The following is a 144179-nucleotide window of genomic DNA, read 5'->3' as shown; positions in this document are numbered from 1 at the left end:
CACAAATCAATCAGAAGTGAACTCTGTCGCAACAGTTCTTTGCAGACTATATCGTCACGTTCTTGTGTCAAGTTTTGTTATAACCCCAATACACTACGTAATTTTCAGCGCAAACCGCGCCTGCAGTCTTCAAGAAGCTTCAGGACTGTAGTAGATCATTTTTATAAGATCACACCCACTCCACGAACTATACAGAATATGCTGGAGCCTACGTCACCGCTAGTGATAACGCTAGAACACTCGACGGCAAGTGTATAAATGCCGACGCGCTTCGCCGCTTCTCGGTTGATCGACGGCTGACGATCCGTTCGCCGCTTTCAGTGTAGGTCTGCTACTGTGATCCGACTTTCCGTTTACCGGGCACAAGTTCACCAAATAAACAGTTTAACCTTCATCCTACTGTCTGTTTCTTTGAAGACGTCACGACCCTGTGACAATATGGTTTATAATAAAACGTAGAATCGCTGCACAATCAGAAAGAAGGAAAAAAAAGGTGACAGGATAAAGCATAGACTACCAGCTGCTTTATGTTTCCTTTTTTTAGCCTGTGTTCTCTCTTCTTTCTTTGTGCCAACGTAGCAAGTGTACAGATCTAAAATCGAAGATATTTACAAAGCGAACAGATTTAAGAAAAATGCTCCTGTCAAGAAGGAATTGAACGTCGTTTACCAATCAGCAATCATTCCATTAAGCAGCACTTCAGTAGTTGGTATATGTAACTACTTCGTGTTCACACTGCGCTGATCGTCAATAGGTAGGACTACTTGAGCGTACAGTTAGCGCCTTTGGGCCGGCCTTTTCAAAGTACCGTTAAGGAATTTGCTCTGTCGTATTTATTTACAGGTACTGCTAATCCCATTTGGGATTTTAGCAGGAAGGGCATTTCATAGAATGTGAACAATAAATAGAAAGAAAAAAAAAACAAATCATTTGGGCTTTCAAGTTATAACACATATATACACGAGGGGAATACATGTTGAGGGCTAGGCACTTTTTAGCACAGGGTAATTGTTTGAAAAAGGAATGAACAGTAAAGGCGTAACATAATTTGCATCGTACCTAGTGTGACGAGCATGGCAAACAAGTCCCGCAGTATATAGAAAAAAAAACAATCAATGTTCATACTCGTACCTATGGCAACCTGACAACAACTAACTTCTTTTATTGATTTAACAAAAACACGAAATTCGTACAGAACACGAGTAATTCAGAGAGTCTGCAATGTAGACGGGTTATTCGTTGTCGCCTTGTAAATGCTCTTTTACTGCCACGGTAAAATTATCCAGTGAAGTACAGTGAAGTATAGAAGGTCTCAGCCGGTTCCATTCCCTTATTGCCAATGGGAAGAATGAATATTTAAATGAACCTGTGTGAAATGAGCACTCGTCAAGCATTTCAGAATGTGTGTAGCGTGTCAGTCTTGTTTGTGCAATAGAAATGTATTTGGATGTATTAATCTTTATCTCTCTATGTATCAGTTGGTACATGAACCGTAGTCGTGCTAATTTGGCTCGGTTTTGAAGAGTTAGGATTCGAGCTTTTTTAACAAGTTCAGTGGGTGAGTAAGAAAATCGATACTTATTGTATATAAACCTAATTGCTTTCCTCTGAATTCCTTCTAACTTGTTAATTTTGGTGACGGAAAATGGGAACCAAACAATATTGGCATATTCTAACACAGGTCTGACGAACGTTTTGTACGCAATTAGTTTTGTTTCTGCCGGAGCTAATCGAAGGCGTCGTCTAAGGAACATCAAGCGCCTTAACGCAGCTGAGGTTACTATGGATATGTGGGAGTCCCACCTGAGATCCTGGGTTATTGTTAGGCCGAGGTATTTATGTTCGTAAACTCGTAGCAGGGGATAGTTATTAATGATGTAGGGGAAAGTAGACCTGTTTTTTTCTAGTTATTGTCAGAAGAGTGGATTTTTTGGCGTTAATTGTCATTTGCCAATCATCGCACCATTTTTACACGGTTTCTAGGGCATTGTTTAGCGCTATATGATCTTCGTGGGAGTTAATTTCATTGTACAGTATGCAATCGTCGGCGAAAAGCTTTACGGTAACAGGAATATTCAGCGGTAAGTCATTAATAAATATAAGAAACAGCAAAGGTGCTAGGACGCTGCCTTGAGGTACTCCGGAAGTTACTGCTGCTATAGAGGAAGTTTAATTATTTATCTCGACGTACTTTGTCCTATCAGATAGGTAATTTTTAATCCAGTGAACAACCGAGCAATTTCCTATAGCTGACTGAAGTTTCTTAATTAATTTTTTGTGTGAGACACGATCGAAAGCTTTTGAAAAGTCTAGTAGGATGAGGTCTACTTGTTTTTGGTTATCAATGCTCGAAGACAAGTCGTGTATTAGTTCAGCTAGCTGAGTTACTGTCGATAGCCCTCCACGAAACCCATGTTGGGAAGGTGACAAAAAGCGTTTTTGCTCGAGGTAAGTGGTCAAATGTTTAAGAATTATGTGTTCCAAAATTTTGCATACTGTGCATGTTAAAGATATTGGTCTGTAGTTTGATTCATCATTTGTGTTATCGCATTTAGGTATCGGGATTATTTTTGCCTTCTTCCATTCTTTTGGGACAGTACCTGTCAGGAGGGATTTGTTGAAGATGACATATAAATACTTTGCTATCCATTCGGCATACCTTCTTAGGAATTGGTTTGGAATCTTGTCAGGGCCAGGGCTTTTTTTTATGTCAAGACTTAGCAAGAGGTTGAGTACACCTGCTTCAGTTACAGAGACTGGTTCGAGGTGATTTTCGTCACATGGGTCAATATGGGGTAGTTTACCATCATCGATAGTGAAAACAGATGTAAAGTACGTGTTTAAGGACTCTGCTGTTGTGCGGTTTGTTCCCGGGATCAGTTTGTCAGTACGTTTTTTAGGGTTAAGATAATCCCAGAATTTTTTTGGCGCGTTTTGAATAAAGCTCGGTAGAACGTTTTTAAAATAGTGGCATTTCGCCACCTTAATTTTAGATTTCATTTCAACTATGGCAGTGCAAAGTGAATTCCTAGAAGGATCAGGTTTATGCTTTAGCGATTTCCTAAGTCTTTTAACCCTGCGTTTGGCATGAATAACGTCTCGCGTTACCCATGGGTTATGCTTATTAGTTATTTTGTTTTTACTGGTACGCAATTGTGAAGGCAATGTAGTACAATGTTTTTAAATAATTGCCACACTGTATCTATATCGGCGGAGGGATGACCCGAATCATTTACGAATGACTCTAATTGAAAGGAAAGGAAAGATAATCAATTATAGTTGTATCGTCAGCGTTTGCGAAGTCCGCTAATGTGGTCCGTGATACTGAATCAGTTTTACTTCTTTGAATGTGGGAGGTACATAGAACTAGTTTGTGGTCTGATATACCGGTCATTATTTCAATTTTAGAGGCATGTGTTGGGAAATGGTCGCTTGTAAAAATCAGGTCAAGTATGTTTGATTTCGTTCCTTGAACACGTGTTGGCTCTTTCACGATCTGGCTGAGGTTAAAAGACAACATTAAATCAAAAAGTACTTCCGAGCGTGCGCATTGGAATCGTAATGTTTCCCAGTTAATAGTCGGGAAATTGAAATCCCCCAACAAGATAACCCTTGCACCAGCAACATGTCGTTGCATGTAGCCATGCAGGGCTTGCAAGCTATCTGTTCCGGAATTGGGGCTTAGATAAACACATCCTACAATAACGTTACGGGAACCAAACATCAGTTTACAGAATATTGCCTCTACATCGAAAGCTTCAGGCATAACAGTGTAAGGTATTTTTTTTTTGTTAATAAGGATGGCCACGCTTCCTCCACGTGTTGCTCTATCTTTCCGTACGATAACATAGCCGGGCGGTGTAATTTCAAAATTCATAACGTCATGTGTGAGCCATGTTTCGGTTATTGCTAAATGATTGATTGATATGTGGGGTTTAACGTTCCAAAACCACTATATGATTATAAGAGACGCCGTAGTGGAGGGCTCCGGAAATTTAGACCACCTGGGGTTCTTTAACGTGCACCCAAATCTGAGCACACGGGCCTACAACATTTCCGCCTCCATCGGAAATGCAGCCGCCGCAGCCGGGATTCGAACCCGCGCCCTGCGGGTCAGCAGCCGAGTACCTTAGCCACTAGACCACCGCGGCGGGGTTCGGTTATTGCTAAGAAGTCGAGTTTCATGCAAAGCAGTAACGATTCAACAGCCTCGGATTTATTTAGAATGCTTCGTGCGTTCACATTGGCAAAGACTATGAGGGCGTAGTGACGGCGCTTCGACTCGCTGCTTTTTTTTTCAATTGAAGAAGCACTCGAGTTGTTACGTACAGCAACTTTGTCTTTTTTTGCATCATCCCATTGGTACCAGACATTGTTTATTCGTAGTTTATCATAGACTAGTGAAACTTTGTCCCCCGATTCTTTGTTAGCCTTTGCACAGTTCCACAAGTTTCTTCTTGTGTCCCGTACCCGCTCCGAGAAATCTTCGCTAACCGATAAGTCTGTTCCTTTTAACTTGTGGCAGTTTCGAGACAAACACTCGTGTTTTGTCTCGAAAGTCGAGCAGCTTAAGAATTATGGGCCTAGTTTTATTTGTGGCTGGCTTCCCTAGTCTGTGTATTCGTTCAATACCAACACCATCAATTTCGAGCTTCTCTTTAAACACTGTTTCAGTAACAGTCTCTTCTAGGGTGGAATTATCCTCATTTTGGTTTTCAGGTATTCTGCATATTATTAGGTTGCACCTGCGTGAACGGTTTTCTAAATCGTCTACCTTCAGTTCGAGGGCAGACACAACTTCCTGTAAATGTGCAACTTGTTCAACACAGCTCGAAATTTTCGTGGCCAAATTATCAAGATTTTCTAGTTTTTTGTCAATTGAAGTCAATCTATCTTCTTTAATTTCCTTGATGTCGCCAGCAATCAATTCTAACTTTTGTAGCAGCTCGTCCGTTTTGGGTCCGGGGTTGGTTTCGACATCGCCAGCTAGCAATAGTAGTTCGGTAAGGCACGACGCTAGTTCATAAACACATGAGCACAGAAACCTTGGGCACGGCAGCACAATAATGCAGGGGTTATCGGAACGGCAGCATTTACAGTAATGTTTTCTCACCTGCATGAAAAATACGAAGGGATTATCCACCCGCATGCCAAGAGTGCTGCCGTGCCCTTTGCTGCGCAGAGGATCGTGAATGGCCTTTATACTTTGCAGAGCGGGCACCGCCAGGGCGCCACATGTTTTCGCGCCGCCGCGGAATGTCTCCGACGACGAGTGGTAGTGACGATTCCAGTTGCTATCAAGGATCGGGGGCGTGGGACACAATATGGGGCCTGCGCCGTTGACCATGATCGTCGCCTCTGCTTGATGCTGTTCTGCGTTGCTCCTTGCCGGTATCAGCAGCAAGGCAACGATTAGCTGCATGAAAAATACGAAGGGATTATCCACCCGCATGCCAAGAGTGCTGCCGTGCCCTTTGCTGCGCAGAGGATCGTGAATGGCCTTTATACTTTGCAGAGCGGGCACCGCCAGGGCGCCACATGTTTTCGCGCCGCCGTAGAATGTCTCCGACGACGAGCGGTAGTGACGATTCCAGTTTCCATCCAGGATCGGGTGCGTGGAACACAATATGGGGCCTGCGCCGTTGACCATGATCGTCGCCTCTGCTTGATGCTGTTCTGCGTTGCTCCTTGCCGGTATGAGCAGCAAGGCAACGATTAGCTGCATGAAAAATACGAAGGGATTATCCACCCGCATGCCAAGAGTGCTGCCATGCCCTTAGCTGATGAAGTGGATAATCTTGATTGCAGAAGAGAAAACCGCAAAATACCCTTAACAAATCCGAATATGCTAATCAAATGCTCGTGGTTATTTCCCATTACACGAAGATAACGTAAATATCAGGCATCAATGCAATGTAGAACGGACTTCTCTATTACGCTACGTGATTTCCCTACTGTGCAAAAGGCTGGCGTGGCGCACAACAGTCAGTGATATTTATTTCTGGCAGACTCGGATCAACTTAAAGCAGCCTAAGGCGACTAATTTAAGACGTGCTATACGTCCTAGGTAAACTAAAGAAGGTCGCGAACGTTATAACATGTGCCGGGGAAGTCCTTGACGAAATGCATGTCCAAGTAAGCAGATAGAGAAAAGGAAGCTAGGTAAAGAGTGGATGCTTCCACGGTGCCATGCCCCCAAATTAGCGAAAAGTACAGTGGAAAGAGGGCTTCACCCTCTCTCGAAAAGCATAAAGGCACCAAGAGGTCGCTTACGATACCTCGCAAGTTTTCGTTTTTTTTCATTGTGCACGCAGTGTATCCTTAACCTATCTTTTTTTTTCATTTTACAGTGAAAGCTTTTATGAGATCACAACTCGGCTCACGTGTAGTTGTCCCCCCCCCCCCACCGCCACCATTGTCCGAAAGCACATCACGCGAAATTAGAGAAAAAACCTAGCATTAAAGACAGTGTGCTCAAAACCCGGGTCTGCTCGGTGCGAGCGCAGTATTCTACCACTGAGCTACGCTGGTGCTTGTGACCTCTTGGCAAATCTAGCACCAACCACACAGTGGGGCTTGAACCCGGGTCTGGTGGGTACCAGCCCAGTATATTACTACTGAGCTACGCTGGTGCTTGTGGCTTTTTGCTATACTTGCCTTAGGCAGGCTGTGTGTCGGGGAAGCAATCGAGTTAATACGACTTACAAGGCGTTTTAAAACAGCGAAAGAACAACCAGTCGTCGCACAATGCGAATAGCATAGCAAGTAGGCCGTCGAATGCTCCAACCTAATACCAAAGCTTGTTTTTGTTCCCCTAATAACTGTGGCGCATACCCATTTCAGCCATAATTTCTCATCGTCGCCAGCCACTTCATGAACAATTTGCACGAAACTCTTTGCAAGTGTTTAGCGGATATCACGATTCTCGGAAGAATGACGAATAATAGCATAGCGAATGTCAGCCTACTGCCCAAAAGTTTATTATTATTGTCCTAGTGGGTATTATGCAAGATTGCTTGCACTAGTTACCCAATGAGAGTTTTGAAAAGGCTCTGAAAGGCCGCTCTTCTAGCTTTCATTGTGACTGTGCTGCGCCTTCCACGCAGGCTTGGTGGTTTTTTGTCGCTACTACAACCAGTCTAGTAGTTACATTTTTGAATGGTCAAGTGGACATTTTTTTATGATGACAATACATACGATTGCGAAAATTATCTACGAGCCATCATTGCAGATGCCCTCTAGGGAACGCGCAGTTTTAGAAAATAGACAGAAGAATATTGACAAAAGAAAAAAGATCGTCAATACTATTTGAATGCAGTTAGTCTACTTGCGTTGTAGCAACACGAAAGCACGAAGTGGTTTTTGCCATGCGAAGCTCCACTGGTCTGCGTAAGCCAAAAATATATCTAAAGTACATCATCTTAGCATTTGGGTCGAAGGGGAACAGACCTAGTCATTCAACGCGCTGAATTATAAAAAAAAATTATGAACTTTCTTTTATTAACATCGCATTCTGAGAATCTCTGTATGCTCTCATGATATAAAGCATTGAAAAACATTACTTTATTCAATGCGACTTCTAAACCATGAACACGCATATCTAAGATACGGCATCCATGATAAAATGCCACGTACACTGCAGTCACAACCGGAACTTTGACACAGCTGAAATTGTTTTAAAACAAGTGGATATAAATAAATGCGCGGGGTGCACGCTTTTCTATCGTACTAAAGCGAGTATTTCGATGCACGCATATACTTAGCTCTTCGTTCCTGCGAGTTATCTCGCTCCAGGCTAAACGCGGGTGATGCACGTTCTCGCTTCACCACTTTAACCACCAGTTGCGGTTTGGACACGCTTGTCCATGGTTTACATCGAAATATTGTCACCTGATAACGCGAGCGCCAAAAGGAATGTGCATCTGAGGAACATAAAAACCGTCCCGAACCACTCTAAGCTTAAGTGGAAGCACCCGATTCTCAGGTATGGCGCAGTTATAGCCATCTGACGAACGCTAGCCTTAACTACGCTTGTACGGTGCATACTTTCAGCGACAAAACACTTTACTGTCATTACTCCAACAGATGGCACCATATTGCCGTTCTGCAAAGCGCCTTTTACACACAAAATATCGCTCAATACTGCAATTTCCCAAAAGGAATAAGTAAAGACAGATGAATTCAAAACACGTGTGAGAGCTGCCAGATTTTATTAGGTGCCATAGCTGGTTTGTATATGACGTTTTATCGCCGGTGTGGCATAGTGAGGGAATTTTCTTTCACTAATTTTCAAACTATCGTGCGACAAAACGCGTTTGCAACTACAGGAAAGAAAAGTAAAAATCCGAACTAGTTTTACATTCATGTCACAAAATTAGTTTTTTTTTTTCGTCCGTTACGCGCGCATATACTTGACCTTCGCTTATTTGCGGGGTCTCCGGGATCAAGGTCCCTGTGATTTGACGCGATAAACTTGAAGGCTATTGCGCGAGATTTTAGCGGGGAGAGCTCGAACCTCTCAGCGTTGAGCGTCTATTCTTGGCCAATTTTCTTTTCTGTATAGTAATTATTATTGGCACGATAAGTGCGTGAAACGAGTTGATGAGTCTTCGCGGCCACTAGGTAGTGGTGGTCTGACAGCACTGCAGGATGAGTACCCTCTCTTCTATTGGCTCGAATGCACATATTTTTTTTGTCATCTTCGCTTCTCAGAAATTTAGGCTTGCTGCGCTGGCAGAAAAAAACGAAAGGAGCAGACAGGATAAAATTATTAGCGGTGTCCTAACCCGGCTATGTTAAGATATACGTAACAGGTGGTCAAATGAGTTCAGGTAATCCCTAGGCCAGTTCTTGAGGGAGTGTATTGAAGCTTGTTTGTCAATCTCCTTGTTGGGGCGCACAGTTTCTTGTCGTTGATAGTTTTGCTGATACTTTCAAGGTCATGCTTCCAATCCGTCAAGGCATTTTTCATTCGTATTATTGCTTTAGGTTTTCGCTTACATTTCGCTATTTTACTTGAGGTTGTGGAGCGCGGGATTTTCGCCATCATGCTGGGAAGTGAACGTAGGCTCTAGTGTGAGGTCGAGTGAAACGGAGCTCAAGTGAACATGCTGGAAGCAGAACACTACGGGTAGTCGATCAATCGCATGGCTGAAAAAAATATAAATATGTGTTTCAAACTTTCATTTTAATTGCATTAAAAAATAAGCACATGCCCGCGTGAGCAAACACGAAGGCATAGACATGGGTTACAGGCTATCATCGACAAACACAGTCATTCTTAATTGAGTATTCTTTTATATATTTATCTAATGATTTATGTAATTATTTAAATACTTATTTATTCCACATACTGACATAATGAAGTGTTGTCGAAAGAGTAGAGGTAGAATAAAAAAAATTGCATCACAACACAAACTGTACTGTCCCTGAAGACCAATGGTTAGTAACGTACAAAACTAACTCAGTACGTGGTAAACATATAACATGGCCGGGTACATACTTCTATATTTCAATATATGACTCCAGCTGTAACACTAAATGCTTGCTGTTGCGTGTCGTAGTACCATTTCTTTGTCGGAAGACTTGGTGGTCTTTCGAATTCAAGCATCAGAGGCCGAATACACAAAGTATATCTTTCCTAAGTGTGTTTTCCCGTCAATCAGGTTGCTCCACTGAGCACATTTGAAATTTGACCACGCTACAACCATTAACTGAACTACCTGTTTACCAACTGTGAAATTCTACTCCATCGTCCTTTCGTTTACGTGACAGTAACACTTGTCTTTAACGTCGAGAGCGACAGCGACTTAGTGACATGGACTTAGCAACATTTATTTTGAAAGAAGAGAAACCGGCTGTAGGTGCGGATGTTACAGCGTTCTCTGCAAGAATTGAACACATGATTTCGGCACTTTCTTTTAATTGTGATAAATACTTCTCAATGCCGATTTACTGTGTCGACGGCATGGACAAGTATTTCATCCGGTGACACTGTGTCCCACAAGCTTCATCCTCTCTGAGAAAAAATTGAGCCGAGCATCAATCAAGTATCTGCCGTAACAGCTCCCTTCAGTTTTAAATTGTTTCGAACATGGTTGAAGGCTTACAAAACCTACGAATAAACTGCTACAGGTACCTCATGTTTGTACCTCATTACAGGTACCTCATTGTAGCTCAGGTTCACTGTTGCTGCAAAATTTCGCATCTTACACTATCTGGCTTGGAAAATTTTAAAATTTTTGACCGAATAAAATGAGGAGATCTGGAAATATACTCTCGCCAGCTAAGTCTCACAAAAGGAGACGCGGAATAATCCTAGTGCAGGACAAACTGCCAGCAAAGCGAACAAATCTAGCTTTTCCACAATTAACTGCACTGTCTGTCACTTGAAAGTTTCAATGCACTTAGTCGCATTTCTCACTTTGTAGACCAGTTGAAAGTGGTGCATTTTAAACTGTTCAGTGCTTCCTCAAACCTGTTGTGATGCGTAACAGGTGTAAGCCTTCGTATGCTTCAGCATGGGGTATCATACTTTCTGGAGTATCAAGCATTCTTTTAAGCGTGAGCATTTATGGTCAGATGATATGCAGGGTACAACTTTGCTTCAGTGTGTATGGCACGTTTGAGAGTCAATGTTAGTAACTTGTACCGAACCACAGGCGCGTCTTATTTTTTGATAGTATTTACATTAACTCAGAAAGGTTCATTGCAGCCCCGCTATCAGTACTTGACCACATTTTGCTACGTTTATGCGAAGCCCCATGATGGGTGGCAGTCACGTAATATCACCGTGCTGGTAAATATCTTGGTCACTCAGTCCGCAAGTACTCGCATTGACCGGTCATTGATGGCGGTCATTTGTGAGTGCTGCCGATTTGGGTCGGCACCATTAAAGTCCAGCCATACTAAATCGCGAGAACAACCATCTTTTTCACACGATGGCGTGCAACATTACGGCGCTTACTCGATGTTCATATCGTTGCCATTTGAAATCGCAGCCTTAGCCGTAATGGTATATAAAAGCCATAACTCAGGAGGCGCAAATTCGGGTCGCGAGCTTAAGTCCCCCGTCCCAGGGTTGCATATTTTCGCACGAGCTCAGAGGAGACGGCTTCGGGCTAAGCAGAAACGCAGACCGGACCACATGCTGGTAACAACTTCTCTTTACGCAGCGTTTGGAGGCCATCGCATCTTTAATGTTGCAGCAACTTTCTTTCCCTGCATTATTTCTTCGTTTTATTGTGTATTCGCCACACTCGGCTGCTATGGCAGAAGCATCGTTTGCATATTTATGAGAGTTTCCAGGCTCTTCTAAGCAACGCGTGCATTAGGCGGCGCGTTCAACTGTTGTGCCCATCTGCCATAAGATGGAGCAGCTTGAAGCAACAACACAGTCCGCTACAGCTACTCACCGCACCGTCAGTCCCGTGAATACATGCAATAAAGACAGGCATTTAGTTTTTTTTTTTTGGAGCACGTAGAAAAGGTGCTGCTCGAATGAAGGAACACTCACACATACACACACCATGCCTCAAAGTTCAAAGAAAAAAAAAGGAACCTGCAGCCCAAATTTACTTTCAAGTAAACGATGTTTAAAATCTTCTTCGAAAAACGGGACGTTTCTAAGTCAATGAGGCTTTGAAATATGTTGTGTACTAGAAGATATTTTGATTGGAGTTCCGCGATTTTCTTTAGATGTTGTTTTGACCAACCACATCATATGTCTGCCAATTGTTTACTTCAACCATTCATCTAGTGTCATAGGTAATTTAAAGAAATGCCTTACCGAGCATCTCATCTAAGCATCTTGCTAAAAGAATTACATTTGCTGACGATTTATTGAAAGATTGTGACTTTTATTGAAGTGCCCATATTTCAGCTGTCTCGGTAAAGAAGAATCTAGCGCTGAAAATTCTCTATGTAATCGAACAAGTTTTTATTTCCTCGTTTTTTTTGTTTTGTGTGCCCGCATTCTCACTCTTTTTGTTGCCTCTTTTCAAAAGTACACCTCAAGTTCCCCGAATACCTTAACTTCCATCTACCGTTCCGTATTTACCAAACCACAATAACTCAATGCATTATTATAAACACACCTTCAGCGCAGCGAGTTTGTTTTTCTAAAGGTTCCAGTTTTTGTACGATCAATGTTAGAACCATGCATGAGGCTCCTGCTTCTACTGAAACTATATCGTAAATGCTGCGAGGAATACCACTGTAAAAAAGAGCAATGGGTGGATATCGGTTGATATGTGAGGTGTAACGTCCCAAAACCATCATATGATTATGAGAGACGCTGTAGTGGAGGGCTCCGCAAATTTAGGCCACCTGGGGTTCTTTAACGTGCACCCATATCTGTGCACACGGGCCTAGAACATTTCCACCTCCATCGGAAATGCAGCCGCCGCAGACGGGATTCGATCCCGCAAACTGCAATGGGTGGATATTCATGACACTCAAATATTACTCAAAGCCAAAATTTGTCTTCTGAATTGTCCTAGTATATCCATTGGTGAAGCGTGTGAATGAGCCGGGCCCCTTATGGAAAACGAAAAAAGAAGCGCGAGTCATTGAAGGTACATTGCTGACGTACTGTTTTGAGAATCTCATGGATTCGGAAATCAAATATTATATTATTCCAATCTAGAGTGTTCATTTTTATCAATAAGAGAAAGTACCAAAAAGCCCGAAGGTAGGCTACTAAGCAGAACAGCATCTTGACGACTGCATTGCACTAGGCGATATGGAAATAGAAATACAAAGGGAAGAGAGACAGAGCATCAGAGCGGAGAGGGCAGAAAAACAGGAAATGAGATCCGAATTCGCTGATGCGTTTGGGACTGTGTCACTAATCACAGGCATACGCACAAGCTCGCCTTCATTAAGAATCTTGGTGGTGGACGAGCAATGCGGGCGGTGTTCAAGCAGTACTTCCACGCAAACTGGCCATTCTTTCAGTAGCTGAAGCACTTTAGAGCGTTCTTTTCAATCTCACGCATTGAAAGCGAGAAAGTTAAATATCGAGTAGTCGGTCATCTTCGGTGCAGCACTGCTCGCACGTCGAACTCTGATAATTTCAAGTAGTGTAGTGCATGTTGTCGCAAAAAATACTTCTAATGAAAGCCGAGGATTTCAAAGGTAATAAAGCTAAAGCTTTTTTATCATTACATATCATCTGAGTCACCAGTTTCGCAGAGCAAAATCAGCCATGGAGAACGACGAGACTAAAGTCAGCTTCCCACGCTCATAGTTGACGGCAGCAGTCAGGAGGCCACAAGAAAGCGTTTACACTCGCTAGTTTACATGCTTATTCCTTCTCTCATGCGTGTGCTAGAAAACTGAACGTGTTTAATCTCCCTGCCTTGTCCGAATTCCTTCCATTTCTTTTTCTCTCTCTCTTTCCACACGAGCGTTAACAATAGTTATTCAAGAAGTCTCTAGAGCACTCGTATGGTAGAAAAGGTCACCATTACAGCGATTTTTCGCGGCCTAGCAACATGCTTCAAACTGTGTCATCCAGCGTCCAACTGGTATGAATGGAAACCACCATATGTTTATAACCCTGAGTAACAGCTCATTCAAGGACATTATTGACGCCAAGTGGGAGCACTGTCAAAACGCTTTGGAAATAAGTCGATCAACCAGTGAGCCGGGTCCGAAAAACGTCTTGCCCTTGCTCCCTCACTTTCTGGGTGTCGACTTAAGTATAGAGGGAAAGAAAAACAACATTGTGGACAGCACATAGACTTTGATTTTAGCCTGCCGTTCGTTTGAAGGTTCTTGGAAGCAGCTCGCCACAACCTTTTCGGTCCAGCTAAGCACTTTTTTCCTCAGAATAGAAGCCGCATTGCTCAGAGAATAAGCCGCATTGCACTGTGTTGCTTTTGTACAATGTTTTCATTTAGGTCATTGCCAGCGGCGCTGAGTGTTTCAGCAGAGTAGGCAGATCCTGCAATGACTAACGCGTCCCCTGTACGCTCACAGATTGCTAACACTAATCAATTAGTCATTTAAAAATTGACCACATCGAGTACAGTAGTAGCCAACCAGGCTCTATAGGCTTCAGCTAATTTGTTATTCGTGATCACACACACAATGGTAATTGGGAACTTAGGTCATTTTTTCTCTTGGTCCTGATCATTGGCATTGTGCGGAGTTTCAATAAGAGGTAAACAACTCGCTGACTACTTACTACAGTGACTAGTCCCCTTTTCGGATTGTATATCTAAAAAAAGTACGTGCGTCGTACGTTAATGCTTGCAAGTTAGTGAAGGAAAGTATATTGTCGCGGTGTCGTGAAGCGGACGAAGGGAGCAGATTGGACTTTTAGCTTAAAGTGTTTATTGGGCCGAACTTGTACCCACGTAAAAAGAAAATCAGATTGTAGCAAGACACTGGCACTGATAGCGGCCAACAGAGCGTCGGCCGTCTATCACCTGACAAGCTGTGAAGCACGTCGCTACTTATATATATGCTGTCAAATATTCCAGTCTTATTAGTGGTCGTCACGAAAGTTTTGAAATTACTTCGAGTGTCCGCGTCTTTCGCGCAATCTCAAGAGAATCATCTCTAATAATCACGAACCTTCTGGAACAATGAGCCACCGTTACCGCTGAGAATTTCTGACAGCCTTTGTGGAAAGAAAACTGAAAGAAACAAAAGTGAAAATAAGAAACATGCGAGGCGATATTGGGGAAATACGATTTTCAAGATCTCCAGAGATAGTGCGTGCGTACAGATATGCTTAGCGAAAACTTCACTGTATCACTGGCTGATACGGCGGCAATTTCCGACAACAGCTGCTACAGGTGCAGCCGCTGGTCCAGTGCTACCGAGGCTACGAACAGATAAGGATTAATTATACCGGTTGCTTAATGGTTATTGCAGGCCCCGTGTAACGATTGTACCGGCTGAAGCTTTGTGTGGCTATTTTAATGCAGATATTTCACTCTTATGAATGGTGGACAGCTGCTTGGTATAAAAGGGGTTCAAAAACATAATTGTCTTTGCCAAGAATGCTCCCAACCACAAAAACATCCACTTATAAGATGCGCTAGTAGTTTTTACGTGTCTTTTATTGTTATAATTTATTGCTCTCAACATGCTGTCATAATTGGTAAGAGAAAGAAAAAGTGATTGCACGATGTTCTCTACAGAGTGTTTATCTTTGAATACTCGGGAATAGTGCTTGAGTTCTTTCTGCACATTTCTTCTTAATATTCTAACTGCCTCATTATCCTCCCGTCATCTTAGTTCAGATTATTTGGTCTGGCCCACTTTCGGCGCTATACTGAATCATATTGATTGGCCTGATATAAAATGTCGTGCTCTGGCCCATGCAATATAACACAGGCAAACATTTGAAAATGAGCACAAAAGTGCAATTTGTCAACATATACTAATTCTTGTATCAATCTTTCTATTTTGAGATATTTATCAGGGCTGTTTTTTGTGTGGGTTTCGAAGGAGTTTTGTGAAGTGTAGTGGTGTTTAAATAATTCGAATAGTACAAGTGCCAGGTGAATGAAATCAAAGACCACGCTACCTAAATTCCATATTGGAGGTGCCGAATATTCGCCAGCTCTTAGCCTAAACGTCACTCATGAATAAGCCCACTCGTTGAACACAACTTTTACAGTGAAAATCTACTCCATCAACCGTAAGCACCACACAAGCCAGGGCGGCGAAGCGCTAGAGAAAATGCCCTCGGTCGCACCACTCGGTGCGCAGCTATTTCCCTTTCAACCAAGCTCCAACGCGCTGGAGCACGATCAATTCTATCTCACTTCTCCGCAGGAGGAGTTATCTGGGCATTGCAAGTTCCGGAATCCGAGGGGAATAATGGAAAGTGAAACGTACCTCCCTCTGCCTCTCACAGCTTCGTAGTTCTCCCACACGCAAGAAAGCTTTGTTGTGCGGTGGCGGTCAAGCCACGGAAAGTAAAAGAGGGTCGGCCCAGGGAAAAGGTTCCGGCCGACGCCGAACCAGTCGAGGCGCTGGCAGGAAGTCTAGACGCGAAGTGAGCGCGCTGCTCGGAGATCTCGCGGAACCTCGAAGGAGTCCGACTTCTGCTCGCTTCCGCAGAACGCGGGGTGCCGGAGTCGTCTACGCCTGAGAGCGTGAACTTACAGAGCTGGTGTAATTCATATTGTAATCGCAGATCTTTTCAGGGAGCTTATACCTCTTGCCGGGCAGCTTATACCATGACCTTTGCACGAGTACTGTTCAAATTCAGCGCTAGTTAACTCGAGAGGATCGACCGTTTCACGTACCTGCCAGCTTCTTTCAACACTCTGTCGTTTACAGAATACAAATCATCTGTAATGTAAACTTTCTTTGACCTGATATTTGTTATTCTCCACAGGCATTATGTTTATCTTAGCTTTGCACTGTCTTGCCATAGTTTTGCAGAATATGTATAAGTTCTTCCAGTTTCCGTCTTTCCGGAAGCCTTCTGCAATGTTGTGTATATTCGGCATTATTGTTTCCTCCCAATCTATGATTTTCATTTGTCTTTTTATTCTTCCCTTTTCAAGATGATTTCTTTTTGTCTTGGCGTTCTGGTTCTTTTAAATTCATTTCACTTTCTGAAGGCTGTATTGTAGTGGTTATTTATTTGGTTATTTTATTGCTGTATTTTATTTACCAGTAGTATCTGGGGTTTGTCCCAAAACTACCCTATGGTAATGAGACATGCCGTAGTGAAGGGCTGTGGGAATTCCAACCACCAGGGTTCTTTGACATGTCCCTAATATGAGCAGACGGGCCAACAGCATTTCCACCTTCATCGAAAATGCAGTCGCCGCAGCCGAGATTCAATCCCGCAACCTGCGGGTCGGCAGCCCAATGTCTTAGACACTAAACCAGCACGGTGGGGCAATGCTTAGTATTTGCGTGTGGCTGATCAAAGTCCAAACGGTTTTTCCTGGGCATGGTAAATAAGTGGTTGATTGATTGATTGATGATTACTACGTTTGAATGCATCACTTTATTTTATATGATTGAAGATAGAGCATATATGTGAAAACAAAATGTACGTATTTGCGAGATATGTGTCTACCCTTAGGATCTTTATGGATTTAGGCCACCAAAAAATTGAGTCATATTTCACAATGAGCATGTAGACCATATACTCGTCATAGCAAAAAGTGCTGGCCATGGGTGCCCCTGATACGGTAGAGGAGCTGATTTTGCCTCACTTGTCGATACAAAGCATATGGCTAAGCCAAATGCAGCACGGCCGGGTCGTTCTACGGAAAATAAGATGGCAGATAAAACCACCGCCAACCATGGTCGCCCTTCCCGAACACTGGAAAGAGCCCATTCAAAACAAGCCACTCGCCAAGAACATGCATCCGGAGACAGGCGAAGGGAGACGAACCGTGCGAATCCTGGCCAGGGAGCCGGAGGAGAACCCCATGGAGAACCCTGTGTGCATGCCTCGTTCAGAAAACACTCTGACTGAGCAACGGTGGTAGCCACGTTCATCGAAAAGCTAATCATCAGCTCGTGCCGGAGAATGACACACCCTACCACTGCGGAAAATTTCTGGAACACCTGCAACTGACCGTGGACACCGTGGTCACAGATTCGAAGTAAGCGTATGAAATCTCCCGCATGAAGGATCTGTAGCCCGCACCATTCTCTCCAAGCGCAAGTCTCTGGCGTGTGTCATCGAGCTCGTGTGGGTCTCGGCTCACTCGAAGTCGGAAGGCTTCGCATTCGCCGACCACCACACCCGACAACTGCCTATCCGGCCTGAGGACGAGCCGGCTACCACATTGCGTGACGAGCTTTTAAGACATTACTGAGGTATACAGAAACACGAGGCGCAAACTTCCCAAACACACCCGCAACTCCATAAATCCTACTTTTCCTTATTGGCGAAGTACTCAATACTTGTTCGTGGGGTGCCACGTTCATGTGTCTAGCTCCACACGTTGGAATAGGTGGGCAGCATTTCATCTGCGCAATTTTAGCAAAATACCTTATTTTCACGCATGGTGTGATTCTACGAATCCACAACGCAATGTAACATGTGTTAAGGAGACTCCTTCTACTACATGAACGAAATAAGTGTAAATTTGTGGGCTCGTTTCCTTTGTCACAATGTTATTGAAAAGTATCAGTCAATATTGCAAGGCGAAGTATAGCGTATGTTATTAAAACTAATTGTAATGTGCAAGGGGAGAAAGAAAAATGGAAAAAAAGCAAACTGTCACTGACAGGATCCGAACCGGCGACCTTCGCATAACGCGTGCGATGCCCTTCTATTGACCTACGGCTAGGTCATCCCCTAGTCGACAAAATACGGTATACATGTGCATTAAACACGGGAGAATCAGTCAATGCCACCTGTTGCCATTGCGTCGAGGGTGGACCACTATTCTTGGTTCTTGTCGTCAGGTAACACGTGATCACATGACGAGCTGGCTGCTCACCAATTATCTCTCGCATACTACCTGTATGCATCAAATCTGCCAGACGAAACCCTCGCTACGAATGAGGGCAATAAGTGTAAATTTAAGGGCACTTTTTCTTTGAGAGTTGGACACTTTATTTGAAGGTCGCACGATCGGACCGTGCCGGTAGTAAGTTATCTTTTTGTAGACAATTCTTTGTTTACATTTCCATTGCGATTACTTTTGTTTGCCTTCTAATTACTGTGTCTGGCAAAGAAAACGATCAATTAAAATTACACCTCTTTCTTTCATTTATAGCGAGGGTATAGTTCCTGTACCAAGACCTCTACCAAGAACTGTACCAAGACCTTGATAACTTTGCGCGTAATCTCCGCCTCCGTGAATACTTTCATGATCGCAAGGACTGTACGGACGAGAATAGATTGATTGGTGGTGACAAATCATGGTGCCCAGGTGAGCAGAGAGACAAACATCTCGATATGTATATATCAGCAGTTCAAAAAGATATCATCAGAGCGTATGAAAAAAATCGGCCATTTCGAAACAACATATCAAAGTCACAACGAAGGGCACTCGATGAACTACGAAAAAACACTGGAATTACTATCAAACCGGCTGATAAAGGGGGCTGCATAGTAATTCTAAACACGTCGGACTACTTAAAGGAAGGAGAACGTTAACTATCAGACACAAAATTCTACAAAGAACTTCCAACGGACCCGACTCCCGAATTTGAAAGGGAGATAAAAGTAACCCTAAACAATCTCCGCCGGGACGAGAAAATTACCAGCAAAATGTTAAAAGCAATGTTACCGGCCCATTCTGTTCCCAGTCGATTCTATTTGCTCCCGAAAATACACAAGGCAGGCAATCCGGGACGTCCGATAGTATCCAGTACCAGCACATCAACAGAAAATATATCAGAATTCATCAATTCCTTAATAAAAAACATCCTCCCAAATTTTCTCTATTACCTAAAGGACACAAATCACTTCATCTGCGAAACTTCAAGTCTCGACATCCCTGGCGGCAGTTTTCTGGTGACCATGGACGTGTGTTCAGTGTACACCAACATACCCCCCCATGATGGAATAGCGGCTATGGTTTTTGAATATGTAAAATCTGACTCATCAACTAATGTAAGTGGCGAGGTACTGTTTACACTTCTTCAACTTGTACTAAATTATAAACATTTTGAGTTCAATGGCAAGCATATCCTTCAGGTCAGTGGCACTGCAATGGGCACAAAAATGACCCCAAATTTCGCGAGCACCTTTATGGTTTCACTTGAAATCCCATTCATTGAGGGACGCACCTTGAAACCTTTCTACTACAAAAGAGACTTAGACAGTATTTTTATGATATGGAACCATGATGAGGGAAGTCTTTTCCGCTTTATAGAGGATTTTAACAAGTGCCACCCATCAATAATATTCACGCACGAAATTTCCAAATCTAGCATTAACTTTTTGGACGTCAGTGTCACGGTCAAAAACGACCACTTGTCAACAAACCTTTACAAAAAGCCTAGAGACTGTCAAATGTACCTACATTTCAACAGCAGCCACCCAAAACATTGCAAAACGGGTATTCCATATTCTCAGGCCTACTGGTACCGAAGAATATGCACCGATGTGCGGGAATTCGACAGACACGCGGAACACCTAAAGCATTCCTTATTGAAACAAAATTATCCGGAAGACATTATTGATGATGCCATACTACGTGCTCGCAACGTGAACAGGAATGATATAATTAAGGAACCAAACAGAGTGTCTAAAATTACTTCCCAAACGAACCTTGTACTAACTTACTCCTCATCAGCGCCACGAATCAACAACATACTTTTCCGCCATTTCAACATAATCAGGCAAAGCAAACGACTAACTTCTGTTTTCGCGAAGCCACCTCACGTGGTGTACCGTAGGGATAAAAATCTGAAGGACATTCTTGTCAGAGCAAAAACAAACACCCCCAAATTTCAATCAGGGTGCCATCCCTGCGGAAAAGCTCGATGTAAGGTATGCCCACATATGGTCCCAACACGTGAATCCAAAGCGAACTTCTCGGATTTCAAATTCTGCATAACTGAAAGCCTTATTTGTTACTCCAGTAACGTAATATACATGCTCCATTGCAACACCTGCGGACAAGAATATATCGGCCAAACAGACACGCCATTTCGGCTGCGGTTCAATAATCACCGATACCACGCCACTTCACTGCCGAAGCTACCTTTATCTAGACATCTGCGCCTGCCAAACCACAGTTTTGAAAATATCAGTGTAACTCTTTTGCAGTCCGGTTTCTCAAACAGGCGCGAGCGCGAACAGCGTGAGGCATATTTTATTTTCAAATTTCGAACATTAGTAGTCGGCATCAACGAGGACCCCGAAAAACTCAACTGCCTCCGAAAAGTATGCCAGGAGGAAATAGGTGACAAAGATTGATAGCTGGAGACCATGCTTTTTTCTGACTGACTCGTACGAGTACACTGTCCTTTCTTGTTTTTGTTTTTCTTCTTTTTTTCCTTTTTTTTTCTTCCTTTTTTTTCTTTTTTCCACATGCACATACAAAGTGTTTACGTTCGCCCACCACTTGATGACCATTGAAGGCAAATGGACGAAGATTAAAGGTAAAGAGCCGACCGACCCATTAAGGGGAAACCCTTTCTTTACGCACGCTGTCACGGACCCTTCCGCCACCGCGGGGACAATCTCGGGTGGCCCGACACACGTCGAGAACTGAACAGCACGTGATAAGATCCGTATGTGGACGTACACGTACAGTTGGTTTCGTTCTCAGTGTTGACAGTGGTTCTTCCTCTTTTTTACTTTCTGTCTTTTCTTTCTTTTTCTTTTTTTCGTCTTTTTTGTTCCCCTTTTTTGTTTTTTTTTCTTTCTTGCCTTTTTTTATTTCCCTCTCACTCTCGCAAACATCTTCCAAGGCGAGAAGGACGCGGCAGCAACGAAGTTTGGAAGTTCATGTCAGTATAACTTATCCCCTTATGAAGGGAGGACGCCTCCCGAAACTGTTGGGAAATAAATATATTTATCCTTGTTGACAACGCTCCTGTTGTGCCATATCCTATACCTTCAAGAAGACTAACTGGCCCATTGAAATATTACTCTCAATATATATATATATATATATATATATATATATATATATACATATATATATACATATATAAAGGTGTGTGTGTGTGTGTGTGTGTGTGTTGCACGTTGCTCGAGATATTGCGAAATAATAAAAAATTGCATAGTAGGTACTTCGCAACTGCACTTGCTGTTGGAGCCACAAAATATTTTATAAGTTTAACAAACTTTAGGAAGGCCCTATTTCCCAGCTTGCGTTCTAGGTAAGTTGCGTATTCCACGCAGGGCTGTAGTTGCCTATGGTACGCGGTGCAACTGCTATACTGTATCTGAAATAGAAAAGAAAATCTTTAACCCAGTGGTCCACGATCACATTTGAAGCTGGTGGCCTTGGTTCTAAAGCCAGCACCACCAAGAAGGTTCACTTTGTTGTGCACTTTGCTTTCTTTGTGGCGGCTGCTAATGCGATAGTTTTTTTTTGTTGTTGTTGCTGTTGTTGTTGAACAGGCATAAAAATGCCGTAGCGTTTCCTGAAAACATAGAATGAAAGCTAATAAAAGAATAGAGAGATCATTATGAAAAAAGATTACCCCTAAATTACCAAGTGTGACCGGTTTTTTGATGAGAACAGTCTGCAAACAAATTGTTCTTACATACAAATATTGTAAACAGAAAGATCAACTGAGGTTAAAATGCGCGTACTTCAATCCATAAGCGATATATATATATATATATATTTAAGGTAGAAAAAGAAGTTGACAAACTTTCGAAAACAAGTTTTGCTTTAGTAAAACTTGTGTTTTCGTACAATTGTCGACCTCTTTTTCTACCGCATTTTCCACCGGATCAATTGAATTTCACCCTACTATATATATATATATATATATATATATATATATATATTTCGGCATATGTGGAGCTAGCAAAACGGCCGCGAGTGTATAATAAACAGTCCAATATACTACAATGTAGCGTTGACGTGCGCACACGCTGGGCACAGCTACGCTACGTCAGAAAACCGCGAGCACTCTATAGTCTGAGGCCAGGCGCATCTGACGCGCGTCGGTCGGCGTGCCCTGACGGCAACTGGAGTAAAATGCGACATGCTGCATCTGCCTCTTTTCGTGACGGAGGGACGCCGGACGCGCTGAAAGGTGCATGCGTCAAAGCAACGCAGCGCGGCGCGCGCTTGCAAGTATATGGCGTGACCGGTGCCTGGCGTGGCCACGCAGGCGTGAACCGACGAAATAAATGCCGGTGCACACGGGCACCACCTCACGTCGAATTGTTTTTGCGTCTTCACTGTGGCATGTAGTCATGTTCTCATACGACACGCACTGAATGTTTATCATGTTTGCACCAGCAGCATACCTTCGTTATCCATTCACGTTCTGTAATACCAAATTTGGTATAGGTGGAGCTAGCGAAACGGCCACCAGCGCATCATGAGTGTAGCGTGTAGTTATATTGTTACATGACACACATCTCATGATTATCATGTTTGCACCAGTCACATACCTTCGTCGTTCATTCACGTACCGTAATACCAAATGTGGTATATGTGACGCTAGCGAAAAGTCCACGAGCGCATCATGAGCTTGGCATGTAGTCATGTTGTTACATGACACGCATGTAATGATTTTCATGTTAGGGTCTGTCGCTTGTGTTCGCCATTCATTAATGTCATGCCATCCCAGTTTTGCAACATGTCATGTGAACAAAACCACCGCCAAAGCAGCAGGACCATGAAATGTATATCATAACATTCATGACATACATGTCAAGGTTTTCATGTTATGAGTAGTAAGATATGTTCTTCATACAGTCATGTTACGCCATACCAAGTTTGGTACCGATATCATCATCGAAACGGCCAGGAGAGCTAAAAGTCATAGGCGGCTATATTGATATGTGGGGTTTAACGTCCCAAAACCACCATATGACTATGAGAGACGCGAGATAGATAGATAGATAGATAGATAGATAGATAGATAGATAGATAGATAGATAGATAGATAGATAGATAGATAGATAGATAGATAGATAGATAGATAGATAGATAGATAGATAGATAGATAGATAGATACGCGCAAAGTCGCCGAAGTTCGCTCAGAAATGCCTCGCATTTAAAATAAGATGGTGAAGTGCAACCGCTGAACGTTTGTTGATATTTGTTTAGTGAGAAAACAGCTCCTAGCCATGCGAACACACACGGAGCCAGAAGCAGGCCAGAAGTACGAAGATTAGACAAATCTGTGTACTACCCATTTTTCTCAAGCTCACTGAAGCGCCGTGCTTTGCAGCTCCCATAAACACTAGCGCCAGAGTTCTCTCTAGTGTGTATTAGGAAACTCTGCGGTTTCAACTGTTTGCCCCCCCCCCCCTTTTTTTCGCCTCTCAGGGCCAACGCAGGTAGCGTCTGCTAGTGAAATCCGACTGCAGCTCGAGCTGTACAACTGTTCTCTGGCCCTAGGCACCGTTAAGCCGAGTTTGCCAGTCTGCCTGCAGCGCTATAATACATAGCCTAGCAGATAAAAAATCAACCTCGAGACGGCCTCAATAAAAATGGAACGCGACGTGCATCTGTCGGCGGTATGTAGCCGGGTTAGATGTGGGAAGCGAGCACGCGTCTGTTTTCTGCGTGTGAATGACGGCGAATGTTAAACAATTTGAGACGGGACAGTGTGCGCAACGCAGCTCCAACTGGTCAGTGTGCGGTGCCTATAGGCACCGTGCTGTCGAATGTTACAGTGTGGCTGAACCACGAGAGCGCAACCATTAGCGGAGAAAAAAGAATTCACAGATCCCAGGTATAGTGGGAATCGATGATATGCGAAGCACGAATGAGGAAGGTTTATATGTCAGTTTAAAATCACAACAACGTTACGAGGCGGAGGTAAATTATGCCGTACCTAACTTCGATGTCATAATTATTATGCTTGGACGTGTCATTTACCTTCATGATCTATTCAAGCCACCTGATACCAAATTTGGTATATATAGAGCTAGCAAAACGGCCGCGAGCGTGCTATGAGCGTAGTATGTGGTCATGTTGTTACATGACACCATGTCAGGATTGTCATGTTTGGACATCTCCTTTACATATGTCATCCGTTCGTGTCACGTAGTACTGATGGTACATGTAAAGCTTGAAAAACGACCGCGAGCACATCATGAGCGTGGCATGTGGTCGGGTGTTACATGACACGCAACTCAAGATTATCATGTCTGCACCAGTTACATACCTTCGTCGTCCATTCACCTCCCATAATACCAAACTTGGAATATGTGAAGCTAGTGAAACGGCAGGGAAAGCATCATGAAGGGCCTAATAATGCAACGTAACGTTGACGAGCGCACGCTGGGTGCAGCGACGCCACGCTATAAAGCGAAACGCGAACACTTTATAGTCTGACGCCAGACGTGACCAGTGTCTGTCGGCGCAGTCCGGCGGCAACCGGTACGAAATCGACATACCAATTGCGTTGCCCAGAATGCGCCGCGTCTGCCTAGCTTTGTGACGAAGGGAAGCCGGGCATGCTAAAACGCGCATTCGTCAAAGCAACGCAGTGCGGCGCGTGCCTGCAAATATATGCCAGGCAGATTGGCGCCTAGCGTGGCATCGCCGGCATGACTCGACGAAACGAACACTAGAGCACACGCTCACCAGGTCACGTGTAAGTGTATTAACGTCTTGAGTGTAGCATGTAGTCTCTCTCTTAGATGGCACGCATCTCACAAGTAATATGTTTGCACCAGTCACATACTCTTGTCATCCATTCGCGTTACGTAATACCAAGTTTGGCATATATGAATCTGGCGAAATGGTCCCGAGCGCATCATTATTGTGGCATGTAGTCATGTTGTTACATGACACGCATGTCATGATTATCATGTTTGGACATGTCATTTACATATGTTGTCCGTTCGCGTCACGTAATACTGAATTTGGTACATGTGAAGCCAGCCAGATGGCCACGAGCGCATCATGAGCATAGCATGTAGTCATGTTGGTACATGACACGCATCACATGATTTTCATGCTTGCACCAGTTACATCTCTTTGTCGCCCATTCATGTACGTATTACCGAATTTGGCGTTTTCAAAGATAGCGAAACGGCTGCGAGGGAATCCTGAGAGTGGCTTGTAGTTATAATGTCGCATGACACGCCTCTCATGATTATCATGCTTGCACCAGTCACATACCTTCGTCATCCATTCGCATCGTGTAACACCGCATTTAGTATACGTGAAGCTAGCGAGACGGCTGTGAGCGCATCATGAGCGTGGCGTGTAGTCATGACCCACGGCTTACATGACATGCATGTCATGATTTTCACGTTAGGGTCTGTCGTTTGTGTTCGCCTTGCAATCATGTCATACCATACCAGTTTTGCAACGTGTCATGTGAACGAGACCACCGCAAGAGCAGCATGACCATGAAATGTAAATCATGACATTCATGACAAACGCGTCATGATTATAGTATTATGACTAGTCAATTATGCTCGTCATACATTCTGTTATGTCATACCAAGTTTCGTATTGATAGCATTATCCAAACGGCCAGGAGAGCTAAAAGTCGTAGGCGGCAAGATAGATAGATAGATAGATAGATAGATAGATAGATAGATAGATAGATAGATAGATAGACAGATAGATAGATAGATAGATAGATAGATAGATAGATAGATAGATACGCTCAAAGTTGTCGCAGTTCGCTAAGAAATGCTTCGCATTCAAAACGAAAAAATAGGATGGCCTCTGTTAAAATTAAACACAATTCCCGCGCCTCCCTGCCTGCATGAGTGGGTGGATTGCAGCAGGTATACACGTGGACGCGTGCGCGCGTTCGTTTTCTGCGTGTTCCTAACGACTAGCGTCAGCGAACATCGGATGCGCTAGTGCCAGCAATTGCGATTTTTAGGGGCGAAGCTCATTATAGCTGCACTTGTTCGTCCATTTTAGTCGTTGTCGCATTGTGTAACCAGTCTTACGCTTTGACCTCCAAGGTGGTGCCAGGGGGAGATTTCTCCAGTGCGTTGTTGAACAATAAAAAAAAAATTCGCAGCGTGCACCTTAACTAAAAGCCAAATTCTTCTGTCTCTCATTCCCCATTAGCAGCCATTGGCATGTCCCTGTAGGAAACGCTCGTAGAAGTAGAAGTGTTAAAAGCCAATTTCTGCAGTCTCTCATTCCCAGTAGCAGCCATTGTTTACCTCCAAGGTAGAGCCTGGTGAGATTTCTCCTCTGCGTGAATAAACAATAAAAAAATTTTGTACAAAACGCCGTTGATTGGTGAAATAAACCAACTAAAGACGCCAGATGTTTTTAAAAGCAAAACGAAAAGACGCCAGATGTTTCTTAAGAAAAAAAGAAGACGCCAGCTGCTTAACGAAAAAAATGGCAGCATATCCGCGGAGTGAGTGATGGAGAGTGGGGCGAAGAATTCGTCCGTCCATTCGTTCTTGCTTCCGTCCGTCCATGCGTCCATCAGTGTGACCGTCCATGCGTCCATCAGCCCGTCCGTGCGTGCGTCTGTTCGAGCGTCCGTCCCTGCGTTCGTTCATACAGCCGCCCCTGCGTCCGTTCATGCGTCCATCCATGCATCTGTCTATGTGTCCGTTCGTCCATCTATTCAACACTCCAAGTACCACTATCTCGCATCTTTTCATCATATATTCCCCATATAGAAGCACCACCATCCAGCGGACATTCCAAGGACTAAACGAGAGGTGGCACATGCACACTTTCTTACGGCTTGCGTTTTGGGTCCACTTCCCACCTTTAACCACCTCGACTTTATGGTATATACTAGTTCACTGTATTCATAGCACTGCGGCCGAACACTCGCTAAACCTTCCGATAACCATGGAGGTTACGCCCAGCGAGTATGACGTAGGAAACTTTTTCAGTAAGATAGTGCTTAATGTACATGCCAATGGCTGCTAATGGGAAATGAGAGGCGGAGAATTCGACTTTTACTTTCTTACGGCTTGCGCTTCGTATCTACTTCCCATTTTTAACCACCTCGAGTTCATTCATGGTATATACAAGTTCATTGTATTCATGGCACTGCGGCTCAACGCTCGCTAAACCTTTCTAAAGCTAAGGAGGTTACACCCTGCGAGCACACCGTAGCAACCCTTTCTTGTCAGATAGTGCTAAATGAACATGCCAATGGCTGCTAATGGTGATCGCAGCCCGCGCGTTAACTGAAAGCCGAATGCTCCTGTCTCTCATTCGCCATTAGCAGCCATTGACGTGTACATTGAGCACTATTTTTTTATTATTCAACAACGCACAGAAGAAGTCTGTCACCGGCACTACCTTGGAGGTCAAAATGTTATACTTGTTACAGACTACGAGGGACGAACGGGTGCCGCTATAAGGAGCTTCGCCCCTTAAACCCCAGGCGTTTTCTAAAGCAATGGTTTATAATCCAAACCATATCGATACAGGTTTGTAGTGTCTGATGCTCGTGTCCATCGGTGTGTGCTCGTATGAATAAGGAGGCCGAAAGGTGGGCGCGCAGGGCAGCGGCGGCGCGCGCTCGCACACAGGACCCTGAAGTGAGAGCACACGAGGCAGAAGCGCGCCGGGGAGCTGCGTGACGTCGCCGCCAAGATCCTGTTGTACGGGAACAAGAAGCCACATCAGCAACGCAGCGTCGGCAAGATCCTGCCGAACGCGAACAAGAAGCTGCAGCGGCACGTCAGCGGCGGCAAGATTCTTCCGTACGGGAACGAGAGGCCGAGGCAGCACGTCAACGTCGAAAAGCAGATCTTGAAAACGTTCGACGATGGGAAGCGGCGAGGAAGTGTGCATATCGCCAGGCGAATTAACGGAAGAGAATTGTACGGTATTACTTTCAAGAGCTTTGCCCAATCTCATCATCATTCAGCTTGTCGATATGCCGTCAATTTTTTCTGCTCAGCGGGTGGTGCCCATATTTAGGCAGTGAAACGCACATCAGCATCCTCCACTCGATGAAGGCAACGTTTCTCCTTCAGTTAATAAATAAGAATAATGAAGGCGAAATATCAATTAGTCCTTCCCAAACCATACCGAATTATGCAACATTCACGCGGTACACTACCCCCCTCTGCGACGCATTTATTCGAGTCCTCCTCCCCCCCCCCTTGGGAATTGATTGATTGATTGATTGATATCTGGGATTTAACGTCCCAAAACCACCATATGTATATGAGAAATGCCGTAGTGGAGGGCTCCGGAAATTTCGACCACCTGGGGTTTTTAACGTGCACCCAAATCTGAGCACACGGGCATACAGCATTTCCGCCTCCATCGGAAATGCAGACGCCGCAGCCGGAATTCGTACCCGCGACAGGTGGGTCAGCAGCCGAGTACCTTAACCACTAGACCACCGTGGCACCCCCTCCCCCTCTTGGGAAGATGCGGGTGGAATTTTTTCAACGTATACCTAAACACAGCGTATTGTTAATCGTACACAAACATGGCATCAATAAGAACACACCAAAGAGTGCTACTAGATATGCAGGTCATGAAGGATCGTAAATTCTGTACAGAAACAGCACAGTGTGTGCCCCTGAAGCTTACGCCATGCAGCGCTCACGCATACTGGGTTTCATAAACGCTGGACGCTAAGTTCGTAGCTTGAGCCACGAACGCGTGCCGGCGTTCCACGCCCTTCTGTCCTCACTTTCGCTCTGCCAAGGCACGTTATTCGCTAGTCGAGCCCATTGCCTTGCTGCAGGGCGTACTGAAGCAGAGTTGAGTTGAATAATCTTTATTGGTCCAACGGTTGTACCCGGGGCTAAGATGGCAATGATCCAGCGATCGAGCAGTTTTAATCAACAAACTGGTGTTTGTTATTCAGTCAGCCATAAACTAGTCAGCAGTGAAATATCGTAGGTGCACGTCGAAGCTGCACGACTTCAACGACGAGTTGACACGCGCTAACAAGTAGCGAAAAGCAAAGAACATAACTGCGTCAGCGACTGCGATGCTTGTTCGGTCAAGGTTTTATGTACGAATGGACTTCTTAGTCGGGCTATGCCAGGTGAGCGTCGGAATGCGTCCACCCCCTGTCTCATAGGTACCATTCAGCGAAGTTTTGCAGTCTGACTCCAGTGCTGGAATACATACCCTAGCGGATAAAAAAAGCAATCTTGAGACAGCGTCGGGGAAAATGGAACGCGACGCGTGCGTATGCGCCCTGCATCTGTGGGCGGATAGTGGCTGAGATATATCGAGGACGCGCGCACGCGTCTATTTTCTCCGTGCTTCTAGCGGCGAATTTCGAAGTCTTTCAGACCGGGCAGTGTGAGCAACGCAGCTCCTTCTGGCCAGTGTGCGGTGCCTATAGCAACATCTGCGGGTGCGTAGGTTCCTAGCGACCAGAACCCCCCCCCCCCATATCACGCTTCGGCGTTGGCAGCTGTCAGCAACAGCTGCGCGTGCATGCGCTTACCCTCGCTCCTAGCAGCCTCGTGGGAGCTACGCTTGCCCGACCAAGCGTTGAACCTAACGCTGACTGAGTCGTCGCTTCTCCGCGGTCGCAGCCAAACATGGCGACTACCACTCTCCGTAGATATCATCCCTCGACGTTGGCGCGGAAAGACGTTTCTGTCTCGATACCCGAAATTTCCGTTTTACCAACAGATGTCGTGGATGAGGCACTGTTCACCATGGTGGCCTTCCGCAAGCGTCGTCACCAGTCCAAAGACTTGCAAGTGCGCAGCTACCAATAAGGCCACGTCCGCGAACATTCCGCTCGAGAAGAAGACAACCCGTGTATCGTGGCAGCCTACCACTATGCCCGCATTGCGGTGGAAGACATCAGTATTGTGCTGAAGCCTCGGGTAATGGTGGATCTCAAAGCTATCTTTAAACCAGGTGAACTAGGCGCCAAGCTCACCTCATATGTGAACGCAACCACGAGTGATTCTATCAATGTGCGGCACATGCGGAAACAAATTATCATCGTTGTCTCAACCAAAGACATCAACTCTGTGAACCTTCTCTCACGAGAATTCTCACACGAAACATCACAGGGTTCCCTACCGATGATCGGCCACGCCAAGGTCAGCGGGGAATTGTGCCATGGCGTCATTACGGTGCCCAAGCAGGAGACCTCCGCCTCCTTGAAAGCAAAGATCTACTGGTGTGGTGGAAGCATCGCTTTCATCAGAAAGCTTGGGAAGACTTCTGTGGCTCCCATACCTTTCGAGGGCCGTCGCGTGCCATGTTTCGTGCACTACAACAGCGCCGTGACACCAATACGCGAAAACAAACGCACCATTCCTGCCTGCTAACACTGCAGGACGGTGGGCCACGGGATGGAGCTGCGTCTTTACCCGAATGACCAACGCTGCAGCCATTTTGGTAAGGCTGTGGGTGCCTCTGAAGAGGAGATAGCACACCAAAAATACAAGCCATTGTGCCTAGTGTGCGGCGAGGGACACCTCAACGGATCCCAGGCCTCCAAACCAAGTTTTTGACTTAGCTCACCAGCGAGGATCTGGGAGTGCAACTAGCGCTCCTGGACCAGGCGCAGCGGGCCGCTAAAGCCAGTGAAGCCCTGGAATAGGGGCCCCACTCACATGCTCCCCATATTTTTTCGTTCTTTTTTTTCAAATAAAGGTTTTGATATATATTTTGCCGCCTGCAGAAGCCAGGAGGCATCATGGCAGCTGCGGCTTGTCGAAGCAGTGGTCAAGGTCCTAGACAACTGACGTCATTGCAGACGAACGTGAGTTGGGAGCTACCAACCAAGCCACAAAAAAGCCTGCTGCCAGAGGGGCCAGCCGGCAACCACCACCTACACCTAATATATTAACGTCACAGCAAACGTCATCCAAGACACCTGACCAGGGTGGCCCATGCTCCAAGCTGGGGACTTTCCACATCGGACGGATGCCGGTGCTCACAAGCGGCCAACCAAGAGAAAGAGAGAGAGAGAGAATAAGGATAAAAGAAAGGCAGGTATGTTAACCATGGCTGAGCCTGGTAGGCTACTTTGCACTCGAAAGGGGGTAAGGGTAACAAAAGTTAAAAAGAGAGGAAAGGGGAGAAATGCCATTGATGGCGTCGACAAAACGGCAGTTATGTGCTTGACATCACAGATGGTGAATGACATCCGTGTCTTAATCACTTGAGCAAACTCTTTGCTATAACTTGCATGCGCAGTCCCATGCACCTAAAATTGTGCTGCTTGCGTTCTCAAGCAGCAGACTTCTGAAGGCTTGTGAGAACTGGAGCGATGGTGTCAAGCAGTTGCAACACGCTTCGAGCTGTCGGTGCTTGCATCTTGCTCAGCAGCACGCGCATAGCACCGACCACGGTGCTAACCATGCCGATAACTTGTCCTTCGTCCGTCAAGCTCTGAGGTACCAATGAAGTGTCTCTCACTGTCGAAGTCTGATGCCTGACGTCAGGCGCATGTATCTTTGGGACATCAGGCAAAGCGTTACCTGCCCTGCTGGTAGAGGCATCATTTTTCCTTGAAACCGCTGCGTTCTGACTGGTTAATAAGGATGAAGCGTAAGCTCCCCCACTAACAGAAGCGTGTTTGTCTTGAGAAGCGACAGCGCGTGGCCTGAGTGGGAGAGGTGGAGGTGGTTTTGGACGTTCTTCGCAAGGCGACGAGGTTCTGGTGGCTTTAGTGCAGCGCCAGCGACAGGACCGTCGTCATGTATTAGGTGCAGCTGCTTCGCGGTGTGAGATGTCATCTCTAGCCCTTCAGTATTGTTAGCTCCTTTCGAATAAAAGGGCGGTCCTTCGAACAGGCATCATGTGAACCATTGCAGTTTGAGAAATTCTGAGTCATGGCTTGGCACGAGTCTTTGTTGTGGTGCCCAGTGCATCGGGAACCGACAGCAAAGTTCATGCACACACCGCTTACATGACCTAACTTCATGCACTTCAAGCAATGAAGTGGTTTCGGTATAAAAGGGTGAACTGCGAGTCGGAAGTGGCCCACTTTTACGTGTGATTGAAGTTATTCGCCCTTAAATGTAGTTCTTACGCATCGTGATGTCTCGAAACGACATATACTTGTAATATTGGCATCTTCTGAAGCCGACCTAATCAAGACTGGTAGGTCAGAGGTGGCAATGGCTTTGGCAACATCATATATCACCCCAGTACTCACTTCTTTGCCCAGAAGTATTAATAAATAAATAAATAAAGTATATGAGAGCGGGCTTTCATACCATTAAGTTCCGTTACTTCACGCAATCTGTCAAGCGCGTCACTTGATTGACGTCAATCGCTAGGATGTTCTTGCGGCTATTCACTCTTACTTCCTTTACTTAGTTAGGCACCAGTACCTCTAGCTGCCCAGACACGGCTTACTGGTTAAGGCGTCTGATGTTGTCACTAGTGAGAACTGGAATGAAAAGAATGGTTAGTACCTCAGTATTCCGCGAAGATCGCATGGTGGGCTCACTCGAATTGAGTTAAGTTCTCAGAATTTGTCTCTTTTCCTTGTGGTTTTTCGCAAGTTCGAAGTTATCGTCCCCTGATTCATCTGATTCATCACTCATGACGTAGTATGGTTTGGTGCCATCACTTTCAGTGCCACTCACGGAGGCGTAGCGCTTTCTGGAAGCAACAACACCCGTGGTCATTCCAGTGCCCGGTAGTCTTCCGTAGGGCTCTACCTCCATCGCACACTAGCAGGAGACCGTGCTTGACAGGCAAAATTAAAGTTATTCACAAAACACCATGGAACTCAAACATTTGGCATTCTGTCACACCGGAACAAGAAAACAGCTTCTCGGTAAGCAACGGGGCAAGGGCCGCCTCCTCCTCTTGCTCTTCCTTCTCCTCCTACTACACCGAATTCCTCGAGTTCAAACAAGAGCTTGCTTCATTGCGGGCACAAAACGCGCAGCTTCAAGCCGAATATTTGCTTTGGAGACAGGTAGTGCACCAGTCCATTCAACCTCATCCCTCACGAACATTACTGTTACCACCCCAGAACCGACGCTCATGTGCACCATTCCATCCGTCTCGGAGCCATCTAACACTGAAGAGCGATTTCAGACTATCAAAATTGCCTTGACTACTTTAATGACAAAACTAACCACCATAAACAAAAGCATCAACAATTTTTCCAACATTGTCACCCCACAGGTGACGAGTAACATTAAAACTTGGCTCCATGGCATAAACCCTCTAAGCTGAAGGGCTAGTCCCCTGAAGGACGTTAACCATACCTTAGAGCTTTCACATCTTGTCGACCTCAGTATAACCTCCGAGGAATCCACGCTCCAACTTCCACAGGGTACCGACGTAGGAGTACAGTCCCTCCCAGCCACGCGATTTTTTTCATATGGCGACACATCTTAATTCCTGCTCTCCATCTTCACATTGAAAACCTCAGCTACCGCCTGTACCTTGGAACCATTGGTCACCTGTGTGCTGTCGTTGCCCATCAGGAGCTCGACAACGCCGTGCGCCGCTCAAGTTATAACACTTTACAAGGGGACCCATTCACCTGTATTCTTGTACATAAATCTTGACTACGCAAAAGGTCGACCTCGAAATTTCAACACTCTACTCGTACACTATGGTCATAGTCCTTCCCCTGTGCATAAACGACCCCCGGCGCACATCCTCAATAATTATTGCCAACCTTTATGCCGATAACATCAATCTGTAGGTGACAGAGGGATGTCCAGGCAGCATGGAGGACAGCCTGTACACCACACACCATATAGTGGACGATTATCCGGCATGCGGCAGCCTCCACATTATGTCTTCCCCACAGAAGACATAATTCGTGCACAGTCCACCGTCGGAGCAGTGCACTTCGTCCATTAACCTTTCCCTGAACAGTGGACCTATAAATGATGCAGAGGATATCGTGTCCTTGGGCTGCACATTCACAAACACCGCAGGGTCAACACAACACATTACAAGCTGCGTAAGGTTAAAGAACAGGTGGGCCACATAGCTCACCGAGTCTGCAACAAGTGGGGAGCTCTCAAAAGCAACGATGCCCTTCGTCTCACACATGGTTGTGTCACTAGTCGATTTTCTATGCGACTCCGTACCTCCACTTGGGGAAGCATGATGAAGTTTCTTTGGACGTCACCCTCCGCAAAATCATCAAGAGAGCTCTAGATCTCCTGATCACAATTTCCAATGCAAAACTTCTTGCCTTGCGGGTAGTAAACACCGACCGGGAGCTCCGGGAGGCTTACTTAACAAATCAATACACGTGCCTGGCGCAGACCCTGTCAGGAAGGCGACTCTTAGATCACCTACACATTGGGCATGAATGCCACACAAAGGAGTGGGTACAAGTACCTGAACATTAGAAATCCGCGATGCATGTTCGATCCCTTCCCACCAATATGTCTCGTGAGTTTCTTCTCAGCTGGACAAGTACCCTCTGCATCCTCAAGTAGTGTTCAACTTCTTCAGTAAAATATATATATATATATATATATATATATATATATATATATGCAGTGAAGAAGACGCACATACGAAGTGATTTTATTCACATTTCGGCCGCGGGTTCAGTCTTCATCAGAATACGTGTAAGGCATGAGTGCTGTATATATACAAGTGCATACCAATAAGATAAAATATGAAAACTGACATAAAAGGCAATATATGGGCATGTATAAATGCAAGTGACACGATTTGAAGGGCACCTGATACACTTGTATAAAGATACCGTTTCAATGCGAGAGCACGCTGTTTAAAAATAAAAAAATCCACCGCATAACGTGAAGAGTAGACCGACCGGTAATAGCAAGGTAAAAAAAAGAAAAAAATAATAAATTATTAACAAAGAAAAACAAGGAGCTTTAAAAAAGACGTCACAAAGCTGCTACGTAACTAACCGCTACAGACAATGTAGCGTGACTTGCTGAGCAAGGTAGAGAACAGATGGACAGGGTGATACAATAGAAAAAAGGCAATGAGTTTTCTTACGTTTTCATTCAGACCAGACGTAACGGCGCCAAACTTATAGACGAGAAATAATTCACGGGCTTCGCTATCATAACTTGTGCGGAAACCAGATTCGGCTGTTGTGACCTGTGGATTTTCCATAGAGCGGTCAGAGAGGTGCACGTGTTTTGAAATTGGCAAGTGGGGCAATGTGTTAGCATGATATTTATGGTTGTTAAAGCAGTCCAAAAGGCCCTTCTGTTTCACCAATGTACTGTATTTTGCATAGCGCACATTCTATGATGTATATCACGTTTTTAGAGTGGCAGTGAAGATTGCCTTTGATTTTTAAGGAAAAGTTTAACCAGTCCTGGTGACTTTTTGGCATGTGCGCATTAACGGCCATACTTTGCATCGTGGTTTTCAGCAAAGATGGCACCCAATTGTGTCAGGACTGTTTGTTTTCGACGATGATACTGATGAGAGTATGTCTCGAATATTTTTAGCTTTGCGATACACAATGCACCTCAAAGAACCAAACGTTATTACCCTTTCAGATAAAGAACTTAGCAACGATGAACTGAGTGCACTATAACGCGGACTTACATTCTGCCCTGGTAATAGAAAGTACGATAAATTCACACTTCTCAATGACCTAGATGACTTCGCAAAAAATTTACGATTGGAGGAATATATATATATATATATATATATATATATATATATATATATATATATATATATATATATATATATATATATATATATATATATGCAGTGAAGAAGACGCACATACGAAGTGATTTTATTCACATTTCGGCCGCGGGTTCAGCCTTCATCAGAATACGTGTAAGGCATGAGCGCTGTATATATACAAGTGCATACCAATAAGATAAAATATGAAAACTGACATAAAAGGCAATATATGGGCATGTATAAATGCAAGTGACACGATTTGAAGGGCACCTGATACACTTGTATAAAGATACCGTTTCAATGCGAGAGCACGCTGTTTAAAAATAAAAAAATCCACCGCATAACGTGAAGAGTAGACCGACCGGTAATAGCAAGGTAAAAAAATAAAAAATAAAAAATTATTAACAAAGAAAAACAAGGAGCTTTAAAAAAGACGTCACAAAGCTGCTACGTAATTAACCGCTACAGACAATGTAGCGTGACTTGCTGAGCAAGGTAGAGAACAGATGGACAGGGTGATACAGGTTATAGAATAAAGGCAATGAGTTTTCTTACGTTTTCATTCAGACCAGACGTAACGGCGCCGAACTTATAGACGAGAAATAATTCACGGGCTTCGCTATCATAACTTGTGCGGAAACCAGATTCGGCTGTTGTGACCTGTGGATTTTCCATAGAGCGGTCAGAGAGGTGCACGTGTCTTGAAATTGGCAAGTGGGGCAAGGTGTTAGCATGATATTTATGGTTGTTAAAGCAGTGCAAAAGGCCCTTCTGTTTTACCAATGTACTGTATTTTGCATAGCGCACATTCTATGATGTATATCACGTTTTTAGAGTGGCAGTGAAGATTGCCTTTGATTTTTAAGGAAAAGTTTAACCAGTCCTGGTGACTTTTTGTCATGTGCGCATTAACGGCCATACTTTGCATCGTGGTTTTCAGCAAAGATGGCATCCGATCGTTTCAGGACTGTCTGGTTTCGACGATGATACTGATGAGAGTATGTCTCGAATATTTTTAGCTTTGCGATACACAATGCACCCCAAAGAACCAAACGTTATTACCCTTTCAGATAAAGAACTTAGCAACGATGAACTGAGTGTACTATAACGCGGACTTACATTCTGCCCTGGCAATAGAAAGTACGATGAATTCACACTTCTCAATGACCTAGATGACTTCGCAAAAAATTTACGATTGGAGGAATATTTCTTCGATAAACGAGATCGACATCTGAATCTATATATAGATGCAGTTCAGAAATATGTAACACGTGCGTACAAGATGCACAAACCAAGTACGAATCACATATCAAGGAAAAAAAGGGAGGCACTACTCGCGTTGAGCAACCATGAAGATCTCGTCATTGAACAAGCAGACAAAGGAGGCACGATTGTTATTCTGAATAGATCGCACTACATTGAGGAAGGCAAGCGACAACTAAATGACAAACAATTCTACAAATACCTCGATTCGTACCCTACCACCAAGCACAAAAAGATCATTGTAACAACCCTAGAGGATCTCACACGTGAAGGCTACATTGAATCAAAGCTTCCAAAAGCACTTACTACGGTACATTCGGCGCCAGGTCGTTTCTGGATGCTGCCGAAGATTCATAAGGAGAAAAACCTTGGCAAACCCATTATATCAGCACGGGAACATTAACGGAACCCATTTTTAATTATATTGACTTTTTAATCAAAGACATACCACCCACGCATGAGTCCGTCTTGCGTGACACAAACCATTTCCTTCAGAAAATATCGGACGTGAAAATCCTAGATGGTGCATTCCTCGTAACTTTGGATGTTAGTTCACTGTACGCAAATATCCCACTTGACGATGGTGTAAGGGCACTTGTTGAATCGTATGGTACCCACAACCCATCGCATATCCAAGCAAAAAGGTAATTGAAATCTTAAAGGGGTACTGGCACAAAAAACCTTGGCCTCAAGTTTTTCTGCTGCAACGCGTTGCTGGGGGCATGTTAGTCATGACAAGACACATCGTTTTCTGCAGCACGCGACAGAAAATAATTCCAGGTCCCTCATTATTATTCACTTTCAGTTTCGGTTTGAGAGAGTTCCGAAAACTGGGTGCGACTGTCGTCCGCTAGCGTGTGCAGCTCTTGACAACGTCAGCACACACAACTGTGACGCACTGTTGCACGATCAGAATAAAGAATTACTTTCGAATAGGAAACGGAACTGGAATGTCGACAAACACATAACTTTCTAAGCGTGCGCTATGGCCATACATTCGCGACCAGCCGCCGAGAAATATAGACTGCGGGAACTAACGTGGCAAAAGAAAAATAGTGGTTATGACGTCATCATAACTTGTTTTGTTAACCGTAGCGTGGTGACGTGAGGGAAGTAGAGGGTCATCTCAGGGGTCCCCTTCAATGATGTCCAAAGCGCTATGGAGTTGCTCGCTTATGCAAACTTCAAAATGAATTTGAAATACCTTCAAAGATATATTCGCTGTTGATATCTTGCAGATCATATACGAATGTTCACGAGAATCGACCCCATAGACTATCTCATCCCCAAAATTTTGTGTCAGTACCCTTTTAACGAGACTTGTACTTAAATTGAACTGCTTCGAATTTAACAATGGGTACTACCTCGATATCACCGGCACTGCAAAGGGTGCAAGAATGGCCCGAAACTACGCTGAATTCATGCACTCTATAGCGTACAATTTTCTTTCATCTTGTGATATCAAAACGTTAACCTATAAACAGTACCAAGATAATATATTCGTGCTTTGGACACATTCGGACAACGAGCTGCTCAAATCCATACTGGCCTTTAACCAAGTGCACCCCAGCATTTATTTCCCACACTCCTACTCTAACACCGAAATAAGCTTCCTTGATATACTTATTGAAATGAATGATGGTGCGTTGGTAACTTGCGCATACACAAAACCCGCGGACAGGCAACAATACCTGCAATTCAAAAGCTGCCACCCGTGACACTGCGAATCCAGCATTTCCTGTTCCCAAGCACACAGATTCCGACGAATCTGCTCCCGCCCCAAGGACTTTCACGAAAACAGCACACATATGCGCGAAGTACTCCTTTATTAGGATCACGCGCCAGCTATTATTGATGACGTCATCAAAAAGCGACAAATATGGACCTCAAGACACATCCACACCACCAAAAAGATGCCGGCCAACACCGTAAAAAATTTGCAATTAACTTTCTTGAGCAACCCACCTAACATAAACAAGGTCCTAAGAAACACTTTTAACATATTGCAACAGAGCGTGCGACTATTTAAAATTTTCGCTTTTCCTCCTTGTGTGGCGTACAGGCGGCCGAAAAGTATAAGGGGTCATTTCGTAAATTCAAAAATAAGCGAGAAACCTCAAACAGGGTGAGGCCCTTGCGGAAAAAGCAGATGCAAAGTATCAAAACACATGCAGACAACGACAGTGGCGGAAAGCAACCATTCGGATTTTAAGCACAGGATTAGAGGTGAACTTGACTGTAACTCCAATAACGTCATATACCTTCTGGAATCTGAGGTGTGTGACATGCAATATGTGTGCCAGACAGACACACAGTTTAGAATTACATTCAACAACCATCAGGAACATGTATGTTTCCTGCCAGGCCTTCCACTTTCAAAACACGGTACATTAAAAGACCACAGCTTTGATGACATCAGAGTTGCACTATTGGAAAGAAATTTTCGAACAATCAGAGAGCGGGAACAACAAGAATCTTACTTTGTCTACAAATTCAACACGATAAAAAACGGAATAAATGACCACCCAGGCACTCTGTCAGCGTTATGATCACTAAAAGACGCAAACGCCCCTTTTAATTCAGTACTCTGCCTTAGCCTCTCATTACAACTATAATAATACCCCCTAACAAATCTTTAACGTATACATCTGAAAATAGGGAAATGGTTTGCCACTTCAAGCATAGCCGGAACGCACACAGATAAGTTGTCCCCGATGTCGTACAAGTTCCACCTTTTTTTCTTCATTTTCCTTTTTTTCTTTTCTTTTCTCTTGCCGTTTTTCTTTTCCTTCAATGACAGGAGCCAGTGCATATACTGAATATTGGTGGTGGCACCACAATTATCGGTTCTTTCATATATCCCCACCTACATGCACTTGAAGCGCTTAAGCTCTCCCCACGGATTTGTCGTAAACTTCAAAGGAACGCAAGCCGCCAGTGGATTGCACCGGAAGGTAGAATACAAAAACGGTGGTCACAATGTCCACTTGGAAGAAGGATGGGTGCATGGGAGGTATTGTTGACAAAGATAGCATTGCTCGTTTACGTTCGCCTTACTATGTGGAGTTCCTCTCCCTTCCTTTTCTCGCCGTGTCTCCGTGTCGTCGTTTTGTTCTCGCCTGACGATAGTTATAGCGCGAGAACAAAACGACGACACAGAGACAAGAAGGACACGAAGTGTCCGTTGTTTTGTTCTCGCGCTATAACTATCGTCATGCCATATCAACTAGCCCAAGCTGACACACTTCTAAGTGTGCCTCTTGCTTCTTTCTAACGTTTCTTCCTTTCTTTTTTATTTTTGTTAGTGTTTTTCTTCTGTTCTCTTCTCTCCTGCCTCGAGAAGCTATAAAAAGACAAAAAGCGCGTAAATATTATTATGCCATGAAAAGACAGAGCTCCCGTCGAAACGTCAGCTGAATGAACAGTTGCTATTAAAAGCGTATTTAATTTTACAACTATATATATATATATATATATATATATATATATATATACATATATATATATATATATATATATATATATATATATATATATATATATATATATATATATATATATATATATATAACAGCTGCATCTTGCCGGTACTCAGCTACGGAGCAGAAACCTGGAGACTTACAAAGAGGGTTCAGCTTAACTTGAAGACGACGCAGCGAGCAATGTAAAGCAAAATGGCAGGTGTAACCTTAACAGACAAAAAGAGAAGAGAGAAGAGTGGTTTAGGCAACAAACCGGGGTTAAGGGTATCATAGTTGGAATTAAGAAGAGGGAGTGTACACGGGCAGGGCATGTAGCACGTAGGAAGGATAACCGCTGGTCATTAAGGGTAAATACATAGATTCCTAGAAAAGACAAGCGGGTTAGGGCGAGACAAAAGGTTAGGTGGGCAGATGAGATTTATTAAGGAGTTCGCGGGTGTAAATTGGCAGCAGCAAGCAAAGGACCGTGTTGACTGGTGGAACATGGGAGAGGCCTTTGTGTGTGTATATATATATATATATATATATATATATATATATATATATATATATATATATATATATATATATATATATATATATATATATATATATATATATAATGAAACGAGCAAGGTTGCGTAAAAACACAGGTTATTATTCCAGAAACGTTAGCCGCAACAAGCTGGTACAGGCAGGAACCCGGCAAGCACGAGCCACACACGGACGTCAACTTCTTCTTTCACGCTGGCACAGAGCTGGCGCCACTATGCTTCGGTACAATTACTCCCCGCGCAGAAAGGAGCCAACCTGGCAACCTAGGAAAAGGACACGACAAGGGGGTCATAGCACGGTTTGAGGCGTGATACGTGTACTGTTTCACGCCCACGGCAGCGTTGGTCCGAAGGTGGATCAATGGGCTCAACTTCATAGTTGACAGGAGATGGTTGCCGCACCACACGGTAGGGGCCATGGTATTTCGACGAAAGCTTCGGGGAAAGACTGGGAGGGGTAGACGGGACCCAGAGCCAAACCAGCATTCCTGGGTTATAGTGTACAGTAAACGCAGAGGAATCATGGTCAGTTTTCTGGTGCCATTGGTCTTGTGCAGCAAATGAGCGAGCGAGTTGACGACACTTTTCGGCATAAGCAGCTGCTTCGGAAACAGGCGTCGCTTCGGAAACATCAGGCCTGTAAGGGAGAATGGTGTCCATGGAGCATGATGGCTCACGTCTGTACAGAAAGAAGAAAGGAGAAAAGCCAGTGGTTGTTTGTGGCGCAGAGTTGTACGCGTACGTGACAAAAGGGAGCACTTCGTCCCAATTAGTGTGGTCGTCAGAGGCGTACATGACAAGCATATCTCCAAGGGTAGGGTTAAAGCGTTCCGTCATGCCATTGGTTTGAGGATGGTATGCCGAGGATTCCCGATGGACAGTGCGACATGCCTTGAGTAGCTCGTCGACGGCGTTCGAGAGAAACACGCGTCCACGGTCACTCAGTAATTCACGAGGTGCACCGTGTCGCAAAATGAGATGGTGAAGAAGAAAGGACGCAACGTCTTTCGCAGTGGTAGCAGGCAGCGCAGATATTTCAACGTAGCGTGTCAAATGATCCACGGCGACGATAATCCACCGGTTGCCTCGAAGAGAGTTGGGTAGAGGACCATAAATATCAATTCCGACGCGGTCGAATGGTCTCGCTGGGCAGGTTAAGGGTTGCAAAGGGCCGGCAGTGCTGTGAGAAGGCGTCTTGCGTCGTTGACACGTGGTGCATGACCGAACGTACTGGCGAACGTGCCGATACATGCCGCGCCAGTAGTGTCTTAGACGAAGGCGAGAGTAAGTCTTAAATACTCCAGCGTGGCCACACTGGGGGTCATCGTGAAAGGCAGCGCAGATGTCCGAACGCAAATGACGAGGGATGAGAGGGAGCCATCTACGGCCGTCCGTCACGTAATTGCGGCAATACAACAAGCCTTCACGGACAGCAAAGTGTCTTGCTTGACGAGAGAGGGAGCGTGAAGTCCTTTCTGACGAACTGTGAGAGAGGACGTCGAGCAAAGAATTGATCCAGGGATCCTTGCACTGTTCGGATGGTATGTCAGTGATGCTCAAAGATGACGAATCGCAAATGGCAGTTGATAAGCAGGCAAGGTCAGGAGGCAGTGGAGAACGGGATAGTGCATCGGCGTCTGAATGTCTGCGTCCTGAGCGATAAACAACAGGGATATCGTATTCCTGAAGGCGTAAAGCCCAACGAGCGAGGCGGCCAGTAGGATCTTTCATGGACGCTAACCAGCATAAGGCATGGTGATCAGTGACAACATCAAACTGGCGTCCGTAAAGGTAGGTGCAAAATTTTCCTATAGCCCAAATGATAGCCAAGCACTCCATTTCCGTGATGGAATAGTTGGACTCTGCCTTCGTTAGTGTACGGCTGGCATAGGCGACAACGTACTTGTCGCAGCCGTCCTTGCGTTGAGCGAGAATGGCACCGAGACCAACACCGCTTGCATCCGTGTGAATTTCAGTTGGTGCATTGGGATCGAAGTGGCGGAGAAATGGCGGAGGCGTGAGTAGCCGGCGTAGCGCCGTGAATGCCTCATCGCAGTGGGAATTCCAGCCAGAGAGGTCCGCGCTACGGGAGAGAAGCTGAGTCAGAGGGGCAATCATAGAGGCAAAATTGCGAATGAAACGCCGAAAATAGGAACACAAGCCTACGAAACTACGAAGCCCCTTTAGGGTAGTAGGCTTGGGGTACTCGGCAATGGCACGCAGTTTGGCAGGTTCTGGCGATATTCCTTCTTTTGAAACGACGTGGCCGAGAATTGTGTTTGCGGGCGCCAAAACGACATTTCTTGAAGTTTAGTTGCAACCCGGCTGCCGTGAGGCACTGGAGAACTTGTTCCAGACGGGAAAGATGAGTTTCGAAATTCGCCGAGAATACAACTATGTCGTCTAAATAGCAAAGACAGATGTGCCATTTAAGTCCCCTTAGGACACTGTCCATCATTCTTTCAAAACTCGCAGACGCATTGCAAAGACCGAAAGGCATTACATTAAATTCATATAAGCCGTCAGGGGTCACAAACGCCGTTTTTGGATGGTCTGGTTCAGCCATTGGCACTTGCCAATATCCAGAGTGCAGATCCAGTGAAGAGAAAAACTCGGCACCTTGAAGGCAATCCATGGCGTCATCAATGCGTGGTAGGGGATAAACAACCTTGCGTGTGATGTTGTTTAGTTGACGATAATCCACGCAAAACCTGATGGAGCCATCGTATTTTCGCACGAGGACCACTGGCGAAGCCCAAGGACTGTGTGAGTGCTGAATAACACCACGTTGCAGCATCTCGTCGACGTGTTGAGTGATGACGTCACGCTCAGCCTGCGAGACGCGGTAGGGGCACTGACGAAGTGGAGTATGATGACCGGTGTCGATATGGTGAGCGACAACTGACGTGCGTCCCAAGGGAGGTTGTCCGTGGTCGAAGGAGGCGCGGAAACGGTCAAGTAGTTGAATGAGCTGATTGCGCTGGTCTTGCGGAAAGCCGGTGTCTACGCTGCGCAACAGAACGTCTTCGTCAGGTAGTGATCGCGCGGTGCCAGCTGTGACAGCATCCACGGACATCGGTGTCGTATCAGAACGGGAATCGAAAGGAAAGATGTCATCTTAAGTGTCAAGACTCCCAATGCATTCGCCATGCAATAAGGTAGCGGGACAAGGGAACGGATTGCACACGTACACGGCACTGGAGCCATCGGCAAGTGTTATGACGGCAAACGGGACGACAAGGTTCCGGCGACGAGCGCATTCTTGTGACGGCATAAATAGGGCAGTTGAATCGGAAACGGAGTTGCACAAAAGAGATACCGCGGCGACCGAAAAAGCAGAAATGACGACGTCAGCGGCGACGATCACCTTTTTGGGTGAGCGAGGGAGATCTATGAATGTCGTGCTGAATGGAAACAAAACGAGTTGAGCACGAGCGCAGCCAACAACGGCATGATTAGTGGAAAGAAAGTTCCATCCCAGAATGATTTCATGAGACGCATGCGGAAGGTCGACAAATTCAACGATGTAAAGCACTCCTTGAATCACAACACGAGCAGTGCATGTGGCAGAAGGTTGGACGTGTTGCGAACTCGCTGTGCGTAAAGAAATTTCAACCAGTGGAGTCGTCACTTTGTTCAGTTTGCGGCATGACACTTCACTGATTATACAAATAGCGGCACCTGTGTCGACAAGAGCAGTTGTGGCGAAACCGTCCACAAACACGGCAATCTCGTTAGGGGGCGAAAGATGAGGCCTTGAAAATTTCGTCCGTGGCGCAGCTCTTGCCTCAGGAACTGCGACTGTTAGTTTTCCTCCTGGGCGTGGTTGGAACGGCGAAGCATGGGGGAAGGAGACCGAAGACGGGGTGAAGGAGATCGACGTCGGCTGAAGTCTGGTCGACGTGAGCGGGGGTCATGTGAATCAGGTTTCACATGCGATTCTGAATGCCGAGGTATGTTGCCGGAATGCTGCACATCATTAAAATAGAATCCACGGCGACGACAGTAGCGCGCGATATGTCCTGGAATACCACAGTTGTAGCAGACGGGCCGGTTATCGGGAGTACGCCAAGAGTTTACAGGTGCTCGAGGTGGTGGAAAGGGCCGATTTACCGGATAAACTGAAACTGGTGACCTGTAGTAGTTGGTGGCTGGACTGTATGAAGGGAGCGGCGGTTGGGCAGGAGGTCGGCGGACGGCTTCTGCATAAGTCAGTGGTGCAGCCACTGATATTGGGGATGCGGGCGAAGGGAGAGCCTCGGCAACTTGCGTCTGAATAGCACGGCGAAGTGAGTGGTCCAGTGTTGTGGGGGTCTCGTTGATGGTGGCAACAAGAGAGAGCTGTCGAGCAACTTCTTCCTGGATGTACTGTTGAATTTGGGGCATTAACACGCTGTAGTCGGGGCCACTGCTCTTGCACTCCAAGGCCGAAATATCAGCTGTTTGCGTATTAGCGCTACGTGTAGAAACTCGTTGCTTGCGCAGCTCATCGAAACTTTGACATAACTGAATCACGGCCGTGATGGTCTCTGGGTCTTTGGCCACAAGCATATGAAAAGCGTCGTCATCAATGCCTTTCATTATATTCTTAATTCTGTCAGCCTCCGTCATCCTGGCATGAACTCGCCTACAGAGGCTGATAACATCCTCAATGTAGCTCGTGAAGCTCTCACCATTTCGCTGAAATCGTCCCCGCAGTCCCAGTTCAGCACGAAGCTTACGCATGGCTGGACGACCGAAAAACGAGGTGACGGCCTCTTTGAAAACCGACCAGGTGGGGATGTCGGCTTGGTGGTTGGTGAACCATGGGTTGGCCAAATCCGTCAAGTAGAAGATGACGTGAGTCAGCTTCGCAGGGTCATCCCACTTGTTAATCGCGCTGGCATGCTCGTACTCTGCCAGCCAGTCCTCGACATCTTGATCTTCAGTGCCGTTGTATACTGGTGGGTCACGCAGGCGAAGTACACCAGAACACATGACAGGTGGCAGCGTGGAAGAGCCTTGTGGGGGATCGGTCATCATGGACTGAGACGGTAGCTTACGGCTGCGGAGCTCCAGGACGTTACCCAGCACGTTTCCACCAAATGCAACGAGCAAGGTTGCGTAAAAACACAGGTTATTATTCCAGAAACGTTAGCCGCAACAAGCTGGGACAGGCAGGAACCCGGCATGCACGAGCCACACACGGACGTCAACGTCTTCTTTCACGCTGGCACAGAGCTGGCGCCACTATGCTTCGGTACAATATATATATATATATATATATATATATATATATATATATATATATATATATATATATATATATATATATATATATATATATATATATTGTAACGACGAGAAATAAGACACAACGCCTTTGCTGCAGGCCGGCTGTTCTTATTCTGCTTCGTCTTCCTCCTCCTCCTTCCTAGCATGCGAGTCTGTGCCAGAGAGAGTTCCAGTTTCGGTTTTCGTCATTACACTCGGCCATGACTGCTAGCATTGTCGTTGGGCCAAACGACAATGTTCTGGTAGGTAAGGCTAGCTGCAGCAGTTGACAGTGCTTCAGGTGGGCGAGGTTGGCTACATCGTCGTGGTCGGTCTCGACCACGCTGGAAGTTTGTCGAAATTGGCTCCGGCGGCCGACACTGGCTATGTCGTCTGGGTCGTTCACCGTGTCGTGATGGAGACTGGGTCCTGTGCGCGCGCGGAGCTGGCGGTAAAGTTTTTGGTGGGTGGGCTTGACTTTGTCGCCGTGGTCGAACTCGTCCATGATGCAACGTTTCCTGACAACTCGTAGAATGCAGTTCAGGTGGACGGCCCTGACTGTTCCGGCAAGGTCGCAGAGTAACCTGGAAACGCTGGTGTTTGTCCCACCGTCGCTGGTGGACTGAACTGCAGCGGGATGCCCTGCGAGGCAGCCATGATGACGTTTGGGCCATTTCTTGAAATGAGATGGGACGCAGCTCATGGTTGGGCATAAATACCACAGCAGAACTCCCAGACGTAGTCGAGCCGGTGGCTTCTGGCGAACTGTCATGTGCAAACATCGTATGCTGGGAGGAAACAGCAGGAGGGCTGGTCCTCGGCAAGTTCTCGATGGCAGTGGCCTCAGCGTAGCTAGGTATCTGGGCTTTCTCGAAGGAAACGTTCCTTGGTAGCCGAGTGTCTGCGTGGCTGAGCATGATCGTGGTCTGGTAGGGTTCAGTTGTGTCTAATACAATAGGATTGAGTGCCTCGATGTCCTCAGACGACGAGCGCGAGGGCCGTATCTCCGGACGAAGGTCTGGTGGCGGTATTTTCAGGTCGAATACCGATGCAGAGTCCGGGACCTGTAGTGTAGGATTCCAGCCACTTCGGTCAGGGTCAGCAGCAGGGAACTCCTGGCAGCATTCCGCTGACGAGCTGCAACGAACGATTGCAGCCTCGAGGCGGGGCGCTGCCTGGGCTCCATCCTCGGCCTCGGGAAAGATCGAGCTGGACTTGCTGGAGTCACAGGAAATCCGTCCGAAAGCGGCAATCAGGGCTGCACTCCATTCTGCCCAGGACTGCTGCCTGACGCCTTCGTACCTGTGCCATGCTGCGGCAGCATCCCGCAGGCGATCTATGGCCATGTCCCACTTCTGCTCTTCAGTCGTTCCGAGAGCGTTGACGGTTGCCACCCATTCCTCGGCGTCGTCCTGGAAGCCGCGAAATTCCGGTAGCGCGAAGGAAATCGGCGATGGCGGGACGGCGGGCAGAACTCCGAAATGTGCCCCCGCCAAGCAGTTCACTTGCTCCGATACCTCCGCGAGAGAACGCCGGAGATTGCGACGGTTCTCGGGCGAGCTTACCTCGAAGTTTTGTGCGGCGGCCGCAGCCAACATGGCATTGAGTGCGCACAATGTTGGCAAGATGGCAGGACATAGCTTGGAACTCGACGCTATGAGGGCGTTGGTCGTGACACGGAGTTGCGCGATGGTATGCTGCAGCTCCGCTGCGCTGTCGTGTGATCCGCACGAAGAGCCAAGGCCCGCCTCTGCGGAGGATACAGTGACTGCGGTATTCGAGGTGGTACAATTCTTGACCAAGGACGCGTGGACGGCGTCCCTTGGAAATCCAGCTGTGGTCGGATTCGTGGACATGGGTTCCAGGGCGCTGGAAGCGTCAACGACGTTCCCAGGCAAGCGGAACCCGTGTGATGAGTTGTGACCTGGTACTGTGGCGTAGATGAAGCGGTCTTGCGCCGCCGGGTAGGCCTCGACGCCGTACACGGTGGGTGCTTGAAGCGCCGACAGGTTGCCAGGTATGGAGGAGGCATGTACGCCATCCCTAGGTGAGAGAGGCCCGTGCGCATGGTTGCCGCGACGTGTCGCGTCCCAGGACAAGTTTCCCGGAGCCACAACGGAGGCCTGGACGCCATCCGTCGGTGCTGGGATCGATGCTGGCCGCGACGGACGCCTTGCGGGTCCCATCAGCGAAGAAGCGTGACGGCGAGGAGGCCTTGACGCCGTCCCCGAACGGTGGTGTCAGTAAACAGCTGCCGAGGAGGGCTTGACGCCGTCCTCAAGCGACGCTTACCGCGGCTGCACGTCGGCGGGCGTTCTGGATGACGAAACCGAGACGTAAGCCGTTTTCTTCGCCGACTGCGCCATTGTAAGGACGAGAAATAAGACACAACGCCTTTGCTGCAGGCCGGCTGTTCTTATTCTGCTTCGTCTTCCTCCTCCTCCTTCCTAGCATGCGAGTCTGTGCCAGAGAGAGTTCCAGTTTCGGTTTTCGTCATTACAATATATATATATATATATATATATATATATATATATATATATATATATAGAGAGAGAGAGAGAGAGAGAGAGAGAGAGAGATAGTAAACAACAGCTTGACAAACGGCCTCTGCAAACTGCTCATAACCTTCCTGTGCAAACAAATGATATATATAGTTTCGTGATATTTTTAGACACATATTCCTTTAGCTAAGACATTGTTTGTTAGTTGCCTATTGTTATATGTTTGTGTCTGGAGTTATCCATTGTGTCCTTCCGGTAACAACTGTTATGATCGGCCTCTCTGACATGGCACCACTTGGACATGAGATGGTTGCGGGACAGTGCTCAAAGAGGTAAACCACAAGCGACAACGACACGCAAGCCGTACTTGGAATTTCGCGGCACAGCCTTCTATCCTCCTAGAACCTTTTGAACTTACCCGACAAATTGGCGACCTATGAAAGGCTGCTTACATTCAAAACAGCTTAAAAAAGGTGGCTATTTTTGTGCGTATCTGTTCGTGGGAGTGCCGCGGACAACAAGCCAAGTGACTGAGAACCATCTACGAATGCATTTCCCACGTTGTCCGTGGTGCCTAATACCGCTGTTTCCACAAGTCGTGGTCTGCCTGGCGCCGCATACTCATCCCTGAAACGGCCTAGAGAGTTGATTTCCACGTGGGACTCAATATCTTCGGGGGGGGGGGGGGGGAGGGAGGGCGGTTGTGGTTATAATATAGAAAAGTAGAGAAAAGTGAGCCCCGTAACTGTCTGCATCAGCGTGCGACACTTCAACAGTAGCTCACAAAGGATATGGGGGTGAGGAGAGATTAAACGGATAGGAATAAAGGTGTAGAGAGAGAGGGATGCGCTAGGATGACGAGCAACGACATATGTGGGATAGGAGAGATAGGAAAGATGGAAACATGGTTACAGGAGTCCGAGGACGGGGTACCACTTGCGAGAGTGGTGACAGGAGATGGCGTAGGGCTAGTCCAGTCGGCCAAAGCTGCGCTGACATCGTCGTAGAGGAGCGGTGGCAGGAGGTGGCGTAGGACGAGCCCAGTCGTCCAGAGCTGCGCTGTCGTCGGAGATCGCGAGAGCACAACCGGTCGGCACGGAATCCAGCGAGTGAGTTTTTCTAATATCTTCGTGCTGTGCTGTGTCGTGCGTGGTGTGCAGTGTTTTCTCCCTCACTATGGGCTGAACTGGGCTTGCCTCTTCCTTGTTTCGTGGATTGTGTAGGAGGCGGCTTTTCACCTTCCCCTTTCGGGGGCGGAGGTGAAGATGAAAAATTTATTGGACTGTCCTGGCCTCCATTGTTTTTTCCTGCAGGGAATCCTGGGAAGGCCAGGGCATAAAATGCGAGTGCTGAAGTGCTTCTGACAAGCTCTCTCAAGCTCACAGAAGTTCGAGGGCTTCCATGATGCTAACCCCATCATGTAGCAACACGCGGCCGGTAAATAATATAAAGGAGAGTAGCAGCTCCCGGCTACTCTCTTCGACATCTCCCCTAGACTCTGGCTGGCTCCGGCCCTCAGGGCAGACCCCCGAACACATCACAACTCTTAGGAGAGGATTCATAGAATGATGAAATAATAAAAAAAAACTAGATAATGTTCACGAACTCACGTGTCTATACCATTTTTATCTCGCGCTGAGCAGCCTCGTGCAAGAACCTTGTTTAGTGTAACCTTCTTAGCCTTTTTAACAAGTGCGCTCCCTCTTGCTACGTATCTCAGCTTGGGCCATCTTGACTAAATTGATTTCCTTCACCGCTTGCACAATAATATATACATAAAAACAATCAATAAAATGTGCTCCTATGTGGGTGCTTGATTCCACATTTTTCTTGTTTTGTGTTTGTTGCCCGAATAAGGAAACAATGATGGATAAGTGGGCGACGAAACTGCGCTCTCTCAAGCGTAGCTGTCCGTTCAAATATAACATGCACGTGTTTCTGTAGGTATGAAAGCCTTCTCGAAATCAAGTTATTTGAAAATTTTAGTGGTCCACTCTTCATATATAAATAAAAATATATAACTTTGTGTATCGGTAACTTCGTAACTTTGCAGAACAAGTTTGTCCAGAGAAAGCACATTGAGTGGGCCGCACCGGTGCGCAAAGAATCTTGTCCCACAGCATATTTAAATCGTTTTCCATGCAAGGGAATGAAGGTGCTGCGAAAGGGGTCATCCATCACTAGAATGTAAAGATGAAGTTCACGTTTACGACCATAAAATAATGCAAAGAAAACAAATGAAGCGACAAGTGCAAAAAAGGGGGTTTCAGGCTAACATACCAAACCTCTATGCAGGCGGCCTATGGTGAGCGGGCTTTTTCATAACAGCGCGTCGTGCGGGTGCCGCCCCACGTCCTGCTTGCCGGGAACTACAAAGTGCGAAACATGGCTTTAGTGTCGAAAGCGCCAGGGAATAGGCGAACGCTAAAGATAATGCTTCGCGGCAGCGGTCAGTCACACATTATTACTGCGTAACTATGGCTCACCGGGACTATGAGGATAATAATGCTGTTTTACTGGTGTCCTACATGTTTGATTCGTAAAAAGAGCACCTTTTTAAACACTAGTCATGTTTGTATAAGAGTGTTGTCATTGGGTGTGGCTGACCAATGACAAGCAGAATTATGAATTAAAATAGTTCTAAACTTAGACCCATCTTTTCATAGAGGTTTCGTACATGCGCTGATCGATGTATATATAATTTCCTTCTATGACTTACTTGACAATACGCGTGCTTAGATAACACATCAAAGTTAATGTTATTGTTAGGCTTAAACAAGAACATTTTTATATATTTAGTATATGCACGCACACTTCATAGAACCAATTCACAATTAGGCGAAGGAAAGCATACAGTACAATGTGGCAGCATACAGTACAATGCGATCACAAGGGTGATTGCGGCGTAGTTGTCCGTCGCCGTTAGCACTTGTGTCCGTAACCACTATCGCACGGAATAGCCAAAAGGCCAAAATCCAAGTAAATAAAAAGCACCAACAGACTAAGATTCGAACCAGGGATCCCTGTGTACCAGCTCAGTATTCTGTTGCACGAGTATGCCAGGTTTTTTGTTTGTTTATTTATTGTGGTGCTTTAATTTCTGCAGTAGATATCTTCTACAATTCTTTCATATAGAATAGTGGCCCAATGTGTGGTACCCAGTCGTGCATGTCCTTTTGCATTTCCGAAAATAAGTTAAAGGCTTTTGGAAGTATTTTATAGCTCATTGAGAATCCATATTGGCATGATGTATAGTCATGCTCCACCTCCAAATACTATGCAAAGCCCTTAACATGACGATGTCATACAAAATTTCATGGTCGTTATCAATGGCTAGATACCTCACTCTCTATGCGTCTAGTTAAACATCTTTATTTATGTCTTTAGCAGAACATTCCAGAAAAACACCCCGTCCAAACAATCAAAAAAAAAAAAACTCAGAGCATATCCACTAAGTGAATGATGATGTGTGGGGTAAAGCCAGCAAAGCCTCGGAGGTTTTTATCGCTAAACCGTGAACCGTCCATCCATTCGTCCGTCCGTGAGTTTGTCTGTGTGCCTGTCTGTGTCTGTCTGTCTGCCTGCCTGCCTGTCTGTGCGTCCGTCTGTCTGTATGTCTCTCCGTCCGTCCTTCAGTCCCTTCATCTAGTGAACACTCCAAGTACCGCCATCTCGCATCCTTTCAACATATATTCGTCTTGTACAAGTGCCGCCATCCAGCGGACATTTCAAGGGCTAAACGTGATATGGCTACTCATTACTAGTACTACATGCTTCGAGGACGCACGACTCATGGCTTAAAAAGCTTTCCCCCACAAACACGCTTGATTGTTTCCAGCTTCCGACACAAAAAGCAGCGATAAACCTTCGGAACAAATAAACCTTTCTGAGACATCCACGTCTTAACTGACAAAACACCAGCATGACGCTTGAAGAATGATATGACCACTGGACTCACTGGCGAGCATTTAAAGCGTTTTAACAATTTGCCTGTTGTTCCACCTCAGTATTGAAAGTAGTACAGTGAACAACGTCGCATAAATCCTTAAGCAATTATTTTACGAGAAACTGTGCCTAAATATTAAAAACAAATGCCAGGCCTGCGTGGTAGGCGAAGCACAGTTACAGAAAAAGCTAGAAGAGCGGCCGTTTAGAGCCTTTTCAAAAGACTTATTGGGTAACTACTGCAGACACACTTGCTTGGTACCAAATAGGGGATTAATAAGAAACTTTTGGATAGTAGGCCAGCATTAGCTATGCTATTTTTTGTCATTCTTCTGGGAAGCGTGGTATCTACTTAACGATAGCAAGGGATTTTGAGCCAATTGTCCATGTGGTTGCTGACGACGATGAGGAATTATGGCTGAAGTGGGTATGCACCACAGTTAATAGGCGAACAAGAACAAGTTTTTGTGATGGTTTGGAGAACTGGACGGCCCTCTCGTTACGATATCCGATTGTGCGATGACTGGTTGTTCTTTCGCTGTTGTAAAATGCGTTACGTATTAACCGGATTGCTGTTCGGACATCAAGCCTGCCTAAGGCAAGTTTGACAATCGGTCACAAGCACCGGGGTAGCTCAGTGGTAGAATAATGCGCTGGTACCCTGCGGACCATGGTTCCAGCCCCACTGTGCCATTGGTGCTAGGTCATGCCTGCCTAAAGCAAGTTTGACAACGAGTTACATACTAAGCTGGTACCCATTGAACCCGCGTTGAAGCCCCACTGCGTTATTCACTCTCAAAGCTGGGGAGGGTATCGCAGGAGTAAAAATGTCAAGTCTTGTTCTGCTCTCCCAAAACATCCCTCTCTATGAAACGAGCGAGTAAAAAAGTGTACTACTCTTCCACTTTTTGAGAGAGTGAAATGCCCATTTACTCTTCAGACATGAGAGAGTAAAACGCGGTTACACTCTTGCTCCTAATTACTTTTAGACGGGTAGGAACACCGCGAGCGATGGCACTACCTAATAACCACAGATATATAAAGGAAAACGTGCTGCATTATTCATTGGGACGATAGAGACGATTAACAAAAGGAACAGCGTTTCCAGCGTGCGCCAATGGATTTTAGTGAACCGGATGGAACTTAAAGCTCTTGATATCCACGTTTTTAGTCTTGGATCAGTGTAGTGAAATAAGCGAATACTATCTCATTCAATCGGTTACGATCGAAACTCAACGCGAACGGCTATGACATTATTCTTATGTTATTATTCATGTTGTTCGCTACGACCATCGCACACGGGCGATAGTGCAGCAAGCCTAACGTATACGGTATGGCTACAGTGAAGTACGGTGGCATTAGTCATAGAACGTGAACAAGAAAAAGTGAAAATATGTCCAGGGGGGTAAAATAGAGACTAAATTGTTTGTGCACACTTCAGATGCGCGATGTTTCGTAGGCGGAAATGGCTAACCACTTAGCGAGTCAGTGCAAATGACATTCATATAATACGTTGAGCTAATCTTCCTTTTTATACTACAAAAAAGTGTTGGATAGACGTTTCGATCGCGTGAAGAACAAAACAAACACAGTGAAGACGTTAGGTACAGTCTGGCTGGTTTTGAGAAGCGAGGAGACATTCAAATGTACGCGTCTAAAATAAAAAAAGGACATAATTTCAACACTATACTTATGACATAAAAAAAGGCCCTTTCCTCGTCTTTTAGCGTGGTATAGTGGTTAGCGTGTTGAACTCGTAATGTGTAACGTGCGAGAGGCCAAAATTTCGAGTCCCACTCTATTATGTTTATTTTCTCCCTTGATTTTCGGTTTTTTTGTCATCGTGCTTGTATTTAGCCATACTTACGATCTGTGCATGAAGAAATCCATCAAAAACAATGAAAAGTTCCACTTTTGGCCCACGTTCTGCTATTTTTTTTCGTGAGGTGTACTGTTACTCTCTTCAGTGGGGTCATGCTACTCTGCTTCGGGCAGCGTTATGCTACTCAGTTAAGAGGGAGTGCTTTGACCAGTTATGGGGGAATTACTGGACTCTGTCTCAACAAGAGGTGAATCTCTGGAAGAAAAAAGTGAAATAAGGCACAATAAAGTACTCTCCCAAAGAGAGTGCCCAGTAATCTCTTATTTGTTATAGTGTTGGTGCAAGTTTATTTTTTCTATTTTGGTGCGATGTGGTTACGGTCACCGGTGGTGGTGGACAAGAACTGCGCTTAACCCGAAAAGGGATTTCATAACAGCTTTCGCTGTAAAACTTGCCCTCAGAAAGCGAAATTATTTGATTACTTCATTATTCGACCTTCCACTCGAATAGAACAGATAACAAACTCGGTGAAAGCACTCAGTTAACCGACAGAAAGTGGGCAAAAAAGAACCCTGAAGATCGAGAAGGTCCTTAAAACAGCCTTACGTTATGTCGCGCAAACCGGTGCGACAAACTCGAGCCACCATCACGCACACGTTGAAACAGGTTCGTCCGGCTTGTTCTCTCTCACGCAAAAACTCCTAATGAAGACGGCAAAAATGCGATAAATATTCTGCACATTGGATCGAAAGCAGTGCGTCGAGCCTCCGTTGCAAGCTGGCCTTCGGCATGTTTTCTGTTGGGAAAGGAACCGCGTTATTGTATGCATTGAAGCGTTTTGAAACAGCAAAGAATTAGCAAGGCCTCACACAGTGAGATTCGCGTTAACGAGTGTGTCATCGATCGCCCCAACCCGTTACAATAGCATTCAGCATAATATTTCATCGACGCCAGCTACAGCCTAAAATGTTGGCATAGAATTCCTTGCATATGTGCAGCGTTTACCACGTTTCTCCAAAAAGTGACAAAGAATAGCATATTCGGTGGCTTCCTACTGCACAAAATCATATTTTGTGTCGTAGTAGGTACCCTGCAAATGTGCTTGTAGCAGTTACCCAAAGAATATATAAAAATTCTCTATAAAGGCCACTCTTCCACCTTTCCCTGTGACAGTGCTGCCCCATCGGCTCAGGCCTGGCAGTTACTTTTTTTTTTGCACATGTTACGGCAGTAAAACTGTTTTCTTTGAAGATTTTGTTTTGCCGTCCTTATGTTTAGACAGATATGGTTGTAATCATGTATTAGGTATACATATTTGTGTTGCTTTAGTAAACGATATGTGGGTAAACGTGCATCGCGGCACAAAAGAAAGGCAAATAATAAAATACATCTCGATGCCAGTGCTTGTCCTCACTGTTTCATTGTCTACTGTGTCCTTTTTGCACTGAAGCTCTAACACCATGATCGCAAAATATTCACGGCTGCATCTTGGAATGAATGCAATAGGGAATTCAGCGGGTGTCACCATTGGTTTGGCGAAAACTGGACAGGTTCCTTGAGCAACCGGCCTATATATAGTCTCTTGTTTCCGGTATTAGTGTTGCGGCGCTTTACTGCCCTGACGAGCAGCCATGCAGTGCCTCCTATTCTTTGTATGAATTGTGCAAGGGGATGTTTGTTTTGCCACCCTCACGTTTAGAAGTTTTTCGCTTCATAAAAACCTCGCAATAAACACTGGAAAATAATACTTCCTTTTAAATACGAAGCATTTATTAGCGAATCGCATTTCGAGTACACCTATCTATCTATCTATCTATCTATCTATCTATCTATCTATCTATCTATCTATCTATCTATCTATCTATCTATCTATCTATCTATCTATCTATCTATCTATCTATCCATCTATCTATCTATCTATCTATCTATCTATCTATATGTCTACGTCTGAGTCACCTGCTAAATTCGCGGCGGACCGAGAATAGTATTGGAAGGTCGGAGGATCTCACAAGTACGGAAGCACTCACGCATTTAATTCATCGGCACATCCTCGGGCTAATTCATAGTGAAATGCACTTCCGGATTCTATTGTATCTGAAAAAAAATGCTAATAAGTCTCGTCTATCTATCATTTCGCAATATTTTCATAAACTTGTCAAACTGTACAATTTTTTACGTTTCTCCCTGGTTATGTATATTTGATTAGTTCATATAAGGAGCTTTTTATTTCTTTTCGCTCATTCCTTGTACTCTTATATTGTTTCTTTGAATTGCCTGCGCGTTTAACAAAATGTATCAAATCATGTATTTTCTTGTCTGTTTTAGTTGTAAATGCGTTGATCTATTTTGGCCCGTTTTTTTATTATTAGCCACTATTTTAGTGAGTAAAGAAGCTATGTGCGTACGTCAATTCATTTTATCCTGTATAACAATATGTGTTAACTATGTGTGATAGTATTTTTGATGCTTTCCATACCTATTGCCTCTTACGAGGCCTGTAAAGACTTTTTAAATAAATAAACAAATAAATAATGAATAAATAAATAAATAAATAAAAATTGTAGGTGTAACCTTAAGAGACAAGAAGAGAGCAGAGTGGATTAGGGAACAAACGGGGGTCAAGGATATCATAGCTGAAATCAAGAAGAAGAAATGGACATGGGCCGGGCATGTAGCGCGTAGACAGGATAACCGCTGGTCGTTAAGGGTAACTGACTGGATTCCCAGAGAAGGCAAGCGGGTTAGGGAGAGACAGAAGGTTAGGTGGGCAGATGAGATTAAGAAGTTTGCGGGTATAAATTGGCAGCAGCAGGCACAGGACCGGGTTAACTGGCGGAACATGGGAGAGGCCTTTGTCCTGCAGTGGACGTAGTCAGGCTGATGATGATGATGCTGATGATGAAATAAAATTATGTCTGTCCGGTAAGGAAATAAAGAATGAGAAAATGCTGTCGCAGCCGTCGTTAAACCCTTTCCTCCAGTCTGGTGTACACAATACTCGTATACAACAGACCATGGTAACGGGTATGTGTCACGTGTGATTGACTGTTTTAGGGGTGAAGCTTCTCAAAGCGGCACCCGTTCGTCTCTCGTAGTCGTAGTCGTAGTGTGTAACAAGTGTCACATTTTGACACTTGTTACACACTACGACTACGACTATTTCTTCTGTGCGTTGTTGAACAATGAAAAAATCGCAGCGTGCGCGTTAACTAAAAGTCGAATGCTCCTGTCTTTCATTCCCCATTAGCAGCCATTGGCTGCTAATGGGGAATGAGATTGACTGTTTTAGGGGTGAAGCTTCTCAAAGCGGCACCCATTCGTGTCTCGTAGTCGTAGTCATAGTGTGTAACAAGTGCCACATTTTGACACTTGTTACACACTACGACTACGACTATTTCTTCTGTGCGTTGTTGAACAATGAAAAAACCGCAGCGTGCGCGTTAATTAAAAGTCGAATGCTCCTGTCTCTCATTCCCATTAGCAGCCATTGGCATGTACATTGAGCACTATCTTACAGGAAAAGGTGGCTACGTTATACTCGCTGGGTGTAACCTTCTTAGTTTTAGAAATGTTTAGCAAGCGTTAGGCTGCAGTGCCAAGAATACAGTGAACTAATATATACCGTGTACTCGAGGTGGCTAAATGTGGGAAGCAGACCCGAAGCGCAAGCCAAAAGAAAGTGTGCGTGTGTTACCTCTGGTTTAGTCCTTGGAATGTCCGCTGGATGGCGGTGCTTCTATATGGGGAATATATGATGAAAAGATGCGAGATGGTGGTACTTCGAGTGTTGAATAGATGGACGAAGGGACACACACACAGATGCATAGATGTACGCATGAACGGACACAGGGGCGCATGTTTGCACGAACGCTGGGACGGATGCACGGACAGACGCATGCACGGACGGGCGAATGGACGCATGGATGGTCACACAGACGGACGTATGAACGGACGGAAGCAAGAACGAATGGTTGGACGAATGCTTCGCCCCACTCTTCATCATTAACTTCGTGGATATGCTGCCAATTTTTTTTGTCTACCCAGGAAGGTCGGGAGCAGGGGACATTGGTAATTTTCACACGAGAGCGTTTCACATGAAGACAGAGACTGATATCTGGGTCCCAGCAGTAATAAAATCTATGGTTTCTGCGTGGCAATAAGGTGTTCTACCACATATATACACCAGGTCTCGAAATCGCTTTGAAGAAAGACTCTGCCTGCGTAGTGCTAATGAAATGTCAATTTCGGTTGCAGTGCTTGCTATGTGACTTAATAAACATTTATATACACTCAAATATTACCAGTGTTACGTTACATGACGTCAATCGTATACTTAAACGTCATTCAATGAAGTTAGTCGACGTAGCACTATAGCCAGGGCTACCATCCTTGCAAGCTCAAGCGCTACATACCAGCTTACCTCCTATGGTGTTGGTAATACGCATGTTATTATTGGCGTCGTAACGCAACCGTCAACAGCCGGTTGTAATAAACGTACACGGCTGTTCCACATATTTCTGTGTTTAAAACAATTGTATATACTTTTAGCATGATTTCGTAACGTTTCGCGCAGCAAAATACACCACAGTCACCATACGTTTGCGTACTTGTCATAACAGTGGCTCTCATGGTACGGCGTTTCACTCTTTCTTTGAGCGTTGGCGCTCCGGCAACTTCTTCTGTTCTTCCTCCGATACATACAACGACATGCGTTCACACAATAGCGAGCCCAAAAGGCTACTGATTGTATAATCACTGGTGAATTTCTACGCCACGAGACAAAGCAGCACAACAATTTTTGGGAAGCACAACCACCGAGTACCGATAGTCTTTTAGGCATCGGTGAAGGCAGCTGAACATTCTTGTATGCGTTGTTTTGTCCATTGACGCCAAATACTAGAACGCAGCCATTCACAGCTATGCTGTAATAACATCGGAGGAGCACTTGGCAGATAAAGACGCTGAAAACCAGCAGTCATTTTATGTATATGTGAAATATTACATGAACAGCAAAGATAACTCATACACGTCGTGACGCAATACCCGGGGCGGTGATATTGTCACTGTGGATTTATTTACAACGTGAAAACACAGTCAGAAAACATACACTACAGCATAAATTCAGTGTACATGTAGTCTACGGGCCGTTCTCTGTGTTTTCCTGCAAGTCCTTTCACGATGTCAGATACGGAGCCCCTTCCTGTTGCGCACACTCAAATAACATTGACTCTGCTTTTATAAGTGAGAGCAGAATGTCTCTTTAGAAAGGCACGTTGGCTACCTTTATGAGAGACTTGAAACGCAAGAGTTTTTAAATGACTCAGAACCCGACTCTCTCAAAAGAGTCATCACGACTCTCTAAAGAGGCAACAGCTGTGTTTTTCACATGTGAGAAAAGGGAGTCAAATGACAGCTTTTCTTTTTTTGCTAGAGTACGTGTTACGACGTACAGCTACCATTTAACGTGTTGCCCTTGTTCGCTGCTTTTGCCGTTTCCGAAACGATCGCGCTACTTACAACCTTTCCCTGGCAAGCGAGAATCGATTGTCATAGCGACCAACGGGCGTGGGTGCCGATTAGTCTGACATCTGAGTAATGGTTGCCGTCAACTTCTTTTGCTCAAGAATAACTCTGAACGTGGGGGCTAAAGACTATTCGCGCCGCATCGCCTTCCTAGTTTAACGAGAAGAGACATTGCGAAGACTGGATGGTGCGTGTTTCTGCACACGCCGGCAGGCACGGACATGGGTCGAAGCTGCATTGCTTATAAACGAGGCATCAGTCATACGGGCCAAGCCCAGGGCAAGGAGGAGACTGGGAGGAGGAAAGGACATCGTCTCTTGGAGCTGTGGCAAGCCATTCTTTCGCGGAGCCCTAATGGCGTTCTCAATTTTGGTGCGCTGCTGTCGCAAGGACAATGTAGAAGCATGCGTCCGTTGAAAGGGCGGGAAAATGTAACCCGTACCCGCAACAGGTTCGGCGCTTGAGCTGGGAAAGCGCCGAGGAAGCACCGACCTATTCGCTGTCCTTGCATAATTCAAAACGACGCTGTGCTGAAGCGGGCGGCATTTTCGGACGGATATATTTCACCAGTGCCGTGCTATAATGCGAGCGTGGTCGGGACGGTTCCGCAAGAATTTAGTGCGGCCTCAATGTAGGTCAAGCATGAATATTTCACACGCCCAAGTGGCCGTGAAAGGGTGGATTTCTACCGCTGCAGCATAGGCTGGCTGAAGAACCTTCAATTTATCTGATGTGGTTGAGTTTGGGATGTAGCTATATTTCAATTTCTTACTTCGGCCTCTAAAAGCGACGTTTGTGAGTGAGTAGTGACAAAGAACTGTCATCGCAAGGAAATTACAGCGAAAGCTTTGTTCAATCTCAAATGGACTGGTATATAATGCCGCCTAGCAATTGATTCCAACAGGTTGACAACAATGAAATAGTAAATAAAGCCCCGCAGAGAACGAAAGTTTTAACGAAATCATTTTTTTCTCAACACTATCCAAGACTGCAATGGGTTACCACCCGGAGTCAACAACGTGGTCGCATATTACATGTTTTGCTCGGTTGAAAGGTGTTGTTTCTTTGATATTTCTCTTTTTCGGCTCGACCCTTGTAGGCTGATCACACTTTTTAAACTCCTGTTGCTATTATTGTTCCTACCATTTGTTCTATTTTTAACACTCCTGACACGTTATGTCGAAGAAAAGCGAGCTCCCGTATCAAAAACCTTACCTTAATTCCCGGAAAGGGGACCAAAATTTCCAGGATTCTTTGGCATATTTAGAGTATATCGATTGTATTTATTTATTTAAAGAGTACCTACATCGCTATATAGGCATTACGTAGGGGGGGGGGGGGACAAAAAACAGTCAGTACAAAGGAATTCGTAGCAAAAGACATAAAAATAAAAATAAAAAAATCACCACCGCCACATTTATCAGACGATAACAATGCATCACAAAGTACATTTTCATACACACAGACCATACATAATGCAAGAAGAATTTCACAGCATAGAAAAAAATGAATCATTATTTGTTATATTAATTTATTATGTATATTATAAGATGCAAACCTGCTCTGCTCTGTTTCATTGTTAAAGTTCCTTTTTTTCTGACCCTTTGTACATAAAAAAACACGAGGATGATCCTTGTGGGCACATCGGAGGCCAAAACTCCTCAGGACCTTCTGACGAAGTTCTTGACTGAACGACGGTCGATATATATATATATATATATATATATATATATATATATATATATATATATATATATATATATGTGATATATATATATATATATATATATATATATATATATATATATATATATATATATATATATATATATATATATATGCGTTGAAAGCAGAGAGAGAGAAGTAAACGGTTAACTTGAAACAGTGCCCCGAGCAACACCCGGTGTCACCCTGATGTGGGAGGGCTCCTTAGTCCAGGAACTCTCTAGCTTCTACTGCTCTCTTGGCCCTGGCAACGAGTTGTTTTTGGTCTTCCAGGTCCTCGAGGGCGAGCTTCGCCTTCCACGTTTTGGTTAGGTCTTCGTTCGTCCATCCTGCTTCGTTATCAGTCGTGTGTCGATGCAGATTACGTCTGGCAATACACTGGCATGCAAGAAGCACGTGCGCCAGGGTGTCCAGTACGTTGCAAAGCGGGTACATAGAGCTATATCTCGTTGAGTAGAGACGGTGCATTAGGGCTCCATGTGTGTATGTGCTGCTCTGCAGGCGTCTCAGTAATACGCTTTCCTCTTTTATCAGTTTTGGGTGTGGTGGAGGGTATACTCGTCGTTCCAGCCTGTAATGCTGGAGTAACGACTTGTAGGTGTTTTGAAGAACTTCCGTCTCTTCAACGACGGGTCGAATGTCCTGTGGGCAGGGGCAGCCCGGCTGACGTGCTCGCGGGCAGCGGCATGGGCCGCTTCAGTTCCCTGCAGACTCTCGCGTCCTGGCACCCATAATATACAAGTGTATGGGAGTGGAGTGCTTCGCCGTTTCAAAATATTGATGGCATTGACTGAGATACGGCCATTAGCGAAATTCCTGCAGGCGGCTTGTGAGTCGGTGAAAATCACCGCTGCGTTCGTACATGTTGTCGTTGCTAGAGCGATTGCCGATTTTTTCGGCGGCGTCTGAATTGAGTGCGTTCACCGTGGCCGATGCTAATTCTCGGCCTTGAGAATCGACGACGCTGACAGCGTACGCGTTTCTATGCGGATACTTGGCCACGTCAATGTAGCGGGCGTCCGGTCTTGCTTGAACTTTCGTCAAAGAGCGTTAGCTCTAGCCTTGCGTTTACTTTTGTGGAAAGTAGGATGCATGTTGCATGAAATAGGTGCGATGGACAGCGACTCTCTAATGTACAGCGGGATGCGCTTTTTCCGGTCTGCATCGGCGATGAACGTGTCGCTGTAGTTTAGGTACCGGAGCACCGACCTCCCCGTGGGCGTCAGCTTGAGCCTCTCCAGCTGACCGTTCCTATGCGCTTCGATGAGCTCTTGCCACGTTTTGTGGACACCCATCTTTAGGAGACGTGTGGTAGAGGCCATTGGCGGAAGTCCCAGGGCTTTTTAGTGGCCTTTCTTATCATGATATTAAGTTTTTCAATTTCAGCGGTTTTCAAACTCAAGTATGGGGTGCCGTACGTAATGCGGCTGGTGAACAGAGCTTGCATTATACGTAGGGTGTCATGCTCTTTGAGTCCGTTTCGTTGATTCGCGATCCTCTTGACGAGGTGCGTGAGTTGTGATAGTGTCCGTTGTAGTCTCGGTAGGGTGGCAGATCCCGATCTATCATTGTAGATGTGAACTCCAAGCACTCGCAGGGTCTCGACTTTTGGAGTAAAGGTCCCTTTCAGCGTTACGCTAGGGTCGGGCTCGTCGTATAGAGGGGATCTGCCTCTTGTTCTGGCTTTGAGGACGAGGTGCTCGGATTTCTCGGAGGCACAGCAGAGACAGCAGTTTCTGAGACACGGTTCGATGGCATCTACGGCAATTTATAGGCAGGGCTCTTGTCTCCCAGTGTTCAAAGCCCTGGTTCAGAGCGTTATGTCATCAGCGTAAATCGCGTGCCGTAAATCTGGTATTTTGTCGAGAATTTTCGGCAGATTGATCATAGCCAAATTGAAAAGTAACGGCGAGATGACCGAACCCTGCGGCGTTCCTTTTTCAGTAGTTGAAAGCTTTTGCTGCGGATGTTGCATGTGCCCACAGTTGCCGTACGGTCCGCCAGAAAGTTTCTGACATACGTGTAGGTTCTAATGCTGCAGCCAACGCCTTCGAAGTTGTTGAGGATCGCGTCGTGGCTGACGTTATCGAAGGCCGCCTTGACGTCGACTCCGAGTATGGAGTACTTTTTTCGATGGGTGAGGTGATCAAGGAGGTCTTCTTTGAGTAGTAAGAGCACGTCGTGCGTCGAAAGATGCTGCCTGAAGCCAAACATGATGTCCGGTAGGTGTCCACTATCTTCCAGGTTCTGGGTTAAGTGGTCGTGCACCATGTGTTTGAACAGCTTTTCCACGCACGAGGTGATAGAAATCGGGCGTAGGTTCCCGATGCCGACTGGTTTGTTAGGCTTAGGAGTCATGGTGATTCCCGAGGGCTTCCATACCGCAGGTAGCTCTCCTTTATCCCAGCAGTAGTTGTAATATCGGAGAATAGCTGTGGTGGCCTGGTGCGGTAGGTTGCGTAAGTGCTTGTTGACAATCCTGTCTATTCCGGGGCCCGTATTTCTTGTCAAATTCTTTAGGGCTGTGTCCAGTTCAGCCAGGCTGAAGGGCCGGTCGAGTTCAGTGTTTGGTGCGCCAGCGTATTCTTTGGTGTGAATTGAAGCCCTAGTGGGTGCATCGCCACAAAGCTTCTTTTGTAATTCTTTTAGGAGGTGTTCTTCTGTAACGACGTAGTTTCGAATAAGCCTCTTAAGGTGCTGTTTCTGTGCTGTTTTGGAGGGTTGCGTGGCTAAGAGTTTGCGTAAAAGATTCCAGGTCATCTTGGTGCTCAGAGGCCCTTGCAGCTTGTCACAGAAAGCGTGTGAGTTCTGCCTGGCCAATTGGTTCGCATAAACGTGAGATTGCTCGGGGAGGAGAGAAATGCGTTTCCGTAACTTTTGGTTGAGTTTTTGTCGCTTCCACCGTTTAGAATTCCTCTTCTAGCCTCCCAAAAGTGGAGGAGATGTGTGTCGACGGCGGGTGTATCGACGTCAAGTCCTTAGTGTAGCGTTCGGCTATCTTGAGCACATTCTTAAACCAGTCTTCAATGTCGATAATGGTAGTTTCAACGTCGAGGTCATTCCTGAAGGATTGCCATTCCGTTAACCGCGCTATTCTAGTCTTGGTCTGTTATCGAGTGTGTGCTACAGAGAGTTTGATGATGTAATGATCACAACCTAAAGTTTCCTGTAGCACACTCCACTCTGCCCCAGTGACGTTCGCCGTAAATGTAAATCGGGATTTGTATCCCTGGAGACGCTGTTCCCGATTATCATCTTCTGAAGAGGGTCGTTCCACAAGTTTGTCTGTGATGTTAAGCAATATAGTGCACCCTTGAACCCTTCCTCGTGGTGATATGATAGCCCCATGCTGTGTGAGAGGTGTTAAAAACTCCCATTATTATGATCTGGTGGCCATTCGCGCGCTTCCTGATTTCTCGTATGAAGTGATCGAAGTCTGGTAGTTGGTGTCGTGGGGGGCTGTATATATTGGTTATGGAAACACTTTGCTGCGTTTTTCGTTCCGGCAGAATCTCTATTAGGGTATGTTCTATCTGAGTGTCCTTGATTTCGTGTTTTTGCGTTAAAAGTGCTATCTTGACAAGTATGGCAGAGCGTTGGGTTTGTGCGCAGGTCGTGTACTCTTGCAGTCGTACGTTCTGCGTGTTCGTTTCCTGAAGTGCAATGATGTCTGGTTGGTTAAGCTTGATGAATTCTAGTAGGCTTGCTTGTCGAGGGCGGTATTACCGACAGTTCTATTGCCATATGCGTAAAGTTGAATGCTGGTTCTTATACTTATGGTTAGGGACTGCTATCTTTGACCTGCCATCGTGACTCGGCAAGACTGAGCGAGAGGCATTGTTACTGTTCGCTCGTGCCTTCTTCCGAGTCATTTGGCGTGAGTTGTTCAAGCTGTTGAACTGTGCCATGGTTACGTAGGTTTTCTTTACGTGCGCGATGAAATTGTTGACTTTCGCAGCAATTCGATCAAAATGGGCATTAAGCGTAGTGATCTTGTGTTCAAACATTGAGGCTGTTTTTTCTAATGCTGACAGGACAATCTTTCCCATCGTGGCGTGCGCGTTATTCATGAAAGATTCTTCGAATATTGTGCACCTTGCGTTCACTAGGGCTTGGATGCCTACCGTGGTCATCGTCGTTGCCGGCTCTGTGCTTGAGTTTGCTTGTTCTTGACATTGTTGTTCTGCATTGTCCGAATGTCCTTGCTGATGCGCGCACTTTTCAAGTAGTTTATCAATGAGCTCTTGTTGTCGTTTTTGACTCTGAAGCAGTGTATTTATGAGGGTTGGTTGGATTTTCAGTTGGCTGTGCTGATTCTGCAGCTTGTTTTGCTGGTTTTTCAGTCTATCTTCGAGAACCTGTATAGACGAGGTTTCCGACTTCGAGGAGGTTAAGCTGCTGCTGTTCATAGATCCACTTGCCATGGAAGCGTAGCTCGCTCGTTTAACGGAACGCGAGCGCGTGCGACAGCGGGAGCGTGAACTGGAACGCAGTATTGATTTGGATCTGCTGCGCGTAGAGACGGAACGCGTGCGAGAGCAGGAGCGTGAACTCCAACGCTATATCGACTTGGAACTGCTGCGCGTGGAGACGCGGCCCTCATTGTTACTGTTAGAGGTAGCGGCCGATATGCTAACCCCAGGGAACTCTTCTCCACTGGCGTTCCAGTTGTTGTCTATTTCTTGAAGCCTGTTGAGGCGCTGTTGTCTTACGTTGAAGGGTGGTTGACTTGGCTTTAGTCTCCTTTTGCATTCCTTACTTGCTGTTTCGTGTTCTTCCCCGCAGATCTTGCAGATGGGTGCACATTCATGTCCCTGTGTTTGTCCGGCCTTGCCGCATTTATAGCAGAAATCCGGGCTAGGTTTCGCACAGACGTCCTGGCGCTGACCCGTATTGCCACAAGCTCAGCAATACTGCACTGACTTATGATATGGTCTGCAGCGAAAGTCTACGCTCTGGAAAATTATGTAGTAGGGAACGTGTGGTCCTTCAAAGAAGACGACTGCCGCGGTCGATTGACCTAGCATTCGGGCGTGAAGAACTGTGTATCTTGCTGGTGCGCGAATTCTAGCCAAGAGTTCTGCGGTGCTCGTACCAGATATCAAGCCACTGCGGACGCCTCTGGAGACATCGTCCGGTGTTCTGATTTTGCTGTTCACGGTGTAGAAATTTCCGCCAAGCTGTATTTTCTGGATGCTTACCAGCTTCTTGGCGTCTTCTTTGTCGGCGGTGCTTGCGATGATTAGGTTTTCCATTCTCTGGACTTGTACGCGTACCTTGTCGTTAAAGTCTTACTGTGGTAGTTCCCTCACTCTGCCTATGGCATGCGAGACAGCGACGGTGTTCCATTTGGGGAGGTCAAGACCTGCTTGTGGGCGGTAGACGATCTTAAATTCATCGAGCGGCAGAGGTGGCACCTTGGGCCTGCGTTGTTGCTGCGTTGGTGATGACTTTAGCGTCTGCTCATTGATAGGTGGCTGCTCTGTGGGTTGGTTGGCCGCTGTCCTTGGATTGGTGACAGCCTTCTTGTCTTTCTTATTTCTCGTGATCCAAGCGCTTTCCCTTGCAACTGTTTTGCCACTACCAGCAACATAGGTCCACGAATTTTCTGTTGTTTTGTTTGCCTCCACTGGGTCTGTTTGCATTGTATTTTTTTCGTCTTGCTGGTTTCTTTGGATTTCGCTTGCTGAGGCTGCGTCTCGGCTCATTCTAAGTTTTTCGCCACAGCGAGCGCGAGCGCTCGTGCCGTGCCGTGCCGCTGAGCAAAGCTGTGCAGCGCGCTGTGCACGCGCTGCACAACTTTGCTCAGGAACGAACTTGGCATTAGGCCTAATAAACTGGACGTGCGCTTGTCGGGAGTTAAAACTTATATCTTGAGAAGGGATGCACTCACCCAAAAGAAGCCAGTGTCCGCCAATTCCTCGTGTCTTGGTGGCTGAGGCTGTGAAACTCTTGGGTTCATCACTGGCCTAGTTTCGGGTTAAAAAGCACGAAAAGCAGGAGCCCATGCGAGATGCCTCTTATCTATGCGGCGCCTTAGCGGTGGATCCGCGTTGAAAGCATTCATGCGTTTAAATCATTTGTGAATTCCATCAGCTCACCTACGTTCCTCTCGTGCTCCCTCTCGTTCTTCTGGTCCACCTCCTACTCGTTCTGGATAGAACGCAACTTTCAAACTAGGTCACTAGCAACTTCTTTGAAGTGTTTTACATTGAATGTAGTTGAACTGAGATTAAGATTGCATTAGGATATTTACTTTGAATGAACTTGTAGCTTATTAAAGAACAACCAGTGAAATTAAACTGCGTGGTTAATAAAACTAAATAATACAAAATGGCAGCAGAAAAATCCTCAGAGTATAACCAACCACTATACATAGCCTTCATAGATTACGAGAAGGCGTTTGATTCAGTAGAAATATCAGCCGTCATGCAGACACTGCGGAATCAGGGCGTAGATGAAGTATATATAAACATTCTGGAAGAAATCTACAGGGGATCAACTGCTACCATAGTTCTTCATAAAGAAAGCAACAGAATACCAATCAAGAAGGGTGTAAGGCAGGGGGACACAAGCTCCCCAATGCTATTTACCGCGTGCTTACAGGAGGTTTTCAGAAGCTTAGGATGGGAGCAGTTAGGGGTAAGAGTTAATGAAGAATACCTTAGTAACCTGCGCTTCGCCGATGACATTGCATTGCTGAGTAACTCAAGGGATGAATTGCAACTCATGATTACGGAGTTGAACAGGGAGAGCAGAAAGGTGGGTCTTAAAATTAATCTGCAGAAAACGAAAGTAATGTACAACAACCCCGGAAAGGAGCAGCGCTTCGAGATATGTAATAGTGCACTTGAAGTTGTAAAAGACTATGTCTACTTAGGGCAGGTAATAACCGCAGAGCCGAGCCGCGAGACTGAAGTAACTAGAAGAATAAGGATGGGGTAGAGCACATTTGGCAAGTACTCTGAAATTATGACAGGTAGATTGCCACTATCTGTCAAGAGGAAGGTATATAACAGCTGTATCTTGCCAGTACTTAGCTACGGAGCAAAAAGCTGGAGACTTACAAAGGGGGTTCAGGTTAAATTGAGGACGACGCAGCGAGCAATGAAAAGAAAAATGCTAGCTGTAACCTTAAGAGACAAGAAGAGAGCAGAGTGGATTAGAGGACAAATGGGGGTTAAGGATATCATAGTTGAAATAAAGAAGAGGAAATGGACGTGGACCGGGCATGTATTGCGTAGACAGGATAACCGCTGGTCATTAAGGGTAACTAACTGGATTCCCAGAGAAGGGAAGCGGGTTAGGGGGAGACAGAAGGTTAGGTGGGCATATGAGATTAAGAAGTTTGCGGGTATAAATTGGCAGCAGCAAGCACAGGACCGGGTTAACTGGCGGAACATGGGAGAGGCCTTTGTCCTGCAGTGGACGTAGTCAGGCTGATGATGATGATGAATACAAAATGATTCCAAACCACTAAAATTGATGTGCATCGACCTAGCAGCACTAGTTAGAGCTATCAATTGATAATAAACAGAGGTGAATACACTACAGGGCATCCTATCGCTATCAGGCAGCTACGAGGAAACCTCAGCGGGACAGGCACTGACAGGATAGTATCCTTGTTAGAACTTTCCTTTTAATCAACTAGTCCAAAGAGCCATATTCAGCTGCTATTAAATTACCAGTGCACAGCATGACTAAAAAGAAAGAAAAACAGAGAGAGAGGAAAAGCAGGAATGTTAACCAGCCAACAATAACCCGTATGCTACAGTCAAATGCAGAAGGGGGTGGTGATTATTGAAAGTTGAAAGAGTAAAGGTAGTGAGAGAAAAAGAGATTGAAATGGAGGAATAGAACACATGCATGGTGTCACCATTCTTCGTTTTTGTTTTTGCGGTACACGACGTCGCTCTTAAACACAAGCCATTCGTTCAAATTTGTCGTCTTTAAAAATTTTACCAAAGTCACATTGTCTACGTAGCAGCCACGCACGAGTGGCAGATATCTGAAACAGACGAACTGAATAAATTGCTGAGAGAGGTAATATAGGTAATCAATTAGAAACGTAATAATGAATGTGAAGGTAATCAACTGGGCTACCTATCTGCACCAAAACTGAAAAACGCATGCGTCTAGGGATGCACAATACATTGGAGGAAATAGCCGAGGCACAAGAAGGGGCTCATTAGACCCAGTTCACTAAACTCACAGCGACGCATTGAGAAAGGCACTTCTCCAAATGCATTGGTACGCTAATTACAATGATAGATGACAGCCACGAAGAAACTCCCAGTGATCTCAAGGACAATATCATAGTCATGCATCTTTTAAAGAATGTTCCCCCCGTTCATAATGTGAGCAGAAGACAAGTCAGAGTCAAAGTCCAGCTAGAAAAATCTAAGTCAGGCTGAAGAATGTGCGTTTGCTGACGTGGACTTTATTTCCACTAAACAAGCTTCACAACATTATTGTGAACGGTAAAAGTGAATCAGTGAACTCACCTTTCACCTACACCACAGAGTCAGATATTGCCGAGCAAGCATAAATTGCATGGGTACTTTTACACCCAAATAAATTGATTATCCCCAGTGATTCAAGGGTAGCCATCCGAGTATTTGCCAAAAAAGCAATCTCTAGACAAGCTCTGGCAATGCTCAGTGGAACAGTAACCAAACCACACATTATTATTTTGTTTCTCGCTCACAATGGAGAAATCAACGGTGCTCCCGCGTACCCCAACGAATCTGCCCACAATGCTGCCCGAGGACTTGTTGTCCATGCTACAACAAGGCAACAAGATGCAGAGTTTCAGAATGTAGGGATCAGCTCCTCTCGTAGAACGAGCTAGCCAAACATTTCTACCTAAAACGCAGTGTCTTTCCTCCTCTACACAGTTAACTAAACAAAGCTCAGTCCAATATGTAAGGCTATCATAAACAAAAACGTAATCAAACCCGTTGTTCTTAACAAAATTTATCCCAAGTCCTTCATTTCCGCAACATGCAATAAGCGCCCCGACACCATAGATTTCGCTCATATGCCCTGGCATTGCTCAGCGTTACGCAGTGACAAGTAAAATACTGAGGAATGGTGCAACGCAGCTCTACGCAGTGTTACATCAGATGAACATTTATTGGCAGTTCAACGTGCCTGCGAAACGTCTGAAAGGCTAGTTCTTTTTGTCCCAACGAGGGAGTGGCCCGTTTCAGGCTATAGGACAGCCGCGCGACGTGTTGCACATTAATCAAGTTATTTATTCTATCCAACGACGATAAGCCAGGTTGGTCAGCACTAATGACTGTTTGTGGTCAAGACGAGGTATCATAATTACGAGCTATTGTCTCTGCACAACATAGGACGGAAAGTCGCAGACGTGCTGCAAAATTTCATCTGTGCCACAGTTTTCACAAAAAGTGTTTACGGCCATTCCTATACGTCCAGTAGGCGTGCGAAAACGTCACAGAAGCATTAGGATAGTGTTTATCAACAACAGGATTTCCCAAAGTTGGAAGACTTGTCAGCATCACGGAGAACCCAGTAGGAAAGTGATACATGGAAGCAAAAAAAAAACAGAGAAGCAGTTGACCCGAATCTGGCTTCTGGTGTGTTACCCAAAAGCGGGTACAAACTTTTGATCACGGAAAAGGAATAAAAGAGTGTTCATTATCAAACTAATTGACTTGGTGAGTTTCTGAAAGTTAGCGTACAGGTTCATATGAAAATTACCTACACAGAAAACGCACATTTAAAAGTATAATTTACAAAAGTACTGCTCAATCTCATAATTGATTTTTTGTGTGCCAAAACCACAATGTGGCATGCCATAGTGGAGGTCAATGAGAATTTCGACCATCTAAGGTTTTTATATGTGCATTTCAACCTAAGCACAATGTACGCGTCTCAATCATTTTGCCTCCAGAAGAACGCGTCTACCACTGGGGGCCTGGATTAGAAGCCGTGACCTTCGTGTCAGCACTAGAACCTCATAACTACAGGGCAACCATCGTAAGTAATACTGTCTATTGTCTCTTACGGCGAAAGCAGTGGTATTAATTCATCTGATTGTATAGTAAGGAACAGCGAAACGTTGCTTTGTGTTATATGCTAAATAAAGATTTAGCGAGATTACAACGCACCAGCCCCCTGCCCTTTCCACAAGTACGACCACCTCTCAGCAGTCGTTGTAGCCCGGAGGTGGCTTCAAAATCAATCACAATTTATTACGGAGAGAAAAAGAGACTACGAAAGAAGTGATACGTCCTAAAGTTCGTACTGTGAAACTATAGAAGCGATAATGCTGTTTTTGTGGACATATGCGACATTAAGGATATACGGAAATTAGGTTAGCGAGAATATATTTTTCCTATGGCAGGTTTTGTTGGGTTGCTCCACTAAGCGTCCATTATGTATTACTGTTCGCAGTTGCCAAATTATTGTTTGGGATTTCTGTTACACAAGTACACAGCAGAAATACTACTTTAAAAAGGTAGTCGTGAAACGATTGCTCTGAAGTTGCACAGACAAAAAAGAACATCGGCCCAGTCAATAGCAGTATTACTCAATGCAAGATGCCCCGATGGCTGCGCTTGGATACAGCTTACTCTCAAATATTTATGATGAGATATTGTCTTCTCGTCACTAACCAATGATAAAATTGTCCAGGTAAATATAAGACATGAAACATTTAAGGTGTACTATCGTAAGCTGAATGAAGGGCTGCAGAAAGCAGTTATCTGTTTCTTTTTTTTTCTTAACATACACGCAGAGCCCGCTACTGAGTCGTGGCATAGCGGCTCTGTGTAGATTAGGCCACTGTAGAAGCTCTTCCGAAAAGTTATCTTGTGCGCTTCAACGCAGCGTTGCAGTCACAGCCACCCTAGAGGGTTGTTGCTTTTTGGAGACTGATACCAAGTGACACGACAAATCTAATGTTATTTACAACAAATGACATTAAGCAGATCTAACGTCATTTTACCTGTGTGCTGTCCCATGACAAAAACGAATGCCTTTTTAAAGTGATTACCATGACATTAGCCCTCCTTAGCTGTGAATTTCGGGAGAAATAAAATTTAATAAAGGTCGCACGAAACAAGCGTGTATTCACAAAATTAACTTTTATGAGTAAAAAGGTGCTCATGGAATACAAACGCGGATGTTTTACACAACTTATCACAGCTGCACGAAACTCTCGAAAACCAACATAGCCGACGAAATGACCGGGTATGAGTCCAGTTGTAAAGTGAACTGGAGCGGGGCGCATGACTGACTTCAATTGCAGAAATGAAACGGCAGCCGCGATTTTGTGTAGCCACCACCTCAGCCACCACAACACGAGCAATCGGACAATCAAGATCCGCGATACAGGCAACAACGACAAGAGAACAAAAATGGAACAAGGCCGGCATCTAGGCGCTGTAGTTGAGGGTAGTTTATTTTTTTTTAATTTTAGGCACTTTTGCGCGTGCTATTAAGTCATCAAACCAGTAATACGCTGATCTAGTAAAGAATAAAATATGCACAAATAATAAAATTTTCGCATACATATACAAGTTAACAGTCATCTCTCTCAAATTTCTGGCGTCGAGACTACTCATTCGGTCAAAATCAAATGCGAATGCGTGTCGCGAACTCATTCCACTAAAGATGTCCTTTTCGTCCAATGGAATTGGTTTTCTCGTGATACAGAAAACAAATGACATTACAAGCGAATGCCATTCCCTGTAAATGACATTATATTCGCCATGTAGCCGGGGTTTACCCGCAACTCCAGAGGTAATATATTGGGCAATGTGATTCGACTAGGGGAAACTAGCGTCCGTAACGTCTGTGCTTCTACTTTAGGAGTTGGACTATGATGCGAATAAAACCAACTCCAGTAGTAAGCTAGGTTAAATTCTGATGCTTCACGGGCTAGGATCATGGCATATTTGGGAAGCATGTCGTTGGGTACAGTGCAGTATTGACTACTTGTAGTTTCCTAACGGGCACCCTACTGTGAGTTCACGAGTGTTTTATTCGTATTTCGGCTTGACAAAAAATGCGTCCGCCATAGACAGGAATTGAAACCACATCCTAGAGCTTGGCAGCGCCAGACCTTAGCCGCGGACCTACCACAGCGCTTGACGCGCTTGTCACATCGCCAAAAACTTTAACGCGATTCCGTTAAAAAGCTCGTGTCGCAGAAATTGCAGTGCCGGTGGTGCCTGCGGTGTCATTGGTTTTAAACAAAAAGACAGCGTTGGCCGTGAGGTATAATTCGATGCAGATGTGAATAGAAATAAAGTGCGGGCACCTCTTGCACCTTTGCTTTCCATGTGGGTAACTTGTGACACAGATTAGGTTTCCACAGTGAAGCGAAGCACGCTAGCGATTGGGAGGGCAATCTTGCATGTACATACGTCTGAAAAACGACTGTAAAAACGTCCGTAATTTAGACACCTATGAATGCAAACATGTGAGTAGACAAGGTTTAACAGTAAATAAATATGAACCATATTCTGACAGAACGATATAAAACGCCAACAAGCGCACACTATTTACATACTAGTCGGCGACATCAAAGTACACACAAGGAAGCTTTGGACCTATACCTTTGTCGTGGACTCTTTATGTCACTTTATGTCTAATAATTTACACATCTTAGGGCAATGTTCTGGTTTCATAAGGTTACTCACCCATACGATACCCAGTCTCACCCACTTCTCATGATTCAGTTCGCAGAGATGCCCGGATTTTGTTTTCTGTTTTTCGTTGCTAATGAAGCTAAAATTTGGCCTGTCTCATTTTCGATGTTCCTGTGCACTATTTTGGCATCGGACTACATGCGTTGTCATGCGTCTGCGGCGCAAGGTAGCGATTGTGGTTTACGACTTCTTCATTCTGATGTCACTGAAATTCTATAAACAGCAAGGCCTGCGCGGAACGCGAAGCACAGTCACAGCAAAAGCTGGAAGAGTGACCTTTCAGAGCCTTTTCAAAACACTCTTTGGGAAACGGTCACAAGCACACTTGCTGGGTACCAACTGCGCTATAAATAATCATGAATTTTGTGTAGTAGGACTGTATTCACTATGCTATACTTTATCAATCTTCAGAGAAACGTTGTATGCGCTGCACGCTTGCAAGCGGCACACGTTGCACACCTTTCCTAAACACTCTTTGGGTAACTGTTACAAGCACACTTGCTGGGTACCGAATACCCATACATATTCATAAAGTTTGTGTAGTAGCCCAGTATTCACTATCATTGTGTGCTAGACTAATCTAGTACACCATAATTACCATTCTATCCTTTGTCATTCTTTGAATAAGCGTGCTATTCGCTACACTTCCGAGGAATATTGTTCAAAGTGTTAGGCAGTGGCTGAGTGCGATGAAGAATCATGGCTGCAGTCGGTGTGCGCCACAGTTATTGGGCGATCACCAAAAAACTTTTGTAATGGGTTGGAGCCCCACACGTCTAAATATTCGCATTGTGTGACATCTGGCTGTTTTTTGCTGTTCTAAAATGTTTTATTACTTGTAGTCATGCAATTACTGTCAAGAAATGAAGCCTGTCTAAGGCAAGTTTTAAACAGACTTTGAAGTACCGGCGTTACTCGCCAGTAGAATACTGGGCTGGCACGCAGGGGGGCCGGGTTGGTGTGATAAGAGTTACAGGCACCGGCGGCGGCGGACTCCAAAGCCGCACACGACCCTCACCATGGTCTTATTAGAACTTTCGCTATAAAGCTCGTGGAGGTATGCGTCGAACCAATGTAGATAAAGAATAATCGAAACGCATTATTTGGAGCAGTTGTGGAAGCTTTTACAGGAACCCAAAAATTAAAAAGACAGCTTTTTTAGTGCGTCTACATGGCCTCCTACCATAACACTTTTAAGTAGTTGCGCGCCGCCGGCTTTTTTTATGGGGGGAAGTTGTTACATTAGTGTTCCTATCGGCGATACGCGATCAATTATCAATATCTTTTAACTTCTCACTAGGTATTAGGTGACAGTAAACTTGAGTCTTATTTAGCTTTACGTTGTTTTGCTTTCCGTCATGATTAGGAGGAGGAGGCGGAGCACGGTTGTTGAAAACAGGCCTATCTGTTTTCCTAAGGTATGGAAGAAGTGTAGGGCACTGCCAGCGTTTCTCTAGTGCAAGAAAAATAAATACTGGCATTATTCAAAAACACAGACGCATATTCAAAAACAAGCTATAGACACGCAGCACGGCGCTGAGCTTGCGCACACGGGGAATCCTTCTTGGGATACAGAGGTGATCAGAAAAGTGAATTGGGTCAAAGCAGCGCAATCGAAAGTGCCAATGCTGAGTCGCAGCCGACAACGTGCGAGGCTTAGGAGCGAAAAAATAAAGCAGAAGCTGAGAAATATAGGCAATCGATTGACACAAGTGTATACTTGTTCTTCCTTTCATTTGTCACCGTTGTCGTTGCGATATTATTAGTCGGCACAGTCCACATATTTATCTATCGAAATCATCTGAAGTATTCTCGGCGATTCTAGTCAGATCGCGTGAGCGACGCAAAAAAGACCTGCACTGTAAACGCTGCACAGTAAGCCTTCTCGAAGGAGTAGTCTTTGTCTACCACTGAGAGGAGCTTGCACCGAACGGCGTCATACGCGCCATTATTGATATTGATACGCAACAGCGGGCACAGCCTGTCTGGAAGAAAGAGAAAGACGACGTAGGTGGCTGGTTGTTGATGAAATGTCGCCATCTTGTTCGCCGAGCACAGTGCATCGTATTTAATTTATTAAATAAGTTACCCGTAACATTATTGGTGGAGGTGGACGACTCCCGTACCTCGATGGAGACGCGCAGCAGTCGCAACACCGGGGACTCTTCGGCTACTTCAACTGCCAGTGCCTCATCCCCACCGGTCTCTCGATCCGAGTCGACAACCTACGTCACCCTGCCACCCCTGCGGGATCCTGGAACTTTCTCCGCTGACGGCACCATCAACGTTGACTCCTGGCTGCACCGGTACGAGCGAGTCAGTGCTACCCACCGCTGGGATCCCACGCTCATGCTCGCCAATGTTGTGTTCTACCTCGACGGCACGCCGCGGACATGGTTAGAAACCAACGAAGCCGAAATCACAAGCTGGGATCTTTTCAAATCGAAGATCCGTGATCTTTTCGGCGATTCATCTGGTCGTCAGCTCGCTGCCAAGAAGACTCTTGCCACTCGCGCCCAGACGTGTACTGAATCGTACGTCTCATACATTCTTGACGTCTTGGCGATTTGTAGCAAGGTCGATCAGCGCATGTCAGAAGAAGAAAAAGTTAACCATGTCCTCAAAGGGATTGCTGACGATGCCTTCAACCTGCTGGTTTTTAATAATGTCACGACCATCGACACGATCCTGACAGAATACCGCCGTCTAGAACAGGCTAAAGCCCGCCGCGTTACCCACGGCATCACGCGCCTGCCGAACACATCTGCCCCTTCATCTTGTGATGACTCCGTCCGCCCAGTTCCCCGATGTGACAACCTCACCCGCATCATTCGTCGTGAGGTCGAGGCAGCCCAACCAGTAGCTACTTCATTTCCAACGCCTGATCCTTCACCGACCACTATCTCACTGATACAAGCCGTCGTTTGTCAAGAATTATCGAACGTCGGCTTACACCCCATTCAACCAGTCTACTTTGCCGAGCCTTTTTATCATCGTCCATCCGCTCCTCGATTTGGTTCCAACTACTCTCGACAGCACAATTTGTCCGAATGGCGTACACTGGATGACAAGCCCATATGCTTCAACTGCCGACGTGTCGGTCATATTGCTCGCCACTGCCGCAATCACTGGGCTCCGCCGGCATGCTATGGGCCTCCTACCCAAGCCACTTCTGACCACCAGTCGTCCTCAACATTTGATTTTGGTTCCCCTATGCCGACCACATCCTCTGATTCTGCTGCACCTCTGACGAGACCTCGCTACGCCCGCTCACCATCCCCTGCTCGCCGTCAATATCGTTTGCCCCCACAACGCCGCCCTGCCACTCCGACCTATTCGCAGCGCCCTGACCGGAAAACTAGGCAGTGCTGCTTCTGCAGGTGGAGCTGTATTGACGACGACCTCTGCAAGAAATCCTCGTGTAACATTACCGACCACCCGGAATCTGTTGAACGTTACTTTAGACAATGTACCTGTGCACGCATTGATCGATACCGGCGCGCATGTGTCCATAAAGAGTGCTGCTCTTCGTCGCCGCCTAAAGAAAGTTGTCAAACCCGCCTTGAACCAAGCCGTTCGAGTCGCCGACGGGGGAACTGCCGCGATTATTGGCATGTGCTCTGCCCGTGTGACTATCGCCGATAGAAGCACTGCTGTTCTTTTCACCGCTATAGAAAATTGTCCTCATGAAGTAATTCTAGGCATGGATTTTCTAACCACTCACTCGACCCTTATAGATTGTTCTGCCGGCTGTCTTGACCTTGAAATGCCTCTACTTTCTGATATGACCAACCCACCCCAAAGTCGCCTTTGCTGCATTGATTTCGCACGCCTTCTGCCTAACTGTGTAACACATATCGACCTCTTCTCTACACCACCTGTACCTGACGGCGATTACATGGTGGCACCAATTCATGCCGTGATGCTTACGCATGGCGCCGCTGTTCCGCACACCATTTTGGCAATTGTTGAAAACCGCACATGCCTTCCTATTGTCAATTTTGCCCTTACTGCCCAAATTCTTCCACAAGGTATCTCCCTGGCCGAAATTACTGCTTTACAAGACCATACGGTTGAACCCTTCAGAGTGGATGATTGCTGCACCTCAGACAATGAACCAACTCTATCACGTTCATCAGGCGTCGACGGTGACCACATGGTACCATCAGACCTCACTCCTGATCAAGCGGAAGCCCTTCGTCACGTCCTGGAGTCCTATAGTGACATTTTCGACTTCGCCAGCACGGCTTTAAGCCGAACGAGTGTTGTTACTCATCGCATCAATACTGGTGACGCGAGTTCCATTCACCGACGTCCATACCGTGTTTCCGCGTCCGAGCGCACAGTCATACAACAGGAAGTCGAAAAGATGCTTGCAAAAGACATAATCGAACCCTCTTGTAGCCCCTGGGCTTCTTCTGTCGTCCTGATCAGAAAGAACGATGGAACATGGCGCTTTTGTGTAGAATATAGGCATATCAACAAAATTACGAAGAAAGATGTTTATTCGTTGCCTAGAATCGACGATGCTTTAGACTGCCTTTACGGTGCTACGTATTTTTCCACTATCGACCTTTGATCTGGCTATTGGCAGATCACTGTGGATGAGATGGGCCGTGAGAAGACCGCATTCGTCACTCCTGACGGGCTTTATCACTTCAAAGTTATGCCCTTTGGTCTCTGTAATGCGCCGGCCACATTCGAAAAAAAAATGATGGACTTGTTGCTCCAAGAGTTTAAATGGTCAACCTGCTTATGTTATTTAGACGACGTTATCGTTTTCTCGCCCACATTCGACTCCCATCTCAAGCGTTTATCGGCGATTCTTGAAGTTTTTCGTCGATCCGGACTTCAACTGAACTCGTCGAAATGCCACTTTGCTCGTCGTTAAATACCGAATAACCGTACTTGGCCACATCGTCGATGCCGTAGGGGTCCGCCCGGATCCCGAGAAAATTCGCGCCGTCACGGACTTTCCTGTTCCGAAGTCAACAAAAGACGTTCGCAGTTTTGTGGGTGTCGTGTGTTAAGTTCGTCACGTCGCAAGGCGTGTGACGCGAGGAAGATGCAAACAGTTAGGAAAACAAAAGGGAGTTATATTGGACGAACCAAAAAAAACTATTGCACCTACAGTACTATACGTCGTACACACGCGTGGTTCACACAAAAAAGAAAAGAGTAACCAGTCTCACAGTCTGTGCCGTAGGCCGGTGCCTCGAAGTGGGACCCGTTGCGTGCTCGGATGCAGTCGTCACTTGGGTGCCAGGTCAGCATACCACTGTAGAGGGCATCACCAGGTCTAGGCGTAGCCGCACACTGTCAGCGACGTCGGCTCGGTAGACGTGGTCAGCAGCTGCGGTCTTTCGAAGGCGCTCGCCGTACCGGAGATATCCACAGGACCACTCACCGAGAACTCGTGCTAGGCCACGCCGACACGCCGTGCCCCGAGGACGTCAATGGCTCGAGGACTGGAACCCGGCCTTTCGAACCTCGCGCATAGTTGCGGGTTCGCCCTAGGCTCCCTTGCGTCGTCTTGCCGGCGTCCGAACGGCTTCGTTCTCCGCGAGCGTCCCCTCTTCTTTTTTTAATGGGCGCGCTGCAATGCCTCTTCATTTTTCTCATCTTCCAGGTGATGTGGCGCTGTCGTCTGCTACGCTCGCATTTTTAAGGTACTACATCACATCACCCCCCACTTAAGAAAGTTCTTCCGGTAGAAGAACTTGAGGGCACTGGGGCACGTTGTTTCGTAGTCGGAAACACACACGTAAGCACCACTGCACACTATAGCAGTTCCGAGCCCCGCACACTCGGCACATTTGGTCACAAAAGTACACACCAGGAAAAAAAAGAAACAAGTCACAGAACTAAAGCGTCATGATACTTGTACCGCGCTGTAAGGTTCACATCATAAGCTATTAATACCATTGAGCATCGACTCTTCCTACAGACGTTGCTCACGGAGTTGGCAAACAGCTCATGTAATCTGCGCTTATGTTGTCTCTGCCTTTGATATACTTGACTGAAATGTCGTACTCTATAAAGATGAGGCTCCACCGTAACACGCAGCAGTTCACATGCTTGGCTGACGTGATGTACACAAGCAGTTTGTGGTCACTCTGTAGAATGAATGTGCGTCCGAATAAGAAGATATGAAGTTTCCGGACTGACCACGTAAAAGGCAGGGCCGCTCGCTCCACTGTAGAGTAAGCAGCTTCGCATGGTTGCAGTATACGGCTTGCGTATGAGACTGGGTGCAGTAGTCCTTTCGTTGGAATGGAACGCATGTTAGCTCGTCGCTTTCGGTGTCATTCGCCCGGCAAACAGCTGATGCTTCATGCGGTGGTGCAGGCAGTGGCGCCTCATACTTTTTCAATAGGTTGATATGGAATATTGTGCTGCTGGTACCGAGATCTATTAAATAATCGACATCATTTCTCTTCTCAAGGACATAAAATGGTCCCTTCCACGTCAGAACCAATTTGTTGGTATCCGATGGAAGCAGAAGTAGAACCTTGTCTCCAGGGGATAATTGACGTTGTCTGGTCTTTCGGTCACAATGCTTCTTCTGTATCATTTTTGCTTTCTGAAGCTCCTCTTTGGCTAATCGGCAGGTGTCTTCAAGACGATTCAGCAATTCAACTACGTACCGATAGGATGTTTTCACATCATCATCAAGATGATCAGCTGCCCATATTTCTTTCAATATTGCCAGGGGACCTCTGACGTAACGGCCGTAGAGCAAGTCGAACGGGGAGAAGCCTAAGCTCGACTGGGGAACTTCGCGATAAGCGAAAAGTAAGGGCGCCAGGTACCGGTCCCATTTCTTCGGACACTCCTGACACATTCTTCTTATCATTTGTTTCAGGGTACCGTTGAACCTCTCTACAAGGCCTTTAGCCATGGGATGATATGGGGTTGTTGGCAATTGTTTGAAGGAGAGAAGTCGGCTTAGCTCCTTCATTAGGCGTGACGAGAATGACGTGCCTCTGTCACTGATTATCTCCCGTGGGACACCTACACGAGAAAACATCTCCAGAAGTGCCTCAGCGACTTTCTCCGTCTCAATGCTCGGCAGTGCTACAGCATCGGGATAACGCGTTGCCATGTCCACCATTGTCAGTACGTACTTGTTTCCGCCCTCTGACATCGGTGATAATGGACCCACAATATCAATGGCTACTCTCTTGAAAGGGGTGTCAATTATAGGAGTGTTGCCGAGAGGTACACGACCCACCAAATTCTTGGGAATAGTCCTTTGACATATATCACACGATTTAACAAATCGTGTGATGTCTGACTGAACCCCTGGCCAGTAAAACTCTTCGAGTACCCGGTCGGTAGTTCGTTTAATTCCCTGATGGCCCGAAAGGATGCCTTCGTGGGCCATTTTCATAACAAATTGTCGGAGGCACCTTGGTACCACAAGCTGATTCACCTGCCTCTTAGAGTGAAGGGTGTACTTGCGATAGAGGATACCATTCTTCGTGAAGAACAATATTTTAGCAAACCTGGTCTTGACCTCTTTGTTGACGGCTTCGAAGCATTTCCGCAGGCTGCTGTCTTCCTCCTGTTTGGTTTTAAAGTCCTGTGGGCTGATGTCTAAGGGGTTTAAAACTGGAGCCGGAAGTAGATGTGGATTTCCTGCCTTTCGGTTTACTGCAGCAACTTTTATCTTGCAACGTGTTTTCCTTGCAGCCGATGTTGAAGTCTTCGCATACAAGGGTCCGTGTGCAGAACCGAATTTTTTTGCGCCAGAGTACTCTTCTGCAGTGTTCTGGGTGTAAAGACGGCTCTTCCAATCGTTATCAGGATTGTGAGCATCTCGAACGCCTTCCACATTTCCCAAGACAACATCATATAAAGGAGTATCCATACAAAGGGCTCGAGTTTTGCCAGTGAAGAACGGTGAAAAAATTTCCACGTGTGCTTCAGGCAGCTTCATCAACCGTCCGTCCAGGAGGTAAATCGAGGAAATCTTTCCAGTCAGCTTGCTATCCGCCACAAGAGACCTTTTGACAATGATTGAATCGCATCCTGTATCTCTCAGTACTGTTGCGGGATATCCTTCGAGTACACCTTCGCCCGTGGGCATCGATTTTTCCTTCAGCTTGGCTGGACGCGTTTCTGCGCACTCCGGACTATAAGGAACACAAAGGGAAGCCTGCGACTCTGAATTAATTATCTTGGCTCCATCTCTTTGTTGAAAAGAGCATGAGGCCTTCTCAATGCTGTTGGCCCTTTTGGAGCAGTCAGCTGTTTTATGCCCAGTGCGGCGGCCTTTTCCACAAAAGGGTGGCTTTGTACCTGGGCCCATTGTGTTGGTCCAGCAATCAGCTGCTCTGTGACCCTTTTTGTTGCAAAGGAAACACTGCGGTCTCTCTTTGTCATCTTGCCGCTCAGACGTTGGAGTTTGACCTGGAGGCTTGCTCAGGATATCGCCTTTACATTTGCCAAGGTTAATCAGCCCCTGGGCCTCCAAGTAGTGGTCTGTAGCCTCCGCAAGTTTTTCAAGGCTTTCACAGTTTCTTTCCTTAAGAAACACAGCGAGTTTCTCATGGCATTGCGCGAGAAACTGCTCCGAGACAATTTTGTCTCGCAGAGCATCGTAGGTCCGGTCTGTCTTGGCCATTTCTTGCCAATGGTCAAAATAACCTAATAGACGCCCGGCAAACTGCGTGCCCGTTTCAGAATTATCTGGTTTGGCTGATCGAAACTTTGTCCGATAGCCTTCTTCTGTGAACCTAAAGCGTTGTAGTAGCGTTTTCTTCAACGTTACGTAGTCCGTGGCATGTTCTGGTGCCATCCTACCAACTACACTCAAGGCCTCTCCGGTCAAGCAAAGGCTTAGTGATAGGGCCCATTTGTCTTGCGGCCAGTCTTGACTAGTAGCGACGCGCTCAAATCGCTGTATATATGCGTCCAGCTCATCGCGTTCCTCGTTAAAGGCTGGAATGAGTTTATGTGGACTTCGGTAGCTCTGCGTGGTGCCTACGGGCGCACCCTCGGTAAGCTGCCCAGTAGTTGTGCTACCTGCTGTCGCACCTAACTGATGCAACCTTAACTTGAGCTCAAGAACTTCTTTCTCTGCTTGTAATCTAGCGACTGCCTCTGCCTCGGCTTCTTTCGCGGCATTTCGTTCAGCCAGACGAGCGTCACGTGCCTCTTTTTCGCGTGCGCGTTCTTGGTCCATCCATTCTTTTAGTGCTGATCCACTTAACCCCAATTCCTTTCCGATCGCCGTCAGCTTATCTGCCTCCATCATCGACCGTCACACACGCATATGCGATGTGATACTCTCCTTAGATGTAACAAGAGTAGTCCTGTCTCGCGGACGCCAGATATGTCGTGTGTTAAGTTCGTCACGTCGCAAGGCGTGTGACGCGAGGAAGATGCAGACAGTTAGGAAAACAAAAGGGAGTTATATTGGACGAACCAAAAAAAATCTATTGCACCTACAGTACTATACGTCGTACACACGCGTGGTTCACACAAAAAAGAAAAGAGTAACCAGTCTCACAGTCTGTGCCGTAGGCCGGTGCCTCGAAGTGGGACCCGTTGCGTGCTCGGATGCAGTCGTCGCTTGGGTGCCAGGTCAGCATACCACTGTAGAGGGCATCACCAGGTCTAGGCGTAGCCGCACACTGTCAGCGACGTCGGCTCGGTAGACGTGGTCAGCAGCTCCGGTCTTTCGAGGGCGCTCGCCGTACCGGAGATATCCACAGGACCACTCACCGAGAACTCGTGCTGGGCCACGCCGACCCGCCGTGCCCCGAGGACGTCAATGGCTCGAGGACTGGAACCCGGCCTTTTTGAACCTCGCGCATAGTTGCGGGTTCGCCCTAGGCTCCCTTGCGTCGTCTTGCCGGCGTCCGAACGGCTTCGTTCTCCGCGAGCGTCCCGTCTTCTTTTTTTAATGGGCGCGCTGCAATGCCTCTTCATTTTTCTCATCTTCCAGGTGATGTGGCGCTGTCGTCTGCTACGCTCGCATTTTTAAGGTACTACATCACAGTGGGCTTGTGCTCCTACTTTCGACGGTTTGTTAAGGACTTCGCCATCATTGCACGCCCACTCACAAACATCTTGAAGAAGGACACCTCGTTTTTATGGGGTGCTGATGAAGCCTCATCTTTTTCCCAGCTCACGACGCTCCTTACAACACCGCCGATTTTAGCCCGTTTCGATCCATCAGCTCCAACCGAGGTTCGCACTGACGCTAGTGGGCATGGCATCGGGGCAATGCTAATGCAACATCAACGTGGACATGACCGTGTTATAGCATATTCAAGCCGCCTGCTATCTACAGCCGAGCGCAACTATTGAACCACGGAACGTGAGTGTCTCGCTCTCGTGTGGGCAGTCGCCAAGTTTCGCCCATACTTATACGGGCGTTCATTCCGGGTAGTCACCGACCATCACGCGCTCTGCTGGCTGGCCTCACTCAAGGATCCCACAGGACGCCTCGCTCGTTGGTCCCTGCGATTACAAGAATACACGTTCACCGTAACGTACAAAACAAGGCGGTCACACGAAGATGCTGATTGCTTATCACGCTACCCTGTGGAAGAGGCTGCCCATACTGACACCTTTCCAGACCTTCTGTCTGTGACGCAGCTACTCAACCTTGGCCACGAACAACGCCTGGATGCTTCCCTGCAAACCATCATTGGCAAGCTTGAGTCAAGGCCTCGCGACGCATCTCTACAAATGTTCCTGGTAAAAGACGGCATCCTGTATCGCCGTAACCTCGATCCCTGTGGCCATGACTTGCTCCCCGTCATACCAGCACATCTTCGTGCGACTGTTCTGAACCAACTTCATGACGCTCCTTTGGCGGGCCACTTGGGCGTCTCTCGCACATACGACCGTGTACGTCGTTGTTTCTTTTGGCCTGGTCTTGCCCGCTCTGTTCGACGCTACGTCGCCGCTTGTGAACCCTGCCAGCGCCGCAAAAAGCCATCTTCCCTACCAGCTGGATTCCTTCAGCCGATCGACATTCCCTTTGAACCTTTTTTTCGAGTTGGACTCGACCTGTTTGGCCCATTCCCGATCTCCAGCTCAGGCAACAAATGGATCGCTGTCGCCACTGACTATGCGACACGGTACGCTATCACACGAGCACTTCCGACTAGTTGCGCAACCGATGTGGCGGACTTTCTGGTATATGATATTATTTTAGTACACGGAGCTCCACGCCAACTTCTCACTGACCGGGGCCGCACCTTCCTATCAGCTGTCGTTGATGAAATCCTGCGCTCTTGCTCTGCCAAGCACAAGTTTGCCACTTCGTACATTCCGCAAACGAACGGTCTTACGGAGCGCCTCAACCGCACCATAACCGACATGCTTTCTAAATATGTAGCGGCCGACCACCTGGACTGGGACGTTCATTTGCCATTTGTGACGTTTGCATATAAATCGTCACGTCACGACACTGCCGGCTATTCACCATTCTATCTTCTATACGGCCGAGAACCCGCCCTACCATTTGACACCTTGCTGCCCTCGGTCACGGAGTATGCCGGCGAAGCCATCGCGCGAGCCGACCACGCACGCCAACTCGCCCGCAGCTGCCTGCAGGCTTCACAGGAGCACCAAAGACAGCTCTACGATTCCCATCATCGAGACGTGCACTTTTCACCGGGTTCCCTTGTCCTCCTCTTGTCCCCCACTCGGCGTGTAGGGCTTTCTGAAAAACTGCTGTCACGCTACACTGGACCATACCGCGTCGTTCGCCAGGTGACTGACGTTACGTATGAGATCGCTCCAGCTGATTCAACGTCATCATCGTCACCTTCAAGTGACATCGTGCACATAGCTCGACTCAAGCCCTATCACCCTCCTTCTACCGCATCCGAGTTGCTCAAGCACCGAGACGGTGCTTCTACCGCCGGGGGGTTATGCTACGCAACAGCCGGCACAGCCTGTCTGGAAGAAAGAGAAAGACGACGTTGGTGGCTGGTTGTTGATGAACTGTCGCCATCTTGTTCGCCGAGCACAGTGCATCGTATTTAATTTATTAAATAAGTTACCCATCACAATATGTAACATCCCTTCCCTCTTAGGCGAAAAGTAATATTACGTAAACATTTTTTTAAAAGTACTGTTTGAGTGCAAGCACCCTGTGAGCAATCACTCATTGCCATTACATAAATTCATTCCCACATAAACTGGTCCGGCAGCCTTCCAGTACAAGTGCTGTGTCGCGGCAACACTGGGGTGGCAGTACAGGGAACAAGCATTTCCCACACTTGTGTTTTTGTTGCTGTCAGGGAAAGATGCCCAATCAGGTTGCGCATCGTGATCATTGGTACTCTCTGGCACTCTGTTTGCTATTCTCAAGTAATCTGCATGTATGAACCTTTTGCGAGGTTGCCCACGAACCAGAAATGTGAACATTAGACGCAACTTTGATTACTTTGCCAGGAAACCATTTAATAGTTTTTTTCCTCTGACAGGTCTCACCATGACTAGATCCCCCACAGCAAAAAGTCTAGTCACACCGTAACGTTTGTTTGCACTGCTCTCGGCCCTTTTCATTTTATTTTTCATTGCTCGATTATTATCTGGTTTGAACAAAGATAGACGCGTTCGCCACTTTCTACCAAGAAACAGTTCGCTGGGTGTGCTAATAATGAACGAATAAGGTGCAGATCTGTAAGAACAAAGAAAATTATCTACTTTGTGCTGCAAGCTTCTGCTGCAGTCGGTCTTTTGATCAACAAGTAGTGATTTCAAAAGAGCCTTTTTCACTGTGTAAAGCCCGCTTGGCTGTACCATTGGGCTGAGGGTGGTAAGGTGGAGTGAAAGTGTGCTTTACATATATTTTTGCGACAAAATTTGTGAAAGATGGAGCATGCTAACTGGAGAACATTGTCCGGGACCACTTCAACCGGTAGACCATAAGACGCGAACACAGATTGAACGACTTCAACTGTTTTCAGCACAGTTGTTTTGGGAATTAGTTTAACTTCCTCTCACTTATAGTGCGAGTCAACCATGAGGAGAAAATATTTTCAATCTCTTTCCGCGAAGTCCATGTGTACACGCTCCCAGTTTCTGTAACACCACATCCATTGCTGCATTGGTGCGGCTGGAACCGAAACTCGGACACTATCACAAATTTTGTATTTTCCACACAATCTTCAAGTTCTTTGTCAACGTTAGGCCACCACACTATTTCGCGAGCAAGCATCTTCATCTTCAAAATTCCAGGATGCTCTTCACGCAACAGGTCGAAGACGCTCTTTCGCTATGAACTGGGGATCACTACCCAGTTATTCCAAAGAGGGCTGTCCATATCTAATGAAAGTTCGTACCTTCTGATAAAATATGACTCTAGAGCTTAGTCGACTGGTTTCGGCCACCGGTGCCATGTCATTTCACGCACCATTCTCAGCTAGCTGTTTTTATCTGTTTCTTTCGCTACTTCTTTAGCCGTCAGTGGTAACTCTGAAACGGGCAAAAGATAGTTTACGGCATCCTCAGTACGCACCCGCGGCAACGGTAACCCAGACAGCCCGTCTGCATTTCCAGTCAAGCCACCCTTTTGGTACTCAATTGTATACTGATTACTGGCAAGCAGATCAGACCAGCGGTGGATCCTTGATGCTGCAACAGAACTTGCATGTTTCTTTGAGTCAAAAGTGTCGGTGAGTGGCTGATGGTTCGTCACGTTAGTAAACTGTCTGCCATACAAGTATTCATGAAACTTCTGAATGCCGAACACTATTGCAAGCACTTCTTCTTCAATGTGGGCGTAGTTTCTTTCAGCTGCATTTAGGATTCGAGAAGCGTACGCCACCGGTATGCCTTCCCCATTTACCACATGAGAGATAACTGCAGCTACGCCATGCGCTGACACGTCACATGTTAGCTTCAGCGGTTTTGCTGCGTCGTACTGCTTCAGAACAGCGTCACTACAAGGAAGTTTTTTTTTGCAACATTGAAAACTTTCTTTGCATTCCTGGGACTACTTACATTTATTTTCTTTCCTCAGCAGTTTGTGCATTGGCTCTAGTGTTTAAGCCAGACACGGCAAGAACTTGGCGTAAATGTTCAAAAGACCCGAGAAAGCGCGTAGCTCACCTACGTTTTGAGGTTCGGGCGCTTTTGATACGGCCTCAACTTTTTCCTTTGTTGGCTTCAGTCCAGCACTGCTAATGTCATGCCCGAGATACTTAACGCTGCTCTGAAAAAATTGAATTTTTCGCAATTTGCGCGAATGCCGTGATTCTTAAGCTGCTCTAGAACACGCTCAGTGTTTTCTGCACATCCTTTTCGAGTTTTTTCTGCAATAATGACGTTGTACAAATAGCACAGGGTGCCTAGAATTCTATTTAGCATTTGGTTTATGACCGGCTCAAACAACGGGGTGCTTGCCACACCATACGGCAGACGTCTGAATTGAAACAAGCTGAAGTGCGTGTGCAATGTAAGAACTTCTCGCGACATTTTATGAAGCTCTAGTTTAAGATATGCTTTTGACAAATCTAAAACAGTGAAAACTACCTCCTGCTACCAATGCAAAAATATATTCAGGCAAGGGAAGCGGATAGTGATCGATCTTAAGATGACGGTTTACAGTCACACGATATTCACCGCAAAGTCTCACATTTTTGACGCATTTCAACACCCATGCGAGGGGTGTCGCCCAGTCACTGTGTAGGACTCTGTAGATAATGTCAGCCTGTTCTAAGTTTCTGAGCTCCGTTACCGTGCACGCTGTCATGAAGTGCGTAAGGCACTGGCCTTGCTTTGCAAAAAATTGGCCTGGCGGTGTCCTTTAGCACCAAACTTCCTTTGAAACCTTTTATAACGCCGAAGCCATTCTCAAACACCTCACCGTACTTTTACTTCAAAAAAATGTCAGAAAAAATTAAGCTGTCACTTTATTTGCTGACAATACACATCGCCAGTTCACTTGAGACAACCAATTTGGGCCAATCAAATTTGGCACACACCCCTTCACGTTTTGCGCAATGATCAACGGCAAAATACGGTCCTTCCTTTCATAGGTTACCCGGACTTCGACTCATCCCGTTACTGGAATGGAACTTTTATTGTAGGTTGTTAACTTTTCGTTGGTCTTTCTACAGTGGTTGTGCGCAAACAGTTTATGAAACTTACTTTCGCTTTTTATTGAGACTGCAGCTCCTGTGCCAACCTGCATCTCGACCTGTTTGCCGTCAATCAGTTCGCTTACATTGTACGCCCCACTTCAGGTGTCATTTCCACTCTAAACGACAGAGTTACATCAAGGTAGCATCTACATTTGTCACAGAGCTGATTTTAGTTCTGCACAATTTTGCAAAGTGTCCCGTTTTCAAGCATTTATATCATTTGCTAAACAAATTCGGACACTTTTTCCCGATATGTGAGCTACCACCTCTAGTAGAGGCAAAATCGGTCCTTTGAGGCGGAAAGTTCTTGTTATAACGTTGGCTCAAATGCAGCGCCCCCACGCGGCGCTGATAGCTGTGTTGAGTTGTGCAAGCCTGGCACAATAAACGACAGTTCGCTTTGGGCAGAGGACTCAACATGTTCTCTTGTTCTTCGCGGGCCTGATGGCCTATTGTTCACAGTAGTCACTACCACCTGGCCATCAATTAATTAAAAATGTACCAATTGGCGACGGGGATGAAAGGAAGGTCATGTAAGTCTTCGTTCCCGCACCGCTCTGCCATCTGTTCAGCATGCCAAGTTTCGACAACCTTGAGCCGTTCGAAGGGGGAGGAGACGACTGGCCCTGTTGCGTGAACCAGCTCCAAGCATTTTTCCTCGCGAATGATGTCGCCCCATACAAGCGTACTGCCGTGTTCATCAGCTGCTGTGGGCAGAAAACTTATGCTTTTCTCCGCAATTTGGTCAAGCCCGCCAAGCGCCGTGACAAGACGCTGGACGAGATTCTTCAAGTTATTGTAAGCCATTACTGTCCAAAGCTCTTTGCCATCGTGCAGCGTTTTCGTTTCAACTCGCGCGTTCGTGTGGAAGGGGAATCCGTCAGCAATTTCATCGCAACACTAAAAAGCCTGTCCGAGCACTGCAACTTTGGGGCTGAACTCGAAAACATGCTGCGCAACAACGTCATGTGTGGCCTAAACAACGTGGATGTCCAGACAAGACTTCTGGACTTCACCTTCGACGATGCCGTGCAGACCACCCTGGCAATGAAAGCAGCAAAAAAGGACGCAGGTGAGATAGCGCAAGCGAACACAACTTTCTTGACTCACCGTGTCTCGTCAGGAGCTCGGGGCGTCACCTGCGGCCGCTGTTGGGATGGACATTTCGCATCAAAATGCAAGCCTGTGAAGACAATCTGCAATTACTAAGCTAAAAACGTTCAGGGCAAAGCTGAAGTCAGTGTGAAGTTTCATGGCAGAGAAGCTGACCTACCATTTTTCTGACCGGAGACGGATCGCCCACTCTTCTTGGACGCAACTTGATGCGTGAGCTGGGCGTCGGTGTCTCAGACGTTGAAGTGACCATCCACGCACTTTCAACGTCAAAAACCCAGTCCAAGACTACGCCGAAGTGTTTGAAGAAGGCCTGTGTACATTCAAGGGTGCTAAAGCCTATCTACATGTTCCTTCAGATGCTCCGCCTCGGTTCTTCAAGCCACGTCCGCTGCCGTACGCCTTGACAGATGGAGTAACTCGAGAAATCCAAAGACTAACACGAGATTCTATTCTTGTTCCTGTCAGCACAGCAAAATGGGCTGCACGTATTGTTCCTGGGACGAAAAGGTATGAACACTTCAGAATCTGTGGAGACTGGTGTCACCATAAACCCAGTGGCAACAGTGAAGCAGTACCCCATTCGAATGATCGAGGATCTGTGGACTGTGCTTGCTAGAGGTGAGAAATTCACAAAATTGGATTTGCGAAATGCATACCAGCAAGTTGGTTGTCCTTGACGAGGCCTCTAGGGAGTACGTCACTATTTCGACGCATATGGGGTTATTTCAGTACACCCGGTTGCCTTTTGGCGTCTCATCTGCTCATGCCATATTTCAGCGCGAGATGGAGAACTTGTTCAGTGGACTGCCCCATGTAGCAGTCTATTTTGACGACATTCTTGTGACTGGCGCAAATGATGCTGAGCACCTTCGCAACTTTTGTGCTGTGCTTAGAAAGCTTCAAAAATCCGGCCTCAAGCTGAAACTTGAAAAATGCCATTTCTTCGGGCCACAAGTTGAGTATCTCGGGCACATCAGCAGCAAGGAAGGCATTTCCCCGAATGTTGACAAGGTAGCAGCCATTCTGCATGCTCCTGTGCCTCAGGATGTCAGGGAACTTCAGAGTTTGTTGGGACTTGTAAAGTTCTACAAGCGCTTCTTACCCAATCTTTCGTCACTCCCTCGTCCACCGCACTCGCTTCTTTCTGAAAGGAAGAAGTGGGAGTGGGGACATGAACAAGATGCATTCAATGCCTGCAAGCACTTAGTGACATCAGCTCCAGTTCTTGTGCATTTCGACCCTGCCAGGCCTGTTTGCCTCAGCTGTGGCGCATCGCCTTATGGTATAGGTGCAGTTCTGGCGCACGAAAATGCTGATGGTGGGGAACATCCCATAGCTTTTGCCTCGAGGAGCTTGGCAAAAGCAGAACAAAACGACAGTCCGCTCGACAAGGAGGCACTGGCTTTAGTGTTTGGCGTAGATCGGTTCCACCAGTATTTGTGGGGCATCTCATTCGCAGCACACACTGACCACAGGCGACGTCTTTGACTACTGGGTGGCAACAAGCCCGTTCCCGTGCAAGCTTCGCCTCGAGTGGTCAGGTGGGCTCTGAAGCTTTCTGCTTAGAAGAACGATTGTGGTGGTTCTTGGGCCCTCAGACGCAGAAACCCAAGACAAGGACAAGAGAAACATTCATTGACTTCACACACAAAACGATCACAACACTGTGGCTATCTGTACAACACACTGGCTCCATAATTCAGTCATACAGTCCTTATGTCTACGCGCCCGCGAGTAACCCACGCGTCCTCACTACTCGGAAGTCTAATTCCGTCGGGTGCCACTCATGCTCCCGCTGAAGACGATGGCGTCGACGACGCAACCTCGCCACGGGAAGGTTGCCAAGTGCACGGGAGCTCACGAGCAGAGCATCAGCTGCTCGTGCTGGACCAGGCGGCCCCACGCTGCGGCCGACGCAACACCGAGGTCGCACCTTCAATTGGCGGTTGTGCCGGACCGGCTCCGACGTGGCACCGTGGCCACGATCTCGGTGACTGGTTGTGCCGGACCCGAGTCTGGACAGGATCAGCCGCTTTCCCTGGCCCGCATGCTCGTCCGCCACAGGAACAGCATGTCAGGCTCGGCCCGGAACCGCCACTTGCCTCAGGAACATGCCACGCTCGTCCCGGTTGGGTTCGTGACACCCGCTCGTTGGTTCGGTCCCCTGAGGCCCAACGCCTAGCGCTCTTGCTAGCTGGCCGCGTTCTTCCTCTGCCCGTCGCTGTTCCGAAGCTCACGCGCTCACGTTCGTCTGACCCCGTGCACACTTTCGTCTTCGTCGGTTATTTTCCGCTGTCGGTTTCACTTCGAGTTTCGATTTTGGTTGTGAGAAGCACTCTTACCACACTCCCCCCAACTTCCAGTACGTTGTACACACGTAACACACAGTTCCCGAATATAACAATGGTTCCGCACACTTTAAATGTCACAGTTTAGATGTAAAAAAAACCAATTGCACTATGATGACAACATGATAAAAAAATTGTGTACAACGGCAATAAGTCACTGCTCGGTAAAAGCCGCACGACTCATATAGTCGGCCCCAACGTTGTTCACACCACGAAAGTGTTCCACGTGAAAGTCATATTACAGAATAAGAAGACTCCACCGCAGGAGTCGATTATTTAGGTGCCTAGCTGACTGAATATAAGTCAATGGCTGGTGGTCACATTGCAACGTGAACGGCTTGCCATAGAGAAAAATGTGGTATTTGCGAACAGCCCAGACTACGGCAAGGCCTTCTCTTTCAATTGTGGAGTAGGCTGCTTCGCGGGGTAGTAATTTATGGCTCGCGTAGGAAACTGGGTGCAGACGGCCTTGGTGTTCCTGGAGCAATACTGCTCCTAAGCTCCGCGAAGACGCATCCGTGCGCAGAACAAAGGGCTTATACAAGTCGGGTGACTTCAGCACAGGCTGCGTGGACAATAGATTCTGCACTTGTCGAAACGCTCTCTCAGGTTCTTCACCCCATAATAACTTATTGGGGTGGCCTTTTTTTGTAAGTTCTGTGAGCGGAAATGTCAACTCAGCGAAATTGGGCAAAAAGTCGCGGTAATAACCTGATAGGCCGAGAAAGGCTTTCAATTCCTTCTTGGTGCTTGGCGGCACAGCTGCTTGTATCTTATCAGTAATGCTCTTACTCGTCTGCAGCATACCTTGCCCAACAGTGTGGCCCAAAAAAGTGGTAGTCGGACAGCCGACCGCACATTTCGCTGGTTTTATAGTTAGACGAGCCGCTCTGACGCGCTCAAACAATCTCTTTAGGGTTACCAAGTGTTCTTCCCAAGTTTCAGTAGCGACGAGCACATCGTCAAAGTAATATAGCACATTGGGAATTCCCTCGGTGACGACTCGCATTAACCGATTAAATACTGCCGGCGCAGTCTTGATGCCGAAGGGCATAAAGTTGAAGTGGTACGAGCCAGATTCACATGAGAAAGCCGTGAGCTCTCTCGACTGACTGGCCATAGGTACCTGCCAGTATCCTTTAATAAAATCAAAGCGCGAGAAGTAGTTGCATCCCGCAAGCTTAGCGAACATCGTATCTGTGCGAGGGATCGGCTCACAATCCGGAAGTATGACCTTGTTCGGTTGTCGGAAGTCAATACACAAACGCATGGTGCCATCTTTCTTCTTGACGACCACTATGGGCGAGTGATAGACTGACGTTGACCTTTCAATGACACCTAACTGCAGCATGTCCTTCACTTCCTCCTCGACGGCACCTTTGACAGTAAAAGGTAGCGGGTACTGTCGTACCTGTATGGGAGCCTCTGATGTAAGCTTCAACTCACAGTGAACAATGTCAGTCTTCCCAGGTTGTCACACAGGCCTGTTAATTAGGGAGGCGATCGCCGGGCTAATTTCAAGGGCCGAAGTATCGGCCCCCCGAACCGCACCACGAAAGCGTGGACAATTTAAAAGTGGTCCTTTTTTGGCGCGCCAGCGGACGCCGGCTGTGGCCCAAAGAACAAGTCAGAGCCGAGAGTTGACAAACAAACAAAAGTATATTCTCAATAATGGCAGATCGAACTGACACAAGTATGCACACTCCACAATAGTTGAATACAATATGTCACACACCAAACAACGTACTACACAGTACAATCAACCACACTCGAAACAACGGCACAGACAACAATACGCACTACAATGCAGTCGCATGCATTGAACAACCAAGACACTTAAAGACTAAAGAGATAGGAAACCTATTCAGTCCAAAGTTCTTGGAACAAAAGTCTGAATGATACTCTTCCGAGAATCACTCACTCAAAGTCCCGCGTTGTTGTCGTTCCGCAGCCCTCGAAGTTTCTCTTCCAGGAAACCTCACGTCTTCAATTGTCCACTCTCCAAGCTTCAAACTTCTTCGCCGGAAACACGTCGGCTTCACACACGCAGCTGTTGCCACGCGTCTTCGCTCGATAGCGGTAAACACACACTCTTGCCTGTAGCTCGAGCCTTTACCTCTCAGGTGGAAATCCTCGTCATCTCCTGCTTTCTCGCTACGGACAAAACCTTCCCCGACTACACGGCGGAATCCCTACGCGCTCTGGCGCTAACTTCCGTCTTCTCCGTCGAAGTTTCTCTTCCAAGAAACCTCACTTCTCCTGCCTTCTCCCTACGGACAAATTCTTCGCCGACTACACGGCGGAATCCCTACGCGCTCTGGCGCTAACTTCCGTCTTCTCCTCATCTCTCACCTCGGCTGCTCGGTTAAATACCTTCCGCGCCACATTCCAGAAAGTTCTCGTCATTTCGTCGGCGCGATACGCAGCGAAGGCTGGGGAGAGGCGCGAGACTGTATGAGGGCCGTCCCCGACCGATGACTCAACCCGGCAGGACACGCCCCTTTCCTTCTAGAACTTTCCAGTGCTTGCCCGGCCGCCGCTGTGGTGTGAGGAGGTTCATCGGCGAAGCCACGCTTCCGAGGGGAGAGCGTCGCGCGCCCGGGGAGCCTTTCGATGTTTGTTTTCCTTTTTTTCCGTTGACCTCGCGGCGTCACTCCTGCGCGTTATCGCAAGAATTTGGCGGCGCGCCCTTTTTGAGCGCTCGTTCTGTGACACTGCCCCCACTTTAAGAATATTATCTCATAATATTCAAAACCACACAAACGAGCGCGAACAGTCACCACACACTCTCAAAGACTGTAACATAGTCCGTCGCTCATGACACGTCACATTCACAATATATCACTCAATACAATTGGACATTAAAATTCAATCTCACACACATGAAATATCACCGCAGGTACATGAGTACAACGCTTCATCACACATTCCAAACAATACAAACGTACAAAGTTCTGTCTTTACAACAATTATACAACACTATACATCACATCACAGACACTTCGACACTTGTGACACAGGATAACACAACATTAACACAACATATGGCACTCAGCACTGCCAAACACATTCTGATTCGACCTCAGCATTTATCCTGTGTACTTTGAGCGGCGCTTGCGCCCTTTCTTGCGGGGCTCGCTCGATCTATTCTTGTGTTTCCACGTTCTTTTTCGGCGAGCTATTTCCAACGACGATATCTGAGGCGGCGTCTCAGCCATCGTCGTCACTTCCGACACCATTAACGGGTCATAACGTTCAACGGGTCCTGTCGGTTTATTTACCAGCTTGTTCATGTCATGGCATTGGGCCTGGCTGGCCGACTCCGTCCCTTTTACACTGTCGGTCGGTTCGGGTCGTGCCGACGTACGTCCAGCTACCCAGCACGTGAACTCGTTCAACTCGATCATCTTCTCATTCGCCATCTCTTGCGCCGCGGCTTCACCTTGGGCTCTAGTGAGATCCGTCACGGGATGCTCCTCCACTGTATCTCGCGGTCGCTGGGTTGGCGAGGGCTCTATCTTAGGGTCTTCTCCCAAACATTCCGGATCATTCACTCCTCGCGCCCCGTCGATGTTTCCGATGACAAGGTCGTAAAGGGGGGTCGTCATACATAGAGCGGTAACCTTCCCGCTGAAGTACGGGGTTTCCACCTCAATCTCTGTTTCGGGAAGCATCCAAACCGTACGGTCAATTAGGCAAACCGGTTTCGTTTTGCCTGTTAACTCCCTTTCCCGTACCAAATTTCTCTGCACGATAACAGTGGAGCTGCCGGTATCTCTTAATACCGTAATCTTTTTGTCCGCAACTTTTCCAGGCAGCGTTTGCATTCCCTTCGAAAACGGGTTGGCTGTTTTTTCAATACAGCACCCACAATAGGCATTTTCTCCCCATTTTTCAACTCTACGAATCCGTCGGTGACGGCATTATCATCGGATTTCGGTGCTGCTAGCACACAGGACACCTGGTGAGTTTGACTCGCTCCGTTTCGACATGCGTCTGCTTTGTGCCCAGTCTGACCACACTGAAAACATTTTATTACCGTAGGGCTCGTAAAGATCGTTCGACAGTTTTTCGCGCGATGACCCACTCGGTTGCACAGAAAACATCCCGGAATGCTCTCCGGTGCATGCTTCTTTTCTTCGGGAGCCGATTTCTTCGAATCTTCGGGACAATCCTTCTTGACCTTCGCCAAATTAGTTCCACCTTGCGCTTCCAAGAATTGATCAGCCAATTCGAGCATGCCTTCAAGTGAGTCAGCCTTCCTCTCTTTCAAGTACAGCGACAGGCTTGGGTGGCAACTAGTAAGAAATTGTTCTCTAATTAGGAGCTCTCTAAGCTCATCGTACTCCTGCGCTGTCCCTGAAAGTTCAATCCATCTGTCGAAATAATGGCGAAGTCGGGCGGCGTACTGCGCAGCCGTCTCACCATCAGCTGGCTTTCCTGTCCGAAATCTGTCCCGGAATCCTTCCACAGTAAATCTAAATCGCTTCCGCAAAGCAGATTTCACCTTTACGTAGTTGGCTGCATCGGTCGGCATCAGCCTACCGTACACACTGAGCACTTCACCACTCAAGCAAGTACTCAAAGCACTGGCCCATTGATGTTCCGGCCAATTTTGGCTCCTCGCAATCGTCTCAAATCAGTGAAGGTACGCGTCAAGGTCGTCCTTCCTTTCATCAAACGCTACGAGCAGCTTGCTTGGGTTCAAGCGGAAGCCATGATCTTACCGTTCGCTGCTTTCAACTCTAGCTTGGACGGGAGTTTCACTTCGCTGTTGCAAACGGAGCCGCTCGAGTTATATTTCGTGCTGCCGCTGCCGTTCCCTTTCAGCCATCTCCGCTTCTCTTTCTTCTCTCGCCCTTTCAGCTGCCAACTTTTCTCTCTCCAGCTCCAACTTCAATTGCTGCTCTCTTTCTTCTCTCAACTGTCGCTCCTTTGCCTCTCTTTCTTCTTTCGCCATTTCAGCTGCCAACCTCTCTCGTTCCAACTCAGCTGCTTTTTCTTCCTTGGCTCTCTCAGCTGCCAACCTCTCTCTCTCCACCGCCTCTTTCTCCTTCTGGGTAACCCACTTCCGTAGTTCGGCACCAGAAAGACCCATCTTCTCACCAAGAGCGACTAGCTTTTCGAGATCCATTGTGTCTCGCAACTAGCAAATAAAACCTTCCCGCGTGCAAAAAGTATCTGCCTAATCAGTCTATCGGAACACTCTCCTGCACTCGTTAACGAGAAAACCGAGCAACAAATAAAATCGTTCCGATAGCACTATCAACAACTCGAGGCTCTTTCTCACTACTTTGGACACACTGTGCACCAAAAGGTCCTGTCGCAGACGCCAGATTAATTGTCACACAGTCCCGTTAATTAGGGAGGCGATCGCCGGGCTAATTCCAAGGGCCGAAGTATCGGCCCGCCGAACCGCACCACGAAAGCGTGGACAATTTAGAAGTGGTCCGTTTTTGGCGCGCCAGCGGACGCTGGCTGTGGCCCAAAGAACAAATCAGAGCCGAGAGTTGACAAACAAACAAAAGTATATTCTCAATAATGGCAGATCGAACTGACACAAGTATGCACACTCCACAATAGTTGAATACAATATGTCACACACCAAGCAACGTACTACACAGTACAATCAACCACACTCGAAACAACGGCACAGACAACAATACGCACTACAATGCAGTCGCATGCATTGAACAACCAAGACACTTAAAGACTAAAGAGATAGAAAACCTATTCAGTCCAAAGTTCTTGGAACAAAAGTCTGAATGATACTCTTCCGAGAATCACTCACTCAAAGTCCCGCGTTGTTGTCGTTCCGCAGCCCTCGAAGTTTCTCTTCCAGGAAACCTCACGTCTTCAATTGGCCACTCTCCAAGCTTCAAACTTCTTCGCCGGAAACACGTCGGCTTCACAACGCTGCTGTTGCCACGCCTCTTCGCTCGATAGCGGTAAACACACGCTCTTGCCTGTAGCTCGAGCCTTCACCCCTCAGGTGGAAATCCTCGTCATCTCCTGCTTTGTCGCTACGGACAAAACTTTCGCCGACTACTTGGCGGAATCCCTACGCGCTCTGGCGCTAACTTCCGTCTTCTCCTTCGAAGTTTCTCTTCCAGGAAACCTCACTTCTCCTGCCTTGTCCCTACGGACAAAACCTTCGCCGACTACACGGCGGAATCCCTACGCGCTCTGGCGCTAACTTCCGTCTTCTCCTCATCTCTCACCTCGGCTGCTCGGTTAAATACCTTCCGCGCCACATTCCAGAAAGTTCTCGTCATTTCATCGGCGCGATACGCAGCGAAGGCTGGGGAGAGGCGCGAGACTGTACGAGGGCCGTCCCCGACCGATGACTCAACCCGGCAGAACACGCCCCTTTTCTTCTAGAACTTTCCAGTGCTTGCCCGGCCGCCGCTGTGGGGTGAGGAGGTTCATCGGTAAAGCCACTCTTTCGAGGGGAGAGCGTCGCGCGCCCGGGGAGCCTTTCGATGTTTGTTTTCTTTTTTTTCCGTTGACCTCGCGGCGTCACTCCTGCGCGTTATCGCAAGAATTTGGCGGCGCGCCCATTTTGAGCGCTCGTTCTGTGACACAGGTACATCTGAGAAAACGTCTCTGAATTCTTTAAGAACCGCTGTGGCTTGCTGTCGTGCATCAGCGTTGAGCTCCGATGCTATGGTAACATTCGTCCTGTCCTGCATCTGTTCTAGTGTGATATGGGGCACTTCGTCGGACTGAACCTCGTCTGTGTCACTTGGCAACGTCGTGGTAACGCCTGCAACCGTTCGTTGGCTTAGTGGCTTGCGCTCCTCATACTTCTTTAACTTGTTGATGTGAAAGGGCGTAACCTTGTGGCCCAGGTTTACTAGGTAATCCAGTTCGCTGCGTTTCTCAATAACAGGGAAGGGGCCCTTCCAGGAAAGCACCAGCTTGTTAGCATCGGCTGGTAGCAACACCAGCACCTGGTCACCAGGGACAAGTTCGCGCTGTCTCGCTTTCTTATCGTAGTACCCTTTCTGCAGCTTCTTCGCCTTCATCAATTCTTCGTGTGCGAGCGCACATGTGCGTTCTAAACGTTGCCGCAGCTCCATCATATGCGTGTATGTCGTCTTGGTCTCGTCATCGAGGCGAGGGTTCGTCCAGAGCTCCTTGAGAACAGCCATTGGCTCTCGCACGTATCTACCATATAATAATTCAAAAGGAGAGAATCCAGTGCTACATTGGGGAAGCTCTCGGTAGGCGAACAGTAACGGACCAATGTAACGGTCCCAGGTTTTCGGACGCTCTTGACACATTCGCCCTATCATGCGTTTTAATGTCCCATTAAAACGTTCAATCAAACCATTGGCCATCAGATGGTATGGCGCAGTAGGCAGTTGTTTGAATGAAAGCAGTCGGCTGAATTCCTTCATAACTGCTGACATGAAAGACGTGCCGCGATCACTGATGATCTCTTTAGGTATGCCAACGCGGGAGCACATTTCCAGGAGACCTTCCGCAACCTGTCTCGATTCAATGGAGGGAAGTGCTACCGCGTCGGGGTATCGCGTCGCAAAATCTATCATTGTCAGTACGTAGCGATTGCCCTTTTCAGATGTTGGTGACAATGGGCCGATAATATCAATGCCAACTCTCGTAAACAGTGTCTTGATGATAGGCGTGGTGCCCAAGGAAGCACGTCCCACCAGGTGGCGTGGCACCATCCGTTGACAGATGTCGCAAGATTTCACGAAGCGTTTTGTGTCGGATTGGACACCCGGCCAGTAGAACTCTCCAGTGACCCTGCTTACTGTCTTCGTGATACCTTGATGGCCGGCTAAGATGCCTTCGTGGGCTAGTCTCAGCACCACCTCACGCAACTGTCGTGGTACAACAAGTTGCTCCAAATTAGTTCCATCTGGCAAGTTGTGCTTGCGGAATAAGGTTCCGTCCCGAATGAAAAACACTGTTTCTCGTTCGTTCGACATGATTTCCTTGCCAACCGCCTCGAAACACTTTCGCAAAGTTTTGTCATCCACTTGATATTTTTTAAGGGCCTCACTTCCCACTTGTAAAGCAGGCAGAGTCACCACAGGTAAAGAAGTGTGCTTCTTCGCTTCTCCTGCTTTTCCCACGAGGACTTCTTCAGGTAGGGGCCACTTTTCCATGGCTTCATGCGGTGGCTCATACGCTTCCAAAGCATTCGATCTTGGTTGGGTTGCGTGCAAATTGCCGGATACATACTGCTCACCATTGATAGCATTCCCTTTGCTAGAGTCTGTGCATGGTGCACGCCTTGTTTCCACATGGCCATGGTCATGCTGTGGTGCTGACTCATTCATAGGTAACGTATCCGCAATGCCGCGCCCTTGATGTTGCCCAAAATTACGTCGTATAATGGGTCGGTCATACGCTTAACGAGTACTTCCCCAGTAAACAATGTACATTGCAAAAGGACTTTTGCCTCTGGGAGGTATCGCACAGTACGGTCCATTAAGTACACTGGGCTCGTCGTTCCCGTGAACTTCTCCTTCAGAACCAAGGATTGCCGCACGACGACCGTGTTGCAGCCGGTGTCTCGAAGCACATGCACTGGTCTGTCCTCTTGGAACCCCTCCACAAAAGGCATGTCAGCGACTCCAACGTTCGCGGATCGTCGACTTGATGTGGCATTGACGATGGGTATTGTTCCGCCGTCTTGGAGAACAATGTAGCCACTCTTATGGTGTTCAGGTGTTAAGTCTTTGCGTTTTTTCGATAGCATACATGATGCCTGGTCATTGCCAAATTTTCTACCGGGACATCTGTCACTGCTGTGTCCACTTTGCTTGCATACTCCGCATCGGCTGAAAGTATTCCCTTTTGTGCGGGACCAGCAGTCGGCTGCGCGATGGCCTGCCTTGTCACAAAGGAAACAGCGACTTGCAGGCTTCTCCGTCGTCTTCGCGGACACCGGCTTGGACACCGAAGGTCCCGGATCCTTGGGAATCCGTTCTCTTCCTAAGTTTGTGAGCGCCTGTGCTTCCATGAAGTTATCGGCAGTCTCGCAAAGCGAACTCAGGGTTTTGCAACTTCTCTCCTTGAGAAAGATCCTGAGTGCCGGAGAACAACCCTTCATGAATTGCTCACTTATCATCAGATCTCGCAGGCTAGCAAAGCTTGTCTCCGTTTTTCCCACTTCAAGCCAACGGTCAAAGTAGCCGGAAAGTCTTGCAGCATACTGCAGACCAGTCTCGTTTTCTTCGGGCTTCGCTTTACGAAATTTTTCGCGGTAGCCTCCTGCAGTATAGCGGAACCTCTGAAGAAGCGCCGCTTTCAGCTGATCATAATTCAGCACAGCTGTTGGATCTAACCGGCCTATGACTGTTAGCGCTTCTCCTGTCATGCATAGGCTAAGCGAAAGAGCCCACTTTTCACGCGGCCACCCTTGACACGTGGCGACCCGTTCAAATCGCTGCAGGTTCGCGTCGAGGTCGTCCCGAGCCTCATTGAAGGGCAGAATCAGTTTAGGAGGACTGCAGACCTCTGTTATTCCTCTGGCGCTCATGCTGGATCCTCCTTGTTCGTCAGCCACCATTGGCTGTACCCTGCTTGCGCTCTCCTGAAGTCGAAGCTTCAGTTAGAGGATCTTCAGCTCTTGTTCCTGCACCTTCTGCTGCTGCTCTAACAGCTTCTGCTGCCTCTCAGCGTTTTCTTTCGCGATCTCGCACTCCCTAGCACGCTCATCTCGAGCTTCAACGCACTCTCGCTCAACCCACTCTCTGAGCTCCTCGTTCTCCAACCCTAGCTGTCGGCCAAGTGCAATAAATTTCTCCCTGTCCATGACAAAGGCTGCGTCTGAGTAATGGCTTTAGATTTTAATAAGCCATCCTGGCAGGCTCGCAATTGTGGTGGTTCTTGGGCCCTCAGACGCAGAAACCCAAGACAAGGACAAGAGAAACATTCATTGACTTCACACACAAAACGAACACAACACTGTGGCTATCTGTAAAACACACTTGCTCCATAATTCAGTCATACAGTCCTTATGTCTACGTGCCCGCGAGTAACCCACGCGTCCTCACTACTCGGAAGTCTAATTCCGTCGGGTGCCACTCACGCTCCCGCTGAAGACGATGGCGTCGACGACGCAACCTCGCCACGGGAAGGTTGCCAAGTGCACGGGAGCTCACGAGCAGACCATCAGCTGCTCGTGCTGGACCAGGCGGGCCCACGCTGCGGCCGACGCAACACCGAGGTCGCACCTTCAATTGGCGGTTGTGCCGGACCGGCTCCGACGTGGCACCATGGCCACGATCTCGGTGACTGGTTGTGCCGGACCCGAGTCTGGACAGGATCAGCCGCTTGCCCTGGCCCGCACGCTCGTCCGCCACAGGAACAGCATGTCAGGCCCGGCCCGGAACCGCCACTCGCCTCAGGAACATGCCACGCTTGTCCCGGTTGTGTTGGTGACACCCGCTCGTTGGTTGGGTCCCCTGAGGCCCAACGCCTAGCGCTCTTGCTAGCTGGCGCGTTCTTCCTCTGCCCGTCGCTGTTCCGAAGCTCACGCGCTCACGTTCTTTTGAACCCGTGCACACTTTCGTCTTCGTCGGTTATTTTCCGCTGTCGGTTTTACTTCCAGTTTCGATTTTGGTTGTGAGAAGCACTCTTACCACCACGATCTTGTATACAAGCCTGGCAAAGAGCTCGGCCACATGCTCTTAGTAGACTGCCTCTCCCAACTAACACTACAGCATTACCACTACCTGCTGAAATCTTCTTGGTGGAGGAGGCATATCCGAAACTCCTTTATCCAGGTGTTGTGGCCTAAGCTACACGAAATGACCCAGTTATGGGCCATGTTGTTCTTGCTGTTCTGAAAGGAGAAAGCCTCCCAGTAGGACCAGAGTGGAACCCTTTCAATACCAAAAGCTCAGAACTCAGTCTTCATGAGGGTTGCCTACTCTGGGGATCAAGTGTAGTGATCCCAAAGTCGTTGTAGGCCCAAGTTCTTGGTGTTCTTCATGCCAGCCACCCGGGTATCGAGAACAGCAAAATGATTGTCAGGAGCCATGTTTGGTGGCCAGGCATTGACAATGACATTGCCAACAGCGTGAAGAGCTGCGCTACTAGCCAGACTCAACATCCAGCTGCACAGCCGGTTCAGCAGACGCCGTGGCCTTTTCCACAGCGACCTTGGTCAAGGCTTCACATTGATTTTGGGGGACCATTCCTAAGTGACACATTCTTGGTTGTCGTAGATCCGTTCTCAAAGTGGATAGAAGTCTTTCCTGTGTCTTCCACATCTGCAGAAGCTACCATTTATGCATTGAGAATAGCATTCGCCCAGCACGGCCTGCCTGATGTAATAGTTTCCGACAACGGTCCTGCCTTCACCAATGCCCAGTACCTAGAGTTCTTAACTCGAAATGAAATACGCCACATGCTTGTACCGCCGTATCACCCTGCCTCAAATGATGCAGCTGAACGAGTTGTACAAACTGTGAAGAACGAACTCAAGAAGTCTGGTTCTCGGAACTTCCAAACGCAGATCTCCAGGTTTCTGTTCCACTATGGGACCACACCACATGAAGTGACAGGTCGGCCACCGTGCGAACTCTTGAAAGGAAGAATGTTCAAGACTCCGTTGGATGTCCTCAGGCCAAGCCTGCAGGCATCTGTATTCCTCAAACAACTCAAGCAGAAGTTGTATGCTGACAGAAGGTCCCGGCAGGCTCAATCACTGCAGCCAGGTGATGATGTGTACGCGCGAAACTTTCTCAGGGGTACACCCTAGGTGCCTGTCAGTGTTCTGGACGTGACTCCGTCATCAGCCAGTGTCCATTTTGAAGATAGAACCTTGGGAAGCCGACACAGCGATCACTTGCGCCTTGTGCAGATAGAAACATTGGCCTCTCCTGAAGCTGCTATCGCTACAGCTCCACCACAGTTGGAGCCGCCGCTTCTCTATGCACCAGCTGTTCCGAAAGTGCTTCATCAAGAAGAGTTACCTGTAACTAGATTCTCTGATAGCAGCTCTGCCACAGAGAGTGACGGGATTGCGCTCAACAGTGGTGTGCTGGTGAACAGTGACACTCTCGTGCCTATGCCTAGCACGCCGAAGTTACGACGTGTAACGAGGACTAGGAAACTGGTGAATAGGTACTCCCCGTAGTTTTCCACCTAAAATGGGAGGAGTGTTACAGTGTTGTCTCAAATGCATCGCCCCCACGTGGCGCTGCTAGTTGTGTTGAGCTGTGCAAGCCTGGCACAGCGGAAAGGGGGGGGGGGCGTTGTGTAAACAATAAACGACAGTTCGTTCTGGGCAAAGGGCTCAACATTTTCTCCTGTTGTTCGTAGGCCTGATGGCCTACTGTTCACGGTAGTCACTACCACCTGACCATCTGTTAATCTACACGTGTAACAGTTCTTTTTACCTTGTACCAAAAATTGGCGTTGACAGTTGACTTCGTCTTCAGAGACACCGGCGCTGCTGATCGCGTTGTGTCTACTGATTTCTTTTTCCTGTCCTTGCGCTGTACTTCCATTCCCAGCGCTGCACGTATGCCTTCTCGAAAGTGAGGTCATTTTCTTCCGTCACGAGGACCTTGTACCGGATGGCGTCGTTGTGTACTCCCACAGTGAGGTGGTCCCGAATCGCTTCTTCAAGAAACGCGCCGAAGATGCACGTGTCTGCTATCTTCTTGAGTTCCACAAGGAAGTCACTTATGCTTTCACTTGGGCGCTGGTCTCTCTGGCAGAACCAGTGCCGTTCCTCTGCGACAGAACGCTTGTGTGTGTAGTGGTTTCGCAGGGTCTTCACAACACCTTCTTAGCTGGCTTCTACGGGAGTTTTCGGAAAAAGCTTATTTTGAAGCATGATAAACGTGGTCTCTCCTATAAGCGTCATGAACATTTGCTGCTTTGTTTTCTTGCCTAGTTTGTTAGCAGTAACAAATGCCTCGAAGCGTTGCACGTAGATGTCTAAGTAAACCTTCTCCGGTGAAAACTTCAGCAGGTGAACCAGAACCCCACTGTTCGCCATGGTAGTGGATGTTAAATCCGTAGTACGGTTTCCAACATCCTCGTCGCCAATGTTGTAACTTGACCCAGGAAGACGGAAAGCAGGCGAACTTGATAGTAGAGGGCTTACTGCTTTATTCGACAAGAATCGAAACAGTACAAATATCAGAACATAAGACCACGATGCAGATAACGGCCGGCATTTTACAGCATTGGTCATGGCTTACATCATAGACGCGTGGACAGGCACGCAGGCGGTCAGCATATAGTGGCCGCACCGATGTTATCGCTAACATCCAGCTTGCGCCCAGCCGAATGGCGTCATATGTGCCATTATTTATACGTAACAATATTCTACAGAACTTACGCAAGCACTAGAGAGATTACGCTGAAATGTACGACGGCGCGTATACATTTAAAGCCGATGCATTTCCCCTATAGATAACAGCTTTACTTGTTATTCGTGTTACGTGGTTGTATTGGGCTCGTTAAGTTAGCACGCTCCGAACTCTGAAGAAGCACACCCGAGTGCGCTCGGGTGCGACATCTGCAGCGGAATGCTTCGGAGCTTAACCCTGATTTCAGGTGTCTGCCTTTGGGGGGCGGACAGCACGGTGACCGCAGTGTGGCTGTTTGGCGGCAGTAGGAACGAGTGGGGAAAAAAGCCGCAAGCACGTTATTGTGGTTTTTCTGGTAGTCACACTAGGCGCACGCTCTCATGCACCGTCTCTAATTCGGAGCGCATAGAGCGTACTCCATTATTACGAACCGGAAGTCGCTTTTTAACCGTCAAGTTTACAGGAGCGCCCTCCACTGGCTAGAGCGCGCTTGAGCTGCTATAGTTAACGCGCCCATCGTTTTGCAGGGCACAAAATCGCCAGCAAAGAATGTCCCTTTTCTTTATACACGCTACGGTTTGCCGTATCGATAAGCGTCACAGCAACAAGACAATTTACGTATGAAAAAGAATCCCAGTTCGAAATTCATAATTATTCCAAAGCTTCATTCATAGTTTTCAAGCGCTCTTCCCTCGGCGCTTCAGTCGTTAATATAGTTTTTTCTTACGCGCCAAAATTACCGCATCCTTCTGAGAGGGAGAGAGACAAAACAATTTTCAAAATGTGAATCCTTCTGATGCAACCGGTCGTTATAAGGAGTGTTCCTAAGAGTTTGTGGCTGATTTGAGCTTAATCGGCAAGTAGCAGGTCCCACATGGCGACAAAAATTTAAAGATAGCCCCAAATCTTCTTTCTGGCTACTTTGCGCTTGAATTCTGGCACAGTTACTGCACAATTGGCACAAAATTCCTTGCAATTGTTTTTTCGGATACTACGCTTCTCAGAAGAATGACGAAGGACAGCATAGTAAATGCTGGCCTACTACCAAGAAATTATGATTATTATTTGCGTAGTGGGTACCCGGCAAGTGTGCTTGTAGCAGTTACCGAAAGAGTGTTTAGAAAGGTTCTTGTAAGGCCGCTGTTCTAGCTTTCGTTGTGACTGTGCTACGCCTTCCACGCAGGCCTGGCGTTTGTTTTTTCTATGTATTGTTTGCGGATAAAGTAGGCAAGAAGTACAAGCTTTTTTTATTATGATGTCCCACGCGCGTGCTGCTCACGCAATCTCGCCTCTTCTGTGGACTTGTGCTCATTGAAGCACACCTATAGATGCGCAGGGCTGCTGCAAATTGAAGGTGGTGAGGAGTTCATGAAGGAAAACACGTGCCTTCTGAGGTTCTGCCGTTATATGATAATAATTGAATGGGTTTCGCGGCCATATTCTCAGTGGCCTTCAGAATAGCCGTTAAAAAGATTAACCGGAATTTGAAGTAAATTTTTCCTGGGTATGCGCGGCCTGCTGTAACGCATGACAACCTGGAAGCAGCCTGTCTGTAGGTGGCCCTGACAAAGTTGCAGAAGAAGAGGCTAACTTTCATGCTTTCAAAACGCTGCCTCACCAGTTTGCCTATACTAATTTTTTTTACCAGAATTAGAAAACGTTTCGACCTTCGTCCACTCAGACATTTTGATGCAGATTCGGACATTCGTCCAAGTATACTTCATTAACGTACAAATTACCCAAAGAACTGGAATCAAACTTAGGTGTGGTATAAGGGTTTTGGATCCGGTTTTGAAATTTATTGGCTGACCCCTAGGGGGCGTTGTACATATGTATATATAGTGATGCTTGTGTATATAAAAAAATACCAAGCATTTACCCGAAGGTGAACATGGTTAAGTGCAAATGCACGGGGTGATGCTATGAGGGGGAGTAAAGTTAAATACGTTCGCATTCGCCAGTGAGGTAACGAAAACTCCCCCGTGTGATCACATTCCGATTCCGAGGAACCATTAGACGCTCTCAGGATATCTTGGTGAGTTAACGCGTATATGTGAGAGTAAATTTGCATTATAATGATGTTTATGTCCACGGCTCACTTCGCCCGCTTGCGCTCGGCATCAGGGGCCCTTCGCCACAGTGCCTTGTCTTCAAACGGCGTGGCATATTTAACGACGCGTGCAATGCTCGCATTCGATCGCGTTGTACTCGTTGTTCGAAGTATCGCAGTCGAGGTTGATGCCTGCGATGGATCCATACCTAAGACGACTTGCCGATCTCGAGCAAGTCGTGGCTGCGTGGGCGCGCGCAGCGCGCTCATTCAAGTGGTGTGTGATGTCACTGCACCGTTGCTATAAAGGCTCCTCTCCGCTCCTCGCGCCGTTGCTAGGGGAGAGGAGGAGGCGCACCGTGGACGGCGGATTCAGGGTCGCTTATAAAGTGCATTCGCACTTAAAAGGAGTTCCTGCTTGGCTACCGGCTGCTGCGCTCCTCGTGTCGGCCGGCGCTTCACCGCCGTGCGTTGTGTACTCAGTGAGGCACTTCCGCCGCATGATACTACCTTTAGGCGACGGCGATGAGATCTGCGTGCATCCAGCCAAGGTGGGCATACGACGATTGGCTACTAGTGCTACCATGTTCAGCACCCTGGATACAGCCCACCGATACTCCAGTTCTGCGGATCGCCATTTCATGAACACCAAGGATGCAAAATCCAGGCCTTTACACATGGGGCGGCTCCACCTTTATTTCCGCCGCATCTGGTATGTCTCGGCAGCAGCATGTTCCACGCAATTCCACCACACCCGTTCCTGTAATGTCCTGGCGTGCCTCCGATTCTGTGGAAGACTTGGCCTCGTGCCTTGCCAGTGTAAGTTGATGCGGTGGCCCCGGAAACTACGCCAGACGAAAAGAAGGCGTTGCTGCTCAATGCGCTTAGAGTGGAAGTATTACAAGCTTACTACAAAGCTGTTCACAAGCAGACGCTGCCTGAAAGCACCCATGCTTCAGGAGATGGCGCAACTAGCGGCACGTAACAGCAGGCTTTAGCCCTTCTGGACGCATACTTCGCGCCACCTGAAGACGCTTTCTGCGTACGTGTTCGATTCCGGTGGAGAGTTCAGAAGCTAGACGAGACTGCTATCCAATTCATTCTAGCACTGCGGCGGTTGGCCAACAACTGCAATTTCGGCACTGCTGCAGATGCAATGATACAGGACCGAATTCTGCACAGCCTGCGTGACCCCGACCTGCTTCGGTCATTCATCCAGATGGAGGACGCTTTCACTGTCCAGTCAGCGTTGGAACATGCCAGGGAAGAGGAGCGTGCCGACGGCGCGTTGCAAAGGCTGGCTGCTCTGCAGGTGGACTCAGTTACGCGACGTGAGCATCAACGCCACGGCGTTCGTTCTACTCGACCCATACTGCTAGACCGCTATGCTACCAACCCTGCTGTGCCATCAGCCCGTCCGAGGTCTGTGGAAATTTCGCAAATTGTACAGGGCCGTACTTCAAGTTCCCATGCAGCGACAACCCCTGCTTGGACTGAGAGCGTGCTCAAAAATCCTGTATATGGACTTATATAAAAATCCCCAAATATGGCTACATCAAGAATTGCACATATCAGGCTTTATATGGAATCCCCATATATGGGCCCTTTATAACCTGATTTGCCCAATTCCGGTTGTAGCCATATATGGGCCTTATATACCCATATATGGTCGTTGCTGTATATTGCCATATATGGCCATCATCTACATATGGCTATATATAGAAGCATTCATATAAGGTCTTTTATGGATGCTTTCATATATTGCCTAATATGCATACCTTTATATATAGCTATTCAGATGACTCATCTACATGAGTTCAGCTTGTGTCGCCGGCAAAAATTATAGCCGCACAAATCGTTCTTCAGCTAGAAATATAGCGGTTTGTTGAAAGATCTGCATGCAGTCACCCTCGTCTCCAAAATAAAGGCAGTACGTACCCCCTCAGTATTCTTGTTCAGTTAAGTTATCCTCAGTATATCCAAACATATTCTCAAGAACTAATATGTAACTTGGCAACATATTTGAAGTTTGTGGCGGGCACATGCCACTGTTAATCCACATTCCCTGAAGAGATGCATTCTTTGTGCTTAAATTAATTACTTATTTATCAACGCTTTATTTAGCTATTTATTGAATTACCCTCAGCACCAATTGGCATGCAATGGGGGAGCGTTTACAAAAAGTAGAATACAAAAAAATACACAGTCAGCCAAACAAATATTCAAAGTCACCTCAATCGCAATCTGCAACACAAATACATATACAAATAAAAAAATGTCACACACTAAAAAGTGCAACGCACTAATTCTAACATGAAATAAAACGAGTTATTTGAGATAGTAGAGGCAATGCTAGAAGGCAGTTGGTTCCATCCTCTGATTTTTTGGTAAAAATCATTTCGAAAGACGGAGCGTGTCGAAAGACGGAGCGTGTCTTGCATGCAATTTTTGTTATCTTGAACCTAAGGTCAATAGGGTCTGTGACATAAATATTCCGTTTTATTGATTCCGACTTGACCCTAATAAATAGCATAAAAGTACCCAATTTGAGTTTTGTAAAGAATATTTCACAGTGTGTTCATTTAAAACTTTTCTGGCGTGTCAATTGGGCGTCCATAGTTACTCAAAACAAAATATTGACTTGCTGATCACCATATGAACTGCGTGTGAATTGAATAACTTAATTGAGTTGATAATCAACTTTTAAGGAGTTCGGTCAAAAGCGATCGGTATGCAAGCTTTCACGTACAAGTATTGTGACTAGGAATGGCCTATAGCGGGACCGCTAAAACTGGTGTCTACAGGTCTTTGTGCGCGTGAAAACAGAGGCTTTTGGCAATATTTCTTGCCAACGGGACACTAAAAAAATGTCTTTTGTAAACGCAATGCACTTTTTGTTCTGCCAATAATGCATCATTAACGGAACAGCGGTAAAGAGCTCGTTCCGCAGAAATTCCGGCGTAGGCACCGGTGGCTCTCAGTTAAAAATCCAGTGGTTCATGACTGAAAATTGGGAGAGTGCAAATAAAAGAAATATAAATTTTCGTGTTTGAGTGATGATTGAAATTATGCAGGCCATTTGCATGGCAAGCAAGTGCTCTACCACAAAGCTATATGCATCTGCTTGGAAATAAAGCATGAATAACTTTTTCTGGTTGTAAATGCAAGGAAAATAACTGTCATGCTTAACAAATACACGCATCCTGTATACAAGTTTTACCACACAATATTTATTTCACAGCAATATTGCATAATAGAAGCGTTCATACTCATCGGGCATCACAACACAATATTACCAAAGTTACTTCACGGTCTAAAGACAGCCAACCAATACAAAAGGCGCGCACGTTATTGCGTGTATTCCCTCATGACTGCGTATTGGGTACATAAAGTTATAAAACTATATACACACATAATATTGAGAAGCACGGTCTGCTGGGCGGGTTGGTAATTCATCTTAACTGAGTTGCGCGAAAAAATTTGAAGTGCAAAAGGAAGACACCTGTACACAGCGCACACTAACTGAAACTTTATTGGAGAACACATACATATGTGTGCGGTTACGAGAACACGGGAGGTAGAAGAAAATAATTAGATGAGCAGACATATAATCATTTTCTTTCACGATGTGGACATCGTGTGGTGTACAGCACTGCGCTGTCGTGCGGGAAGTATTATTTAGGATTCAGGTATGTAATTGTGGATCACAAAGCTTTTTAAAGGAACAACCACTTTTAATAATCATCACATTGTAAAGAGTGCGGCTGCGCGTCCTTGTTTGATGGTACGGTAGTTAAAGCTCGATTCAGGAACCCGGTAGTGCGGGAAATCTAAGAGGCGTATTTCACAAACAAAGCTGGTGATTCATGTGTCGCCGAACTCTCGGTTATATTGCTTGCCGCTGAGGTAGCTTTTCTGAAAAGACATCATTAATACAATGTGTCTGCTCATCTAATCACTTTTTTCACCGCACGTGTTCCCGTAACGGAATATTGTGAGGAATCGGTTTATTCGGCCCGGCTCGAGCTAAATCACGCTGGTGATGATATTTTTAGATGAAGAAGATGTACAGGTGATGATGATTACAAAGAGAATAAAGAGTCATTCGCTTGTCGCGCTCACACTAATTTCCCCGCGCGGTGAAAGCGGCCGCCTGGTCGCTTGACAGTATTATGGTATGCGTCGCGCATGAGGCTTTAAACGAGATACGTGGACTATCTCTGTCCCTCGGCAACAATGATCAGGACTAGCGCTAAGAGGAGAAACACGGTAATTGACAGAAGATGTCTGTTCGACCATCGTGTATGGCCCAATGAAGCGACTGATGAATTTGTCGCATAGGCCGGGGACGCGTAGTGGAGTCCATAGAAGAACTTCGTCACCAGGGGAAAAACTCACAACACGGCGAGACGAGTCGTAGCGAGATTTTCGAGTGTCTTGAGAGAGGCCGGTGTTAACACGGGCCTGGTGACGTCAGTGTGCGAGACGAGATAGGAATTCTTCAGAGAAAGGAGCCATCCAGGGTGCAGGGGCCGAAAGGAAAGAGACATCCAGAGCGAAACTCGGCGAGCGACCATGGACGAGAAAAAATGGAGAAAAGCCGGTAGTGCGTTGAGCAGCCGTATTATAGGCGAATGTCACGAAGGGTAGAATTGCATCCCAGTTCGTGTGGTTGGGGTGAATGTACATGGCGATCCTGTCCGATAGGGTCCGATGAAACCGTTCAGTCAATCCGTTGGTCTGCGGGTGGTAGCTAGAAGTGGTCTTGTGAACAGTGTTCGAGGCACGCAAAACTTGCTCGACAATGGAAGATAGGAAGACTTTGCCACGATCACTGAGGAGAATGCGTGGAGCTCCATGACGCAAAAAGATGTGGCGAAGAAAGGAATCAGCGATCTTAGTGGCAGTCCCAGATGGTATAGAAGCTGTTTCTGCGTAGCGGGTAAGGTGATCGACTGCCGTGACAATCCAGCGATTCCCATTGGATGATATAGGAAGAGGGCCATACAAGTCAATTCCAACGACTTCAAAAGGTGAGGCGGGACAAGGAAGAGGTTGCATTAAGCCAGCCGGAGCAGTTGTCGGTCGTTTTCGCCATTGGCAATACACACAGGAGGCGACGTACTTAGCGATGGCTGAAGAGAGGCCAGGCCAAAAACAACGACTTCGTATTTCGTCGCAAGTCTTGTGGTAGCCTAGATGAGCAGCGGTTGGATCATCATGAAAGGCTTCCAGAACTTCACGTTGCAGAGAACGTGGGATGACGGGTACCCACTTTTTGCCATCGATGTGGTAAATGTAGCGACATAAAGCATCCCCGACAAGCTTAAATTGTTTAAGTTGTCGACGGAGTCTGGCGTTTGGAAGAGTAGTAGACCCGTAAAGCGGTCAACAATGGTGCAGCAGTATGGGTCGACACGTTGTTGTGAAACAAGAACGGATAGGGTGGCAGGTGATGAACTTAGCGCTGCGATTGGAGAGGTGCTGTCGTTTTGGAGTATCCATGGTGTATTGCTTCCGCTGGGCAAAGGACAGCGCAATAGAGCATCAGCATCTTGATGCTTCTTCCCAGATCTGTAGGCGACATCGAAATCATACTCCTGCAAGCGAAGCGCCCAGCGACCGAGGCGACCCGATAAGTTTTTCAGCGATGAAAGCCAGCATAGGGCGTTATGGTCGGTCACGACGGTAAAACGACGGCCGTGAAGATATGGTCGGAATCTTTGCACAGCCCAAACAACAGCACGCCACTCCTGCTCGGTGATAGTGTAGTTCTTTTCTGGAACGGTAAGAGTACGACTTGCGTAAGCAACGACGTGTTCGCGTGAGTTTTTGTCACGCTGCAAGAGCACCGCACCAAGACCATGACTACTTGCGTCGGTGTGAAGAATGGTGGGTGCGGTGGAATCGAAGTGGCACAGTACCGGATCCGACGTGAGGGCTTGCTTCAATGCCGTGAAAGCGCTTTCGCAGTCTTCGGACCAAATGAAGGGGACGTTCTTTGCGAGGAGTTGATGGAGCGGAGACGCAAGTTCCGCGAAACCACGTATGAAGCGCCGGAAGTAAGAAGATCACCCAAGAAAGCTGCACAGGTCCTTTTGACGTAGTGGACGTGGAAAATCGAGGACAGCGGCAAGCTTCTCGGGGTCGGGCCGAATTCCTTGTTTGCTGACAAGGTGGCCGAGAACCTTGACTGTCTTGCTAGCAAAGGTACATTTCTTGGTGTTAAGCTGTAGACCGGCTTTTGCAAGGCATGTGAGGACTTCGTCAAGATGTTGTAGATGCTGCGAGAACGTGGATGAAAACACTACTATGTCATCGAGATAGCACAGACATGTTTTCCATTTCAAACCACGCAATACGCCGTCTATCATGCTTTCGAAGGTGGCGGGTGCATTACAGAGTCCAAAAGGCATCACATTGAACTCGTACAACTCATGTGGCATTGAAAAGGCGGTCTTCTCTTTATCAGACTCCGACATTGGTATTTGCCAGTAGCCTGACCTAAGGTCGAGGCTGGAAAAATACTCTGCGCACTGTAATGAATCCAGTGCATCGTCGATCCGAGGGAGGGGATAAACATCCTTGCGCGTTATTTTGTTTAGCGCACGGTAATCGATGCAGAAATGCACTGTCCCATCTTTCTTTTGAACGAGAACAACTGGGGATGACTAGGGACTTGACGAAGGACGTATGATGTTGCGTCGTAGCATGTCTGAGACGTTTTCCTCGATGATCTCGCGTTCTGCCTGAGACACGCGATATGGACGCCGATTTACAATACGAGAGCCGTCAGTCTGGATGCTGTGAGTAGCGGTGGTAGTCATGCTGAGGGCGGGCGAGTTCACGCTAAATAGAGAACGGTGTCTATTTAACAGGGCGAGCAAATCTTCAGTTTGATCAGGTGTTATGTCATTGCTTATTTTTGCGGACACAGGTGTGGCAGATGCATTGAATGGCAATGATTGCGACTTCGGAACACCGTTGTGGTTGTTGTTCGGAAGAGTAACAATCGCAACAGGCTCACTGTTGACAGCGAAAGATACTGTTGAGCCACAGGGGAGCAGTACACACTTGGGCGTTTGATTTATGGCGGTTTGGTACGTACACCCATCGAAGAAGCGAATAATCCCGGTGTGATCACAATGCCCCTACGTAGGGTATGACTGTGAGGGAGAATTAGTACGTCGCCATCCACAATGTCGGTGCAATTAACACTTATTATTTCTTCGATGTACGGCCGAAGTACATAGTCTGACTTGGTGACAAGGCGGATGCGTCCATCTTGTTCAAGCGGAGAAGAGTCAGTGGCATTTAGATGCAGGAGGCGCTGATGACATGATATGAAAGCGGACGCAGAAGACAAGAAATCCCACCCAAGAATGAGAGCGTGGGTGCACTCACGAAATACCGCGAAAACAATGTGATGACGAATGCCTTCTATGCAGACACGAACGGTACACTGTGCAAGTGGACGAATAAGAGCGTGTGTCGCCGCGCGTAGAGGTGGGCCGCCATAAGGTGTAGTGACTTTTCGAAGGCGGAAACGAAAATCAGCACGAATATTCGAAACGGCAGCGCCAGTGTCTACAAGAGCCTCAACACGTACACCTTCTACAAACACTACTATCAAATTCGATGGCCGCTCTGGAGAAATTGTTAGCTGTCCAAAGGATGCAGTTTCCCCTCCTAAAACTGCATTGGGGAGTTTTCCGCGTGGGCGTTCGTGGAATGGGAGGCGGGCCGTAGAGGCGACACTGAACGGCGACCTGGCGAAGGCGACCTGCGGCGAGACGTACGGGAATTCCCAGGCATGTCCTTATGGTAAGTAGGTGACGGTGAACGGTATTAGGAAGATCGGGAGGGTGGCCGTAAGTAGTTCATGGTCGGACGGAAGCTTCGATGTTTTTCGGGAGCGTAGCCGCGTTGCTCGTCTTGTTGGCGCCTTCGACAAAACCGAGCGATATGTCCTCGATAGCTGCAGTAGTAACAGATTGGTCGAGGTGGGCGCTGAGGTGCGTAGTAACGTGAAGCACGTACTGGCGGTGATAACGAAGCCACAGGCGTATGGTCTGCTGTTGTAGGCACAGAAACGGTGGGTGCGGCAGAGAGCGCGGCAACTTCGGTGTACGTGCGCGTCTGGCGCACGCAGGGACTGTTGGAACACGTCGCACGCCATGCGGAGGCGATCTCTTGTTTAGTCAGGTCTCGCAAGCTATCTTTTTCAGGAGGTAAAGTAACTTCCGCAGCACAGTAAGAGCAGCGCCCGTGCAGCTCTTCACGAACGATGTCGCGAATGAGCGCACGCAAGTCGAGGGGTGCAGGCAAACGAACGTCGCTGGCATCGTAGCAAAGGCAAAGAGGCTGAAGCTCGTCAAGTCGCTGACAGATGGTTATCACTTCCTGGGTGGTGGCGGGATTTTGCGTGGCGAGGGCGTTAAAGGCGACGGTGTTAATGCCTTTAATAATGTGGAGTAATTGGTCGTTCTTAGACATGCCGGTGTTAACGCGCTTGCACAGTGCAAGGACATCCTCATTATAAGAGGTGTAAGATTCACCCGGCAGCTGCGTGCGTTGAGCGAGTTTCTTCTTTGCTGCATCAGTGCGAACTGCAGGGGCACCAAATATCTGACGAATTGGCTGCTCGAAACTGTCCCAGTCGGGAAGATCCGGGTGATGGTTCCAGAACCAAGTTTTCGCAACATCGGACAAGTAAAATGGGACGCTGCGCAACTTCTGTCGATTGTCCCACCTGTTCAAATCGCTGACGAGGTCGTAGTTTTTGATCCAGTATTCGACATCATCGCCTAGGAGACCAGAAAATACAGGTGCATCACGCAGGCGAGTGTTGTTGGGCGGAGCGGGTGGCGGTGGCTGCAGTAAGACGGCGACGTTGGATGGGCGAGGGTTTTGTTGGGCCGCCATGGCAGGGGGTTGTATGCGATGACCCGAGCGGAGCTCCAGCAAGAACGGGCGAGAGGACTTGAGGGAACGAAAAGCATAGTCCACCACTTGTGAGGAACCGGTTTATTCGGCCAGGCTCGAGCTAAATCACGCTGGTGATGATATTTTTAGATGAAGAAGATGTACAGGTGATGATGATGACAAAGAGAACAAAGAGTTATTCGCTTGTCGCGCTCACACAATATATGTCTGTTTTCTCCAACAAAGTTTCAGTTTTCACTGTGCGCTGTGTCCAGGTGTCTTCCTTTTGTACTTCAATTTTTTCGCACAACTCAGTTATAACATAATATTGCTCATGCTTAAAAGTATGCTTCCCCTTTTTTCACACAAAATGCAGCCGTGGGCAAAATCTTAATTGAGGCACTTTCAACAGTCTCAATTACGCAATGTTATTCCACATATAAAATTGTTCAAGTAGCATTATGCAAAAAGTACATACTGAGTGATTGAATTACGCTAAAAAAACACAAGTTTGCTATCGCGTTCAACTCTGGAAAACGGAGCCTAATGGCCCCCCAATTTTTTCACACAGTAGCAAGCCCTAATGCATCAGACCAGTTTATTTGTCGGCTTGTGTAAAACTATCTACAGGGCTCACGGATTAAAATGTGACATCACATTATTTGGTTAGCTATGTGTGCGCGTATGTGCACTTCCTTAAGATAACCACGCGATGTTGCGACATCAGTAACGATAATGTTGCCTGTGATCTACACATTCCAATCAAATTTACACTTATATCACTCGAATCGCAGATGGTGGAAACAAAATTATTGGCTATTCTTAAGTTTTTCCGTTTCGATCGCTGAGCATCACACCCTGCTTTGAAGAACCAAACTATCAAAAAAAATTTCACTGCGCGTCCTTATCAACACACACGTAAATATAAAACAAAAGGAACATAGACAAAGAAAGACAAATTCAAACGCTAGACAAAATCAAACGCGGGCTGATAACTCTCATGATACCCTTAGAGTTGGAGATATGCAACTGTTTTTATTCGCAATTGCACAAGTTGTAATTTATCCTTGGTTATTCTTCAAGCGTTAAAATCTGCGAAACACAAGACAAGTACATTTAGATTAATATATTTATGAAAAGTACAATAGCATGAAATGCCTATTTTCCTGGTGTAGAGTTCTTGATTAAATAGAAGACTGTCTGGAAGAAATTAAAAAGAAAGTGTTGTCGTATCGCTTAAACAAAAACAGCCTAATGACGTAACCATGGTTAGTACGAAGTTACTTACTCAGCAAGCATGCAATGCGCTATGTTTTCTGAGTGATTATACTATTTATGAACAACGTGCGAAGGTTATAAAAATGATGAATTTACCTCTACATTTAACCGAAACTTGTCTTTCATGGAGCCTGTTATTCTTGGTAACCTATTCACACCTTAGAGCCACCACGTGCATTCGTACTGCTTTTGGGAGAATTTTCGAAGGAACGCTTGCCCGAAAGCATAGGTGTCCATTTTTTTCGCACAAAAAATTTGACGATCGCCAATCTAGCAGCGTACACACGCACACAAACAAAAAAAAAACTTCCACGTCCATTCACAAGTTTGCCACGTACAGCGAAGTAGATTCCTGAGAGCTGCGTGATTATTTTGTGTAAATTGGAGCAGTAGTTGTACACGAAATAAGAGCAAGAGGAATGAGAAGTTACAAATTCGATCAGCATGCAGCCATGATTCCGGCGAGCAAAAAAGCAGCAATGGCGTGGATGGATACAATGCAGGCTTGACAATGAAGCATTAATTACTCCTTCAGATGAATGACTTACGCACTTTTCACTGGAACTAAATTTTCCTGGGCTTATTGGCAATTGACGTTTTATTTTTTTAACAATTATTGACGAAATCAATTACCATGCGACTGAGTGTTTGCGCAAACTATTTTCTTCGTCGTTACTTGAAATGGGTCACGGCACTTTCTTTCCTGCTGTTTTAAAAGACTGCTGTAGGCCACGGTAGGGCTGCACGGCACCTACGCGTGCTTTTTCGAACAACGTTCTCCGAATTTTCCACCCATTCGACTGCAGCCGACAGCTGCTATGCAGTCAGGTGAGTTTTTTGGGACAATGGACCTCAACTTCCTCCTGCGGGCCCAGAAAACTGCGCGTGCAAGACCTTTGAGACAGGCAATCCGTGAAGCTGAAATCACTGCTTCGAGTACGCTGGCTACAAGAACACGTTCCAGCCAGATTGTCATCTTATTTCTCAAGCATTTATATAACAATATTAATTTTGAATCAACCAATAATCAATCAATCATTTTTAACGTATCCAGGAACAACATGAGGATGTCTCGTGCTGCGCGCGCAAAAATTAAACAAAAATAAACATTACGTTACAGACTGTCCACAAAAAAGCAAATCAATAGAAAGAAAAAAACGAGCAGTCAAAAAGAAATGAACGCACAATGGGAACAACAAATAAAAGAGTAGATAATCATGAAATGAACCTCAAAATTAATGTGGAATATACACAACCATGCAGAAGGCTTCCTGAAAGATGGAAAAGGGAAGAATCTGCGCATGTGCAAATCTTCGTTAGGACAAGGCAGCCCTCACTGACAAAAAATGACTGTATACAATGAAAAACATAACGAATCAAGTAAGTTGACGTTAGAGAGACTCAGTATTCTGTAAAGGATAGAGTGTTAAAAGAAGCTGGCAGGTACATGCAACGGTAGATTCTGTCTGGATAACTTACGCGGAGTTAGAAAAAAACTACAACCGAGAAGGGCAGGATATCTCACCCTGAACTAGCTTGTGAAGAAATAACACCTCAGCGCAATTTTGTCGGCTGGTAAGCGATAAAAAATATAATATTCTAGCAGTGTTGAAAGGATTCTAGTGAAACGATGGGGGTAAATGCTTATTAAAATTTTCTGGACTCACTCAGTGGCGCTACTGCTGGATTTAGCAAGGCCATTCCAAATCAGATATGCATATTTACTCAAGTTGAGCAACACATATCGCGGTGTACAATTTGTAGAAGGCTGTAGGAGAACCGGATTCTCGAGAGATGTTGTGCCAACAGAGAAGAACGAAGGCCTCGCATGGCAGCATAGTTAATGCAAGTAGAAAAAATTCAGCATGCTATCGAAAAGAACACCAAGATCCCTGTTCTCTTAAAACGAACATAACGACACAGTATTGGCAGCATGCGGAATTGAAACGTTGGAAGTTTTACGAGATACAACAGCAACAATAACAATAACAATAACAACAATAACAATAATAACAACAATAACAATATTAACAATAACAATAATACAATTGTATCATTCTCACAAGGCCGAAAATATCTGGCTACATTGAATGAAATGCTAGTGTCTAGGTGCAGGTGAATCTCTATACGCGAGTGTGTAGTTGCGCAGTTTGGTGGGTATGTACCGGCATACATATCTTATAGGTAAATGCACCCCAGTGTTGGTGTTGAAAGGATATGTTCGCAAGCAGTTTCAATTATTACGCGCCTGCACAGCAAGGGGCTGTTTACATAATGTACAGTTTTGCTTAGGCATCACGCCAGCCTGCGAAAATGTGTCATACTAATTGTATTTGCAAGGCAATGTTTAAGCTAATCCTGATGATGGCACATGCTCATTAGTGATCTCGACCAAGTAACGACACACCCACACAAAATAGAATTTTGTGAATTCAGCAGCCTACGGTAAATGTTGCTATAAAGCTTCAGCATTTCAATACATGGTCCATTAAATGTGTATCGCGTGTGAGTCAGCTGCACCTTTCTTATTGTACATGTGTATGATTTGAGATTTATTTGACGCTTGCAAACATTACACCAAATTATATGTTTACTACAGAAATCATAAAATTTTCGATAAATTTACTTTGTGCACAGCCAAGAACATTTCACATAGCCAAAGAAAACGCAAGATGTATTTTTGCAATAAATTAGTGCAATTTCCATCTTTAATATAATCATAATAGTGCCTGCAAGTTGTATTACGTAAGTTCTTTTTTGTTTCTGAAAATACTCCCTTGAACATTGCACTGTGCATTCAAATATGGTAAATGGCCGCTGAAATTAATCGCAGATGAGCGGTCTACTGGAATAATTGAAATCTTGTTATATAAAGAGAGCATATAGCCATCAAAACTTTCGAATAATCAGCAATTTTGTCCAACAATGTGGAAGCTAAAAATGCATTTAAATTACCATTTCTTGCTGCAATTACAAACAATGCAATATTGTGAACAATATAGGTTGCATGCATTTCGTTTTTACATAATACTATATAGGAATGCTCTATAATCATCGCGAGGTTCGGGAGCTTCAATACGTTTAGCGACCTGACACAATTTCTTTCTTGTAAAATATGTCTGCTCGCATATACATTATTTACATCGTAATAATTGCAACCCATTGTTTCAAACCTAAATGCCATGAGAAATTTACAAGTTAAATTACACGAATTCATGCATAGTTGCAACTATCACGCACACAAAGCTGACATGAAATTTTGATTTTTTTGCATGGCAGAAACATTATATAAATAATACTCTTATTGTTGTAAAAAATAGGCAAGTCAGCTTTGTGTACAAATTTTTATATAATACAATCCGCAAAAAAGTGTGATCATGATGCTAAATATATACATGGTTCATCCCATATAAGGGAGCACTTCCACATCTAAGGATCACTTGATATGTTATATATGGTGTGGCCGTGCCTTATTAAGACCGGATTTGACCTCCTATATGGGCCAACCGCGTCATATATGGCTGTATATAACCCCATACTTGAACCAACTCCGCCATATATACTTCCATATAACGTAAATGAAAGCCACATATGCTGACATATGAGCTTATATGTGGCCACATATGCTGACATATATGCTTATATGTGGCCACATATAACATATCTAAGGGTCATGTATGACATTTAGGTAAGGACAGTGCCCTTTTCTGTCTGTTTCGTTCTGTCTTTTAAGTTTTCGCACTGCTTAGCAGGGAAGAAGGTGCAAGTGTCACGTTCCTACTGTATACAGCAGAATATGTAAAAGGGCAAATTGAGTGTGTATTTTCACAGAAAAGATGACACGCAAATACAAGGACAAGAAAAAAAATTATACTCACAGCCCATATAAGCAACTCAAAGCTTCTCACCTCATAAAACTGGCTCAGCCACAATTCATGAGCAGCAATCTCATCAACAAGGTTCATTGCCTTGTATTCGTGTGGTGTAACTCCGCATATCACTCGAAATGGGATGCTCAATGAGTTAACGCTTTAATGTATTCCATCAGTTACGAGAGGATTTACCACAATTCATCTTCAACAGTCCCGTCATGGAAACAGGCCCATCAACGCAGACGAACTTGAGCTACCTACCCACCAAAACCTATTTCTTAAAACAGGGGCATAGCCATTGGGTGGCACACAATGCATGTGCCCCCTACCCCTCCCCAGAAATTTTTTTTCGCAATGGCATAGAGACCAAAAAGCGCCCATCATAAGAGGTGCCCCTCCCGAAATCAAAATCAAGGTGGTGCCCGTTCCCCCGAAAAAAAAAATCTCTGGCTACGCGCCTGCCTTAAAGCAACAGTAAGGCCCCATGAGAGAGAGGACAAAAAGCGCACTACTTTTGATAGATTTTCAGCCAGGTTGATGTTGGCATATGATTGTAAACACATTTTAAGCTGTGGACCTTGCATTTCATCGTAAAGACATTTCGGGCTGTGCCACGTTGTGTTACATCTCCCTGGGTGGTTTCCGGGTTAAGAGAGGGCTGGTCTTCTGCAACTCGTATAAAAGGCCAAAGTGCTTTGCCAAGAGAAGAGATTGCAAAGGTGGTGCGAATAGAAGATTCAGCAGAACGGAAAAAAGAGGCCACCTTGTCATGAGTTAGTTTTCCGTCAGAGCATACGTCACCTCGTTAGTGAGTTAGTGAACCGGGTATGTGTTTGATGAATGTCTAATCAGAACTGCTGTATTCTTTGCTTGAAGCGAACGGCAGTTTAAGCACCGCTGTGGGCCACTGCGGCTTCTTTGTTTCTGCTTCTTCTTCTTTATTCGTGTTGAGTGGCTAAGAAGCGGGACATCGGAACAGAAATAAGTATTTGCTGTTTTCATTTCAACAGCTAATACTTGTAGGGGCGAAGCTCCTTAAGGCGTGGGTCTGTCGATTTCTTGTATGTATGTAGTATTATCTAGCCACAGGGGATACGAGATGGGAGGTGGCGGTACTTGGAGTGTTCACTAGAAGGACGCACGGATGGACGGAAAGACAGACTAGCAGACAGACGGATGAATGGATAGACGCACGGACGTACAGACAGATGGACGCACGAACATACCGACAGATGGATGAACGGACACACAGACGGAAGCGCGGACGGACGGAAGCACGGACGCGTTGACGGACGACTTGTAGTTGATGATGCTTGTAGTTGAGAATTTAAAACTAGATGCTGGTACATGTAGTTGATGATTGTGAAGATGGTGCTGCTTTATAGAGATGCATGGAAGTGTGTTTGAGCGCTCCTGATCGACTGCACAGATAAATGGTTTTGCATGTTTTGAGCTTCCCTTTATAATTAATAAGGCAGCAGTTAAAAATATTTGTAGAACTTATTACATTATGTGGCTTTCCGGGGGTCAGTCACCAAGTATTTACTGGTTTGTGGGTGTGTTTGTTTTTGTTTTTTTTTCTCTTGCCACCCCTTGAGGGAGATGCCCGTATTTTGAACACGCAAGTTTTTGTAGTAGAGCTTAGGATTTTTTTCGTAGTGCAGAGTTCATGTTTTGTAATTTTTCGAGTTAGGCAAGTCATAAGGACAATTTGTGTCACAAAGACATAGTTAAAAAAACTGTAACGTGTTTAGGATGCGGGGTGAGTTTGAAAATGAACCCAAATGCAGAAAAAGATGCAGAGGAGGCTGACGCCAAGTGTAGGCAATGTGAGGTCAAGGAAAAATAGAGAAAACAATGGTTGCCCGGAGTGAACTGCTGATGAGAATCACTGAGCTGGAGACTGCGTTGGCGACAGGGCAAGAAAAAACGAGGGAAATGGGAGAAAGGCTGAAGTCCGCCGAGGAAGCACTAGTCAACGTGAACAAAGGAGCGGCAGACGGAGAGAACAGTAGGGCACCAGCAACCAGAACGGCGGAGAAAAAAGAGCAATTAAGTTTGAAAAAAACAGGTTCAGCCCGTTTAATTCTCGCAAGGCCCAGCTTCAGCGAAGTAGTGGTGGAACTGGGAGGGGACAAAGCAGCCGGCGTCACAGGTGCTAGTAACCCCCCGGTGCAAGACGCTCCAGCTGAAAAGTCACAGCATGTGATAATCGCCGAGAATGCAAGTTTAAATCGATGCGCAGAAGCATTGAAAGAGAGGGTAATAGGTGGCAACAGGGTTGCAGCAGGGACGTTCCTAGGACGCAAGCTGGAAGCAGTCATGAGGCAAGCGAGCGCAAAACTCAAAACTACAGCTGATATATGAAACCTCGTGATAGCTTTAGGTGGTGTAAACGATGTCTTAAATGAAGATACGGCAGGACTAGCGACCACACTGGCGAAAGGGGTCGATGACATGCGCGCCACTTCTCCTCAAGTACAGGTAGTGATATGCACGATACCGGAGGTACCGGTGCGTGACGGCAAACAGCAAAGAGCAGTTGTTAACTCAAGCCAATAGATATGGCGGATCAGTCGAGAGAAAGCCTTTGAGGTGGTGGAAATAAACAGAGAGGTGCATAGGCGTGGTGGTTTTCAACGAGACAGAATTCACTTTGATGGGCGGCTAGGTCATGAGGTGGGTTGGCGACTTGCAGGGCGCTCAGTAGCTTTTTTCGAAGGCACGCCGGCCCTTCGGGGTGCCGCATAGCTAGTAACGAGGCACACAACCAGCGAGACTTTTTGACAGGTGGTATGGACCGATACGATTCCAAAGTGGCACCAGTATCTAAAATATGCAGAGTCCGGGGCAAAAATAGACGTAGCCACGAGCGCCGAGCCAATTCAGACATAGGGTACATTAACATGCAGGGTGGCGGAACAGGCTGAACTAGAAATAGATAGAAGAATAGCTAAGGGAGGAGATGTCGATGGTGTACGGTTTTGTAGAAACACATCTTACGGACATAGAACAACCTCCTAACAATCCGGACTACGCGTGGGAATATTGTAATTTATTTATTTTTTTATTTCCAATACTGCTAACCCCAAAGATAGGGGCTCTAGAAGGGTGGTACAAAACATATAACAAGGTTTCTTAACAAATACAACAAATTCAGACAATACAAAATTCAACTGACAATGCTGACAGCCTTTCGTAATACAAAATACATCAGGGTTACAATTGAAGGAGAGCCTGAAATGTATTACAGTCAACTACCGTTACTACGTCTTTATCGAGTTCATTCCATTCTGTTACAGTTCGGGGAAAAAAGAGTATTTAAAAACATTGTTCTTGCATTTAAATGGCACTAATGAGTATGGATGTCGTAGCCTTGTAGAATAACCACTGGAAAAAGAAATGTAGTCACACGTTCGGCTCTGTAACTTACCCTTGACAATTTTAAACATGAACTTAAGGCGAGCGATTTTATTTCTAACTGTAATGCTTTTTAAGTCTGCTTGGCGAAGTAACGGAGTAATAGATGATGGACCGTAACTGTTAAAAATAAATCGTACAGCCTTACTCTGAACTCTATCCAACTTACGTGTGTTCGTCTGTGTAAACTGGTCCCATATAATATTTGCATATTCTAAAATTGGCAGGAATAATGCTTTGAAAGGGGCGAGCTTACAGATGGTAGATGCCCTCTTGAGAGACCTCCTTAAAAAATGAAGTTTAGACAATGCCTTATTAGAAATAGCTGTGATATGACTATCCCAGTGAATGTGATCAGTTATAATAAGACCTAGATATTTGAACTCATTGACACGATTTAATGATTTACGATCAACTGTATATGTATATAAAAGAGGATTTTTCTTGTTACTTATGTTCATTACAGCACATTTGTCGTAATTCACAGCCATCTGTCACGTCCTGCACCAACGCATCACTTTATCTAATTCAAAATTCAGTGCATTTTGATCTGAAGTTGAATTTATCTCACTATACAAAACACAATCGTCGGCATATAGTCCTATTTTAACGCCACAGTCATCCACCATGTCATTTATAAAAAGAAGGAACAATTACGATAAAAAGCAGCAGAAAGGAGGGTGGTATTGGGGCATTCATTCAAAAGTAAAGTCTGGCAAAGGGTCAAGCAGAAGTGCAAGGAACATTTATGGCTAAAAGGGAAACTGGCAGGGCAAATGACATTTCTTGGTTTGGTGTACTTGTGGATGGCAGCAAAGGCAGGAGAGGAAACCCAGGCAATGGTAGAGTGTATATCAAAGGACATAGAGGAGTTAGGAGGCGAGTACAAAACATTTATACTAGGAGATATGAATGCGCACATAGAAGATATAGATATACCAACCCAACAAGCATAATGACCACGGATATGTGTGAAAGGCATGATTTGATCATTCACAACAGTACCGAGAAGTGTGAAGGGCAAATAACATGGGAGTTAGGAAGCCTGCAGTTGACGATATATTATGCACTGATGTCACATAGGATGTATGAAAAGCTCAGGGAAATGCACATAGACGAAGTTCGCTCCAGAAGTCACGGTAGTGATCACAAACGCATCAAGCTAAGTATTTTAAGAGCAGTGAAAGTTAGAAGGAGACAAGATGAGCAACTACAGGAAAATTTTACTAAGAAATACAAATAGAAATAGCTACTAAACAAATTAAGAAATTAATCACTGAGGACAATAAAACAGTGTGGGCATACACGAATCTCGTTAGACTGCTTCAGCTAGAGCTTGCTAAGGCACGGGACAAGTCACCCTGGAAAATAAGACACAAATCCTAGAGTTGGTGGGACGAGGAAGTTAAGAGAGCGACAGCAAAACGTCAGGAAGCTTCTAGGCAGCGCATACATGCTAAGCAGTGGGGTGAACTGACAGATGATTTTGAAAGAAAATGGGAAATCTTTCTAAGCTGTAGAAAAGATGCATCCCTTCTGATCAATGAAAAGGTTAGAAGAAATAGAGCTCAGTGGCTGGCAGAAGTACATAAAAAAGCTAGAAAGGCAGCTGCGAAATTTCGGAACCATCTAAACTTCCTAAGAAATGAGACGAGCCTTGAGCAGAGGTTCATAACTACAGCTCATGGGGCTAGGCTAGAAGGGGACAAAGCTATTGAATATATGAGAACAAGGGTGACAGAAATATATAAAGAAACAAGTTGTTTATGCACCACAATAAACAAGTATGAATTAAGTGGCGCAGTGGCTTCATTTTCACAACGAGAGTGGAAAAGGGCTGAGAAGAGGGTTCCTAGTAGTACATCAACAGGCCCGGATGGCATTCTAATTGTGCTGATAAAGACACTAGATTCGATGTCTGAGCAGGCTTTGAGAGAGGCAGTAAGCAAAATAATAATCGATGGAGAAGTTACCGATGGATAGAAACATAGCAGGATGAGCATGATCAATAAAAAAAGGAGGACAAAGCTGACATAAACAACTACTGTCCTATAACAGTGACATCAGTGGCCTACAGGCTGGCGATTCAGATTATAGAAAGACTGCAGGCATGGATAGAGGTTGAGAGGGTGCTGGGAGAAGTGCAGAATGGGTTTCGGAAACACAGTATTGCCACCATTGATGAACGGGCCGCTGTGGCTCATACCCGTTTTTGGCTACGAAGAAGGAGAGAACATTTTCGTTGCTCTGGTTCGGGTGAACTCCTGGCTGCAGGTCTTGTTTTTGCTCGCGACATTACTGGTGGAGGTGCTGGGTACGTGTACTTTGGCTGTGTCAGCCATCGTGGGGACAGCTACATCTCCCAGAGCAAGAAGCAGCCGCCGCCTGCGTGGGTTACCCCCTGAATTTGGTCCCTTGACATTGACACCCAGAAAGATGGCAACTCTGATGACAAGCCAGGCGGTCCAAACCAGCGATGCCCATGGTTCTCTTCTCGCCCATGTTTTTCATGCTTTCATGCGCCACAGACAGCAAAGCCGTTCCATGGAGACATCTTCGAGGATGTTGATGACTGGCTCGACCACTTTGATCGGGTTGCCAGTATCAACGGATGGGACGATGTTCGCAAGCTGCGCCGAGTTCACTTCTACTTGGAGGATTCTGCGAAGACGTGGTACGAGAACCACGAGGGCTCCTTTGCAACCTGGCAAGAGTTTAGCCGTCAGCTCCGTGACGCCTTTCGGAACACCGAGAGGAATGAGAGGGCTGAACAAGCCATATCCTGCAGAAACCAACGGCCGAACGAACGAGTATCCATGTTTGCCGAGGACATGCTTCGGCTCTTCAAGCGCGCGGACCCTGCCATACCCGAGGAAAAGAAGGTGCGGCATTTGATGCGCGGAGTAAAAGAACAGCTTTTCGCTGGGCTCGTGCGCAATCCACCAACGACAGTCGCCCAGTTCATCAGTGAGGCGACCACTATAAAACGTACGCTGCAGCAGCTGTCGTCACAATACGAACGCCTGATCCCGGCCACCGCATGCTCTATCGGCTCTGACAGCGAGAGACAGGCCCTCGCAGACTTCATTCGAAGTATTGTTCGGGACGAACTGCGACAGCTTCTGGCAGTGGGATCCCATCAACCTGTGTCAGCCCTCACGGATGTAATTAGACAAGAAGTCCGGTAGGCCGTCACACCCCTGACCCCAATCGCACCACCGATTTTTGAAGCCCCAGTCCTGACATACGCAGCGGCATTGCGATCCCCTGCGCCACCGGCTACAGATCCTGCTATGCGGCCCAGGTACCAGGCTATGCAGTCATTCCATGCCACTGCTTCGAGCCCGCCTCTCGGCTTAAGGTTCCCGAGCACACCCACCTATCTGCCATCTACCTCAAGACAAAGTGGTAGCAAGGCAAGCACGTGGCGCACCTCGAATAACTGTCCGCTCTGCTATCACTGCGGCGAAGCGGGTCACGTATACAGGAACTGTCAATACCGACAACTAGGTCTCCGCGGCTTCCATCCTGATGCTCGATGCCCACGCTACGGTGAGCGCGCCCGCAAAATCAAAGCTGATCTCACGGGCCAGCGAACACCTTCGACTGTGTTCAGCACCACCAGTCGAGATCACCGTCGCCTCACCAGTCTACGTCACCATTTTGCCCTCATCGTCTTCCGCTCCTTTCAGGAGCCGGTCACAGAGTCCCCGCAGGGGAAACTAGGAACGGTGACTTCTGGGGGTGAAGTCGCGGCTCGGCGAACTGTAAAAGACCCTCAATCGACGCAACGACCAGACGAGGACCATTCTGGTTTAGCAGTGTTCTCTGACAACAGAAAGATCGTTTCTGCCGAAATCGCCGTCTTCGTCGACAATCATGCTGTCAACGCCCTCGTCGGCACCGGCACCGACTATTCCGTAATGAGCACCGCACTGGCATCTGAACTGAGGAAGGTTACCACACCATGGCAAGGATCCCAGTTGCGCACGGCAGGGGGCCGTTTGGTGATGCCTACCGGTATGTGCACGGCACGCATTCGTATACGTACGTCGACATTCGCGGGCTCTTTCCTCGTATTGCGCGTGTGCTCTCGGCCAGTCATACTAAGAATTGACTTCCTTCGTGAATACGGTGCCATCATCGACCTCCGTGAATTACTTGTGTCGTTCGAGGATCCTTTTTGCGCTGCAACTGACAATACACAATTCCAAAAAAGAGCGCTTCGGTAACCGACGGTTCTCTGACTCTCCCACCTCTAAGCAGCCTCTTTGTCGAAATAGAATTGGGACAGGACATCTCTGACGCGGTAATTGCAGAGGCCAATTTGTCTCTCCTTATTTCACGACAAATCTGTGTTGCCCGAGGAATCATTCAGCCTAGCAATAGGCATGTTCACCTGCTGGTCACGAACTTCAGCGACGAATATCGCCACCTAACGAGACACACTGCCATTGCATATTGTGAAGAACTTGCCGATGCCAGTGGTTCGCCCACGTTAACTTTATTTTTATCGAATTGCCACCCTGACGAGGCCTTCGCGAGCACTCTCGACGTAAACGAGAGACTACCTTCGGCTCAACGAGAAAGCCTTTTGCGTTTACTCGGCTCATTTCAAGACTGCTTTGCCACTACGTCAAAGGTTAAACAGACACCACTTGCTCAGCACCGTATCATCACGGAACCCACTGAGAGACCTATCCGACAATGCGCCATTAGGGTGTCGCAAAAAGAGCAAGACGTTATACGTGACCAAGTCCAGCAGATGCTTCAGGACGACGTCATCCAGCCATCAACCGGTCCCTGGGCTTCGATAGTTGTGCTAGTAAAGAAGAAGGACGGTACGTTGCGTTTTTGCGTTGATTACCGTAAACGGAACAAGGTCACCAAAAAGGACGTTTATCCTCTACCCCGGATAGATGGCTTGTTGGACCGTATACGCAACGCTAAATATTTTTCTTCCATGGATTTACGTAGCGGCTACTGGCAAATCGCAGTGGATGAGCGCGACCACGAAAAGACAGCGTTTATTACTCCCGACGGCCTGTACGAGTTCAAAGTGTTGCCTTTCGGTCTATGCTCAGCGCCAGCTACTTTCCAAAGAATGATGGATACAGTTCTCACAGGGCTCAAATGGCAGTCATGTCTTGTTTACCTTGATGACGTCGTGGTTTTTGCAGACACGTTTGAACAACACGTCCAACGCCTTCATGCAGTTCTTCAGGCAATCAAAACAGCGGGGCTTTCTCTCAAACCCGAGAAATGACATTTTGGATATGAAGAACTGAAGTTCCTTGGTCACCGTGCCGGCATCGGCACAGATCCAGAGAAAACCCGTGCTGTTGCCGGCTTTCCCGTGCCCACAAATAAGTGCGACCTACGCCGATTTATGGGGCTCTGTGCGTATTACAGGCGCTTTGTCCAAAACTTTTCGAAGATTGCGGAACCCCTCAACAAGCTTACAAAAGACGGTGTCTCGTTTGTTTGGGGTCCCGATCAGTGTCATGCGTTCAACACCTTCCGAAACCTCCTCCAGGCTCCGCCTGTACTGGGTCATTTTGACGAAAGCGCTGACACGGAATTACACACTGACGCCAGCAACGTCGGACTAAGAGCGCTATTAGTTCAGTGGCATAATGGCGTGGAGCGCGTGATTGCTTATGCGAGCAGAACGTTATCCCCAGCGGAGAAAAACTATTCTGCAACCGAGAAGGAATGCCTCGCTGTTGTCTGGGCCATAACAAAGCTCCGCCCATACTTGTATGGCCGCCCATTCAGGGTAGTTAGCGACCACCATTACCTTTGTTGGCTCGCAAATCTCAAAGATCCCTCAGGTCATCTAGCACGATGGAGCCTTCGGCTACAAGATTTCGATGTCACCATCGTCCAGAAATCTGGGCGGAAACACACCGACGCCGACTGTCTCTCACGTGCACCGGTCGAAAATGCCAACACTGACCTTGAAGACGACGACAATTTTCTTTCTGCCGTATCAGCAACACGCTTGGCTGAGCAACAGCGTCACGACTCGGAGCTCATTCCGCTGATTGACTACCTGGAAGAACGCCATTCCCACCCTCCTCAAAGCTTTGCACGCTCGCTATCCTCCTTTTGTTTCCGCGATAGAGTGCTTTACAAAAAGAACTTTCATCCAACACAAGCTATGTATCTGCTTATTGCGCCAACTACGCTTCGTGGTGACATTTTACGTGCGTGTCATGATGAGCCATCGTCCGGACACCTAGGCTATACGCGCACGCTGCAACGGATTCAACGCTCCTACTACTGGCCACGTCTCGCAAAGACTGTGAAGCACTACGTTCGCACATTTCGCGACTGTCAGCGACGTTGGGTTCCACCTTTACAACGAGCGGGACTACTGCAACCAATAGGCCCACCAAAGGCGCCCTTTCATCAGATTGGCATGGACTTGCTGGGGTCAATCTCCACGTCTTCGTCTGGAAACCGGTGGATTGTGGTCGCTACCGACTACTTAACACGCTACTGTGAAACCAAGGCGCTTCCAAAAGCAACCGCAGCAGATGTCGCCCAATTTTTCGTGAACAGCATCGTCTTACGTCACGGTGCTCTAGCTGTCGTAATAACTGATCGTGGGACAGATTTCACCGCAGAGATGCTGCAGGAAGTCTTGCGATTAACTGTCACGGAACATCGTAAAAGAACAGCTTACCATCCGCAAGCAAACGGGCTGACTGAACGACTCAATAAGACATTTGCATACATGCTGTCAATGTATGTGGACATCAATCACAAGAACTGGGACGCCATACTTCCCTACGTAACTTTTGCGTATAACACTGCTGTTCAAGAGTGTACCGGTTTCACACCTTTTCTCTTAGTCCACGCTCGCGAGGTCACGACGTTGCTCGACGTCATGCTCCTGCCCGACAACTTAGGAATATACCGTACCGATGCCGCCAAATTCGCGCAGTGTGCAGAAGAGGCCCGTCAAATTGCTCGTCACCGTATTCAACATCACCAAACCGCAGACGCACGCCGCTACAAACTTCGTCACCGTGAAATTATTTTCAATCCCGGTGATGAAGTGTGGGTGTGGACCCCTATCCGACAACGTGCACGTTCAGAACAGTTCATAACTTCTTTTGCGCAAACACGTACACGGACACAAGGAAAAGAGGCAAACAACACGGGCGCAAATTCACAGCCCAACTCGCCCAACTTTCAGTACCGTTTAGAAAAGCTTCTTCGCCGCTACTTCGGCCCTTACAAGGTCATACGACGTCTCAGCGACGTCACATACGAGGATCTCCCAGAAGGCACTTCGAGACGTTCCCGTTTCTCCCCGCGAACTGAAGTCGTTCACGTTTCACGGCTGAAACCATACTTTTCGCGCTGTGAATCGCCAGTGAGTGACTGACTTTATTCGTCTCTCCCTTACATTCTTTCCTATTTTTCTTATTTCTCATTTAACTCTTCGCTCCACAACCAACTATGTTATTCCGCTTTACGCCATTCATTTTGCTTGCATGGTAATTTTCATGTCATTTTCTTTTTTTTGGCCTTCATGTACAGCATCGAGACGATGCTTCTTGGGAGAGGGGGTAATGCCACCATTGATGAACGAGCCGCTGTGGCTCATACCCGTTTTGGCCTACGAAGAAGGAGAGAACATTTTCGTTGCTCTGGTTCGGGTAAACTCCTGGCTGCAGGTCTTGTTTTTGCTCGTGACAGTATGTTGGGAGACAATCTGTTCTCACTGACGCAGTGCATCAAAATAGCTGAAAAGGAACACAGGCCCCTGTGGCTAGCATTTTTGGATATCAGAGGAGCATACGATAGCGTGGTTCAAGAGGTCTTGTGGGGAATACTGGACACACTAGGTGTGAAAGATGAAGTCACTAACCTTTTGAAGTTTATATAATGGTAACAAAACCGTTATAAAAAAGAAAAAACAGGTATCCAAGCCTGCAGAGGTAAAACGGGGGCTTAGGCAGGGTAGTCCTCTGTCACCCTCGTTACTCATGATGTACCTACCAAGATTACAGGCCAATTTAGAGGGAAGTGAACTGGGCTTCAACCTTTCTTTCGTCAAACAAAAAAACTCATTAAACAGCCACTACCAGCATTGATGTACGCAGATGATATAGTGCTAATGGCCGACAACAAGGAAGATTTGTAGAGATTGATGGACATCTGCAGTAATGAGGGAGATAGTTTACATTTGAGATTGACTTAGGAAAAATCAGCAGTTATGATTTTTAATGGTAATGATGGTAGTGAGCTTAAAATACAGGAGGTCACGTTAGAGATAACAGATAAATACAAATATCTGGGCGTATGGAAAAGCAAGGGGCCGAGTACCTAATGGAACCCTAAATAGACGTGACGACTAAAGGTAACAGGAATGCAGCGGTGATCAAAAACAGGGCACTGTGGAATTACTATAGGTTTGATGTTGTGAGAGGAATATGGAAAGAGGTCATGGTTCCTGGTCCGACGTTCAGCAATGTGGTCTTGAGCATGAGATCATTAGTTCAAGCAAGATTAGAAATTAAGCAACGTGGAACAAATAGGCAGGCTTGCCTTAGGAGCTCACGGGAGTATACCAAATCAGGAGATACAAGGTGATATGCGATGGACATCATTTGAGTGCAGAGAAGCTAGCAGAAAGATGAAATTTGAGAAGCGATTGAGAGAAATGGGGGAGGAGCGTTGGGCTAGGAAGGTATTCAGATACTTGTACATGAAGAATGTCGATACAAAATGGAGGAAGCGAACCAAAAATTGACTGGTAAATACTTAGAAAACAGCAGGAGGCCAAACCAAAAAGAATTATCAGTTAAGAAGAAGGTGAAAGAAGTTGAGATCGACATCTGAAGAATTGGCATGATTAAGAAGTCCGCACAAGAGATCTTTCGAACTTTTACGCAGGAAATCACCAAGGAAAGGATCTGTGATAATACTACACAGTACGTCTTTACTGTTTGAGGCAAGGACGGGAGTATTACGAACCAAGACATATCGGGCCAAATAGGAAAGAGTAGACACGTTATTCAGGCCATGTGGAGAGGAAGAGGAAACTGCTGAACACTTGGTAATGTTCTGTAAAGGGCTTCACCCTATAGTTCAGGAAGATGGCGCAGAGTTTTTCAAAGCACTGGGACTTAGGGACAGGGAGGGCAAAATAGACTTTAAGCGGGGAGAAATAACTAAAAGGAGGTTATCTGATTGGCGGCTAAAGTCAAGGCATGAGTGAAAGTTAAACCCTTTACTGCAAAGTACGAGTCCTCAGCCTCACTATTTAAAGAGAAAAAAGTTTTACTAGCTTTTGGTCCACTAAGTCTTATGGCTTGGTGGCGCTAGTTACCGCCCGATATACAGGGTACAGCAATATCCTCCCATCCATCCATCTGAAGAAAAATGCGAGATGTTGATTGATTGATACATGGGGTTTAACGTCCCAAAACCACCATGATAATTAGAGAAGTCGTAGTGGAGGGCTCTGGAGATATCGACCACGTGGGGTTCTTTAAAGTGTACCCAAATCTTAGCACATGGCTACAGTATTACCGCCTCCATCGGAAATGCAGCCGCCGCCGCCGGGATTTGATCCCGTGACCTTCGGGTCAGCAGCCGAGTACCTTAGTCACTAGACCACCGTGGCGGGGCGACGCGAGATGTTATAATATGAATAATGTCAGTATGGCGCGTGTCATTTGTTAAAGGCAATAGTTCGGCGATGTACGCTTGGGCGAGCGCTGTAATAGAATTCGCTTGCTGTTGGGGCGCAGTAGGAGTCGTCGGATAATGGTGGTGGTGGTAGTGGTTAGAAGAGAAAGAAGGCACCTAATTTCGGAAGCCCGGTAGGGAGCACGAAATAAATACAGTAGGTACACGGTTTACCGATGATTCCCTCCGGAGCTTTGCCCACTCGTCATCATTCACCCCGTAGATGTGCTGTGACTTTTTTTATTTTATTCCTCTTTTTGCTAATGTTTATCCTGCGATACTGTTGCGCCTTTGTGTAGCGTGGTGCGGACTCGGGCCATCCGAGTCCCCGGAGAGGACGAGTAGAGAAGCCGGAGAAGGAGAAAAAAATGTTTATATACAGTATTTACATGGTAGCGTGGTACAACATGAAAAGAGAATCACCCACGAGCGCCTCTGCGCTAGCGTTTTTATACATCGTCCGCCTTCCCAAGATCCCTTGCAAAGATAATTTATGCGCAGGATACTCCAATGAGATCGTCGTCTTCCTCTCCGGCCCCGAAGAGGGAAAGCCAAACACCGCCTCCCTCTGAACCTAGGAAAGGGGGCAAGGCATGCCCAGTTCGCTGTTTGGTGAGGGAGACCCCACGCGCCAGCGTGGCACCACAGTGAGATGACGTGGAATCCCATGCGCAAAGTCGCTCCCTGATGCAGCCAGGTTGACTCAAGCAAGGCAGAATACCCCGTACAGCTGCTGGGTCGACGCTGCTTCGGAGTGTTGCTCTCGGCGGCTGACAAAAACTTGGCCAACGACTTTTGTGTCAAGAGGAGCCGGCGACGTGGTTTTTCCCGATTGTCCGCGTCCGTCGCCGTCCCGGTGCAGGGTTGACTCATCAACAGCTGCCAGGTGCCAGCAGGCCGCGAAGACCACGTGGAACTTGGGCGAGGCACAACAGCACCCCCGCCGCCAGATGATACATCGGGAGGTCGAGTTGTTCCATGCAGCTCGGCCGGGTCGATGTCGGCGACGTTCCGGCAAGGCTCTTGCTTTCTCGAAGGGCCTGGTCAAACTGGAATGCTCCAAGAGCTGGCCTCTGCGCCCCGCTTCGGTGAAAAGTGGGTGACAAGCTCCAAGAAACGACCTTTGTCAGCCACACACAATGCGACAAGCACCGCGTGCACGCCACTCTCATCGCCAGGCCTCAGATTTTACAAAGCAAACATCTTATCTTAATAACTTAAGCTCAAGGAAACAATGTGCATACCAATCGGGACAAGTGTCCAGTAACTCTTTCATACGTAATTCCATTTGGAATCGAGATAACATTATAATCAAGCTAAACAAGCAAACTGTAGAGCTCGGGACAACGAGGGAGTCAGTAAAAAATTTCTCTATGCCCTCACTGTAACACATTGAAAAAAAAAAGTACACATAAACTAGGTAAAGGTAAACAAAAAAATCAAACAAACCTTCCGCGTCTTTTGACGAGTCAAAACGCTCGACTTAGGGCGTCTGCATTTGTATGAAGGCCACCTCTCTTGTAGCGCACCTCGAAATTGTGCTGCTGCAGTGCTATGCTCCATCTGAGCAAACGACCATTCTTAGGTGACATTTGGTGTAACCAGGTTAGTGGAGAGTGATCAGTTTCTATAATAAACTTAGAGCCAGCAACATAGCAGCCTAGTTTTTGTACGGCCCAAACAATGCAAGCACATTCTTTTTCCGAAGTGCTATAAGCCTCTTCCCTGCTGCTCAATTTGCGACTCAAATACAAAACCGGCCGCTCCTCTCCACTCTGGTCCGTCTGACATAGCACTGCTCCTAAACCGCGTTCGCTTGCATCACACTGAATAGTGAAAGGTTTGGCAAAATCCGGTGCCCTCAAGACGGGTTTCTCACTCAATGCGTGCTTCAGCTTCTGAAAAGCGTCTTCCTTTTTAGAGTCCCATTGAATGTTCACAGGTTCGGTCTTGCGTAAACTATCTGTCAAAGGGTTGGCAATCTCGGAGTAATTCGGGACGTAATGCTGATAGTAACCTGTGAGGCCGAGGAATGCTCTCATCTCGGTCTTAGTGCTGGGACGACGATAACCGACCACCGCGGCTACCTTGAGTTCGGACGGACGACGACGCCCATTTCCTACAATGTGCCCTAAATAGCTTACTTCAGCACAGCCCAAATGACATTTCTCTCTCTTTACCGTAAGACCTGCATTTTTGATCCGTTCCAAAACCATCCGAAGGTGTTCAACATGGTCTTCCCATTTGTCCGAAAATATCGCCACATCGTCTAGGTAAGGCAGCGCAAATTTCTCGAGCCCGTGGAGAACCTTATCCATCAGGCGGCTGAAACAATACGGCGCGTTCTTGAGCCCAAAGCTCATCATCAAAGGACGAAAAGTGCCCAGGGGTGAGATAAAAGCAGCGTATCGACTCGCGCGCTCTGTCAAAGGGACCTGCCAATACCCCCTAACAAGGTCTAGCGTAGAAATGTATTTCGCCTTAGACACTGTCTCTATCCTCTCTTCAATGTTAGGAATAGGGTAAGTCTGGTCGATTGTTACAGAGTTCAGGCGGCGATGGTCCACGCATGGCCTTGGATCACGGCCCGGAATCTCAACCAAAATCAAAGGCGAGGTGAAATCACTGTCTGCTTCGATGATAACACCTAGGTCGATCATGCGGCGAATTTCGGCCTCTAGTATCTCTCTCTGTCTAGGTGACACCTGATACGGCTTACAGCTGATCGGCTTGTTAACCGTCAGCTCAATGTCGTGCTTAATCACATCCGTTTTGCCTGGCTTCTCGGAGAAAACGGTAGCGAATTCCTGTACTAAAAGCTCTAAATCTTCCTCTTGAGCCTTACTTAGGGTGTTCCCTGTGTCTACCCTATCTGACAATGTGCTGCTGACCGTGCCATCGGAAAGACAAAGGATTTCCGCGCCCTCGTCCTCAGGAACATTGAGTGCAAGGTTTACTACTGCTTTTCGTCGCATGTAGGGTTTCATTAGGTTACTGTGATACACTTTGGGGCATTTCCGGCCCCACTTTACCTCGTAGTTGGTGTCTGAAAGCACTGACATCACTGTCGCTGGTCCCTCCCATTGTACGTCCAGCTTGTTTTTTCTTGAAGGGCACAACAGCATCACCTCATCGCCCACTCTAAAGACTCGCTTTCGAGCTGACTTATCGTAACGGGCCTTGGAAAGCGCCTGTGCTGCGCGCATGTTGCTCTCCACCACTTCGCGTGTAGTCCCCAGTCGCCCCAATAAATCCAGTACATAGGAAACCACATTAGGGTCCTCCCCATATCCAGTCCATGACTCTCGTATCAAGTGCAGCGGACCTCTCAAGTTCCTGTCGTAGACAAGTTCAGCCGGACTAAAACCCGTACTCTCGTGTGGGGCCGACCTCAGAGAAAACATCGCAGCTGGTATACACCCCTCCCAGTCACTTTTATGCTCAAAGCACAAAGCTCGCAAAACGCGTTTCATGACCGAGTGCATGCGTTCCACAGGGTTCGACTGTGGATGGTGAATAGAGCTATGCGCGATTTTTATCCCGCAGCGTTCTAGGAATGTAGTCGTAAGGCAGCTTGTGAACACACTTCCGTTGTCACACTGTATCTCCGAGGGAAAACCCACCCGAGAAAAAATAGACAACAATGCGTCCACCACGCATACTGAACTCAACTCTTTCAGTGCGATTGCCTCCGGGAACTTGGTGGCAACGCACAGCGCGGTCAGGACGTACCGATATCCTGATTTAGATGGAGGCAGAGGCCCCACGATGTCAATCACGAGCCGACGGAAGGGTTCTGTGATTATTGGCACTAGTTTCATTGGTGCCTTCCATTTGTCTGTTGATTTTCCTATCCGCTGACAAGTGTCGCATTCACGGACAAACATCTCTACATCCTTCCAGCACCCGGGCCAGTAGAACTCCTGAGCCAGCTTAGCTTTCGTTTTCTTTATACCTAAGTGGCCCGCCCAGGCGTTGCTGTGGGCCAGGTCGAGAATGTTCCGCCGGTATTTTAGTGGAACTACCACTTGGTTGTAGACCCGCCCTTTAGCGTTCTCATACCTGCGATGCAACACCTCGTTTTGGGTGTAGAACGAAACGTTCTTTCTAGAGTTACCTTCCTTATGTATGGCATCTAGCAGCATAGAGAGTGCGAGATCCGCCTTTTGATCGACCACTAGCGTTGCACGGTCGGTTCTGGCTAGCTGACACCAACTGGTGGACGCGGGTGTTAACACCGAGCCTGTCACCAAGTCCTCGTTTTCGGGCGTTAGAGATATTTCCTCGCTGTTGCCGACCATAGCCCCAGTTTCCGTCTCGACAACTCGCATGGCAGACTCATTTTCCGTCGCAACTACCTCAGGTTTTCCTACACTGCCCTCGGACGTCTGTTCCCCAGAGGGTGAGCTGCTCAGCTGTTGCGTCAGCTCGCGCGCCTTCGAACGGGTAAGGGCCATGCAAGCTATTTCGGTGGCAAATGATTCTCCACGTGTTTTTAACATTTCCTCAGACTTATTTGAAAATAGGTAAGGGAAGTGCTCCGGAAGGTTGGCTGAAATTGCTGCTTCCGTACACAATTGGCCGAAAGGGCCCTCGATTACAACCCTCGCTATCGGTAGGCAGACGCTTTGCTTTTCTGCCACTTGCCGAATCCAGGCACACTCTCCTATATAGTCTTCGGAAGATACGCAACTTGGATGCGCTACATCCATTGTGGCCGCCGAGTCCCTCAATACCCTACACATTCGGCCGTTCACTGAGAGTGTCCTCATGTAAGGCTTCAACAGCTTTAAGCTATCCTCTGACTCCTGAATTGTGGCAAATGCCATGTGCCTCTTACAGCTCCTGGCCATGTGGCCCTTTTCTCCGCAGCTGTAGCAAACAACTGGCTTCCGCGCTTCTAACGCATGCGCTATGTCACCCGGCGCCTTTGAACCTGATGAAGGTGCCGCCTTAGTCCCCTCACTGTCCTTTCCCTGCTGACTGTCTAATAACTTGGAATTCTCGGGTTTCCAGTTATTTCTTGCAAACCTCTTGCGTCCCTGGTTTCCCGACCAGCTTTCTACCTTTTCATTTTTTTCCGAAGTTCGTGGTGTACTGCGGAGACTACGGCGTGAGCAGTAATCTTCGGCGAGTTCTGCTGCCCTGTTCATGTCTACGTCTTTCATCCTATCCTGCACCCAAAGCCTTACCTCCTCGGGAATTCCCCGGTAAAACTGCTCAAGTACCATCAACTCAATGACCTTGTCATGGTTGCCATAGACTTGCGCGCTTTTGAGCCACTCTTCAAAGTTGGCTCTAATTTGGTAGGCATAGTCTGAATGAGATTCGTTGCCCCTCTTAGAGTGCCTGAACCGCAGGCGGAAAGCCTCTGTCGATAGGCGACATTTTCGTAGCAATGCAGCCTTTACCCTGTCATACACCTCGGAGTCCTCTTTATTCATTCTTGCGATAACATCGGACACTTCGCCTGGTAGTACGCATATCAGTTTTTGTGGCCAAGTCTCCCTACTAAACCCTGCATTTTCGCATGCTCGCTCAAAATGCACGAGGTATAATGCAATGTCGTCACCCGCCTTGAAGGTGTGGATTAGATCCTTTATCTTTGATTCTCCACCCCCTGAATTTCGATTTCCCACGGACATACGAAGCTCCAGTTCTTTCAGACGGATTTCATGTTCTTTATCCTCGCGATCCCTCCTTATTTCCTCCTCTCTCTGTTCACGGGCTAAGCGCTCACGCTCCTCTTTCTTTGCCAAAATGGTTTCTCTGGCCTCAATGGCCTCTTCTAAACTCACTTCCTCTTTTCCCAAGTGCTCCAAAATTTGTTGTTTTCTTTTAACCGAGCCGACCGAAATATTCAGCTCCTGACAAATTTCGAGGAGTTCTTGGACCTTAAACTTCTCCATCTTAGATATGCACACCGTTTCTCTTCTAAGGTAATTTTGCCCACGAGCCACCCAATTCTTGGTCTGCGAATCAAAATTTACCACAATCACCCTACCACGTTACCGACCATCTGCGCTAACGAGTCTGGCGAAAAGAAGAGCAAACACGCGGCACTCACCACTTCGATGCAGCCGACGCAGGCGAATCCCATAAGCTGCCAGCCACTGTTGCGCCTTTGTGTAGCGTGGTGCGGACTCGGGCCATCCGAGTCCCCGGAGAGGACGAGTAGAGAAGCCGGAGAAGGAGAAAAAAATGTTTATATACAGTATTTACATGGTAGCGTGGTACAACATGAAAAGAGAATCACCCACGAGCGCCTCTGCGCTAGCGTTTTTATACATCGTCCGCCTTCCCAAGATCCCTTGCAAAGATAATTTATGCGCAGGATACTCCAATGAGATCGTCGTCTTCCTCTCCGGCCCCGAAGAGGGAAAGCCAAACACCGCCTCCCTCTGAACCTAGGAAAGGGGGCAAGGCATGCCCAGTTCGCTGTTTGGTGAGGGAGACCCCACGCGCCAGCGTGGCACCACAGTGAGATGACGTGGAATCCCATGCGCAAAGTCGCTCCCTGATGCAGCCAGGTTGACTCAAGCAAGGCAGAATACCCCGTACAGCTGCTGGGTCGACGCTGCTTCGGAGTGTTGCTCTCGGCGGCTGACAAAAACTTGGCCAACGACTTTTGTGTCAAGAGGAGCCGGCGACGTGGTTTTTCCCGATTGTCCGCGTCCGTCGCCGTCCCGGTGCAGGGTTGACTCATCAACAGCTGCCAGGTGCCAGCAGGCCGCGAAGACCACGTGGAACTTGGGCGAGGCACAACAATACTCTCGGCAATCAATGAACTTTGTTGGAACCAAAATATTCCTGGCGTATATCACGCGGTGTTGGGATATATCTGGCGGCCATTTGCTGGTGGCTCATATATGATGAACTTGTGTCATTCAGTGAATACCATGTTTGTTTCGAACATATTACTATGAGATCGTGTATATATGAAGTGGTCGCTTCCCATGTCTAGAACACCCAAGCGTCGTGCTCGGAACTGCTCGAGCGACATCTGCAATCGTAAATATGCCACACCTGAGAATGCGCAGTTCCAACGACGCACTCGCCTCAAATTTCGGTCCTTGTTGCAACAACCACTTTGTTCGTCAAAAGCGCTCTGAATGATTTAGCGCACGCACGCACGCATGCATGCACACACACACACACACACACACACGGGCACGCACACGCACACACACGCACGCACACGCACGCACACGCACACACACACACATACACACACGCACACGCACACACACACACACGCACACACACACACACACGAAATTTTACGTACATCCACGAAATGAATGATGACGAGTAGGCAAAGCTATGTCGTAAGCTCCATAATGACTACATTTAAGTCCCCGACTCGTATAAAGGTGGGACGCACGCACAGACGGATGGATGGGCGAATGTCTGCACGGACAGATGGACGGTCGAACTTAAGCACGGACGCAGGTGGTTTTTTCACAGCTGTGTAGCAGGCGTTCTGATACAAGTGTTGATGCCGGTACATATCGCCGGACAAAGCTAGACCCTAGGGACCTTTGCCCCTTAAAAAAGAAGCGAAGAAATAAAGTGATACCACGAACTGCGAATAAGTTGAGAGTGTAAAAGGTGTCGATCCTGGCGATTGTCTTTTTTTTTCAGTGTTATAGGAGACCAGCTTTCGATAGGTGGTGCATTTATGACTGCCCCTGAGAGCCCGTAGCAGGGAGGCGTGTCTGAATTCAGCCGTTTGCGCAGACAACCGGCCTCAGTCATGCTGCAAGCGTTCTTATGCAAGCGCTCACAAGCGCTCGCATGAACAGCTCAAGCAGTCCTTGCATCCAAATACTGCTGCGTTATTTACTGTATCACTTCTTATCGCTTTACGTTGTGACTACTTCCAGAAGAAGACGCTAGAAAACAAAGACAAGCTCCGCAAATAGGATTACGTTAGTGATAGTGGCTAAGATATGCACGCTTTGACCATAAGAACGACTGCGACAACTCCGGCGCTTGTTTTCTGTCAGTTAGATGCGTTTTGAAAATCAAAACAGTTATTATAGGCGATAAACAGCGATCGAAACTGCAAGGCAGGCATACCATTGGCCCCACGCATGCTCAAATGGAGCCCGTTTAAAACTGCAGGCGTTGCTGGTGCTGTTCCGCGAGCCACACTCCATCGTTCAAGACCGGAGAGTA

Source organism: Rhipicephalus microplus, chromosome 4 (assembly GCF_043290135.1).
Source record: "Rhipicephalus microplus isolate Deutch F79 chromosome 4, USDA_Rmic, whole genome shotgun sequence".
In the NCBI taxonomy this organism is placed as follows: domain Eukaryota; kingdom Metazoa; phylum Arthropoda; class Arachnida; order Ixodida; family Ixodidae; genus Rhipicephalus; species Rhipicephalus microplus.
The sequence above is the reverse complement of the archived record's forward strand: the minus strand, read 5'-3'. Positions refer to the sequence as shown.